This window comes from Salvelinus namaycush, chromosome 41, assembly GCF_016432855.1.
Source record: "Salvelinus namaycush isolate Seneca chromosome 41, SaNama_1.0, whole genome shotgun sequence".
Lineage (NCBI taxonomy): Eukaryota > Metazoa > Chordata > Actinopteri > Salmoniformes > Salmonidae > Salvelinus > Salvelinus namaycush.
In genome coordinates, this window is record NC_052347.1 from 6384928 (window position 1) to 6529106 (window position 144179).

At 44.3% G+C, this 144179-nt stretch overlaps 5 protein-coding genes across 12 annotated transcripts in view; 1 reads left to right on the plus strand and 4 right to left on the minus strand.

The window, feature by feature from the left end:
* Positions 1-21047, minus strand: part of LOC120034058 (signal transducer and activator of transcription 5B-like) — an 88263-nt gene extending 67216 nt beyond the window's left edge. Inside the window, exon 1 of the mRNA XM_038980469.1 lies at positions 20832-21047. Coding sequence (XP_038836397.1) covers positions 20832-20867 — 36 coding nt within the window. The 5' untranslated portion in view covers positions 20868-21047. The remainder of the gene's footprint in view (positions 1-20831) is intronic.
* Positions 21048-25774: 4727 nt separating this feature from the next.
* Positions 25775-50961, minus strand: LOC120034362 (signal transducer and activator of transcription 3-like). Of its 4 annotated transcripts, none has more exons than XM_038980884.1 (23): positions 50728-50961; positions 39624-39773; positions 36396-36732; positions 36214-36295; positions 35882-36015; positions 34853-35004; positions 34207-34365; positions 33897-33989; positions 33701-33760; positions 33558-33587; positions 33341-33434; positions 33214-33261; positions 32960-33043; positions 31784-31882; positions 31464-31599; positions 31226-31278; positions 31027-31121; positions 30579-30718; positions 30193-30411; positions 29969-30011; positions 29101-29163; positions 27749-27846; positions 25775-27619 (listed from the first exon to the last, which is right to left on the minus strand). In XM_038980884.1, the coding sequence occupies exons 2-23, from the start codon at positions 39749-39751 to the stop codon at positions 27567-27569; spliced, it is 2400 nt and encodes a 799-aa protein (XP_038836812.1). In that variant the 5' UTR covers positions 39752-39773; positions 50728-50961; the 3' UTR covers positions 25775-27566. The 4 variants fall into 4 exon arrangements, with proteins under 4 accessions (XP_038836812.1, XP_038836813.1, XP_038836814.1 ...); XM_038980885.1 differs by having other exon boundaries at positions 35882-35982; positions 50728-50960; XM_038980886.1 differs by lacking the exon at positions 29101-29163 and having other exon boundaries at positions 50728-50960.
* Positions 50962-55043: 4082 nt separating this feature from the next.
* LOC120033966 (caveolae-associated protein 1-like) lies at positions 55044-85642 on the minus strand. Its single transcript, XM_038980365.1, has 2 exons — positions 85133-85642; positions 55044-56177 (listed from the first exon to the last, which is right to left on the minus strand). The coding sequence occupies exons 1-2, from the start codon at positions 85640-85642 to the stop codon at positions 55326-55328; spliced, it is 1362 nt and encodes a 453-aa protein (XP_038836293.1). The 3' UTR covers positions 55044-55325.
* A 5580-nt stretch (positions 85643-91222) lies between these two features.
* Positions 91223-113122, plus strand: LOC120034052 (V-type proton ATPase 116 kDa subunit a1-like). Of its 5 annotated transcripts, none has more exons than XM_038980459.1 (22): positions 91223-91330; positions 93096-93274; positions 95227-95305; positions 95423-95520; positions 95619-95759; positions 96464-96546; positions 97659-97785; positions 98023-98105; positions 98236-98329; positions 100796-101008; positions 102079-102229; positions 102576-102715; positions 103266-103435; positions 103557-103647; positions 103797-103915; positions 104153-104369; positions 104495-104602; positions 104723-104833; positions 106609-106626; positions 107193-107310; positions 107434-107605; positions 111148-113122. In XM_038980459.1, the coding sequence occupies exons 2-22, from the start codon at positions 93158-93160 to the stop codon at positions 111239-111241; spliced, it is 2544 nt and encodes an 847-aa protein (XP_038836387.1). In that variant the 5' UTR covers positions 91223-91330; positions 93096-93157; the 3' UTR covers positions 111242-113122. The 5 variants fall into 5 exon arrangements, with proteins under 5 accessions (XP_038836387.1, XP_038836390.1, XP_038836391.1 ...); XM_038980462.1 differs by having other exon boundaries at positions 95619-95747; positions 111148-113120; XM_038980460.1 differs by having other exon boundaries at positions 91234-91330; positions 93100-93274.
* A 6036-nt stretch (positions 113123-119158) lies between these two features.
* On the minus strand, positions 119159-135425 carry LOC120034299 (serine/threonine-protein kinase 17A-like). The gene is made up of 7 exons (XM_038980803.1): positions 135026-135425; positions 129175-129387; positions 123822-123966; positions 122355-122481; positions 122182-122230; positions 121825-122004; positions 119159-121117 (listed from the first exon to the last, which is right to left on the minus strand). The coding sequence occupies exons 1-7, from the start codon at positions 135121-135123 to the stop codon at positions 120832-120834; spliced, it is 1098 nt and encodes a 365-aa protein (XP_038836731.1). The 5' UTR covers positions 135124-135425; the 3' UTR covers positions 119159-120831.
* Between the last annotated feature and the right edge of the window lie 8754 nt (positions 135426-144179).

Genomic DNA, 144179 nt, shown 5'->3' on the forward strand with positions numbered 1-144179 from the left:
TTGCTAAAAGCTAATTTGGGGATTTCTTTCCCTTCTTAATGCGTTTGAGCCAATCAATTGTGTTGTGACAAGGTAGGGGTGGTATACAGAAGATAGCCCTATTTGGTAAAAGACCAAGTCCACATTATGGCAAGAACAGCTCAAAGCAAAGAGAAATGACAGTCTATCATTACTTTAAGACATGAAGGTGTGTCCAAACTTTTGACTGGTACTGTCTCAGCTCTCCTTCACTTTTACTTCTACATACTACGGGCGTACGCAGACAGACGCACACACACATGCACACACACACGCCTGAGTAAACACCTCAGGCAAGAGGTAAAGGTCAGTTTGAAGGTTGAATGAGGGATAAAGTACTGTTCGAACTTACTCAACCTGGTCAGACTGCATTAGTATCAATGTAGCATGTGCAGTAATAACCATACGGATTGTTGTAGCCTACAGTAAACTGCTCTTGTTGGCTTTATTATACACTCTTAGAAAAAAGGGTTCTTGCGCAGTCCCCATAGGAGAACCCTTTATGGTTCCAGGTATAACCCTTTTGGGTTCCAGGTAAAAACCCTTTTGGTTTCCATGTAGACCTCTGTTGAAAGGGTTCTATCTGGAACCCAAAAAGGTTCTATCTAGAAACAAAAGGGTTCTACCTGCAACCAAAAAGGGTTCTTCAAAGGGTTCTGCTATGGGGACAGCCGAAGAACCTTTTAAGGTTCTAGATTTTTTGTTTGTTTATTTATTGTATTTTTACAGGGACAGTGCACATTAATCAACGTTTCAGTAAAAGTGCCGGTTTTAGCCGGCTGGCTAATTTTCAACCGCAGTCCCTGGGTTGATAGTACAGTCTTAGGGGGGAAAAAGGTGCTAAGTGTTTTGTTTTGTGACACACAGTCTGTCTGAATGCTGTTCACACGGATGGATCTTCTTCTGTACTTCTCCTATGCAAGGTTACTCTTTTGTCCAGCTAAAGGGTTTGTCAGATAAAAAACATGGAAAAATAACTGTATGAAGAAACCAGTTTCTGCTTGCAAAAATGCAGGTTTGTCCTCCTCATCATTGATTTCTATTTGAAAGCCCACTTCTTACATGCATCTAATGTCACTCTATCCCTCTACACTCATCTCCCATTCGCTGTACTGTACCTTCCCCCATGTTCTTCTAACTCTCTCGTGTCTTTTCCCTTGGTACATTTCTGCCCCTCTCTCTCTTGCTCCACATCAACACCCCTGTAAACACCAAGGCAGGCAGCTTTTGAGAACCCTGTCCTTTGACCTTTCCAGCTTGTCACGTGTCAGAGTTCAGATAGCTGCAGTTTCTCACACGCGGTGTCTAATGTGGTCACCAGAGCCAAGCCCCCCCCTTCTCAACTCCTCCAGCACCCCACCCCGCTCTTTCTCCCTCATGTGCACTTCGTAAAGGTCACCCTCTACCCCACCTCACCCGCCCTCCCCTCAAATCCCAGTGATCTGCTTAACCTTAACCTATGCTGGGGTTTTATTGCACTGTAAAAACAACAGAGTGACTCACACCCTCCTTCCCAAATGACACCCTACTGCAGTAATCTGGTCAAAAGTAGTGCGCTACAAAGGGAAAAGGGTGTGAATTAAAGTAGATTTAAAGTCCACACCTGTTTTACTTGGCACATGTGACTAATAACATTTGATTTGATTTGAGATGCAGTCCTGGTCTCGGGGCAGAGTGGACCTGGGAGCTGTGCCACCTAGGATAGAGGAGACCATGACTCAGAACCTAGCTACAGTATGGAACAACAGGAGGCTGCAGTAGTACACAGTGGTACACAATTACACAGTGCCAAGTGGTGCTTGCTGCTGCCTGGGACTCTCTAACATCCAGCTGTCCTTCTTGCAATAGCTGATTTGAAGTGGAGACTATGCTACTGCTAAAGTAATTCAGAAGAATAACAAAAAACACCACTTAACTATAGCTGTCTATTTAAGCATAATGGAAATAACAGAAAACACTGTTGCCATGGCGTTTTCGAGCGAAAGCAGTTGATTTGACCTTGCAGACTCACTGGGTTGTGACACATTTCATAAGAGCCCCACAAGTACTACAAGGGCGTGTCTCCTGCGGCTGCATGTGACGCTCTGACATTCATAACAAGATATCCCTGAATCAGTTGCCACTTTGAATTTGTGCTCTGATTGCATTTCAGTTGAATGACATTGCCACTGTGAGTTAGCGCGGGGTTCCCCCCAAGGCTGTGGGCTTTCTGCCTCATATGACCTGCTAATAGTATAATGGACAACACACATTGTCCTTTCACTGGGAAACCTTTTAGCTAAGACCTGAGGGACTCCAAATGTCACACTGTTGCTAGGCTTGTGGCAGAGGAGCAACCCACTGGCAAGCAGAGCAAAGCAGAGTGAACATCCAGCCAAAGCCAAGTGGGACGAGAGAAGCAAAGGTGTGGGATCATGGATGGGGCCGGGACTGAGGCTGGCAGTGGTGCTGGGACTGAGGCTGAGGCGGGCAGTGGTGCTGGGACTGAGGTTAGCAGTGGTGCTGTGACTGAGGCTGAGGCTGGCAGTGGTGCTGAGACTGTGGCTAGGGCGGGCAGTGGTGCTGGGACTGAGGCTGGGGCGGGCAGTGGTGCTGGGCCTGAGGCTGGGGCGGGAAGTGGTGCTGGTACTGAGCCTGGGGTGGGCAGTGGTGCTGGGACTGAGGCTGGGACTGAGGCTGGCAGTGGTGCTGGGACTGTGGCTGAGGCTGGCAGTGGTGTTGGGACTGAGGCTGGGGTGGGCAGTGGTGCTGGGACTGAGGTTAGCAGTGGTGCTGGGACTGAGGCTGAGGCTGGCAGTGGTGCTGCGACTGTGGCTGAGGCTGGCAGTGGTGTTGGGACTGAGGCTGGGGTGGGCAGTGGTGCTGGGACTGAGGTTAGCAGTGGTGCTGGGAGTGAGGCTGAGGCTGGCAGTGGTGTTGGGACTGAGGCTGGGGCGGGAAGTGGTGCTGAGACTGAGGCTGGGGCTGAGGCTGGCAGTGGTGCTGGGCCTGAGGCTGGGGAGGGCAGTGGTGCTGGGATGGGGCGGGCAGTGGTGCTGGGACTGAGGCTGGGGCGGGAAGTGGTGCTGGTACTGAGCCTGGGGTGGGCAGTGGTGCTGGGACTGAGGCTGGCAGTGGTGCTGGGACTGTGGCTGAGGCTGGCAGTGGTGTTGGGACTGAGGCTGGGGCGGGAAGTGGTGCTGAGACTGAGGCTGGGACTGAGGCTGGCAGTGGTGCTGGGACTGTGGCTGAGGCTGGCAGTGGTGCTGGGCCTGAGGCTGGGGAGGGCAGTGGTGCTGGGATGGGGCGGGCAGTGGTGCTGGGACTGAGGCTGGGGCGGGAAGTGGTGCTGGTACTGAGGCTGGGACTGAGGCTGGCAGTGGTGCTGGGACTGAGGCTGGGACTGAGGCTGGCAGTGGTGCTGGGACTGTGGCTGAGGCTGGCAGTGGTGTTGGGACTGTGGCTGGGGCGGGCACTGGTGCTGGGACTGAGGCGGGCGGTGGTGCTGGGACTGAGGCTGGGGCGGGCAGTGTTGCTGGGCCTGAGGCTGGGGCGGGCAGTGGTGCTGGGGATGAGGCTGGGGTGGGCAGTGGTGCTGGGCCTGAGGCGGACAGTGGTGCTGGGGACGAGGCTGGGGCGGGCAGTGGTGCTGGGGCCGAGGCTGGGGCGGGCAGTGGTGCTGGGGCTGTAGCTGGGGCGGGCAGTGGTGCTGGGACTTTGGCTTTGCAGCTGAGCTGTGGTGGTGGAGGTTCTTTTGGATCATCAGACACCTCCATGCTTGACCTGATTTTCTCTGGGACATTTCCTGGCACTGTACATATAATCCAGTTCCTTCTATTACGATGCTGGAATGATTATAGTAGTCCCTCAGTCTCCCTGGGATAATGTAGATAAACTGAAAGGGCAATGAGTCACGGCATTCCCTCCGGAGAGAGGCTTTCCTAAATTACACCTCAGATCACCATTACCGTGTTGGTGTTTCCCTTTGTACTGTCCACCATGTCCACACAGTCCATGCTGATGTTTCAAATCCACAGCATCATATGGCACCCTGAAATAACTGTTCTGAATATAAATCCCTCTACTCTTTCTTCTCTTCCTCCTCTTCTTCCTCCTCCCCCTTCTTCTCTTCCTCCTCCTCCCCAGCCCGCACCGCAATGTCCCATTAGGCTCTGCAAAACTCACCCAGGTAGTAGTTCATGCAGTTTGTGCAGTAGCCCTGTCCTGTCACCAGTCTATATTGACTGGGTAAAAGGCTCCTATTGACTTTGCCACTGAACAGGCATGAGAAGGGAGGAGAGAAGACCTCAGAGACGAGCTCCGTTGAGGCCAGGACACTGTGAACAAAACCAGTACCACATCGGACCCATCCTGCATACACAGGTAAAGTGTAACACATACAGTACACTGATCTTTAACAAACCCCGCTTTCAATTCCTGCATTAGCCAATAATGCATTTGCAAGGCTATTCTCTCTGACATCCATCCATTCATTCATTAATTCGTTATCTTAGTGGATACGTCGCCTCTCTTATCTCGTCATTTGCGTTTATGAGAGAGTGCATTCATGGGTATTTTAGTTTGCATGTCCACATATTTTTCATAATGTACGCCGCACAATAACACAATGGCATCGTTTTATAATTCAACGCAGACAGTCACAATAATATAACGAAAACTACCATGGGAATAAAGGCCATGACGGGCCATGAACATATCCAATTGCTATCCTATTCATGTACAGAGCAAATTCACTCAATCCATGTTGTGCGAGGCACAGGGGTCTGGTGACGCAATGGATGATTGGGGAAGAATGTAAGGCTGGAGAAAGTACCTCATGAGGACCGTGAATCATGGTAATACCGTGTTACACTGAGTATTTACTCTCTCTGTTCTCTCTCGCACTCTCTGTCCCCCCATCTCTCTCTCTCTCTCCCTCTTCCCTTCGCTTTCTGCATATATTTAACGGCACATGAGATCAGTTCATACGGTTGAATGGTTCCCAGAGAAAGCGTGGGACCCAGTGCAACAGAAGGGGACTACACTGTACAGTACAACAGTCCTACAGATTTACTTCACCGGTGTAACTTTGAGAAAGATGGGAACCGGGAAGAAAAAACACTGGTGTTTTAAAAGTGCAAGGTTCCACTTATACAGTAAGTGAGATATGAACAAGGGTTCTGTTTGTTTATCAAATGTTGCACTCTGACCCCACGCGCACACGCACGCACGCACACAGTACAGACAGTCTCCCCCTGCACATGGAGTCCTTGTCTCCACCGGCCTGGGATATCAGATACTTTTCTGTGTTTAATCATTGATATGTCCCAGGCTGTGCTCGGAGGCAGCCACTAGTGTGGGGTAAAACCATACTCTATTCATTTTAATGAGACTACTCCAGTCAATATTTCATTTGCTCCTTCAACTACACTTTGGAGATGTTATATGAGGTTCCTCCAGTGCAAGCTGAGCAGCAGGGTTGAGAGAGAGAGAGAGAGAGAGAGAGAGAGAGAGAGAGAGAGAGAGAGAGAGAGAGAGCGAGAGAGCGAGAGAGCGAGAGAGCGAGAGAGCGAGAGAGCGAGATGTGTGTGATTAAGCCTGTCAGAACCACAGATCCTACTGAGGTGGAAAGAGAGTGACAGGAAGGGCCTGAGCTTTGACACCAGACAGACAGACAGACAGCCTGACCGACCAACAGACATGGCTTTCGTCTTGCTCAATCAGGGTTGGCGGCCTGATCCTGTCAAACAACAGATTATAAAACACAACACAACACCACTAAAGCAGCAACATTCATTTTGACAAAAGGCCCTGTCCTTTCTGGATCATCATCATCATCATCATCACCATCATCCGCTTCATCTGGTCTTAATCTGCTAAAGACATTTGGCCCATTCCCCAGAGGGAGCGCAGACATGACCTACATTTTTTTTTTTTTTTTTTACATTCTGGGATTAAGCTGGTCGGGAATAATGGCAACATGATGTGTGTGTGCGGCATCTGATGAGATGTTCTTATTTCCCTATTTCTGTCTCACTCCTTCCCTTCTTCTCAGTTCTCCGCCATCCACATGCTTCATCATTCAGTCCGGGTTTTATATTTAATGAGGATCTCCTGCTGTAACGTAACCAGTAGTAGGTTTGAACGTGGAAGTGGTGATCGACTTACCGGTTAGGCCTCATCCTGCTTTAAGTTACACTACATTTAACAGGCAGATTCTCAAACTCCATTGAAACAGAGGGCTTGACCACTTTACTCTCTGCCAGGATCTTTAACCAAGAAGAAATGCCTCATAAAGCCAAAAGGATACAGTTGAGTTCTCCAGAACACACTGTATAATTATATTCCACAACCAGCCAAAACCACCTGCTGGAAAATACAGCCAATTCAAACCCTAACCAGCCAATACAATCCTCCACAACACCAAAACCAGGAAAGACAAGGCAAAATATAAACCAAACACCAGACCAAAATGACCCAATAGGTTTAGAAACCGAAATCATCAGTAGAGGACCGTAAGAGTTTAGATGACATCACCACTGGAGCACATAATAATCATCAGAGTAGCAGCTAGCCATTGGTCGAGTCATGGGTGAGTTTATTAGGCTTGACCTTTCAGTGAACAACTCCAAGGCTGATGCCAGGCTGATTTATGGCAATAAGGGCAGAGCAGATGACCCCTGACCTCTAGTGCATTACTGGAGCCACTAGATTAGAGTCTCTCCTCCAGGTTATCTGGGGGGATATCGCTGCCTCGCCTTATGAACAACAGGAACACTGGTCACACAGATGCATACAACATACTGTAGATAGTATAGCTAGCTACAGATGTAGGATTTTAAAATTAGATCACCCTATTGTAGGAGAAAATCTCCAATCATTATAATCCGCATAATAATTCACATTTCCTGTTGCTGCAGGATTATTTTCGTGTTACAGCAAACTGGCTCAAATTAAGATTCTACATCTGTCCACTTACCCAGTCCATTCTGTTAAATCTTTCTCTTCATTTACAAATCTATGATCTGTGCCTGTCTTGGCAGGACAGTGTAGCCAGAAGTTTAAAGAGTGCAGGGGGAGAAAGTCTGCGGCACCTGAAGGCTAGGTGAGAATTTGTCGGATTGGTGGGTATCAAGAAAGATTTTTAGGCTTGTGGCAATTTTTTGTTGATGCAAACAAAAGTTTAGGAACCGCTGATGTGGGATCAAGTGATCGGCTGGGAATTCACCCTTAGTAGGCTCTACTGGTCTCTATCTCCAAAGGACAGGTAAAAAAAAATTCAACGTCAGAGCCCAACGTGGTTAGCATGGTAGCTATGGCTTGCTCTGAGCGGCATGTAAGTGATATTGATATTTGCTAACATATGAACAAATTCTGCCATCCAGCATAACGTGACCTGCAGCAAATTGGACCTCCTGTAGAGTTTATTACATTTACATTTAAGTCATTTAGCAGACGCTCTTATCCAGAGCGACTTACAAATTGGTGCATTCACCTTATGATATCCAGTGGAACAACCACTTTACAATAGTGCATCTAACTCTTTTAAGGGGGGGGGGGGGGGGGTTAGAAGGATTACTTTATCCTATCCTAGGTATTCCTTAAAGAGGTGGGGTTTCAGGTGTCTCCGGAAGGTGGTGATTGACTCCGCTGACCTGGCGTCGTGAGGGAGTTTGTTCCACCATTGGGGTGCCAGAGCAGCGAACAGTTTTGACTGGGCTGAGTGGGAACTGTACTTCCTCAGAGGTAGGGAGGCGAGCAGGCCAGAGGTGGATGAACGCAGTGCCCTTGTTTGGGTGTAGGGCCTGATCAGAGCCTGAAGGTACGGAGGTGCCGTTCCCCTCACAGCTCCGTAGGCAAGCACCATGGTCTTGTAGCGGATGCGAGCTTCAACTGGAAGCCAGTGGAGAGAGCGGAGGAGCGGGGTGACGTGAGAGAACTTGGGAAAGTTGAACACCAGACGGGCTGCGGCGTTCTGGATGAGTTGTAGGGGTTTAATGGCACAGGCAGGGAGCCCAGCCAACAGCGAGTTGCAGTAATCCAGACGGGAGATGACAAGTGCCTGGATTAGGACCTGCGCCGCTTCCTGCGTGAGGCAGGGTCGTACTCTGCGAATGTTGTAGAGCATGAACCTACAGGAACGGGTCACCGCCTTGATGTTAGTTGAGAACGACAGGGTGTCGTCCAGGATCACGCCAAGGTTCTTAGCACTCTGGGAGGAGGACACAATGGAGTTGTCAACCGTGATGGCGAGATCATGGAACGGGCAGTCCTTCCCCGGGAGGAAGAGCAGCTCCGTCTTGCCGAGGTTCAGCTTGAGGTGGTGATCCGTCATCCACACTGATATGTCTGCCAGACATGCAGAGATGCGATTCACCACCTGGTTATCAGAGGGGGAAAAGGAGAAGATTAATTGTGTGTCGTCTGCATAGCAATGATAGGAGAGACCATGTGAGGATATGACAGAGCCAAGTGACTTGGTGTATAGCGAGAATAGGAGAGGGCCTAGAACAGAGCCCTGGGGGACACCAGTGGTGAGAGCACGTGGTGCGGAGACAGATTCTCGCCACGCCACCTGGTAGGAGCGACCTGTCAGGTAGGACGCAATCCAAGCGTGGACCTTGCCGGAGATGCCCAGCTCGGAGAGGGTGGAGAGGAGGATCTGATGGTTCACAGTATCAAAGGCAGCCGATAGGTCTAGAAGGATGAGAGCAGAGGAGAGAGAGTTAGCTTTAGCAGTGCGGAGCGCCTCCGTGACACAGAGAAGAGCAGTCTCAGTTGAATGACTAGTCTTGAAACCTGACTGATTTGGATCAAGAAGGTCATTCTGAGAGAGATAGCAGGAGAGCTGGCCAAGGACGGCACGTTCAAGAGTTTTGGAGAGAAAAGAAAGAAGGGATACTGGTCTGTAGTTGTTGACATCGGAGGGATCGAGTGTAGGTTTTTTCAGAAGGGGTGCAACTCTCGCTCTCTTGAAGACGGAAGGGACGTAGCCAGCGGTCAAGGATGAGTTGATGAGCGAGGTGAGGTAAGGGAGAAGGTCTCCGGAAATGGTCTGGAGAAGAGAGGAGGGGATAGGGTCAAGCGGGCAGGTTGTTGGGCGGCCGGCCGTCACAAGACGCGAGATTTCATCTGGAGAGAGAGGGGAGAAAGAGGTCAAAGCACAGGGTAGGGCAGTGTGAGCAGAACCAGCGGTGTCGTTTGACTTAGCAAACGAGGATCGGATGTCGTCGACCTTCTTTTCAAAATGGTTGACGAAGTCATCCGCAGAGAGGGAGGAGGGGGGAGGAGGGGGAGGAGGATTCAGGAGGGAGGAGAAGGTGGCAAAGAGCTTCCTAGGGTTAGAGGCAGATGCTTGGAATTTAGAGTGGTAGAAATTGGCTTTAGCAGCAGAGACAGAAGAGGAGAATGTAGAGAGGAGGGAGTGAAAGGATGCCAGGTCCGCAGGGAGGCGAGTTTTCCTCCATTTCCGCTCGGCTGCCCGGAGCCCTGTTCTGTGAGCTCGCAATGAGTCGTCGAGCCACGGAGCAGGAGGGGAGGACCGAGCCGGCCTGGAGGATAGGGGACATAGAGAGTCAAAGGATGCAGAAAGGGAGGAGAGGAGGGTTGAGGAGGCAGAATCAGGAGATAGGTTGGAGAAGGTTTGAGCAGAGGGAAGAGATGATAGGATGGAAGAGGAGAGAGTAGCGGGGGAGAGAGAGCGAAGGTTGGGACGGCGCGATACCATCCGAGTAGGGGCAGTGTGGGAAGTGTTGGATGAGAGCGAGAGGGAAAAGGATACAAGGTAGTGATCGGAGACTTGGAGGGGAGTTGCAATGAGATTAGTGGAAGAACAGCATCTAGTAAAGATGAGGTCAAGCGTATTGCCTGCCTTGTGAGTAGGGGGGGAAGGTGAGAGGGTGAGGTCAAAAGAGGAGAGGAGTGGAAAGAAGGAGGCAGAGAGGAATGAGTCAAAGGTAGACGTGGGGAGGTTAAAGTCACCCAGAACTGTGAGAGGTGAGCCATCCTCAGGAAAGGAACTTATCAGGGCGTCAAGCTCATTGATGAACTCTCCAAGGGAACCTGGAGGGCGATAAATGATAAGGATGTTAAGCTTGAAAGGGCTGGTAACTGTGACAGCATGGAATTCAAACATTACAGTTCAAACGCCTTCTTTCATATCCCCCGGTGCCAACCCAGCATGAGGTGAGCATGCCTTATGAAGATTGGGTAGCTTTTAATTAATTACTTTGAAAATTATATGTTGGGCTGGACGAAATGATATCAGAGTCATATGATATCACAATAATTGAAACGATTACAATATACTGTAAATAGGGCCTCCTGAGTTGCGCAGCGGTCTAGGGCTCTGCATCACAGTGCTTGAGGCGTCACTACAGACCCGGGGTCGATCCCAGGCTGTGTCGCAGCCGGCCGCGACCGGGAGACCCATGAGGTGGCGCACAATTGGCCCAGCGTCGTCCGGATTAGGGGAGGGTTTGGCTGGCTGGGTTGTCCTTGTCTCATCGTGCTCTAGTGACTCCTTGTGGTGGGCCGGGCGCATGCACGCTGACTTCAGTCGCCAGCTGTACAGTGTTTCCTCCGACACATTGGTGCGACTGTCTTCCGGGTTAAGCGAGCAGTGTGTCAAGGAGCAGAGCGGCTTGGCAGGGTCGTGTTTCGGAGGAGACATGGCTCTCGACCTTCACCTCTCCCGAGTCCGTACGGGAGTTGCAGCGATGGGACAAGACTGTAAATACAATTGGATATCACGAAAAAGGGGTAGAAAGAACCCCAAAAATAAATAAAGAATATACTGGGAATGCTTTGGGAATGCAAATGAGCATTGGTTCAGCTTCAATGTGAAAATGCCTGCTCCTGTTTAGAGTCTATTGAATGTAACTCTGGTGAAGTGGTTGAGCATTTTACTCATGTGTGTTGTTTACTTTACAGAAAGGAACTGAGAATAGGTTGAAATTCTGGTTTCCAACGATTTGCATATTACAACAAGGATAGATAACACCAGTTATCCCCCAAACCCAATACAATGCCAATGGACATTTAAGAAGGAATTAACCAGAAATAAAAGTTAATTAAGTAAGGTACATCCAAAGACCATTACATTTAACAAATACATAACCCAGTCAGCTTAACTCAGTCAGAAACTCGGAATCACAGCAAAAACAAAAATATCCACAGGCGACATTTGAGGAAAAACGTGATGCTCATAGCCACATGCCCCTCCCTAATTTGCATGCTACCTTCCCATGGCTGGCTGAGAGCGACGGCTGAGAGGGACCTTCTTCGAGAGCGCTGGTAAGTTCTTGTGCGTCATAAAGATAATATCCGGAGGCCTTATCACGCGTCTCAGTGTCTGGTGCACAACATAGAAGAAGGGAGAAATCTTTAAAATACATATATTTTTACAGTCTATCAGAGAAATACTGTGAATGAGAGAGCAAAAGTGAAAGAGGGAGAGAGAAAGATAGAGAGAGATACGTTGCACTGGCACATGAAGACCAGCAGGAGTGATCCAACTCCATGGGTATTGATGACTATGTGGACCATCTTAATCATTTTAAAAGGAAGGATTTTAGTTGGATGATAAATCACTTGTTAACAATGTAGCCCATTTAGTGTTACTAGATACAAACTTCAGAGTAATGTAATGTAGCTGTCAACCGTGACCCAGGCTACATGATGTATTTGACAGACCGATCAGTCTTGCCTAGGCAAGAGGCTGAGAGCTCTGGAGGTCATGTGACTATAGGATTAGTTTGAGCCCAACTGAGAGGGGCGGGGTTAGTGGGGGTAGAGGTTAGCGTGAGCCTTGCTTTCACCACCACATGCTTTCTCATAGACCCAGGCTCCTCCCCTACTACAGTATCTCTTTCCCTTTAACTGTCTTTCTCTCTTCCTCCCTTCCTCCTCTCTCTGCTTGAAAACATTTTCAACCCGTTTCACGCTCACCCTGGTGAGGTTTAATCTCTGCTTGGACTGGACAACACACTGTTACTCAGCTAAAGGCAGAGAGAGAGAAGAGAATGTAAAAAGAAACCAATCAACACCATATGCCACACACTGAGGTACTCATTGGCTGTGTTTGAGATCATTAACACCGTGATGTATCATGGGTAAATCGTGACTGACTGATCTACAACTAAGATTGAGTCGTTTTTTTAGATGCACAGGGATTTGAAAATCAGTCGGTCTCGACTCGCCTTTAAAGTCGGCTTCAATGTTGAACGCGCCCACTTCCTTGTAGCCTACATGACACCGTACTCTGATTGGGCAACACTTCCTCATGCTCAAATAGGAACCCCCTCTTAGTCCTCATCTAAGATTTGATGATCCTACCCCAATAACAGCCTTTATGATTTTCAATGGTCAAACATGGACAATTTGAACCTCCTATCAACACCTCCTCCCCTTTTCCCTTTTCTTCCTCCTTCCCTCCCTCCTCCAGCGGCGTGTATTCATGGACGCCAAGAGATGCCACACCCCCCCTCCATCTTCGGTCTCTCTGTGTTTCAGCATTTTCCCTCAATATGTGTAGGCCATCTATCTGATGCTGTCTGGTTTAAAAGAGTATGACATTGTTGCCTCCCGTAGAATTGAAAGCAAGGGAAGCTTGTGAGCATTTGGCTTCCCTTGATAAGGAATAAAATAATCATAGCCAATCGGCATTGAGATAAACTGAGTGAGATCAACTGTGAATGGTCCTGGCGCGCCAAAAAAAAGTGTCAAGGGAGGGAAGCCAGTTTGGATTTAGCTTCACACCAATCACATCACATCCGAGGCAACATGTAATTTACAGTAAAACAAATCTTGTTGTCATTGTTCTCCGGTGGCTAGCTAGCTAAAATCGGCCCTTTCCTAAATTAGCCAAGGATGGAGATAGGGATTTGGACTTGTGGTTTGACTTAATTCTCCGTACTGGACAATGATTATAACAGCGATTCTGATCTAACCATACATTGTGCCCCTGGACTGAGAGGATGAAAGTTCAATATGTAGCTAGATGTAGTACGCTAATGTTAACTAGCTGGCCTGGTGCATCGTTGGCCATGAAAGGAAGTTAGGCTAGCAAGCAAGCATTTTAGCCAGGTAGCATACGACAACAAAAACTAAAAGTGTGTACTGTATGATAGAGTCATGAAAGAGACAAAATTATTTTTGGTATCTTAGTTATCACTGTCTGTATTAAGACTAAACAGAGGTGATTTGATGATGTTGAAATATTGAACTGGTGCTGGAATATTGGAGGCACCTCCTGTTTTCTTTGTGACTTGAAGTAACTCTCCATGGTTCTAAATCCATAGTTGTTTAGTAGTTCGAAAATGTCGGAAACAATAACTTGCCTGACCTTGATGTAGGTCATGTAACTGTTTGTTACACGCAATATGCTTTGTGGACACCAGACAGATGTTGCTCTCCGGTTTTGTGATGAAACAAAAGGTGTGGTTGAATTTATTCTGCCACTGTCTTTTTATTGTCTCGACTTTAGGCCTATATATCACAGTGGCAAGGCATATGAAGTAACAGGTTATAGAGCAAACAACGCAATTATCACAACACATAGGTTGTAAAATGGCTTTTTAACCTGGCTTGGATGGCTTCCTCTCCTCAACTGTATGAGATCATCTGGGACTGTGTGACTCCTGACTCAAAGCATTCTGACAGGACAAGGGATTAATGACTGATAACCAAGCCAGGAACTTTTCCCAAATACAGTATACACCATTAATATTATGATTAAGATTATTAATAACAATAATCTTCATAATAATAACAGATTGTATTTGTATAGTGCTTTTCATTACAGCAATGACAGGTGCTGTTAGATTACAATATAATTTTTCTGACTGTTTGGAAGTGTAAACACTAAATAAATTAGAAGTAATAGCAGTCTGTTCTAACAAAAAGAAAATGTAAAGCCTTCATTACAGCATAGCAAAGATCAAAAAGCAGAATCTGGGAATTTGCTTCATCTGACATTTTGCCGTTGCATGAGGCTTGGTGGTCACGGAATTAGTAGGCTATTAAACAAACACTCAAACAGGCAACAGAAGCTACATCTGTCATATTTCTGTAGATATACTGTGCCTTCAGAAAGTATTCAGACTCCTTGACTTTTTCCACATTACGTTACAGCCTTATTCAAAAATGTATTTTAAAAAAATGTATCTGAAAAATCTATACACAATACCCCATAGTGAAAAAGAAAAATAAGTGTTTTAGAAATGTTTGCTAATTTATTGGAACCCCTGTATTTGGGGAATTTCTCCCATTCTTCCCTGCCGACCTCTAAAGTTCTGTCAGGTTGGATGGGGAGCGTTGCTGAACAGCTATTTTCAGGTCTCTCCAGAGATGTTCGATCGGGTTCAAGTACGGGCTCTGGCTGGGCCACTCAAGGACATTCGGAGACATGTCCCGAAGCCACTCCTGTGTTGTCTTGGCTGTGTGCTTAGGTTCGTTGTCCTGTTGGAAGGTGAACCTTTGCCCCAGTCTGAGGTCCTGAGAGCTCTGGAGCAGGTTTTCATCAAGGATCTCTCTGTACTTTGCTCCGTTCATTATTGCCTCGATCCTGACTAGTCTCCCAGTCCTTGCCCCTGAAAATGGTGCCAGGTTTCCTCCAGACGTGACGCTTGGCATTCAGGCCAAAGAGTTTAATCTTGGTTTCATCAGACCAGAGAAACTTGTTTCTAATGGTCTGAGAGTCCTTTAGGTGCCTTTTGGCAAACTCCTAGCGGGCTGTCATGTGCCTTTTACGGAGGAGTGGCTTCCGTCTAGCCATTCTACCATAAAGGCCTGATTGGTGGAGTGCTGCAGAGATGGTTGTCCTTCTGGAAGGTTCTCCCATCTCCACAGGGGAACTCTAGAGCTCTGTCAGATTGATCATCGGGTTCTTGGTCACCTCTCTGACCAAGGCCCTTCTCCCCGATTGCTCAGTTTGGCCGGGCAGGAATAGTCTAGGAATAGTCCTGGTGGTTCCAAACTTCTTCCATTTAAGAATGATGGAGGCCACTGTGTTCTTGGGGACCATCAATGCTGCAGAATTTTTTTGGTACCCTTCCCCAGATCTGTGCCTCGACACAATCCTGTCTCGGATCTCTACAGACAATTCCTTCGACCTCATGGCTTGGTTTTTGCTCTGACATGCACTGTCAACTGTGGGACCTTATATAGACAGGTGCGTGCCTTTCCAAATCATGTCCAATCAATTGAATTTACTACTGGTGGACTCCAATGAAGTTGTAGAAACATCTCAAGGATGATCAATGGAAACAGGATGCACCTGAGCTCAATTTCAAGTCTCATAGCAAAGGGTCTGAATACTTATGTAAATAAGGTATTTCTGTTTTTGAATTTTCCTAAAAACCTGTTTTCGCTTTGCCATTATGGGATATTGTGTGTAGATTGCTTATAGGGAAAAATATATTGAATCCGTTTTAGAACAAGGCTGTAACATAACAGAATGCTGAAAAAGTCAAGGGGTCTGAATACTTTCCGAAGGCACTGTATATGGATGCTTTATAAAGCCAGGCACATTTAAGTTAGGCTATTGATTATAGACCAAACGAAGTTGGGATTTCCTCGCTACTCAATTTTCTTTGACAATTAGGCTAAGGCAAGGGCCGTTTCCTCGTCTCTGCTGCTGCCTCCGCCGCATTGTTCTCAATCCCAATATGCTGGTCAACTTTGCTATTATGCACATAGCAACCGTACCCAACATTTGTTATAAAATAATATTAGATATATTAGTGATGCACCATTATTTTTTACATAATACAAGCATATACAATATCAGTATCACATGTCTTAGAGTGATGGACTATGCCAACCCTGTGGCCTCCGCAGTGGATTAGTCCACTGAGACAGGTGCCAATCAGACAGGTGTCTTGTGCACCATGATTTATTTTTTATTTTTATGACTGCCTGACTCAAGAAATCTCAGCCGACCAACAGCCTATTGACCAAACAATCGACCAGTCGACTAAATGGGGCCAACCCTAAAATATGTACAATATGTACAGAGCTCTCTACCTATGCGACCTCATAGCGCCATGGAAACCACAGAATTCTAATGTGTTACATCCATGAATTCATCACAGGCATGCATGGAATACTTCAACCACCCATCCCTTTTCACCAGCATCAGAACAACCCACCCATGCATCAAAACCTCTCATCTTCCTCTTTCCTCCAGCCCTTCCAGTAAAGACCCATCAGGTCAGTATCTCTGCCATGGCTTGCCTGGTAGCAGGGAAAGAGATAATGTGGGGGAACCCTGGCTAAGCACACGGGCATGCTGTGACCACATGGCCTGCCCTGTCTGTTGAGAGACGGGATCCTTAAGCATAGGGTTTCCCCTGTTCCCCTGCTGTTCCTGGAGTTGTCTCTGTGTCTGTTTCTGCTCCCTCCCTGCCTAGGACAGGTTGTGCTGTCCAACTCATGTGTGCCTGGCATGCCAACTGTCCGCGCCAGCCAGACCCAAAACGACCTCTGAAACGTTGTCTTGGCAGTGGAGACGGCCAGTTACATAGTCCAGTTGAATTAACCGTGTGGGCTCCCCAGGCAGCACTTCCCATAATGTCAAGTGGGTCAGGGTTAAGTAGTGCAAACAATCCTTGATGGTTTACCATAACGTTTTTTTTTCATTGATGTCTGACCTAGTGCTTATTTATTTTAGAGAGGGAAAACACATCCTAAATTGTGCAGATGAAGCTGGGCAGACAATCCATTAAGGAAAATCTACAGGACCTAGTACCACAAATACTTTGCAGGCATCAGGACAGAAAGCCCAATACAGTGATACAGCAGAACTTATAAGCAGCCAAAGAGCAAATGGAACAGAGCCAGAAACCTTTCAAAAATCCAATCTAAGTAATAAAACATATATAGAGCCAAAGTCAACAGTATTTTTTCAAAAGTCCTCATCTGCTAAAGGGCATGCAGCCCCAGGGAGAAGTAGTAGATAGCAGTGAACATGGTATGACAGGAGCACTCGGGTCAGGAACATCATTACTGCACGCATCCTTCTTTCAATCTCTACTTCAAACCAAACAGGCAAGTTGACCTGATGTTGAGTACCCAACTAGTCAGAGAGCCCTGGATGGTGAAAGGGTGGTGGAGGAATAAGGACTGGTTGTGGGTGGTGGAGGAATAAGGACTGGTTGTGGGTGGTGGAGGAATAATGAGTGTTTGTGGGTGGTGGAGGAATAAGGACTGGTTGTGGGTGGTGGAGGAATAAGGAGTGTTTGTGGGTGGTGGGGGAATAAGGAGTGGTTGTGGGTGGTGGGGGAATAAGGAGTGTTTGTGGGTGGTGGGGGAATAAGGAGTGTTTGTGGGTGGTGGGGGAATAAGGGGTGTTTGTGGGTGGTGGGGGAATAAGGAGTGTTTGTGGGTGGTGGGGGAATACGGAGTGTTTGTGGGTGGGGGAGGAATAAGGAGTGGTTGTGGGTGGTGGAGGAATAAGGAGTGTTTGTGGGTGGTGGAGGAATAAGGAGTGTTTGTGGGTGGTGGAGGAATAAGGAGTGTTTGTGGGTGGTGGAGGAATAAGGAGTGGTTGTGGGTGGTGGAGGAATAAGGAGTGGTTGTGGGTGGTGGAGGAATAAGGAGTGGTTGTGGGTGGTGGAGGAATAAGGAGTGGTTGTGGGTGGTGGAGGAATAAGGAGTGGTTTTGGGTGGTGGAGGAATAAGGAGTGTTTGTGGGTGGTGGAGGAATAAGGAGTGGTTGTGGGTGGTGGAGGAATAAGGAGTGTTTGTGGGTGGTGGAGCAATAAGGAGTGGTTGTTGGTAATGGAGGAATAAGGAGTGGTTGTGGGTGGTGGGGGAGGAATAAGGAGTGGTTGTGGGTGGTGAATTGTCAGGGGAAGGTACATTATGATGTGGAGGAGATATGGGTCAGAGAATTCAGCTAGATTAGGGGTATTCAACTGGGGATCCTTCTTTTAATGAATATTACAAATGAACATCACTAGCAACAACAGAATAAACAAATGTTTATGTCAACTTGATTTCTGAACTCCTAATATTTAGCTAATCACAGTAATTGGAGCTAATTACACTCACTGGAGTATCTATCATAGACTGAAAAAAGCAGGTAAGGCCGCTGGTAAGCATTCTTGACTTGGACATTAGTTTTTGCCAACACATGGCTAACCTTTGTTTAACCAGCTAAACAGCTTCTACTAGCAAAAATGTGTTTGGAGTTACCTTTCCAGCTAATAGGCTATGTTAGAGTTTACACTTCCTCTTCCAATTATAACTAGCCTGACTACCCATCCACATCACTTCGGCCAAACACCACACCCACTACCATTTCTTCTCCACCACGAATGTATGGAGCGATCGATAGAGCAGCAGAGTTAAATTCAGAATGAGTCGTCAGGCAAAACTATAACTGCAGGGGGTCAGAAAAATAAAAACATCTACCAAATCAATTAATTTTTAAGGGGTGGTGGGCTGGGTCAAGGAAGTCTGGGAGTGCACCTGACTGTTACCCCTGGTTAGCAAAACACTCATCAAAGCATCCTTACCTGTGCTGCTGTCAGTTGGTGTGTGTATAATGTCATTATAACATGAAAGAGGTAGGATACACAGGGACAGGGAAGGGTGCAATCAAACTGCATCGCAGGAAGAAATGACTTTCTTTATCTGAGATTCTTTAAACAAACATCAATGTCCATACTCGGTGTGGTTGTAACGCACACACACGCGGACACACACACACGCGGACACACACACACACACGCGGACACACACACACACACACACACACACACACACACACACACACACACACACACACACACACACACACACACACACACACAAATCTTATCACCACTCAAAGCTCGCAGTGACATTGACATTTTAGTCATCAACACATCAACATTTTAGGGGTATTTCCTTTATACATAGACCTGTCTGTGCTTGTAAGGTTGAGCTATATGACAGTCTTGTCATATAGTATAACGTCAATGTATGTGGTGACATTTCAGTTAAACACCAACAACTACGTTTCCAATTACATACCTTTACATGTGAGTCACACAGTGTACTATTATGGGACATGTCCATCTCTTCAGTGACAACAACCAGAACCACACAGCACTGCTTTCAGTGGCATTTTAATGCAAACACTTCAGTGGCTTCTGTGACATTAATTAGGGAAAGGTAAAGGGGATACCTGGTCAGTTGCACAACTGAATGTATTCAACCGAAATGTGCCTTCCGCATGTAACAGACATCCACGGCATCGATACTGTGATGGTGCTTCTTCTAACCCCAATAGCAACAATTGTGAACGAAAACAAGTGAATAAGCTCCCTTGATAACACAGTGTGAATCAATTAATCTCAGGTTAGTTGAAGCCAATTGCGCACAAAATATGTTGAGCTCATTTCTCACGAGAGGAATAAGAAAGCAAACAGAATGATAGTTTTGGTACTAAAGGGCCAACAATACTAATTAAATGTGATTTGATTCACCCGTTCAGAGTGATTACTCATACAGCAGGTGTTTGTTATTTGTTTTCATGTTTGTTTTCATTGTTATGACGACTGACCACATTTTACACAGCATCCTGTGTGGCCATTTTGTTATAAAACAAGTAAAACACTACCTGACACATATCAATGAGGGATTGGGAGACTATTAGGACAACTAGATGAATCATTGAATCATTGACATAAAGCGTCTTTAATTAAATCCATTGTTTGTGTTCCAAACACCCATGTTTACTCAGTTGTGGTAAGGAGGCTTGGAGAACAACTGACATAAAGCACTCAAATAAACAGGAGCAGAGAGAATGTCACACCTTGACTGCATCACCTGACCAATAGCCAGGCTGCCTTGCTCTCGAAGTGCATGAAGATAAACATTGGGCTACTTTGCCAGCATATCAACACCAAATAAAACGTCTGTAGCCAATATGGCCTACAGTAGCAATTGTGTCATTGTGCACAGTTGTGTATTATCACATGGTTGTTAACAGTTTGTCAAATTATTCCTTAATTGAAAAACGGTACGCGCCCAGTTTCACCAGCAAACTTGGACAAAATAAAAAACCTCTCCGAAAAATATTCTGCCAAATAATCTCCACAAACACTTTAGAGTGGATTATTACTCAGTTTCTTTGTTGCACTGATCATTTATTTATCTAGTTCTTATCTAAATTCGAAAGTTACCTAACTAGCACAGATGTGCAATACAAGTTGAACTTTCACCTGTTAGGCTACAACACAACTTCTTGAGAGGAGTTCCGCACGCACATTCATCATACCATGATATGCGCCTCGCGCTGGCTAACGGTTTGATAGAATAAACTCACATTCCAATTTGCGTTTGACTTAGGCTACACGCTTTTCAATGATTCCGTATAACATTTGTTATAGCCTACATGCAAATGATGTTAATAATATAACCTTTAAGATGTTATGTTAAAAACATTGTGCAATGTTGAAGCAAAATAAATGATCTAGCGTATTCGAGTTCTCGCTTGACTCCCAGGAGGGGGTTGGACCCAGCCTGTTGATTCAATATATATATATATATATATATATATAGGAGAAAGGGTCAAAAAACACCAATAACAAAGTAAATATTATATTAACAATATACTCAATCAATATTGTAAACTGGAAAAATATATATTTGTAGCTTCACATGTGGTATTGTCGGTGACATTATAACCACGCTTGGCTAGCGTAAAAGACGGCAGATCCGCACAACTCTAACCATAGTTTGTTTACAAAGCGCTGTCAGAACATTCTTTCGCAATAGAAACCGTCTGCACGAAATATGCTTGTCCAAAATCTTCTCGAAGCTGACATAGTTAACAAACCTACCTTGACGGGACGATCAAATGAGTTGTCTTTTTGCATAAAAGTAAGGGAAAGCTCCGCAACGTACGTACGACCCAGAAAAGGAACCTCTCCCGTCTCTTTCTAACTGTTCGCTACGCAGTTTTTTTCATTCTCTCTCTCTCGTGTCTTTCGCTTGCTCTCCCCTCTATGATCGGTCAAGTGCAATTCGGGATCCTTGGGACGTCCATATCCTAAACCCTAACCTTAACCTATACTAACTACCCTTACCCAAACATCTAACATAACCCTTACCTAACCCTAACCTTTGCCCTTACCTTAACCATTTTAAATGTCAACTTCAATGGGGGGGGGGGGGGCGACTTCCCAAGGATCCCGGATAGCAGGAACGGTCTATGTTCTCTCCCTCTCTAACCGCCCACTTCCGGGGTTTTCTGTTTGACAGGCGAATATTGTCATATGAAAACATGAACATGTGCAATATATTGTCCCTACTTCAGTAAGTTAATTTACCAGCATAATATAGCCTAACCTAACAAATGTAAGGCAATTAAATGATCAAATTATCCAATTCTGTATTGATGATGAAATAACAACAATAATAATAAATAGATGGAGACATAGTTTATTCTTATTTTCCTACATATAACATGTTATATTCTGTTGTTATTTTCATCATTAGAAGTAGTCTTGTAGTAACTGAAGTAGCCTTTGTAAGAGCAATGTGATCTATTTCTAAATAGCACTACAGTACATATGTGTAGTCAGTACATAGACTATTGACGAACCACATAACAGGTGTTCACAAGAATAGGCCAACATGTGCACATGTTTCCTTCAATGTGTCTCAATGGGAAGAAAGTGGAGAAAACCAATGGGAATTTGAAGAGATGGAGAAGCCCAGCTCTAGGAAGCAGCAAGGCCAAGTGAGAAACTTTTCTCAGATTTGTAGGCCTTTGTACCCTCTTTGTTCTGCTATGCACTCATATAGCCACTGACAGACAGACCATCAACACATAGCTAAGGGTCTGTCAGGTCAGATGGAAAATAGCATCTATTTTAGAAGTACTTTGTTTGTGAACAAAATAGGCAGTGGCTTTTGTCTCATTTGACTAAAAGCAGAGCACTTTCTAGTCAAATGCAAGGTGGAGTGAATGAAAGATTAAATGAAAGTGATTCATCTTTTGCTAGGTCCTTGCAGGCAGTAGATTTAAGCACAGCATCCTTCTCCCTGCACATGAATATAATGTTTTAGCTGCAGACAGCACCAGAGCCCGATAGGTGTTAGCAGAGAGAGGGTGTGTGTGTCACTTCCCAGAGGGAGTCTTTTTATCTGTGCTACACGCAATTCACACAGATTTACAGATCCACACACCAACTGCAAAAAAAATCCTGTATGGTAGATTACAAAAACCTTTCGATTGACTGTAAAACATCCCGTTGTTATTAGTCCTCAACGTGATCATGTATTGATATGACCATCATGGATACTCAAACTTTAAAATGCTGTGCATTGTAATATTGACATACTCTCTAGCTGGAGGCGCATAGTGACATCTGGTGGTAGAGGAATAGACAGGGTTAAAGTGGATATGTTTTGGATCTCATTTAGCATACCAGATTTGTCATAACAGAGTAATAGTTGGCCCTAAAACTTCATCCAGCAATCTCTCATTGAGCATACAATGAGTGCTGGCAGTGACATCATCAGGCAGAACAACTAAAGATGGAAAAAAACAGATTTAAAGAAAATGTTTGAGCGTACACATGCACTTTCTAATAGAGAGAGTGAGAAAGAGGTGAAACTGAGTTATTTGGGAGAGGGCCGGCAGCAGCCGTCTACCAGCTTTACAGGCAGACTGAACAAAACAACCACAGAATGGTCCCCTCCGAGGGAGATGCATAGTAAGACTGACATGGAGTAGAAGAGACAGAGACGTGTGTGTGTCATACCTTAGATCCGTGTATGCCTCAGGCCCTGGTAACCTTTACACACAAAAGCAGGTTTTGGTAGTTATGTGCGTGTATGTTTGTACATAGCTAAGTATATGGCTGGAGACAAAAAAACAAATCAGGAAATATGAATCTCATTGAATAACCTCCATTACAGATAGAAAGGCCTACATGCACCCAATCCCAGCAGTGTTGGTCCCTAGAGACTGAACAGTAAATTACATGTTAACTTGTGTGATTGATACTGCATAAACATATAAGCGATTCATATGCTAATGACTAATTTATGAACCAGAATTTGGTCCACAGTCCATTTTCCTCCTCTGTAAGTGTCATTTGGTACGCTGCTAGGCATTTTAAATATGAGTTTTCAGACTTAATGACCGTCACTTGGCCAAACGCAGCAGCTGGAAGTGGAAGTGTTATGGGAAAGCCAACATTTCTCAAGACAAATAAGGCATGGCAAAAGTATGAACACATTTTAATTATTTCTAACTTCCGTTTCACATACAAAAAACGTTAAGGAAACAACAGAAAACACACTCCACTAGGCCCTCTGTACACACACACACAACCCCAGCCATACATCAGGCCACTTCACAGCACACCGTTAAAATGGAATCGATTCTCCAAACGGATTGGTTGCTGACCAGGCAGGCTGGAGGGGTGACATTTTGCTTTCAGAAACTGCTGAGTCAACAGCTGCTGATGTTAATTAAAAGGCAACGCTCCCAGTCTCCCTCTCTACGCGTAGCAGGATAGGGGGAAGGCTAGTTCCTATCAGAGACAGATAAAAGAGAGACATAGACAGACAGCAATAAAGTATGTGAGGAGACTAGAATGATACGAAAAATACTATATTTCACATCTGCCATTTCAGACCAGTTTACATCAAGGAGTGACTCAACGGGACAACTATAGACAACGTAACGTTAAATAAGTGAAACAACGGTGGAAACCCCAGACCTGTGTGCATACAGTATGCTACTATGCAGTGAACGTGAGATACCGTAGCAGATGGGTTTCCTCAGGGTAGGGAAGCAGCACGCACATGTTCAACGTGCCGTCATATTATGGGATTTCCAGTTTCACCACATACATAAAGGCAATGGAAGACCACTCAGTATCGTTTTGAAAGATTGAGTCAAAACTCAGAGGAATTGACAAATAACATTCCAAAGCATTTACATTTTATGCAGAATTTCTATCCCATAGACAAAGTCAGTCAGTTGTGTTTTTTGTCGGAGACTTTGCTAGTCTCACAGCTATAGATTAAAGCCCAGGGTTAAGGCAGAGCGGCAGACATCCCTGATTAATTGCCTATTGATCCAACATACTATCACTCATACAAGTGTTTTCTGATCAACTCAGGCGTTAGCATGCTTCAGTTCAGTTCGGCTAACACCGAACCGAACGAGCGCACTCGCATGCTCCCTTAAAATACATTCGCGTGAGAAACGAGAAAAAGCGGCAATAGTAGTGTTTGTCCATTTTGACACGCTGTAGCCACTTCCTTAAAATACTCCGAATTAATCTAAGGTAATTCCAGAAATGTGTCATTAATGTTAACGTTTTAAATGTCGAGTTCTTAGTAGCGCAATTTTACATCTTACCAAGATGTTTGGTGCAGTTATCTTAAATTAAAAAATGTGCGAACGAGTCGTCTCTCGTTGAATGACAACAAATACTTTATTGAAGAATAACTACTGTTGACCAATTACCGACGAAGGGGCGCAGATTCCGGCTCCGAACTTCGGTTTGCCTCCCCCCAAAATGTTGTGCCCAAACAGCCGAAAAATCTCTCACCGAAGTCCAAAACTGACAAAAACATCACAAAATGTCATCGTCATAATATGCACGAACTCTACCGACCGTGAATCGTGCGGGCGCGTTAAGCAATATGTGTTTTAATAGTTAGGTAAATACTCAGAGAATATGCAGTCAGGAGACGAATGATGTGTAGATAAATAATTGTCCTTGTGCATATTCATGTTCCGTCAAAATATTGTTTTGAATGTTCGTTTTGGATTGATGTCCAACTGAGCATTCCACTCAATGCCTCGTCAATGAGCACCGATGAAGATTCTGTCAAGTGCATTACAGTTGCTTTGAAATACAACGACATTCAAAATAATTAGTAGGAAAACCTTTTGTCATCATTGTGATGTCCCCAGAATGACTAGATGCAGTATAACGTTAGCTAGCTAAAGTTGAAGGGATACACCGGATTTTAGCTAGCTAACATTACCATTGTTAGCCATTTTTGACTAACTGCTAGCAAATGATAACACTGCCTAAAGTAAAATTGACATGATAATGCTGGCAGTTGTTTCTTACTAAATATGACTACTTCAGCAATGTCATCTTATTTCCAGACACTATAGCGTAGTTCAGACTAAACAGTAGTTAAGGTCAGTCCTTCTGGACGGAGGCTATTGCCACTCTAGGGCATCACCAAAGATTTTTTTACAACTAAACCAAGATAGACCAGCATGTCGTTTCCAATTGGAACAAATGAGCCAGCGGGCAAAACAGGCAAGGTGGGCAGAGCTAAGCACGAGATCCTATTGGCGCGTTCTAGCATTATCTGCATATTTCCGTTAGGGAACGCCTACTTTGAAGTGCGCGTGTGCAGAACTCAATTCGCCTTTGCACTCTTCCTAAATAATGCGACTTTTTAAAACTTTTGCAAATGGTAAAAAGTCTACAAACCTTAGTCCACTCAAAACATATTCTAGTTTTAGTAACATTAAACTGTATTGAGATCAAATATTTAATCGATGAGAAAATTTGCAAAATTTCGCCCAAAATCCATCTCCTCCACTGCCCGCCAGTGGGCTTCACCTCACTACCATATTCGACAGAGTGACGGAGGTGCAACCTATGAATAGGTTGTTTGCAAACGCATATGTACAGATACATTTAAGCTATGCAACTGGCTCACCGGTAAAAAACAAAAAAAAGACCTCAAACATGGAAAATCGCATAACAAGATAGGCAAACATGAGTCCATGAGAGATACATTTTTTTTCTTTTTATGATTTTAAACAAATATAAGATTAGTTGCAGCATAATTTACAGATAGCTTTTTTTTCAAATAACATCTACAGAGTGAACTCAATTACCGATTCAACTGAGCACTTAACTCAGGAAGTGATGGACAAGTGTTGGGTTGTTTATGATGTGGCATCACATGATACCCATATACAGTCAAACAGAATAGTGAAATATTAGAAACTGATACTAACAATATGCAAACTCCAAAAAACCCAGGTCAACACATACAAGTGTTAGCTTAAAATAAATCATTAATACGGTATGAGATAGGCACTACCTTAACCATTTAGGCACAGACTAGTGCAGTACTGTTGCAATGATAATCTGATTTTTGATGGTTTAATGAAAACAACAAGTGGTATTCTCATTATGACAAACTATGAAGGACAAGGGGGTGTGTATGAATTCAAAACACCAAAGAATAATGTACATTTCTATCTACAATAGCAGGTTGGCATTCATTGTCATCAATCTTGCCCTGGAGGCAGCTCTGCAGTGGTCACTAGCTGGCACAGCCAGTCATAAAATTGTATTTTAAACCCAAACCTAACCCACACTGCTAACCATAATGCCTAACCCTAACCTTAAATTAAAGGAAAAAAGTAAATGTTTACATCGCCAATTTTAAATTTGCAGCTGGTCCAGCTAGCGGAAATTGCTCAGGGCAAGATTCATGACAAACATCAACGTGCTCTACAATCCAGGGAAGGAATCAGTATTTTCCCTTCAACTGAGACATGCTGCCTGCCAGCTGAGAGCGGGGTTGAGCCCAGGCTGAGAGGAGAGAAGGTAAGAGAAATATCCTGTCATTATCAATGCCATTTCAGACACCTAAAACAAAAACCAGCACCATTCACATAAATTACCTATATGAATGAATGTTCAATTAACAAATTCACCAGCGACCTTGGTTCTCATCTTGTTTTTTACAAACACATCATATTACTGACTCATTGTGTCAGTGAGATTCTAGATACAGGTTTTTTGTAATAAGGAATAAGATACAACCGGAAAGAATGGACCAGGATATTTCTCAATCAAATAAAAATAAAGATACAGGTGTCCCCTTCAATAGAGAATGACATGGGACACAAACAGACAGACGGAGTACCAAAAAGTTTATCATAGAATAGGTAATTGAGAACTATGACGCTAACAAATAATAACTTATTATCTTTGAAAAGCTAGACTGCAATCTTCCTCTTTAGGCATTCTTATAAAAACAAAAGCGCTGGTTCATAAATGAAGGTTGAGATCAAAACCATTTTAAAAGAAAGTCAAGGAAACAAAAATATACTTTTGTATTAAAAAAAATCTACAATTTAAATAAGGTACTTTGTGAAACACCCACAGGGACTGAGATGTGGCTTTTCAAAAACATTGACACCAACGCCTCGATCACACTGATAGCGTCATTGCATCCTGGTACACCAACAGTACATTCATTTCCAATGGAACGCTGCATTTGCCTTCATCTAAAATATGCATCAAACTATGCGTCGATGGCTTGACAGAAATGGTAGCAGAAGGTGAATGTTGAACATTTGGTGCACAAATATCCAGATGATGCTGCGTACCATTTAGCACAATGACACTGTAGGTGTGTTTGAGGCGTAAAGGTGAAAGGTAAAGAATGTAATGTATCTTGTTCCCTTTCACAATATGGGACAGAGGTAACTGTGGATTATATATTTTTTTAAGAAAACGGGGAGTTAAAATATTTAAAATTGGTCTGGTTCATTCATCTCTTCACATGGGTGACGCCACGTCAGAACTCAACTCCATGTCCAGAGTGAGGGAGTCTGGGAAGACAGAAAGCAAGAGGGCTGCCATTAAAACAAGTTAAACCTTGCTTCACATGCAAGCACAGTACGAGTATGTGCATGTGTGTGTGCGCGTGCGTGTGTGTATTAGTGTCTGTCAAGACTTACCCAGCGGGCCAGGGTTGGCCTCAGCCTCGTTGTGCATCAGAGAGTCCAGGGTGCGAGGGGACATGGGAAACAGATCACTGGTGTTACCAGAGTTGGTGCTGCAACAAGACAATACAGGATAAGAGGGAGAAAACCAAGACTATATGTTAACACACATACAGACATCATAGTGATTAGATCTCTATGTCCTTTTTACCACAAGCGATAAGCTAACTGTCAAGTCTACTGCCAGTGCGCAAGTTATTTTATCATTATCACTGCTGTTATGTCACCATAGACAAGGACAATACTCCACATTATTACATGTACACACAGTATTACAAGTTTAAATACATGATTCAAGCAGTTCAGTGTTGACTGGGTCAGATTAGTGACAGGTTAGGACAGTTCAGCCACTATGTGTCAATGTGCTTCCTTTTGAACAACGAATTACTGAAGTTAGACGACAGTAGCAGAAAGAAAGGGGGAAAGGAGAGCAGTTAGTTAGTGGGAATGTTAATGACAAGTATTCTAGACAATCTAGTTTGTTAGAGCAGGCCAGTGGGCAGAAACACACCAAAACCCTCTACACCCCTGACCGACATTCTATTCTAAAAAGTGCATGACGTCTCACAACAACCTACTACTATAGTCATATGTGGAGAACAGTGTAGGAGGGGAGGACAGCTCATAATAATGGCTGGAACCGAGCGAATGGAGTGGCATCAAACCATGCGTTTGATGTATTTAATACCATTCCACTGATTCCGCTCCAGCCATTACCACGAGCCTGTCCTCCCCAATTAAGGGGACACCAACTTCCCGCGGTGGAGAACTAAAGGAAGGACCAACGTTAGGGCTTTAGGAGTTCATCTCCACTGAAGGCACTTCTAATGAGCCCTTCAGTCTACAGCCTATCAATCCACAGCCTCTTCTCCCCTCCTGCTGTTCTAGCCCGTTCATAATGGACTGAAGTGGGGACCGTTTTGATACCATTATCAAGCTGTAAACTACACATGGCCAGTGTGGACTGATTTTAATGGAGTGGTCATGACACCAGTACATAGACTTACAGGGAGTTTGAAAGGTGAATGATCTATTGAGGATGTGATCGGGAAAGGGAAGCCATCTTCAAGTAGGATGAACCCAACTCAAAATGCCTGAATAGAATATGACTGGAAGCTGCTCTGGTGTTAGAACCAAGGAGAGTGGCAGTGAGTTGGAAACAAAACGGTCGGGGGGGGAGGGGGGTCTAAATGAGGAGGCTGAGAGACTTATTACTCCATTCCTTGTCTGAGTCTCACCCACCCTCTCACACACACATACGTAGAGAAACACACACACACAGCCCTACATGCCCCCCCACTGCCTACCCAGGGAATATCCCGTTCCCAAGCAGCTCGCTGTCCGGAAAGTCCATGAACACGGAAGGGCACCTACGGAGACAGGTCAGGATCTCACTGAGCAATCCTCTCCAACACCCCCCTCCACCCAAACAGACACCTCTACCTATGTAGTACACATACTCATCTAATCCTATAGAGATAGGTCAGGTTCTCACTGAGCAAACCTCTCCAACACTGCTACACCCACCGAAAACAGTACCTCCACCCCTGGGTTAGCCAGTATACACACCCTTCTGATCCCTCTGCTAAACTCATACACACCCTCTCCGTCCCGGAATAGAGAGCACTGCATGGGCTACAGAACACCTCACACACACTCTGTCTGTTCCCCTAGAAATGCAAGGAACACTTTCTCTTTGGTTCTACTAGTGGTGTTAAAGTAATGGTGTTAAAGTAATCTGTATGCTTGTCTGGGGATCGTTACTTGCTTCCTCCACTCTGCTTTGTCTAGAGAGATGTGTACACTTTGCTCCTGCCTGCCTACAGTCCTGTGCTTCCTGTTCTACTGTCCCCAGGCCAGACCAACGACTGTATAAATAAGGGAAAGACACTGACTAATAGTGAATCCGTCAGTCAGTTTGTTGGTGATGACTGTATAGGCACGATCTGAGAACCACTCTTCCAGGGTAAAACTCCCACCCGCCCCCCCCTTACACGAAGCCAACAAGGGGATGTTGTGGAGGACACTCAAACATTTCGTAGAAAAAATAAAATCAAAATTTGGAACATGACTGTCCCAGTTTCCATTACACAACTTAGTGTGAAATCACTTAGGAGCATTAACTCCTGTGAGGGAATTGAGCACCAACAGCTCTTAAGGAAAGTGGATACTTACGGGGTTACACAGATGAACTTTGTCTTTAAGTATGGTTGAATGGCTGTGGGAGAAAACCAGAACATGTTTTAACTTACACACAGATCAAAATATTCCCCATGTCACAAAGCACCAACCTCCAAAACGGTAAAGAAGTATTCATTATGGAGGTACTTCCAGATCCTCTTCCATTAACTCATCCCACAGTTTTCATAACAATATGTTCAACTTCCTGATTGACTTACTACTACACGGGTCTCCGAGTTCAGCCTCTGGAGCAGCTTCCGGTCGGCAGTACTTCCCGAAGGCGTCCTCCTTGGGGATCTCTGGGAAGAGGTAGACCAGCGGAGACACCAGGATGTTGGTGGCGTCCATGATCTTGTATCCCATAATGATCTCCGCAAAGGACATGCTGTTGAGCTGCTGCTTGGTGTAAGGCTCCACCGACTGGATCTGAGTCTTCCCTACAGACACACAGAGAGAATGAGAGAGATATGAAACCATGTCACAAGAGCAATAATGAGATTAAACTAAATAATGTGCAACATAGACAAAGACCAAATGACATGCACAATAGAAAAGCGACAAAGACAGACAGAGCGCCAGCCAGCCCAAAACGCTGTCCTCTTACCACTGATGTCCTTCTCCACCCAGGTGAAGGTGATGCCTCCCTCCTTACTGCTCTCACTGAAGCGCAGCAGGAAGGTGCCAGGAGGCTTAGGGCTCAGGATGGCCCTCTCCCTCTCCTTACTGATGAAACCCAGAATATACCTGCACAGACCGAAAGAGAGCACAGAGAAAAATATGCCGTTTTTTTTAATGGTCACTTACACCGGATAGGATAGAGAAAGACAAAGGGAGACAATTTAACTACATTACACTTGACACTTGTGCATTAAGCCTAAAACCTGTACTCCTCCTCAATCCAGTTTCCCGCTATCTAGTGTTCAACGGCTCAGTATTACAGTTCTCAGCAGTGCTCATATGAACTCAATGGCATGACCTCCACTCCCTCCAACTTGGATTTTGCCCAGCTGTTCCAGTAACAAGTCGGTAAACAAACAGAAGCGACCTCTCACCCTTCATTCCACAAAGCCAGGATGTACTTCTTGACCAGGTCGATGATGTTGTCCAGCCATACCCAGAAAGAGAAGCCTTTACCCGCCATGTTCTCCTGAGGACAAAGGAGGAACTAATCAATTCAAACTGTGAAGCTGTTTACGACAGATAGATAGCTATAACAACGTATCAAGAGAGACCGATTGGGCAACGACATACTTTGCAGAACTTGGCCCAGGTGATCTGGCATCCAGAGTAGTTCACACACGGCCCTAGACGAACAACACAAACACATTTAGTAGGCATTGACGCCATACAGACCATCCATAGAAATATATTTACTGGAGTGGACACTCATTCCGACTCTCATTCAATGTTCTGTGATAGACATCATTCTATTGCTTTGGAGCCATCCAATCCAGATGAAGGTAAAGTTGCAGACAGAAAGGTTCCTCGCCTAGTAGTTTCTCAGCCAGGGTGGTGAGCTGCTCGATGGTCAGGCCTCTCTTAGTGGTGGAGGAGAACTGCCAGCTCAGCACCTCCGCTACCTGATCCCACGTCCCCACCGGAGGCTTGGTGAAGAAGTTCACATTCTATAGGACATGACAACAGGAAGAGGAGGTCAAGGTGGATTTCGCACCCATTTTAACCCTCTCCAAGACAGACGCCAATGCAAAGAAGGTATGACACAGTAAAGATGACATCAGTAAGACTGTATTTTGGGGGCCAGAAGTTACAGGACAGCGGTCTGACGCGAGGTGGCAATAGCCATCTTACCTTGGGGTGGTTGGTCAGCATGTTGTACCACAGGATGGAGGCCCAGGCGTTGGGCATCTGGCAGATGTTAGAGATGACCACCACTGGTAGAGAATGGGTCTAATGGACCATAGAGAAAACGCACGAAGAATGGTTAACCTGGACGTAGGCTCGATTAAGATATACGTATGGAGCAGAAGCACATTTTGCCAGGCTTTCAAAACTAACCTAGGTTGTTTGGTCATTCTATTCAAGTCGGACATGAAATGCCATTTAATACATTCCTTTAATTCTATTATTTTTTCGGATTGCTGTGACAAAGTAGTCGGCCGTACGGGAGGAAAAGCTGTCCGTGTCCTGAGTGAGATAGCAGAGACGTGGAGTGCTTAGTCCCTCACTCAGAATTAAGTCTTCAATCACACAGCAGCACTCCTCGCCTCGCTAAATGGTGTCGTTTATAGAAGACGGAGTGTTGTGATAAATTATTTCACAACGTGGGTGTGCCAAACCCTCTCACTCAAACGCACGCACGCTAATTTCCCTCCATTTCTCAATGCTAATGTGTTAATTATCCTGGCTAATGCATTTTCACACTGCTGTGTTCAGGGTGGGGCATCGCCGCAGTGTTGAGCTCAACACAAAGCACTAAGCCCTGCAGGACATAACCATTAGATGAATGATTCCTGTGTCCCAGCAGGGGGCTTGGACTAGCTACGGTGATATCAGAGGGAGGAACCATGGTGGTGGTAAGGGAGGTGTAGAGCAGGTCAGAGACGGATTACCCCTGGACACGCTCCACCGGCCTGGTGTGGATGGGACGGAGGATGGGGCGAGGAGAAGCAACAGTAGGGAAAGCATGGAGAACAAGTGTGATTACTGAATCAGCTCATTGGTATTCTGTGCATGGGGAGAGCAGAGCCAGGCCCCTGGAAGCCTAGGGCACCATCAAGCTAATGATAATGACTATTTTGTCTATTGGCTCGCGTGTGTGGCAGAGCTAACTCGTGGCCTTAAATATCTAATCTCCATGTAATTACTGTTGACGTAGGATTAAGGTGGAGTTAGGGGACTACATGCTGAGTGTTTGGTGTCGCCATAATGAGACTTGACAAAGACCACCTGGGAGTCAGGAAGCACAACAGCAACTCCCCCAGGCCGCCTGTGTGCACACAGGTAGAGAGCGGAGCTAGGTCTCACCTCCAGGTCGATCTTCAAGCCCTGGTGGTAGACCTCTGTCTCAAAGGTGATGAGGTGGAGCTCCTCCGTAACGATCAGGGAGGCCTGGGGAGGAACAGGACAGTCAGGGTTAAAAGGTCGATTGATGCTACTGCTACTATCAATACTCATGACAATAGTAATATAAACTCCCAAAATGATACGTTTAAGTGAACAGTATAGCTACATCAGTCACCATAAGAAAAGGAGCATTCAAGATAGAGTGTGGGACTCACATCACTGTTGGTCCTGCCACCATTGCCACACCTCTGTTCCCTCAGGGTCTGAAAGAGAAGGGCAGTTATCAGTCAAGCCACATACTGTACAGTACCACACTAGACTGACTAACAGACAGTCACTCACCAGGTGTTTGAACTCTGCTGACAGACTGCCGTTGTTGGACTCCTCCATGTTCATCACCTTGGTGTTGGTACCTAGGATGTTGAACTTTCGGGACCTGGGAGAAGCAGGGTAGAGCAGGTGGGGTAGGTTATTCACAGGCTCCATGGCAAAAGGGACATTCTAAGATTGATAGCTTAGGAGACAGAGGGTTTCAACGTAACATAAAAAAGTAACTTACCCTCTAATGGCAGCCACATCCCCAGATTCCCTGAGAAACAAACAGAGGTCAATTCACCTTCCCTGGGACTGAGTCGATCGTTGTGTTCTATGCAAATCAGACATGATCGTGGGAGTGATGGACGCAAGGCATGCAAAACTCACTTGTCAATAATAACTTTGATCTTCAGCTGGTAATTCAATTCTGGAAACTTCACCAGTAATCTGAAAAGAGAGAACATTTTTGGAAAATAACATTTGGTGAGAGCACATAAAGCAAACGCCAAAGACATCAAATAAGGCAGTTTTGTATTCAACTTCGTCATCAACTGGTGGCATTGAGTCCCGCAGCTCCTCTTACCTGACTTTGTTGGTGAACTGCACACCTGTCTTGATGACCAGTGGTCTGTCTGGATGCATGGGCATACAAGGCTGCCTCTCCACCACGAACGCACTGCAACACAATGACCAGATAAGAGGCGGTGCATTAGGGCACAACGGTGGAAGTCTGTGATAGACAAAACTCTGAAGCCTCATCTAATGCCCATCATAATAAAATGTCAAAATATCTCCATATTTGCCAAAGGCTATGCCATGTATCCAAAACATCTGAATATTATGCAAATTCAATCCTATAATAAATATCCAAACGATCTGGAGAAGCTCCCCACCTCTTCATGAGGGTCCTGAACAAGTCCACTATCTTCTCCTCCAGAGCGGGCCGGTGCTGGATGATGGGGTCTCCCTTATAGGACACCTTCTGCTGGAGCTCCTCCAGCTTCTTGATCTGCTGGCGGATCTGCAGCTGAGACTCAGCCAGGGAAGTAATCCTAGAGGTCACAAAGGTTCATCTAGGTCAGTCATTATGGCAGTGCTACCCTGTTTGTTAAACAAATTTAGAACTACAATTTCATCTTATGGTGTCTTGTATGGACTACAAATAACAACTTCTCCTTCTTGGCCTCTGACGTTTACTCTACATGAGTGTTGGGGGAGATGGTGTACGGTCATGGATTTCAACGTGGAAAGTAAAGGCTGGGTGGCGCAGTGGTCTAGGGCACTGCATCGCAGTGCTAGCTGCGCCACCAGAGTCTCTGGGTTCACGCCCAGGCTCTGTCGCAGCCGGCCGCAACCGGGAGGTCCGTGGGGCGACGCACAATTGGCATAGCGTCGTCCGGGTTAGGGAGGGTTTGGCCGGTAGGGATATCCTTGTCTCAGTATGTAAATGTAATAAAAATGTATGCACTCTACTGTAAGTCGCTCTGGATAAGAGCGTCTGCTAAATGACTAAAATGTCAAATGTAAATGGTAACTGACCATGTCTCCAAGCGGTCCAGGCAAATGTTGGGTGGTCCTCCGATGCAGGCAATCTGCTGCCTCCTCTTCCAGTCAGCCAGTTCGTCATCTGTCAGGTTCTTCTGGACAAAGTCCATGGCTGACAGCAGCCCTGCCATTTCAGTAACAATTTGCTACAACAGAGGGACAACAGCACATCCTTCAGACACTGATATAACCAGTGTTAAAGTGCTATTCAGGGGGCTCTGGAATTACTTTTAAGATATATTTTATTCATCCACACGAGATGGACATCAGCCGCAGTGCAGCACCCAATGAGCAGTTTTTCCTTGCACCTGAAATATTGATTGCCAGCAACCCTGCAGTTGCCAGCTCACTCCACGCCAGCACTAGGATTCAAACCGACAACCTCCTGGTTGCTGGCCCGGTTCTCGAACGTCGAGGGTATGATTATACCTCGCGCATGATTCTTAGGATGATTATCATGTTAGACAACATGATTAGTGAATTTGTTTTACAATTTTGACCTCAGGGAAATTTTTAACTAAATACTCTCCGGCCCCACATTCTCCAAAATTTGACAGCTATTACCACCCTCCTCATCTCGCTCATAAATATCTAGTGCCTGACAGCAGCATGAATATTAATTTAACTCAATTGAAAATGAATGATCGAGCACACATTAATATCAACACACATACAGATCTCTGCATGTGGAGTGAAAGGTACTGCTGCTGAGTCCAAACGTTTATGTCGGGGCTGCAACGGATAGGGAAGCAGGCCTGCTTGGGGCAGAAAGTTTGAGCTTGCTGCTGAGAATTAGAGAATGACTAACCCAATTCTACAGCTTACCATTCAACAAACATGTAAATAGGCAGGTTTATGTAATTTATTGCACACACGTATAAGGTTCGAGCAGAATGTCAACTAGCTTAGCCTACTTATCGCAGATATTCTGACTATCCTGATTCAGGGTATTAGGATCCTCCAAGAAGGGGTGTACGATGTAGGGTCAGATGGACACTAAGGAGGGGTGTATAAGAGGCCTACCCTCCTGAGCTGGTCCAGAGCACTCAGCATCTGTTCCAGCTGAGACATCTTCTGCCTGGTGGCTGCCGCCTGGCTGTTCCCATTCATGTCCTGGGACAACTCTGAGCAAATAGGAGAGGAGTTGGGTGGGTTATCTGTAGATTTAAGAGTCAGTGATATTTGGTAGTATTTGATGGCGGGTCAGAGTTTCAAAACAAGAACAAGCTAAATAAATAGTAGTAGTGGAGTATAAAATTAGAGCCTCTAACAGATTCATATCCTATCCATAAATTCCGATAGAATTCTATAAAAAGAAATCTAGAATTGTATGTAATATTAAAAGTGAAACTTACCACCCTGACTTTTAAGGGTCTTGTAGTTGAAGTCAAAATCATCCTGGAGATTCTCAAGCATCTTCATCTTTTGTTCCATATCCTATAGCAAAGTAAAAAGCAAAGCATGTAAATCAAATGAGGTATTAAATAACATGCCTGTGTAAAACCACATATTCTTTGGACTAAACATGCAGTCTCACCTGCACCCTCTTCCTGATGTCCTGCAGGTTGTGCTCCAGGATCTGTTGTTTCTCCGTCACCACAGTGCCAGACGGGTGAGACGTCGTTCCGTCCTGTGCGGCGGTGGTGGCGGTCTGCAGCAGCCTCTGCTCTTCCCAGAGGCAGCGGGCTACAATGCGGGCGATCTCCATAGGTTTCTCCAGGTACTTGGACTGCAGGTGCTGCTTAATGCGCCGCAGGTTGTGCTGGTAGAGCACGTTGTTCTCCTGCAGGAAGCGGCTGTACTGCTGGTCAATCTCCCCCAGCAGGTTGTGGAACACCAGCGTGGCGTGGGACTCCTTGTTCGCTGCGTACGCCCTGCATAGCGCATATAGAGAGTGGTTTAGCGAAAGCTTATGCCTTTTTTCTTTTATTATCTTTATTTAATTAACCAGGTAGGGTATTGAGAACAACCTATAGTATAACCTAGCCTCTAATACATGTTCATATCTCTAGTTATTACTCAAACACATTGTAAAAAATAAATCCACAGATGCTTTCCGAACGCAGTGTATTCAGACCACTTGACTTTTCCCACATTGTTACGTTACAGCCGTATTCTAAAATGGATTCAATTGTTTTTTCCCCCCTCAATCTACACACAATACCCCATAATGACAAAGCAAAAACAGGTTTTTAAAAATGTTTGCAAAAGTATATATTTTTTTAAACTGAAATATCACATTTACATAAGTATTCAGACCCTTTACTCAGTACTTTGTTGAAGCACCTTTGGCTGTGATTACAGCCTTGGATCTTCTTAGGTATGATGCTACAACCTTAGCACACCTGTATGTGGGGAGCTTCTCAAATTCTTCTCTGCAGATCCTCTCAAGCTCTGTCAGGTTGAATGGGGAGCATCACTGCACAGCTATTTTAGGTCTCTCCAGAGATGTTTGTTAGGGGTCAAGTCCGGGCTCTGGCTGGGCCACTCAAGGACATTCAGAGACATGTCCCGAATCCACTCCTGCGTTGTCTTGGCTGTGTGCTTAGGGTCGTTGTCCTGTTGGAAGGTGAACCTTCGCCCCAGTCTGAGGTCCTGAGTAGGTTATCAAGAATCTCTCTGTACTTTGCTCCGCTCATGTTTCCTTCGATCCGGAGTAGTCTCCCAGTCCCTGAAAAACATCCCCACAGCATGATGCTGCCACCACCATGCTTCACTGTCGGGATGGCGCCTGTTTTTCCCCCCAGACGTGACGCTTGGCATTCAGTCCAAAGAGTTTATTCTTGGTTTCATCAGACCAGAGAATCTTGTTTCTCATGGTCTGACAGTCCTTTAGATTCCTTTTGGCAAACTCCAAGCGGGCTGTCATGTGCCTTTTACGGAGGAGTGGCTTCCATCTGGCCACTGTACCACAAAGAACTGATTGGTGGAGTGCTGCAGAGATGGTTGTCCTTTTGGAAGGATCTCCCATCTCCACAGATAAACTCTAGAGCTCTGTCAGAGTGAACGTCAGGTTCTTGGTCACCTCCCTGACCAAGGCCCTTCTTCGCCGATTGTTCAGTTTGGCCAGGTGGCCAGCTCCTGGAAGAGTTGGTGGTTCCAAACTTTGTTGATTTAAGAATGATGGACACCGTGTTCTTGGGGACCTTCAATGCCGCAGACATTTTTTAGTACCCTTCCCCAGATCTGTGCCTCAACACAATCCTTTCTCGGAGTTCTACGGACAATTCCTTAAACCTCATGACTTGGTTTTTGCTCTGACATGCACTGTCAATTTTGAGTCTCATAGCAAAGGGTCTGAATACTAATGTTAAGGTATTTCAGTTTTTTTTTTAAATTTTATAATAAGCGACCATTTCTAAAAATCTACTTTGTCATTATGGGGTATTGTGTGTAGATTGATGAGGAAATGTTTTAATGTAATCCATTTTAGAATAAGGCTGTAACGTAACAAAATGTGGAAAAAGGGAAAGGGGCCGGACTACTTTCCGAATGCACTGATATCCATGATATATCTATACATCTCTATATCTATGAAAATATGACCCACTGAATCTAATTTGCTTTGGTATGAAACTAAGAACCATTTGGCAGGAAAGATTGAAAGATATTTGAGTCATGTGAAATCAATAAATAAGGGCCAAATGAATTCATTTCAATTGACTGATTTCCTTATATGAACTGTAACTCAGTAAAATCTTTGAAATTGTTGCATGTTGCGTTTATATTTTTGTTCAGTGTAATTACTACCACAAAGATGACTGCCGGTCCACCCACCAACGAATGTCAAAATGGTAATGTCTATTCTATTATGTATATTTCAATAGGTTTCTTATGGATGATTGACAGTATAATTTAAACATATTCCCATTAAGTAAAGATTCTCTGATGGGTGGACCTACAACCATCTTTATGGTACCATTTGAAAGTTTCCCATTTGAGCACATTTATCAGCCAAAACATGACACCCACCCTGTATTCAAGAGCATGTGTCTCAACCAATGGCGGCACAACGTAAAAACCTTAGGTTATGTAAAATATGTTCTTAGCCAAAACATATGCGAATATGAAAAAACACTGGAGTTTACGCGTTTTTTCATAATTGACGTTAAAGGTTAAAAAATGAAATGATAAAATAGTTTGACAACCCTGTTCGTAAGCTTTTAAATTAATCTCCGCCGTTTATCTTTTCCAGTGATGAAGACGTGTCTCATGGTATGGTGGGGTATGCAAAATAGGTCAACTTTGAGAACCTTAAAACCCCTTGAAGGTTTTGGCATTCAGGTCCAAAAAGTCACTTTCTGACCACTTCCGCAACGGGCAAAATGTGTATGGAAGGTTTTGTTCGAATCGAAAGGGGTGCTATCAAAAAGAAATTGAATTCATATGGAAGTACCCTTTTTTCCTGGCAGAACTGACAACTTGCCATCATGAGATGCCAATGAGGTCAACCATTTCCTGTGTGTTGTTCCCTGACGTGTTCCCTGCTAACAGTCTAGCTGGAAAGTTGTTGATGCTACTTCAAAATAAATCAAAACGATTGTAGAATGCCACACTAATGACTAAAGTCAACATTTTTGAAAACAATGAGTGTGAGCGGATGACATATTTCCTTCCCCACTGTTAACAAACAGAACGAGCAAGCACCACAAACGAGCCACGTTATCCTGCCGAGTGTTGCCAGCAGCAGTGGTGTTAGTGAACCGTAGGTACTAGGTACCCATTCTGTAGTGATGTTGTGAACAGGAACTAGGAAAATACACACCAGTCCTGGCTTTCGATCCAGGGGGCGAGGAACTGCCGGAGCTCCATGGGGAAGCTGTCGCTGTACAGGTGGTACAGCTGCTCCAGATACCTGGTCTCCAGCTGCTGCAACTGGTTCCACTGGGCCATGCTGCCGGCTGCCTCCACAACCCTGTATAGGACACACACAAGGAAACAGTTTGAGAGAGAAATGCAACGCAAGGAAGACACAAGGAAGCTAGATACTAATGAGGGGAACAGCTGTGGTCTCGAGACAATGATCGGCTCTTGACAGCTAGCCAACGCAGGACGAAACCTTGAGGCCATCGTACAGTATGTTTATACATTGAAACATTTCCAATACCTTGATCATTTGATTTGTTTTAACTCCGATTGTCTTGAATTTGATGAGAGCGTGTATAGACACGTCATATTCACCCTGACAGGAAAACCTCAGAAACCAAAATACAAGGTATCTGATGGTACCTCAGCCAGCTTCCTATAAACACAGAAACATCCTGTTGAACTCAACACACAGCCTTCACCGAGAAACATAGACCAAAATAAACCCTGGCGTTGGGCGAGGTGAGCCAGATAGAAACCCTTTGGTCTCCCTCCAGCCCAGGTCTGATGCTAGCAGATGTATTCAGCATTACAAGAGAACTATTCAGACTTCAAAGTAAACAGGAACCACATCATTGATATTCATTCCCAGTTGAATATAGTGTCACTGTTGTCATCGTCAACAAACCATTGAATTATGTAGGCCATGTAATGCAGATGACACCGTCTGCATGTTAGCACAAAAAGGTTTCTGCTCCACATTCCTTCCATAACACTGTAATTATATTTTCAAAGTGAAAGTGATTTTCCACTAACAGCGTCATGATTTCAGTGAGTTATTTGAGCAGCCATGCTAACCCAGGCCTGGTATTCTTCCTAAATGACAGTGTACTTCCTGAAAGCCTTGACAAAATCCTAATTACAACCAGGGAAAAGGTAGAGAACTACAGAGCCCTGAGAGATCACACAGTCATCAACAAACATCTGCCACCATTCTCATTTTACTGGACACAGGAAGGAACAACGTTCTCCTAGTAGCTCAAATGCACAATAACTTGCAAGGTGGTGGTTAGGCTACAACTGTCCTGATAACAATTCCCTATACAGTAGCAAGACCATTTTGTACTGTAGGCTAGATGTAAGGAAATTGAGAAGAGAAACAGAGGAGCAAACTGTATAGTTAGGGTAACATTTTAAAATCATGGGATTTGATATTTCTTCCATGCTTTGCGTCCTCATATCTGATATGCTCCATTGACAGATTCAGAGAACAGAACTTATCCAAATCACAAAGACTCAATTCCTTGGATAACAGGTGAACAAACATGCTCCAACCGCATTTTGCTTTGCAGAGAAACCGAGGGTTGCGTCCTAAATGGCAAGATTGTCTTGTGCCTTGGTCAAAAGTAGTACACTATAGAGAATAGGTTTCCATTTGGGATGAATCCTCATTTATAAACATGTCACTTCCTCTTGTCCTACGCAGGTGAAACAATGAGTTGAAATTGCCTGTGACCTTTACTGCTTTTATTGGCAATTGGTAGATTTGATTGCAATCCTGGTTTACTTCCCCTGTACTTTCCTTACCCTGTCCACTTCCTGTCAGACTGGAATAAGGCCAACAAATAACATTTTATAATTCCAGTCGATTCCACAAATATGATGAAGTCAGTCAAATCATTTGTCTAATGCAAGCAGAGGTTTAGAGCCACAAGATCACACAAAAAAAGCTTGTGATGATGTACACTGGAGAGCACCAGTGATAAATTGCAAATGTTTGCCATTGTTTGTTATGTTGCTAGCGTGAACAAGCATATACCTTTTGCTAAAGATTTTTTGTTGCTGTATTTTACCCCCTTCTTCTCCCCAAATTTGATCTTGTCTCATCGTTGCAACTCCCCAACGAGGCGAAGTCATGCGTCCTCCGAAACATGACCCGCCAAATAGCACTTCTTAACACCCGCCCGCTTAACCCGGAAGCCAGCTGCACCAATATGTCGGAGGAAACACCGTCCAATTGACAACCAAAGTCAGCCTGCAGCCAATGCTTGCTAGCAGATATCCATAGACTTCCAGTCCTTGCGCTAACGCTAGTTATCAATTGCGCTACAGCTAGTTAGCAACTTCCTTCAAACTGTACGCAGAGACATAATAATGGTATCCACGAGTTCATCTGACTCTGGAGAAGTAGATACATTGACAAAGTATCCCTTGAAGTCATACAAAAGTATTACTGTGCGTGAAGTTAAATGCATTCTGTCATTACCATTTATTTATTTTTTTACACACAGAAGTGCTTTAACTCAGCAACATTTGAGAGTTTTCAAGCCCTGCCGCAACATTTCAATTGGGATTAGGTCTGAACTTTGACTAGGCCATTCAAAAACTTCAAATTTGTTGCTTTTTAACCATTTTCATGTAGACTTGATTGTGTGTTTTGGATCATTGTCTTGCTGCATGACCCAGCTGCGCTTCAGCTTACAGACGGATGGACATTGTCCCGTAGAATTCTCTGATACAGAGCAGAATTCATGGTTCCTTCTATTAAGTCAAGTCGCCCAAGTGCTGAGGCTGCAAAGCATCGCCAAACCACATGAGGTTGAGGTTCTCACTGTGGAATGCGGTGTTTGGTTGAGACTCATCCAAAAAGTTGACTCAAGTTTTCCAAAAAGCATCTGGTTGATCATCAAGACTCTTGGAAGAATGTTCTATGGACAGATGAGTCAAAAGTATAACCGTCTGTGAGCTGAAGCTGAAGCGCAGCTGGGTCATGCAGCAAGACAATGATACAAATCACACAATCAAGTCTACATGAAGATTAGAGGTTGACCGATTAATTGGAATTAGGGCCGATTTCAACAACAATTTCATAACAATCGGTTATCGGCATTGCTGATTACATTGCACTCCACGAGGAGCCTGCGTGGCAGGCTGACTACCTGTTACGCGAGTGCAGCAAGAAGCCAAGGTAAATTGCTAGCTAGCATTAAACTTATCTTAACATAATCGTTAGTTAACTACACATGGTTGATGATATTACTAGTTTATCTAGCGTTGCATATAATCGATGCAGTGTCTGTTAATTTCTCATCGAATCACCGCCTAATTCACCAAACGGGTGATGATTTAACAAGCGCATTCGTGAAAAAAGCACTGTCGTTGCACCAATGTGTACCTAACCATAAACATCAATGCCTTTCTTTAAAATCAATACACAAGTATATATTTTTAAACCTGCATATTTAGTTAATATTGCCTGCTAACATTCATTTCTTTTAACTAGGGAAATTGTGTCACTTCTCTTGCGTAATTAATTTTCCAGAATTACCGTATACATAATTATGACATAACATTGAAGGTTGTACAATGTAACAGCAATATTTAGACTTAGGGATGCCACCCGTTAGATAAAATACGGAACGTTTCTGTATTTCACTGAAAGAATAAACATTTTGTTTACGAAATGATAGTTTCCGGATTTGACCATATTAATGACCAAAGGCTTGTATTATTATGTGTGTTATGTTATAATTAAGTCTATGATATGATATTTGATAGAGCAGTCTGACTGAGCGGTGGTAGGCAGCAGCAGGCTCGTAAGTATTCATTCAAACAGCACTTTTGTGCGTTTGCCAGCAGCTCTTTGCTGTGCTTCAAGCATTGAGCTGTTTATGACTTCAAGCCTATCAACTCCCGAGATTAGGCTGGTGTAACCGATGTGAAATGGCTAGCTAGTTAGCGGGGTGCGCGCTAATAGCGTTTCAATCGGTGACGTCACTCGCTCTGAGACCTAGAAGTAGTTGTTCCCCTTGCTCTGCAAGGGCCGCGGCTTTTGTGGAGCGATGGATAACGATGCTTCGGGGGTGGCTGTTGTCGATGTGTTCCTGGTTCGAGCCCAGGTAGGGGCGAGGACAGGGACGGAAGCTATACTGTTGCACTTTAGTATTGCCAGTGTAAGAACATCCAATAGTCAAAGGTATATGAAATACAAATGGTAGAGAGAGAAATAGTCCTATAATTCCTATAATAACAACAACCTAACACTTTTTACCTGGGAATATTGAAGACTCATGTTAAAAGGAACCACCAGCTTTCATATGTTCTCATGTTCTGAAGGAACTTAAACGTTAGCTTTTTTACATGGCACATATTGCACTTTTACTTTCTTCTCCAACACTTTGTTTTTGCATTATTTAATCCAAATTGAACGTGTTTCATTATTTATTTGAGGCTAAATTGATTTTATTGAACCATTGTATTAAGTTAAAATAAAAGTGTTCATTCAGTATTGTTGTAATTGTCATTATTACAAATAAATAAATACATTACAATTCTAACCCCCCCCCCCCCCCCATAAAACTTACGATTAAAATCGTCCGATTAAATCGGTATAGGCTTTTTTGGGTCCTCCAGTAATCGGTATCGGCGTTGGGGAAAAAATCATAAATCGGTCGACCTCTAATGAAGATGGCTAAAAAGCAACAAATTTGAAATGGCCTAATCCACACCTTATCCCAATTGAGATGTGGCAGGACTTGAAACGAGCAGTTCATGCATGAAAACCCACAAACGTCACTGAGTTACAGCAGTTCTGCATGGAAGAGCGGGCCAGAATTCCTCCACAGCAACGTGAGAGACTGATCAACAACTACAGGAAGTATTTGGTTGGAGTCATTGCAGTTAAAAAGGTGGCACAACCAGTTACTGAGTGCAAGGTGGTAATTACATTTTCACACAGGACAACTTTTTTTAATGAAATAAATTAAATATGTAATTGTTGTGTTATTTGTTCACTCAGGTTCCCTTTATTTAATATTAGGTTTTGGTTGAAGATCTGATAACATTCAGTATCAAAAATATGGAAAAGTAGAGACAATTAGAAATGGGGGCAAATACTTTTTCACAGCACTGCGCCTGATTAAAACGTGAGCCACTTTCGTGGTACTGGTTATCTCGAGATGAACTTAGTTGACCAAAGTTCTTGCTAACTCCTCAAACCAGGTACGTAGTATAGGGCTCTGCACTCACCACCGCGGGTTCAGACTAGTGCGACAGGGTCGGTCACGTCTGCATATATACCTAGCAGGTTTGCATGCTCAGTAATTAGTATGTTCTATGTTGAGGGGTGTTTCCCTAATATCGCTATCCGTTGACTGTGTGTGATAAATATGTCCTGATATGTTAAGATGTATTATGTATTGGCCATTGATGTTTAAACTATTGAGATGTATTGATTATGGAGTGACATTCATATTGGTTGAATACCTGCTCCAGGGTTTGTTCAGGTGCTCATTTCGAGAGAGCTTAGGCTAGAGTGACATGTCGTCCCAGGGCTCTACTAAACTCTGCTGGGAGGGTCCACTACATTACAAGGTTATTTGAGAAAAGGAAAGCTAGGAAAGTTAGAGGGCACCCCTACTCATTTCACATGTTAGACATGTCACCTTTCCTCATTCCTCTTTCACTACACTGACGGAAACAGGTGCATCACCCTGCCTGGGGTGTATTCATTACGCTGATTCTGTTGCAAACACTTTTGGTTTGGTTTGCTTTGTTTGCTTCCGTTTGGTTCTTTAACGGTAAAAGGTTTCCATTGCAAGGCGTAATGAATACACCCCTGGAGTGAGATTGTGCTACATACAAAAACTAGACTCAAACCACAACACAGAGCAGCTGAGCTGTCAAAACTCAAACGGTCACCTTCCCATTCAATTACTTGTTGTTTTCTTTCAACTTCCTCAAGTCATACAAAGTGCATGGGCTTAAATGGATCCCATGTTAGTTAATCAACAGCTAAGCTTTTAACTACAGAAAGGATTTCAGAACGATACTCAGTCACACTCAGAGAATGAAAAGGAACCTATGACAACACCACTCGATTCAGATCATATTCAAAGTGGGCATTACCAGTACCTATAAAGATTGCTGGCTTCACTATAGTTCTCCATACACAACTGAAAAAGAGCAGAGCTTTTGTCTGAGCAGCACTTGTCCCATCATTCCCATTACAGAGTGGCGTGGAATGCACAGGCAGACGACAGAGCCACAGAAACACCGAGCTCCACCAGGGTTAACAACACAGCTGTGTGAACAGTGGCACAACACCAGACAGGCCTGGGGATCTCTACAGCCTTGGCCTACAGAAGCAAGTCAACATGAACTGACTTTCACTGAGCCTGTGTTGAGAGAACTGTAGGTCTCAAGAACAGGAAACATTCCATACTGCAGCAAGGCAGCACTCATTTAAATCACCAGTATCTCTCTGCAGCCACTATGGGTAGGCTACACCATTAAAACATTTGTTGCATGTCTAAACACTGTCTAAAAGAGTGTGGTGTACTGTACATTGTACAGTACGGGAGGTGGGATCAGCCTTTCACGGAACCTAGTCTGCATTGTTCAGCTAAAGATAACAATTGTACTAGAAAGCGTCAGTCATGAGGGCCATGAAAGCAGCCACATAGGCATGGGCCTAGTACTTTCTATGTAACAGAAATAATGTTACTGTATCTTACTTTCTAAAAACTAGCATTGTCATTGTACCATTGTTGTGCGGTGAACTGTTAAACACCATTTTTCTCTAACTCAGGCAGAGAGAAGGTATGACAGATTTCTACACATCACTACAGTATCAAAGTCTTACTCAATGCAGTAAGCAGTTGCTTTTCTTTTAAGTCACCAGGGCCCAGCTTTTCCAGATCAAAATGATCCTGTGTTTTGCTCCCCCTTCAGATGTGGTCCGTCCTCATTTTTGGATGTAGTTTGAAGACAAAATGAAAGCAAATCTCTAACCACATCATATGCTACAACACAGATCATGTTATATGATACCATAACATTTGGTTGAAATATTGTCTTTGTGTCTTTTTAAACAGCGAACAAATTTGAAAATGGGGAAATTTGACAACACAGGATAATTTTGTTCTGGATTAAATGTTTAGATAAACTGGGCCCAGGTTTTTTTTTTTTATAAACCCAGCAATTTAAAACAATGATATTTAGACATAATATTCAGGAAACACCAAGAGAAAAACACCTTTGAGTTATCATAAAAGCACCCTCATAAAAACACCACAAAAGCTAAACGAGAACATTGAACAATGGAAACATTATTTGAGGAAGAGATTCCAGGAAAATGCATTACTTTATTCCGGTAAGTGTTTCCTGATGCAGTGTCATTAGAGCATGGGACAAGACAAGGAACAATATCAGTGACAACCTTACAGTTTTACATTCACTCGCCAATGCTATGTAAACAACTTAATGATGACAAATAGGACGATTGTATGCATGTAGGGACTTTTTCCCCACTAAGCCGTACTACATCCTATTTGGCACATGGTTTTTCTTACATGTGCTTCTGCCCAGTCCCCCATTCTGTGAGCAATGATGTCATGAGAACAGTGTGTGTGTGTGTGTGTGTGTGTGTGTGTGTAAAAACACTCGGGAAGCTAAGCCAGGAAAAAAGAAAAAAGCCATATCACAACCTGTGTTGTGATAATTGAGTTGTTTGCTCTATAACCTGTTAATTCATATGCCTTGCGACCGTGATATGTAAACTACAAGTCAAAAGTTAACACCTACTCATTCCAGGGTTTTTCATTATTTTGACTATTTTCTACATTGTATAATTATAGTGAAGACATCAAAACTATGAAATAACACATACGGAATCATGTGGTAACCAAATAAAAGTGTGAAACAAATCAACATTTCTTTTATATTTTTCACAGTAGCCACCCTTTGCCTTGATGACAGCTTTGCACAATCTTGGCATTCTCTCAACCAGCTTCATGAGGAATGCTTTTCCAACAGTCTTGAAGAAGTCCCCACATATGCTGAGCACTTGTTGGCTGCTTTTCCTTCACTCTGCGGTCCAACTCATCCCAAACCATCTCAGTACCAGAGGCGTCCCTACAGGCCCTGGTTTGATCCCGGGCTGTATCACAACCGGCCGTGATCGGGAGTCGCATAGGCCGGCGCACAATTGGCTCAGCCATGTCCGGGTTAAGGGAGGGTTTGGCCGGGGTCAGCCGTCATTGCAAATAAGAATTTGATCTTAACTGATTTGCCAAGTTAAATAAAAGGTCAAATACATCTCAATTGGGTTTTAGTCAGGTGATTGTGGAGGTCAGGTAATTGATGCAGCCCGCCATCACTCTCCTTCTTGGTCAAATATCCCTTACACAAGGGCCTCCCGGGTGGCGCAGTGGTCTAGGGCACTGCATCGCAGTGCTAGCTGTGCCACCAGAGTCTGGGTTCGCGCCCAGGCTCTGTCGCAGCCGGCCGCGACCGGGAGGTCCGTGGGGCGACGCACAATTGGGCTAGCGTCGTCCGGGTTAGGGAGGGTTTGGCCGGTAGGGATATCCTTGTCTCATCGCGCTCCAGCGACTCCTGTGGCGGGCCGGGCGCAGTGCGCGCTAACCAAGGGGGCCAGGTGCACGGTGTTTCCTCCGACACATTGGTGCGGCTGGCTTCTGGGTTGGAGGCGCGCTGTGTTAAGAAGCAGTGCGGCTTGGTTGGGTTGTGCTTCGGAGGACGCGTGGCTTTCGACCTTCGTCTCTCCCGAGCCCGTACGGGAGTTGTAGCGATGAGACAAGATAGTAATTACTAGCGATTGGATACCACGAAAATTGGGGAGAAAAGGGGATAAAATTTATATAAATAAAAAAATAAAAAATATCCCTTACACAGCCTGGAGGTGTGTTGGGTCATTGTCCTGTTAAAAAAACAAAATGATAGTGGGACTAAGTGCAAACCAGACGGGATGGCGTATCGCTGCAGAATGCTGTGGTAGCCATGCTGGTTAAGTGTGCCTTGAATTCTAAATAAATCACTGACAGTGTCACCAGCAAAGCACCCCCACACCATCACACCACCTCCTCCATGCTTCACAGTGGGAACCACACATGCAGAGATCCTCCGTTCACCGACTCTGCGTCTCACAAAGTCACAGCGGTTGGAACCAAAAGTCTCAAATTTTGACTCATCAGACCAAAGGACAGATTTCCACCGGTCTAATGTCCATTGCTCGTGTTTCTTGGCCCAAGCAAGTCTCTTCTTATTATTGGTGTCCTTTAGTAGTGGTTTCTTTGCAGCAATTAGACCATGAAGGCCTGATTCACACAGTCTCCTCTGAACAGTTGATGTTGAGATGTGCCTGTTACTTGAACTCTGTGAGGTGCAATCTGAGGTGCAGTTAATTGCCAATTTCTGAGGCTGGCAACTCTAATGAACTTATCCTCTGCAGCAGAGGTAACTCTGTGTCTTCCTTTCCTGTGGCGGTCCTCATGAGAGCCAGTTTCATCATAGCGCTTGATGGTTTTTGCGATTGTACTTGAAGAAACTTTCCGGATTGACTGACCTTCATGTCTTAAAGTTATGATGGACTGTCACTTCTCTTTGCTTATTTGAGATGTTCTTGCCATAATATGGACTTGGTCTTTTACCAAATAGGGTTATCTTGTCACTACACAACTGATTGCCTCAAACGCATTAAGGAAAGAAATTCCACAAATTAACTTTTAACAAGGCACACCTGTTAATTTAAATGCATTTCAGGTGACTACCTCATGAAGCTGGTTGAGAGAATGGCAAGAGTGTGCAACGCTGTCATCAAGGCAAAGGGTGACTACTTTGAAGAATCTCAAATATAAAATATATTTTGATTTGTTTAACACTTTTTTTGGTTACTACATGATTCCATATGTGTTATTTCATAGTTTTGATGTCTTCACTATTATTCTACAACGTAGAAAATGGTAAAAAATAAAGGAAAACCCTGGAATGAGTAGGTGTGTCCAAACTTTTGACTGGTACTGTAGGCCTAAAGGCCCGAGACAATAAGAAGACACAGTGGCAGAATAAATTCAACCACACCTTTGTTTTATCACAAAACCGGTTAGCTACCTCTGTCCAGTGAAATCCACAAAGCATATTGCATGTACAGTAACATGACCTACAGCATGGTCAAGCAAGTTAATGTTTCCGACATTTTCAGACCACTAAACAACTATTGATTTAAAACCAGAGTTACCGCAAATCACAAAGAAAACAGTAGCTGCCTCCACAATTCCAGCAACATTTCAACTTCAACATCATCAGTGACAACTAAAAGATACCAAAAACAATTTAGTCCAATTAAAGTAAGCCGTCTATGGTTCTAATTTCTCTGTGTGTGTGTGTGTGTGTGTGTACACCTTCGTGCAAGTAGAAAAACATGTTGACTCACCCTCCTAACGAAAGGGGGTGCGCCAGGACCATTCACAGTTGAACTCAACGCTGATTGGCTAATTGCTTATACTTTTCTTGTCAAGCGAGGCCAGACGCTGTTTTGATCGCTCTACGCATTCTTCCTGTTAGATTCAATTCGCAAGAGGCTGAACGTAGGAAAATTATGAAACAGAGACGAAATCAGTTGTTATGTTTGTTTTTTTATCGGTCATTTTTGGCCTTCCCTTGGCACCCATTAATACACGTCACTGGCTGTATGTGTTTGTAATCCCTCAAACTGTAGACTGGTTGTTGCAAACCTGGAGGCATGCATGGTTGACGTGACGACTTTCCCAAGCACCGTTTGATGGATCAAATGGCCGTGACATGCCCACATGAGAGTGGTCATCACATCCTGCACCACTGGATGTGGCTTTGACCGAAGTCAGCATCCCATCATGGTTGCACTCGCAACTTCAGAAAATGTGCAATATCATCCTTGAAGAAATGGCCAGCACATCATCACAATAATTAGGCATAAACGGTCGGCGTATGCTATCCTTTGAAAGCAAACGTATAACCAACAACAGCTGCAACGACTGGTAGGCCTAATCTATTTGCGAAACAGTGTGATTAAACTTTTGGCGATTTATGTAATAGCATGGAGGACGTAGCTCCAGTTACTTTGTGTCGAGTGAGATTCTCAATCTGATAATACATTGATGCTGCTCGCCCACTACACACAACTATAATGTGTTGTGTAACACTTTTTTAAACTTTACTCTCAAGGCCCAACCACAATATGATGTATACATGATACAAAGCAAAGGGGTCTGCGACCGCCTACTTACCCTACTGTCCACGGGAAAGTGTCAGAAAAATGATCCCGTCAAATCGTAGCCAGCCACCACCCTTAAACCACCAGAACGAAATGTCTTATTGTACAGGACAATCGAGAACTTTTAACCAAACTGTATTTCTAACAATCACAACTACAGTAACTTTAGCCTACTTCAATGTCGCAGTACTGTACACACAGACCCTTAGTTTTCCAATTCCAACATGAGTGCAGACAAACGACAAGAAAGCGTTGATTGACATAACTAGGATGCAACAGAAGACGAGAACACAATTTCGTCCAATCTTTGTGTAGGATATTGCAAGAAGGCGGGATTAAAGCTAAAGGGAGGTTGTGGGTGTAGTGTCCATTGCGCGCGACATGGAGGCTGTTCCATGTAAATCACACTCCCTCCGTACGTAGGGAAAATTGCATTTACAAGCATGACCTTGCAGCGGGAGAAGAAATTACCAAAAGAAGAGCTGAACTGGAAGTCATCTGAATTACTGGCAGTCTCTACGTCATCAGAAGTGTAATAAGAAGAAATGTGAACGGCGTTGATGTTTATGTTTTACCCAAATCAATATGTATTCGCCATCGACAAATATTCTAACCAAGGCGTGAAAACAATTTTATTCTAGTATTTGAAATATGACATATTCATTATTACATTGATAAAAATTGGGGGATATGGTCTGTGGTCTTCTTCTTCATCATCATCATCTATGTAGGCTATAGCACAAACAGTTCAGCAATAATTAAATATTTGATCAACGTGTTTACTTGGTTTCATGGGACCTAAGAATTACAGGGTTCTATGCTCCTGAACTTTCACATTTTTCTTGTGCGGCATTGCCCATCAATTTGAGCGTGGTCATCTCTCAGGTAGCTAACCTTATAGGCCTGGGTCATTATAGTGCATTGTGAGACCAATAGCATCATTTGAGTGTCCCTTTTCAGCAGGGAAATAACAAGAGTAGAAACATTACTGAGGTTATGAGAATCATAGCAAGTCAGGTCACATGGTGTGAAAACCAAAAACCAATTAAAAGAAAATGAATGGCCTGTTTATCCCGGGTGACTAATCTGAGTGTAGTAATGGTCTATAATACAGCTGTACTGTCTGCACTTCACATAGCATTGGGTTGAACTTTGACACATTCAATCATCACAGTGGTAAAGTCTGGTGTAAATCATATAGCTTTTATTGATATATAAGTGGTCAGACAAAAATAGTCATTTAATTCAACAGAAAAAGCAAGCTTCATTATTAGATCTGTCATAAGAATAGGGAGGAGCTATTATCATCTCAGTTCAGTTGAAAATGGCAGTGCTACGTTCTCTATACTTGTAATCAGGATATGTACAGTATCCTGCAGGGTTGAGGTCAGTTGCATTTCAATTCCAGACAATTCAGGAAGTACACTGAAATTCCAATTATCTCAAATGCTTTTCAGTTAGGAACATTTGGAATTGGAATTTGGTTTACTTTCTGAATTTACTGGAATTTAAATGGAATTGGCTCCAACCCTGGTAACCTGCAGTAGTTTGTCTGATCATTTTACAAAGAGCTGCATATTGACTGACAATGCTGTGAGACTACACTACATGGCAAATAAATTAAACAGTTGAAAGATGAGCAGTCACTGTTTGTATCTCCACTCTCTCCTGAAGAAGGCAGGAAATGCTATTAATCTCCTCGGTTAGTTGGGGGAGATGAGGAGTGTTTAGAGATGGTGGTAAACTTAGCTTGTGTTAGACAAAAACTTGGTCAATCTTTAACGTATCTGTGTGTTCAGTATTGGCCTTGGCATTTATGTCATGAGAATCCATTTCAGCCTTGTAAAAAAATGAAGTAAACACAAAATATGAACTGCACAAAGACCTACAGATTTTGTTTTTGACTGCATCATCTCTCCTTCTCTCTGCACTGACCTCTCGCTCCACATGATCACACTGCCCCCCCTCTCTCTCACTCTCTGTCTCTCTCTCTATCTCTCTCTCACACACACACATCCTCTCTCTGTGTTCCGTCTCACTCTCCTCAGAGAAAGCACTCTCCTTAATCAGGATCCTGCCTCATTGATTATCCTAATGGTGTTCCACAGAGACCTCCCCTCCCTACCCCGGCCCCTTCATCAAGGTCGGTCAGACACAGAGAGCTATGGAGAAACGTAGAAAAGCCTTCTGTAGCACTGTCTTTGAGCTAGGCCCTGTGTGCTTTCAGTCCTTCTGTACTTAGTCTCACTACTTTGTTTTCCAGAGGCATGTCTTGTAGGTAGAGAAAGAACACGAGGCAACAGCTTTTAGCTTGTATTGCATTTACTGGTCTCACTTCACGTCAAACTCAAATAATCTATTCTAATCACCATCGTCTCCCTATATCAGACCCTTGCCAGACCACACAGGCACAAACAAGCTGACAAGTAATTCAAATAGACAGAGACTGAGGTCCAGGAACGGACATGTCCTTTTTTCTTTCACCTTTGTAACACTGCCATGTCATTCACAATCCCTTGTAATTTGCTGCCGGCACAAACAAAATTGGATAGCGCTTACATTTCTATATGCCACTATAGACTTTCATTTAACTGTCACCTGGCACATTGACATGTGCTGGAGGGGTTCCTACAAGATTCTCTCCTTTTTCTCCCCACAATTACAGCACCCAATGCAGTGAAGTGCTGGATATATCCCGTCATTAGCTGTGGCCATGGTGATAGATTCAATAAGCAAGGCTCTGTCAATCTCAGACAGACTCCTCTTCCAGGAGAGAAGCCTCTGGAATAACAGTAATGTGGCAGGTTAACACAGTTATGTGTGTGCTTATTATAGCATATATGTACAGTACATGTATGATTCTTGTAGCACTGTGAGCATACATGCATACATTTGTACAATGTGTGTCAGTACAATTACATTTTTTAATGAACATTATCATGTAAGCACAGTGAGAGAAAAAACAGTGAAAAAAGTGAACTTCTACAGAACGATGGCACTAGGAACCTTTGATTAAAAGACGGCTCAAAATGTAATTCTCCTGTCATCAGTGACCAGCCTTAGTAACAACCAGGTAGTTTGGTCGTTACACTGGTAACTGAAAACTGAGAGAAGTATAACTATTTTCCAGATATCACAATATAGTACAACTTAGAAACTTAATGAAACATTCTTTTTAAAAAAGTAAGGTAAAACTATGCAACTAAATTCAGATCTCTTTCCAGTCGTCACTAATCCTTCATCCTTCTCGTTCTCCATTTCAAAACAAAAAAATAGGATCGGTTGCAATCCTGTTTTTTACGTGAAAAACTTTAGAAATAATTAAAGAGAAGGATTACTTCACACGTCTGGCATCCATCAACCCCATGACATCATTTAAAGGTACACTAGTTTTTCCCTGATTGACTCAAGATTGCGGCTGAAACATTACACACGCACAAAAAAAAATCCATTTATGCCAATCACTGAGTCTCTTCCTCTTCTTTTTTAATATTGCATTTGCCGTGACCCTCCCCCTCAGTCCTCCAAAATGAAAACAATCAACCATTAGGGTCACACTGTTGATCAGAAATAAAAGCTTCATAGTGCTCCTCTAAGAAAAGTGAAAACTATCTTAATCTTTATCATGATCTTATCTATCTCCTCCTTTCAGAACCACGACGTGTTGACAGAGCGTGTATGCCCACACTTACAGTAGAAAGCTGGCTGCTCAAAATGGCTGTGAGCATTTGTTTAACCGATCTGTAAACTCTTCAGTCAAGGAAAAGACGGTCCCCTGTGTCTCTCCCCATGCACGTTGAAACCATCTTTTGGTGTTTCCAGTGTGTGCTCTTGCTCTTCATTTGTCAAACCGTAATTTCTCTGACCTGCACATCACATGACCACTGATCATCAAATCAGAAAATCTCAAGATACCACCACAACTGGGCACACACTGGCTGAAACAACTTTGTTTCCACATCATTTCAATGAAATGACGTTGAACCAACGTGGAACAGATGTTGAATTGACGTCTGTGCCCAGTGGGGGATATTTCCATATACATTGTTATGTACTGTTTATCCTACGTTAGCAATTATTGTACATCAAATCACAATAGCAACTACTATTTATTCCCTTAGCATTGTGGTCATTCTATTTCAAAAACAACAACAACAACAACAACACAATTATATCAACAAGCAATATCCCAGACTAGACCAACCAGAGTCATTCACAAACTAAAAGACAAGAAAATATGTAAGGAAGAAACAAAAATGCGGGGTTAAACTTTTTTTTGTTGTTGTCTAGAACAGCACATACTACATTGAAAGTAATTCCTGATGCATATTTTTTTTTTCTCAAACAAGATGTATGTAGGCACATTTGACTGTAAGTTGCTTTGGATAAAAGCATCTGCTAAATGGCATATTATGTCATTATCATTTTTATTATAAGTTGAGTAGATTGTGAACATTGTCCCGACAGTCCTTATCATGCATGCTGTGTCACTGTCATCCAAATGTAGTATGTTTCTCTCCTCTTCTTTACTCTCCCCCTCTCTCTTCTCCTCTGTCTCCTCATCCCTCTATTGTATCATTCTTCCAATCCTGCTGGGCCCTGTAGACAGAGTTATTTGCTGGTTGTCTTCATGCTTGTCTTCACCACAGGGACCTTACTCTCCAGCCTGATCAGATGCTCTGCCACCTGGTCCTCAGCCACCTCCAGGAAAGCTGCCATCTCTGGGGTGTCTACTCTCACCAGCTCCTCCTCCTCTTCATCCAACTCCAGGACAGCAGCCATCTCTGGGGTGTCTACTACTCTCACCAGCTCCTCCACCTCCACGTCTCCCTCTCCCGCCTGCAGGGCCTCATTCTCGGCCACCTCCACCATCTCTGTGCCCTCTGTGTGCACCACTTCCACGTCTCCATCCCGGAACTTCTTCACGTGGAAGGTGAAGGGCGGCACGCGGTACACGGTCGTCTTGGAGCGGGCGTAGACGGTGTGGTCGGGGGTCAGAGACTTCTTCAACATCTCCTTGGAGCCCTTTAACTTCTCCTTCCGCTCCATGTTAGGGGTCATCTTGTTGCCCAGCTTGCCCATCTTCTTTTCCAGGCTATGCTTGGTCTTCTCCAGCTTGTCGTGAGTCTTCTGCCGGGTCTTCTCCAGGTTATCCCTGGTCTTCTGCTTGGTCTTTTCCAGGTTGTCCTTGGTCTTCTGCGCTCTCTTCTCCCTCTGCTCTTTGGAGAAGGCCTTCTTGATGTGGTCCACGCGCGCCTTGCTGGAGCGTTTTATCTTCTCCGCCCGGGACTCTTCGATGATCTCCTCGATCTCCACCTCTTCGTCTGAGTTGAGGCCAGTGAGCGCCGCCTCGCCCCCCTCCTCAGGGATCTGCTCCAGCCCCCCTTCCACAGAGCAGCCCTCAGCTACATTCTCTGCCACCTTGGATGACTTTAGAGAGGCTTTAGCGGCCTTATTCTCATCCTGTGAAGACACAAAGGAGAGAGTGGATGAGGTTAGACAACAGGAAGAGTAAACATACAAGATAAGTATGAACGTTTATGTTTAAGGCTCCAGTTAGGGTCATAAAAACAGCAGCAGATCTTGTTTTGCAGCCAGCTGAAAGACTAGGACAGTATTACATTTTTTTTTTTTATTCTGTTTTATCATTTATATTTTATTCGTTTTCAAGCATAAGCTTGCAAAGACAGTATTAAATCTACCTCATTACATATCAGTACTCTGAGTGAGATAAGATGTTCCTATTCTAATGTGTTCATTCATAGGGAACAATGTGTTCACAGAATGGGATTTGTCCAATATATACACACATTTTCAAATTGACTGCATGATTATAGAGGTTATATTGTAGTGTCACGTAAAAGCCTGAGGCTGAGAAAATGAATGAATATCAATTCATATGAATGTGGGCTCTGAGATGGAAATGAAATTTAAAATTTATGTGTATGATAAATTATTCATCTTCATGGCTTGCCTCAGATACTTAACTTTACATTTATCAGTCGCATAAAAAAATATATGAAACATGCCTGCTACTGTTGGCCAACCCCATCTAGTGGTCATACAATACAAACTGACCAACACTCCAAAATCAGCACAGACAATGAAATACTGTCCAGCCAATAGCACAGACTTTCCATATGTACCCTAGAATGAATGACTATGATACTTTAAATAAAGTCTGCCTGAAACCTCTGTTTGTATGTGAACCAGCAGACTGTGACTGGTGTAACATTTAAGAGTGAGATACTTTAGTTAGATTGAAAGTCACACTTTGTAAGCAGTGGGTTGTGGGAAAATATGTTTAATGGTAGAGTCAAATGCCTAGTTATGTGTTTCCCTACCGGTTGTGTGATAACCACATCAAAGGGTTAGGTAATGTAATACGCTTACTGAGATGAGCTGTAAAGAGGTAGGACAACCAGTGACATTGACATATGAAAGGTTGTAGGTATCCATCCTTACACTCACTAAGACTGAAAAGCCTATTAGAGAGACACAGAGAGAGAGAGAGAGAGAGAGTATGTATGCATGAGGTACACCAGGAGAACATTTACCACAGTTATCGCAATGATTCAGCGAGGTAGGAGTGTGCAGTAAAGTACTTTACCAATAGCAGGAAATGCTTTTGGCTCTAGTTGGCTCAGTATGCTAGTTTCATTATTAGACACCATACAAACCTGTATGACATCCTCTTTAAGTCTTTCACAAGCTGTTTGTGATTACACTTATTCTGTGTAATGAACATTTACCAAGTAGTTTGGCTGAGAAGACCCTGACACTAGTTTCTAGTATAACCAAAATAACTGCAAATGTTCTCAATATTTCCAATGGACTGGTTCAGACAGTCTTGCACTCCATCTAGGGGACAAGAAAGTTCTAGCAGCCTGTAAGGGGACGCTACATCAGATATGGCATTGTCTGTTCATAAAACCAGTACTTCACACTGAGATTCACAAACTCACTCAACGTCCGTGATGATGTTTTCACAACGTTAGAGAAATGTTGTATTATTGGATATCCACTGTGGGAGACCAGGAATATGCAGAGGATGTTATCCCTCAAATCAAATCCAATTTTGTTGGTCACATACACATGGTTAGCAGATGTTAATGCGAGTGTAGCGAAATGCTTGTGCTTCTAGTTCCGACCACGCAGTAATATCTAACAAGTAATCTAACAATTTCACAACTACCTTTTACACACAAGTGTAAAGGAATGAATAAGAATATGTACATATAAATATATGGATGAGCGATGGCCGAACGGCATAGGCAAGATGCAGTAGATGGTATAGAGTACAGTATACATATGAGATGAGTAATATTGGGTATGTAAACATTATATAAAGTGGCATTGTTTAAAATGACTAGTGATACATTTATGACATCCAATTTTTAATTATTAAAGTGGCTAGAGATTTGAGTCAGTATGTTGGCAGCAGCCACTCAATGTTAGTGATGGCTGTTTAACAGTCTGATGACCTTGAGATAGAAGCTGTTTTTCAGTCTCTCGTCCCAGCTTTGATGCACCTGTACTGACCTCGCCTTCTGGATGATAGCGGGGTGAACAGGCAGTAGCTCGGGTGGTTGTCCTTGATGATCTTTTTGGCCTTCCTGTGACATCGGGTGGTGTAGGTGTCCTGGAGGGCAGGTAGTTTGCCCCCGGGGATGCGTTGTGCAGACCTTACTACCCTCTGGAGAGCCTTACGGTTGTGGGCGGAGCAATTGCCGTACCAGGCGGTGATACAGCCCGACAGGATGCTCTCGATTGTGCATCTGTAAAAGTTTGTTTGTGTTTTTGGTGACAAGCCAAATTTCTTCAGCCTCTTGAGGTTGAAGAGACACTGTTGCGCCTTCTTCACCACGCTGTCTGTGTGGGTGGACCATTTCAGTTTGTCCACCTTCTCCACTACTGTCCCGTCGATGTGGATATGGGGGTGCTCCCTCTGCTGTTTCCTGAAGTCCACGATCATCTCCTTTGTTCTGTTGACGTTGAGTGTGAGGTTATTTTCCTGACACCACACTCTGAGGGCCCTCACCTCCTCCCTGTAGGCCGTCTCGTCGTTGTTGGGAATCAAGCCTACCACTGGAGTGTCGTCTGCAAACATGATGATTGAGTTGGAGGTGTGCATGGCCACGCAGTCCTGGGTGAACAGGGAGTACAGGAGAGGGCTGAGAACGCACCCTTGTGTTGCCTCAGTGTTGAGGATCAGTGGGGTGGAGATGTTGTTTCCTACCCTCACCACCTGGGGGCATCCCGTCAGAAAGTCCAGGACCCAGTTGCACAGGGCAGGGTTCAGACCCAGGGCCTCAAGCTTAATGATGAGCTTGGAGGCTATTATGGTGTTGAATGCTGAGCTGTAGTCAATGAACAGCATTCTTACATAGGTATTCCTCTTGTCCAGGTGAGACAGGTCGGTGTGCAGTGTGATGGCGATTGCATCGTCTGTGGACCTATTGGGACGGTAAGCAAATTGGAGTGGGTCTAGGGTGTCAGGTAGGGTGGAGGTGATATGATCCTTGACTAGTATCTCAAAGCACTTCATGATGACGGAAGTGAGTGCTACGGGGCGATAGTCATTTAGCTAAGTTACCTTAGCTTTCTTGGGAACAGGAACAATGGTGGCCCTCTTGAAGCATGTGGAAACAGCAGACTGGGTTAGGGATTGATTGAATATGTCCGTAAACACACCAGGCAGCTGGTCTGCGCATGCTCTGAGGACGCGGCTAGGGATGCTGTCTGGGCCGGCAGCCTTGCGAGGGTTAACACGTTTAAATGTTTTACTCACTTTGGCTGCGGCGAAGGAGAGCCGGCAGGTTTTGGTAGCGGGCCGTGTCGGTGGCACTGTATTGTCCTCAAACTGACCTCCTAATGCCCTATGCTAATCCTAGCATGCCCCTCTGACCCTGCATGCCATAGAGATAGCTATGTCTTTGTTGTCACTGCCCCACCCTGTCCCATCATAGCACTGCGCACCTCACACATAACACATAACACATAACATTTACTCTATGCACACTCATAAGACTATATATACACTCACACACACACTACACTACACTACAGACCCACACACACACACACACCCTTTAACACTGAACATATGCTGTTGCTACTCTGTTCTTTAATTTAGTCTTATTATTATCTATCCCGATGCTTAGGCACTTTACCCTGCCTGCATGTACATACAGTTGAAGTCGGAAGTTTACATATACTTAGGTTGGAGTCATTAAAACTCGTTTCTTGTTTTAACAAACTATAGTTTTGGCAAGTCGGTTAGGACATCTACTTTGTGCATGACGCAAGTAATTTTTCCAACAATTGTTTACAGACAGATTATTTCACTTGTAATTCACTGTATCACAATTCCAGTGTGTCAGAAGTTTACATACACTAAGTTGACTGTGCCTTTAAACAGGCCTACCTTCAAACTCAGTGCCTCTTTGCTTGAAATCATGGGAAATTCAAAAGAAATCAGCCAAGACCTCAGAAAACAAATTGTAGACCTCCACAAGTCTGGTTCATCATTGGGAGCGATTTCCAAACGTCTGAAGGTACCACGTTCATCTGTACAAACAATAGTACGCAAGTATAAACACCATGGGAGCACGCAGCCGTCATACCGCTCAGGAAGGAGATGCTTTCTGTCTCCTAGAGATGAACGTACTTTGGTGCGAAAAGTGCAAATCAATCCCAGAACAACAGCAAAGGACCTTGTGAAGATGCTGGAGGAAACAGGTACAAAAGTAACTATATCTACAGTAAAACGAGTCCTATATAAACATAACCTGAAAGGCTGCTCAGCAAGGAAGGAAGCCACTTCTCCAAAACAGCCATAAAAAAGCCAGACTACGGTTTGCAACTGCACATGGGGACAAAGATCGTACCTCCACAAGTCTGGTTCATCATTGGGAGCGGTTTCCAAACGTCTGAAGGTACCACGTTCAAAATAAACATGGCGGTGTTCACCTTAGCAATCTCACTAGGATAAAGACCTCCCCATTCCTGCCATTATTGAAAGAGATCGTGATACCTCACATCTCAAAATAGGGCTACTTAATGTTAGATCCCTCACTTCAAAGGCAGTTATAGTCAATGAACTAATCACTGATCATAATCTTGATGTGATTGGCCTGACTGAAACATGGCTTAAGCCTGATGAATTTACTGTGTTAAATGAGGCCTCACCTCTTGGTTACACTAGTGACCATATCCCCCGTGCATCCCGCAAAGGCGGAGGTGTTGCTAACATTTACGATAGCAAATTTCAATTTACAAAAAAATAAATGACGTTTTTGTCTTTTGAGCGTCTAGTCATGAAATCTATGCAGCCTACTCAATCACTTTTTATAGCTACTGTTTACAGGCCTCCTGGGCCATATACAGCGTTCCTCACTGAGTTCCCTGAATTCCTATCGGACCTTGTAGTCATAGCAGATAATATTCTAATTTTTGGTGATTTTAATATTCACATGGAAAAGTCCACAGACCCACTCCAAAAGGCTTTCGGAGCCATCATCGACTCAGTGGGTTTTGTCCAACATGTCTCTGGACCTACTCACTGCCACAGTCATACTCTGGACCTAGTTTTGTCACATGGAATAAATGTTGTAGATCTTAATGTTTTTCCTCATAATCCTGGACTATCGGACCACCATTTTATTACGTTTGCAATCGCAACAAATAATCTGCTCAGACCCCAACCAAGGAGCATCAAAAGTCGTGCTATAAATTCTCAGACAACACAAAGATTCCTTGATACCCTTCCAGACTCCCTCTGCCTACCCAAGGACGTCAGACGACAAAAATCAGTTAACCACCTAACTGAGGAACTCAATTTAACCTTGCGCAATACCCTAGATGCTGTTGCACCCCTAAAAACTAAAAACATTTGTCATAAGAAACTAGCTCCCTGGTATACAGAAAATACCCGAGCTCTGAAGCAAGCTTCCAGAAAATTGGAACGGAAATGGCACCACACCAAAACTGGAAGTCTTCCGACTAGCTTGGAAAGACAGTACCGTGCAGTATCGAAGAGCCCTCACTGCTGCTCGATCATCCTATTTTTCCAACTTAATTGAGGAAAATAAGAACAATCCTAAATTTATTTTTGATACTGTCGCAAAGCTAACTAAAAAGCAGCATTCCCCAAGTGAGGATGGCTTTCACTTCAGCAGTAATAAATTCCTGAACTTCTTTGAGGAAAAGATCATGATCATTAGAAAGAAAATTACGGACTCCTCTTTAAATCTGCGTATTCCTCCAAAGCTCAGCTGTCCTGAGTCTGTACAACTCTGCCAGGACCTAGGATCAAGAGAGACACTCAAGTGTTTAGTACTATATCTCTTGACACAATGATGAAAATAATCATGGCCTCTAAACCTTCAAGCTGCATACTGGACCCTATTCCAACTAAACTACTGAAAGAGCTGCTTCCTGTGCTTGGCCCTCCTATGTTGAACATAATAAACGGCTCTCTATCCACCGGATGTGTACCAAACTCACTAAAAGTGGCAGTAATAAAGCCTCTCTTGAAAAAGCCAAACCTTGAACCAGAAAATATAAAAAACTATCAGCCTATATCGAATCTTCCATTCCTCTCAAAAAATGTAGAAAAAGCTGTTGCACAGCAACTCACTGCCTTCCTGAAGACAAACAATGTATACGAAATGCTTCAGTCTGGTTTTAGACCCCATCATAGCACTGAGACTGCACTTGTGAAGGTGGTAAATGACCTTTTAATGGCGTCAGACCGAGGCTCTGCATCTGTCCTCGTGCTCCTAGACCTTAGTGCTGCCTTTGATACCATCGATCACCACATTCTTTTGGAGAGATTGGAAACCCAAATTGGTCTACACGGACAAGTTCTGGCTTGGTTTAGATCTTATCTGTCGGAAAGATATCAGTTTGTCTCTGTGAATGGTTTGTCCTCTGACAAATCAACTGTACATTTCGGTGTTCCTCAAGGTTCCGTTTTAGGACCACTATTGTTTTCACTATATATTTTACCTCTTGGGGATGTCATTCGAAAACATAATGTTAACTTTCACTGCTATGCGGATGACACACAGCTGTACATTTCAATGAAACATGGTGAAGCCCCAAAATTGTCCTCGCTAGAAGCCTGTGTTTCAGACATAAGGAAGTGGATGGCTGCAAACTATCTACTTTTAAACTCGGACAAAACAGAGATGCTTGTTCTAGGTCCCAAGAAACAAAGAAATCTTCTGTTGAATCTGACAATGAATCTTGATGGTTGTAAAGTCGTCTCAAATAAAACTGTGAAGGACCTCGGCGTTACTCTGGACCCTGATCACTCTTTTGACGAACATATCAAGACTGTTTCAAGGACAGCTTTTTTCCATCTACGTAACATTGCAAAAATCAGAAACTTTCTGTCCAAAAATGATGCAGAAAAATGTATCCATGCTTTTGTTACTTCTAGGTTAGACTACTGCAATGCTCTACTTTCCGGCTACCCGGATAAAGCACTAAATAAACTTCAGTTAGTGCTAAATACGGCTGCTAGAATCCTGACTAGAACCAAAAAATTTGATCATATTACTCCAGTGCTAGCCTCCCTACACTGGCTTCCTGTTAAGGCAAGGGTTGATTTCAAGGTTTTACTGCTAACCTACAAAGCATTACATGGGCTTGCTCCTACCTATCTTTCCGATTTGGTCCTGCCATACATACCTACACGTACGCTACGGTCACAAGACGCAGGCCTCCTAATTGTCCCTAGAATTTCTAAGCAAACAGCTGGAGGCAGGGCTTTCTCCTATAGATCTCAATTGTTATGGAATGGTCTGCCTACCCATGTGAGAGACGCAGACTCGGTCTCAACTTTTAAGTCTTTACTGAAGACTCATCTCTTCAGTGGGTCATATGATTGAGTGTAGTCTGGCCCAGGAGTGTGAAGGTGAACGGAAAGGCTCTGGAGCAACGAACCACCCTTGCTGTCTCTGCCTGGCCGGTTCCCCTCTCTCCAATGGGATTCTCTGCCTCTAACCCTATTACAGGGGCTGAGTCACTGGCTTACTGGGGCTCTTTCATGCCGTCCCTAGGAGGGGTGCGTCACTTGAGTGGGTTGAGTCACTGACGTGATCTTCCTGTCTGGGTTGGCGCCCCCCCTTGTGTTGTGCCATGGCGGAGATCTTTGTGGGCTATACTCGGCCTTGTCTCAGGATGGTAAGTTGGTGGTTGAAGATATCCTTCTAGTGGTGTGGGACCTGTGCTTTGGCAAAGTGGGTGGGGTTATATCCTCCTGTTTGGCCCTGTCCGGGGGTATCATAGGATGGGGCCACAGTGTCTCCTGACCCCTCCTGTCTCAGCCTCCAGTATTTATGCTGCAGTAGTTTATGTGTTGGGGGGCTAGGGTCAGTTTGTTATATCTGGAGTACTTCTCCTGTCTTATCCGGTGTCCTGTGTGAATTTAAGTATGCTCTCTCTAATTCTCTCTTTCTCTCTTTCTTTCTCTCTCTCGGAGGACCTGAGCCCTAGGACCATGCCTCAGGACTACCTGGCATGATGACTCCTTGCTGTCCCCAGTCCACCTGGCCGTGCTGCTGCTCCAGTTTCAACTGTTCTGCCTGCGGCTATGGAACCCTGACCTGTTCACCGGACGTGCTACCTGTCCCAGACCTGCTGTTTTCAACTCTCTAGAGACCGCAGGAGCGGTAGAGATACTCTTAATGATCGGCTATGAAAAGCCAACTGACATTTACTCCTGAGGTGCTGACTTGCTGCACCCTCGACAACTACTGTGATTATTATTATTTGACCATGCTGGTCATTTATGAACATTTGAACATCTTGGCCATATTCTGTTATAATCTCCACCCGGCACAGCCAGAAGAGGACTGGCCACCCCTCATAGCCTGGTTCCTCTCTAGGTTTCTTCCTAGGTTTTGGCCTTTCTAGGGAGTTTTTCCTAGCCACCGTGCTTCTACACCTGCATTGCTTGCTGTTTGGGGTTTTAGGCTGGGTTTCTGTACAGCACTTTGAGATATCAGCTGATGTACGAAGGGCTATATAAATACATTTGATTTGATTTGATACTTTTTGGAGAAATGTCCTCTGATCTGATGAAACAAAAATAGAAGTGTTTGGGGATAATGACCATCGTTATGTTTGGAGGAAAAAGGGGGAGGCTTGCAAGCCAAAGAACACCATCCCAACCATGAAGCACTGGGGTGGCAGCATCATGTTGTGGGGGTGCTTTGCTGCAGAAGGGACTGGTGCACTTCACAAAATCGATGGCATCATGAGGGTGGAAAATTATGTGGATATATTGAAGTAACATTTCAAGACATCAGTCAGGAAGTTAAATCTTGGTCGCAAATGGACAATGACCCCAAGCATGCTTTTCAAAGTTGTGGCAAAATGGCTTAAGGACAACAAAGTCAAGTTATTGGAGTGGCCATCACAAAGCCCTGACCTATAGAAAATGTGTGGGCAGAACTGAAAAAGCGTGTGCGAGCAAGGAGGGCTTACAAACCTGACTCAGTTACACCAGCTCTGTCAGGAGGAATGGGCCAAAATTCTTGTGGAAGGCTACCTGACATGTTTGACCCAAGTTAAATAATTTAATAGCAATGCTACCAAATACTAATTGAGTGTATGTAAACTTCTGACCCACTGGAAATGTGATGAAAGAAATAAAAGCTGAAATAAATCATTCTCTCTACTATTATTCTGACATTTCACATTCTTAAAATAAAGTGGTGATCCTAACTGACCTAAAACAGGGAATTTTTACCAGGATTAAGTCTCAGGAATTGTGAAAAACTGAGTTTAAATGTATTTGTCTAAGTATCACTTATCTCGTCAGGTGTCTCTTGCTTCTCTCTCGCTCTCTCTCCGTCTCTCTCTCTCTCTAAACTCTTTCACCCTGTCTCTCTCAACAATCTCTCTCTCTCTCTCTCTCTCTCTCTAAACTCTTTCACCCTGTCTCTCTCAACAATCTCTCTGTCTCTGTACACACTGTCCAGATTTAATGTTGGGAAACTGGCCCAGTCCTGAGTGTCTGCGCTGAGTCACTTTTACCTCTCCTCTGCCGTGTGTGTGGGTGTGTGGGATCTCACATTGAGAGCATTGTAGGGAATGGGAATAGTTCGGCTTGTAATCAGGGAGTGAAACAATCACAACTGAGTCTGTGTTATGACACTGAGGGTTGGTGAGCTCATCTCTGATGTGGTTTTATGAGGTGTGTGTGAGGTATGTTTGGTTTGTTTTTTATTTAGAAAAATTGTTTTACCCCTTTTTCATGGTATCCAATTGGTAGTTACAGTCTTGTATGGACTCGGGAGAGGCCGAGGTCGAGAGCCGTGCGTCTTCCGAAACACGACCCAGCCAAGCCGCACTGCTTCTTGACACAATGCCCACTTAACCCGGAAGCCAGCCGCACCAATGTGTTGGAGGAAACACCGTACACCTGGCGACCGTGTCAGCATGCACTGCGCCCGGCCAGCCACAGGAGTCGCTAGTGCGACCAAACCCTCCCCTAACCCAGACGACGCTGGGCCAATTGTGCACCGCCCCATGGGTCTCCCAAAGCAACATTCCCCTGACACTTTCTATTTGTTTCATCATAGTTCAAACAAGCGGCTTGGGTTCACAGCTCATGCAAAGCCAAGGCTTTTTATGATGGCTTTCATTACTCTTGTACTGGGGGAGATGTGAGTGTTTTTTGCAATGATGAGATACATTTAAAAAGTAGTTGACTAGAGCAGCGCTGTTTAACAGGATAATGTGATGTTCAAGCCTGCAACATATGTCCTGGGACAAATCATTTGTGATTTTGAATTCCGTACTTTGGTTTATTCTGACATACTGAACATCTTACCTCATCACTGCCAGGCAGATAGTATGTTCATACGTTTCATATACTGTATTTTTGCATCAGCATTAACCAATACCACACCCTCCCCACACCCTCACAATGGTGCAAGTGGAACCTATCATAAAATGACCATTGCTTCCTTATCTGGTGCTGTGTCCTACTCCGCCTGCAGTGTGTGTGTTTATTTCGGGCTCGCCTTTCCCTCTCTCCGGATTCCATCCACCATTCCCTGGCTACTAGCCACTGTAACATTCTGCCCCCTCCCCTCCTTGCCTCTCCTCACAGTCCTCAACAGGGCAACAGATAAACATAGGATCATGTCACCACGGCAACAACCATTGTGGAACATTGCCCCTGGTGGGGTGTGAAGCTAAGCCTGATAAATGACTATGGAGGATGATGAACCCCCCCATGCGACACCATCGGAGGAACTACTGTACTACCACGCTACTGTTCTATGGGACAGATTAGATTCAGAACATAACTGTCGTCATCATACTATTATCAACAGTCTTGCTACAGCTAAACAGTACATTACATGACCCCTAAGCAGCATGTTGGCCCGGCCTACCACTGATTCCATTGGGGTGATGTAATAAGTTGATGGGTGCCTCGCCCACCTCGGTACAAAGCCACATAGAAACGTAGAGAACAAATTGAGAGGGCAGAGTTCTCTGATGCCATGGGGCCTGGTCTATGTCTAGACCAGGCCCCATCAAAAAGCTCTTTCCCCCAACCAGACCCTGGTTCTTCCAGAGTCAGACCCTGTTGACTCTCAGAACCTTCACTCAGAGCCTCACTGCAGAATAACAATCAGGAGCTGTGAAGTCTGGAACAGGAAGAGGCTGCAGCCAATGGAAAAACTGTTCAGCCGGGCATTCTGGGAAAGGCTGAAGTCATACAAATGTAGGATGTTACATCATTGAGGGCATCGCCATCTCCTGTGTCGGGGTGGTGCCCTGACGCAGCCTGATTAAAATCATGTAGGAAAGGAAATGCACGTCTTCGCGGCCATCAGTAGCTCTCCCTGTATGTGATTAATGAGAGAGAGAGGGAATGGACGGAGGGAAAGAGAGGACGGAAATGGAAACTCCATGAGTGTCCCTGTGTTACCCTCCTCTCTCCTCCCACTCTAGCCGTGGAAAAGTCTGGTCTACATGTGAGTGTGTACGCTACTATGCTTGAAGGAGTGCCTGTAGAGAATGTGGTTGGTTGAGTGTGTGTGAGTCTTCACAGAAAGAAAGAGGGAGCTCTGTTTGTTAGTGTCTCTTTCTTTGCATCGAAAGGTAGAGTGGCCTGGGGGGGCTGAATTACAGCTCATGGAAAAGCTGGCAGATGGTGGAGAATTAGCACTGGTTACACTGTGTGTGTGTGTGTGTGTGTGTGTGTGTGTGTGTGTGTGTGTGTGTGTGTGTGTGTGTGTGTGTGTGTGTGTGTGTGTGTGTGTGTGTGTGTGTGTGTGTGCGTGCGGCACACGCATGTTTGTGTGTATGTGGAACAAGAGTGTCTGTAAATCTCTATATGCATTACTGTGTGTGTTTGTGTACAGTGTGTGTTGGCTATGCCAGTGTATCCTATGCAGGGTGCTGAGTACAGGCAAGTCGACATCTGTCTATTGCTCATGAGTCGTCTCTCTGAGGGAAACACTCCCTAGGAGGTATTCTGAAAATACACAAACCAGCCTGAGGCCCAGAGAACACAGTAAACAAGTCATACATTCTACTGACTGAGAATGAAATAACAGAGAGAGTGTGTGTATGTGTGAGAGAGAGAGAGCAAGAGAGGAGAGAGAGAGTGAATGAGAGAGAGAGAGTGTGTGGATGTATGAGAGTGAGCGAGAGAGAGGTATGAGAAGAAAAGTAGAAGGTACAGTGGTAAACAGGCCTCTTAACATTTAAAGTCTTGCAGTCCCATCGATGCTACATGAGGCCTATCCTGTTTTGGCATCTGAATGCAGCGTTTTACTATTAAAACCTTAAAAGGCTTTCTAGTTTGGTTATTTTTCTCTGAAGGTGAGTGTTCTGCCTCTGACTCATAGGCACTGGGGATCATTCTTAACCACACACTAGTTGCCATGGACGACGACAGAGCAAACAGTTGTCCAAACCACAGCTAAAAACTACAGCAGCTATGGCTATAAGGGCACTATGGTGTCTCTTTCTTCTCCTAGCCAGCCCAGGGCCCCTTTTCTGCAACACAAAGCCCCACTCTCAGACTCTCTCTCCTTAGATATCAGTCACAGTCCTATGACATCAGCATTTTATAACGTTAATTAAATAAACCTAATATTAATGTCTGTCTGTCTTTCATGACCTATCAAAAATGTCATGTGGATTTGATAATTGTTGTAGATAAGGAATGCCACAGACCAAATTGTATTGTAAATTACCGTCCATGCCCTTTTGGATGGAACTGAAGGTTTTCACAACAAACGTTTGGGACATGTTCGATTAGGACATGTTTGGATGACATTAGGATTGATGCCAACCCTTTACTCTGGTACCCTCCCACATGCATCAGGTATTTCACAAGAACAGGAGAACAAGAGAGGAAGCCTAGTGAGGTAAGAAGAGCTACTTGGGTTTTACTAGACAATGGACGTCTACCTACAGATGTAGGATCTTATTATGAGCCAGTTCGCTACACCAGGAAAATAATCCTGCCGCAACAGTAAATGTGAATTATTATATGGATTATAATGAATTTACATTTTTTGTAGGGGTTGATACATTTTTCGTTAGGGAAAATCAAGTCTGACATTTTAAAATGAAAATTACAAGCCTTTTTAAACCTTGAATATACTACAAGTTTGCATTTCATGCTGCGCAGGAAAATTCTCAGTAACAAAAGAGCAATCAAATTAAGATCCTACATCTGTATAAATGACCTCTACTCCCATCTTAATCAGATGCCCGTGACCTCCCTCCATCGTTCCTCATGGGGCACAGATGAGAGGCATGCCTTGTGAGTCACCCTGGCAGCTGTCTGATCCTGTCTAGCCCCAGTCTGCAGTATGCAGCTGTGCCTTCAGCTTTCACAATGACCCATCTGGGCCCCTTCTGGGACCGGAGCAGAGGGTGGAGGGGCCTGGCAGTTATAAACATGGTGCTAGCAGCTGACGTACTACAGTACATTTCCAATGCTTAAGCCTCTTTCTATGGGCATAGTTTTTTGGGGCTCAACACATTTAACACACTACTATAATGAGAATATTTATTTACAAGAAGCTATTACAGAAGGGGGTTGGGAGATAGTCTACGCATCCCAGCTCACTCTTTTCGTTCAATTAGACACAGCCAAGGCACAGAGATCGGGTTCTCGTTCCATCTACCTCGAGCATCCTGGGGAATCCTCATGACCACCATCCCGACGCAGCGGAGGAGTATAAAGGGAATTCTGTGTAATGACCCACGGCATCTCTGATCTCACCATCCCACTATGGCAAGCAATGTAACATAGCCCAACTGTGATGGCTTCACATGAAATGAAGCAGTGGAAATACACTCTACACCTTTGCCACCAGGACCTCTCCCTTCCCAAACCGAATTCCAGACAGCAAGGTCGAAAAAGTTCCCTGTATTCTATTTGGACACAATTGTGGTGTAATGGTACATTCTGTTTGACACCGGAAGGGAGTTCCTTGGGGTTTCTTTCAGAGCTATGTGTGACCTCACCACACAGGAGTCTGGCGGGGATATATCCCTTTCCAGGGCTCAGCCAATCCCCTCACCCTCTCTCTATGACTACGACCACTGGAATCCCTACAACTACAACCACTGTCAACATGGCATCACCAGCCATCATGGAACCTTTGCTTTTCCACACGTTTTTCTGTATGACTGGCACGTCTAACTCTCTACCGTAGCGATTCTGTAATGTCTGCACTGAGATCTGCTCCCAACGTCTAACATTAACACCAGGTTGACAGTTTAGATATAAAGGCTGTATCAGATCGCATCGGGCTGATGATGATGATTAATGATTAGTGGAGCCATCATTCCTGCCTAATAACATGAGACACACATCAAGCCAATAATCCCATGTCACGTCAGTCTGCCTTTTGTTCTAACTGTCTCCCCTGTGTAACTGATTCTGCTTTATCTAAAAAGGCACATCCCTGGGGGAGGGAGGGGGATGTTTTTATAGAAAAAGTTTGACATTAGAGAGAGAGCTTTTGTTCTCGCTCTTGGTCTGCTCGTCAGGTGTGCAGCAGCCTCTGTTTGGGTTTACACGATCAGACTATCCCTGGAGTTTATTGGGACCAACATAATCCAACGGGTTCTCCTTCCCCTCATCCACCTCTGGTGGAGGTTTAGGCCACCTGAGACAACTGATTCATGTCCTATTATGAGATATGCCAGAGTTGTCCGAATCTCTACCGCTGAAGTTCATATCTCATCAACATACCTGGGTGGGAGGCACTAGTTCTACTACCCACACTTAAATGTCTTCCCTCTCAGGGAGAGAGGTGTTAAGTAGTTCCAGGCAGTGGTGTGTCTCAATAAGGGTGAAATATAGGAAGAGTAATAACAACTAAAGCCATTGTCAAACCCTCCATCCACCCACGAAAGCTCCTTGATAAGAAACCATTTTCAAAGCTTGATCAGTCTAATGCCCTCTGTGTGCAGTCTGCTAGGTTAATAATCAGAGATATGAGTGGCCATAACCCACCCAGCCTAGATCTCAGTGACAGGATATAACTCACAGGCCAGTGCCAGGAACACACAGTCCGAGCAGCAGGCATCAGTATTGGGGACATGTCACCAGCTAACACAGCTGCACCTGGAACTGCAGGACACACTGTCTGAATACAAATATGTTATGCACTGTGTTTACATGTTGACATCAGAATAGCCACAAGCAATCGCAAAGACACAGGTGTGCACACACAAAGATACAGAAACACAGAGGCACATCCACACACACACACACATCCACATCCACTGACACCATCGTTCTGTGCTGCTGCCGGTGGCTAAATCCAGTCTCACTCTATGAAACAGGACCCGCCGCCATTCCATTCCACATCGTTGCAAGAGTATTTATAATCAAATCACCAGAGCAGATTTTCTTTTACACAGTTTCTGAAAAATTTGGCCGAGTTATTACTATCTTGGCAGTGGCCTGCTGAAGTAACGGCTAGAGCGTAGGCTACAACGTACAGTAAGTAACATGTTGCTCCAGCTCCCACAATTCTGTGGACTGGAATTGGAACAAAATATCTGTTGACCAACCCAGGAACGTTGAGTGGCGGATGGACAGGTGCCCTGACCTTTAGCTTGCCTGGCAAATCATGTCTTCTGTTGTGGGAGCGAGGTCTGTAAGCCAAGAGGGCAGTGGGTGGTTGAGCCCAGTGCAGACGTCTGGGTCATACGAGTAGTTCATGTTTGTATATCTTAGTAAGTGCAGCTCACAGTGACTTCACTTGGTCCCCTTAATTCGGTCCTCAAGTGCAAGAGTAGACTTTGACCCATACACACGCACAAAAGTACACACACATGCACTCATTGACAGGATGTGAGCTGAATTAGCAGGAAACAACAGTCTTGTGGGTCTGCGAGTCAGACGACACAACAACAAGTGATGCTGTTTCCCAACAGGACCCCACCTCTCGCCCCCAACGGCATCAAAATGAGCCCGGCGTGAACCATGCACATTGTTAACAATGCTGCCGGTGCTCCAGCTGTAAAGTCTACTGCTAATATATAAATAGGCATGGACAAAGAGACACACACTACAGTGGTTTCAGGTTAACTTAATATACTGAGTGTCCAGGTTGGCAGTGTCTGAGGGCCACTGGCCTTCAGCCTCAGGAATAGCAGGGGTCCTCTTTCTGCTGCACATATCCCACCGGCAGTGACAGAAAAGCCTGTACGCAAGAGTAACACTGTCTATCAGCCAATGTCTTATCAAGCCTTCACACAGCCATGACACCCTGATGCTAGCTATGAGACAGATTTGTCAACCTTCATGAACCCATTGATCTTTGTAAAGAAATGATTAGAATGAGAATGGCTTTTCATTACCCTTTAGTATTTGTTGGGGGTGACTGGGACTGGGTGTGATAGGGTGGACCAGGGGTCTTCAACAGGCGGCCCATCTGTTTGGGATTCATTCTGTCAATTTGCAGTGTACAAATGATTATAATCCTGTTCCGTCCCACAGACCATCCACTCAGAATCTAGTTGGGGACTCTTACGGTAGAGGGAGGTGTAAAGAAAGACAGAAGAGAGGTGGATAGAACCACCGCCGCTGGGGGGCATATGTAGTCGGGTTTTAGCGGCACGCGGCACGCGGATCTACCACCAGAACCAGACCACGGCAAAGCCCTCCTTGATCTGACACAACTGTGTAAGCAATATGTCTGAAACTCTACCAAGCTATTAGGTGGAGTTATTAGGTGGAGCTAAATGATTAAACCTATCCAGTCACATCTTTGTATATCTGTTTCTATATCCGTGTCTTGTGTTAGGGGCCAGGGGTTGATTTGAAATCGGGCATACTTTGCATTCTTTAGGACATAAACTCGATGAATATTGTGACAAGAGAATATAAAAAACCTGAAAAGAACTATTCTGTGATCTTGAAACATAAAGTTACAGGACAAAGCACGAAGAACTGTAACAAGGGAAGGCGTACACGCCTTTGTCAAGAGTGGAACCATATTGTTAAAATAATACACAATCCTTTTACACACGTTAGATCAAAGGCAGAGAGAATCCTTTCAAGCCAGGGAATGATACTGTGATGTGAAACCTATGCAAGCGCACCTTTCACAGCGCTTTTTGATCTTTGCCAAGTATAAAAAGGAAAGAAAAATTAAATTAATGACAGCTCAGTGCTCATGGCTGAGCTCCTCCTAAAGCCAGAACAGATATGAGAGAAGAGGGAGATAATCAGTAGAGGACCACAGACTGCTGCACTGTGCCAATAGATACAGTCCATGTAGCTAGCTGGCTCCAGGCTGTTCCAGTCTGATCCTGGGCCATGATAAAGATGGTGATGATGGGAGGGAGAGCCAACAGAAAGAACCTGTGGTTTGGAGTGGACTCAGGATGTTCAAGGAAACTCACACATCGGAGGAAAGAAGAGGAACATTTTATTCGACGCTAACCTACAAGAATGTAGGATCTCCTTGTCAAAGCGAGGGCTTCCCCTTTTTCCTGCCATGTTATGGCTGTGGTCTTCCTTCTGATCTGTCCATACAGCTTTTAGGATCCCTGAATACTCAGGCAGACATCTTAGAACAAAAATAACAATAAAGTGAGTGGAATTAAGGTGAAAGGGCATGAAGGGATACACTTCAAATAAACTGTACATGAACGGCTTACCAAAACTCATATAATACAACTTCTAAATTTGCACTCAACATAGAACATAACACCATGCCAGTGTGTCATTCAGAAATGTGAAACAGTGAGGGAGAGGGGCAGTGAACTGACTTTTCACACACACAAACACTCATGCACCCTAGTATTGAATCTCTCGGCCAGTGTTCTACAGAAGAGCTGACACGCAACAGTGAAATGTAGAGCCTGCCAGACATCTCTCCACAAGCTGCAGGTACCGGAGGGTGGGGAGGGGGAGGGGGAGGGGAAGGAGGGAGGGGAGTGTAGGAGTATGGATGACAGGCGAGGTTGACCCAGAGGGGGGCGAGAGACAGAGAGTGAGTGAGGGAAAGTGGGAGAATCCAAGGGGATGAATCAGCGTACTAATTTGGTGCTGCTGTCTATCTCTTCGTTCCTCTCTCTCTCCACACTACTGTACGCCATCATCACACCCCTCCCCGGTTCCCCCCACAGTGATCACAGTGAGTCTAGGAGGACAGGTTAGTCCCTGACTAGACCATAGAGGGGTCACAAGCTTGAGGTAATTGGTTCTGAAGTGCTGCCAGGTTTGCCTGGGGTTGGGGACTGAGACTGGGGGAGACAAGCTGTAACTGAGAAGTCGGATGTCCCCTGTGATAGAGTCAGAGACAGGACTATCACTGTCCCCTGACTCCATGCCAGAGCAGTACAGGGATGCTGAAGAGACTCGTCCATCATAGACACACAGATCCTGAGTCTTCAATAACAGATGAATGAGTGGACTGACAGCTCGTGCCACACCCTCTTTGCAATGATCAGATGGGCGGGAGGCCTTGGTCCACAGACACCTCGGAAGCATCCCTGGAATGGGGAGGAGTGGAGGAGGAGGAGAGAGGATGATAGAAGATGGGTCAAGGGACATTTGTAGTTGAGAGAGGGCCGATGAGATGTAGCTTTGCCCTAGGCCTGCCACAACACTGTTAGCTGCTGCTGGGACTCTGGGACCCTCAGAGACTCTTCCTCCCTCGCACTCTCCTCTTCACACTCTCTTCCTCACACTCTCTCACAAGGACAGAGTGTTTGAGTGGCATGTGTTTCTCTCCAGGGAAAAACCTAAATAGGTTATAGCATAGGTTATGCACTACATGGGAGAGGCCATTTATGTGATTTATCATGATTTCCTCTTCTAGAACAAATGTGAGACATGTCTTTGGGTGCCAGTGTCTAATAGTATGGCCACACCCTGCTGTTGCAAGAGGATCGTGTGTTCTCCCGTCGATCCAGGTTTAATTATAAAGCATCACTGTCAGAGTGTTTCCCTGATGCTAGCAATATGAAAGGATGTGGCTATTCTCAGAGAGCACTCACACGAGAGAAGAACAGCTGTGGTTGACGCCAGCACAAGCTGACACACGCAAACGCGGAACACGCACGAACAGAACATGGAACATCCACAAACGAAACATGGAACACGGAACATGCACAAATGGAAAACACACTCGCAGTAGATCACGAGTGCATCCACCTATGCAAACATACTCAGATAATCCTCTGACTTACAGTAACTAACTCGTACTGTAACCCCCCACTTGACTTGACACTATCGGCAGTTGAAAACGTAAGGTTATTTGCGTAACCCCGGTTCTCTGATGATGTACATGAGATGTATCACATGTGGGGTTCGCTAGGACCGCCTACTCTCTCGAAAGTACCTATCAAATGCGTCTGTTGGGGACAGACAGGTAGAGTGGAAAATGTGGTGAGAGACCATAAAAGGAGCCCTTCTCCCACCATCTGGTTATTCTCAAGCATAATTGTCTTCCTCACACTCTTGCGAGCAGGGGAAACGCAATGATATAGTCACACAACTGCTCCACGACAAAAACACACCAACTGTAAAAACATTGAGCGTGCATAAGTAGCTGGCAGGCCTGTTTTTTCTTCTCTCTCACTGGCTATGCCTCGCTCTCCAAGTGAGGATGGATAACTGCTATGTTATGCTTAGCCAGCTGCATACCACCCTGCATCCAACTACTGGCTCGCTGCTGAAACTAAGCAGGGTTGGTCCTGGTCAGTCCCTTGATGGGAGATCAGATGCTACTGGAAGTGGTGTTGGAGGGCCAGTAGGACGCACCCTTTCCTCTGGTCTAATATTCCTCAGCGCAGTGATTGGTGACATTGCCCTGTGTAGGGTGCTGTATTTTGGATGGGACATTAAACGGGTGTCCTGACTCTCTGTGGTCACTAAAGATCCCATGCCAATTATTATAAGAGTAGGGGTGTTAACCCTGGTGTCCCGGCTAAATTCACATCTGGCCCTCATCCCATCATGGTCATCTAATCATCCCCAGCTTACAATTGGCTCATTCATCTCCCCTGTAACTATTCCCCATGTCATTGCTGTAAATGAGAATGTGTTTCCAGTCAATTTACCAGGTTAAATAAAAACATTTTTATAAAGCCCTTCATGACGATAGCTGCCAGGACTAGTCATAAGCAGGATTGTAACTGCCGACTGGAAAATCACTGGTCATCAGGGGGCTCGAAGATGAGGAGGGAAAGGATTGGTGTCGCTCGGGCATCCAGGGGGTCCACTTTTTCTTTGCCTGTTAAGCTGGATATTCTCAGCCAAAGTGTAATTTCTCCCACCACCACTAGGCTCATGGTATAACCACATCCTTGGATGACACTACAGGAAGCATGGATGCTATGGTCTGTAATAATACAGATCTCCTCCCAAGCATCTGGGTCTAGGGTCTCCAAGTTCAAGTTCAGTTTCTTCCTCACCTCCAACAGTAACTCAGCCGGCTATTACTCAACAGTAAAGAGGTCACGTTGAGAGCTCTAAATGCTTGGGCCAAGACCATGTTCGTTTTCTGAAAAACGGAGGCAGTAAGGCGCTGGTATCGTTAATAACACAGCACATGGGGCTGGTGTGGTGAGCCAGTGACAGCTGCACCGTGGGAGAGTTGCCAAAACTATATTGTGTATGTCCAGGCTTGGGGTACCCTTAGCAAAAATCCTGCTAGTGAGGGTTTTTTCCCACAAGCCCTTAGCTTCCCTGAGGCAAGCTGGTACTGCAGGGAGCAATTCCTTTATTGGGGCTGTATGTGACTGGAGTCTCTTTCTGTCGTATAGTTCCCTTGACGGGCCCTGAGCCCGCTTGCAGATACTGTATGAAGGAGCCCAAACTCCATTGGAGGAGGGGCAGCTCCACTGCTCTCGGGCCGTCAGGTCAGCTGACCTGAGAGGGCGGGAGAACGTGGTCGTAATCTCGAGGATCTCCGTGAGATTAATCCCATCGTCATCCTCATCATCCCCTAACTCAACCTCCCCCAACACTACGTCGTCGGACAGTGAGGGGAGGGAGTCGAGGCTATCCACCATGACCTCGCCCCAACTGGGCTTAGTTGCGGAGAGCTGAGCCTCAAGCTATCGCTGTTGGCTCGAAGGCAGTCTGCAGTGCTCACAGGACTCAGGGTCCTTGAGTCCTGTGAGCACTGGGCATGTTCCTACCCAAGCAATTGATGCATAGAGGATGGGAATCTTTCCTGCTTGACCTCACACACACACACACACACACACACACACACACTAACGAGCTGAGAGCGTTTGCCACAGAGACAGTGGAAAGAGGTGAAACCTGACTCAGAGCCAGTGTTGATTCACCATGCTGTCACTCTCTGGCCGAGCTCCTCCGATATCATTTAACGCGACACCATGCAGTCGCTGGCAATAAATAGAGCTGGGACTGAACCGTGTAGGACTACGGCAACATGAAAATCACAGTTCCTACGACTGACTACTGGTGGAGTCACAGTTCAGACAGTTACAGTGGTGTGGAGTGGAGTCACAGTTGACAGTTCAGACAGTAACAGTCAGCCACCATTCTGAAAGTCAGAAAGTACATTCAGTAACATAGGGGTCAAAGTTCATAGAGTAATATGGGAGTCAAGGTTAACACAGTCACAGTTCAACAGTAAGTATTAGTTAGTTGTTTTGAATGGCAAAGCACAGGTGATGGAGAGGATGAGGAACTAAATGTGACAGGAATTTTCAGCTCCATCTATGGCTTTGTTGGAACTTGCTTAAGCATGAATTTGGGGAAATGACAAGGCATCAGTAAACAGAGAAACCAAAAAGTGTTGTAATACTTTTCACTTCACATTAGGTTGCTCGCACGGACACAGACTGTAAAAGAAGTCAGAATGCCTCAGACAGAATCCAGGACAGGGCGATAGGAGCAGTGTGTCAAACAGCAGGGGGCCCCCCCTTTACTGAGGTAATTTATTAAGACCGGCCGTCTCTGATTGGGTTCCTGCTAAATGCCAATAGTGTAACCTAGTGCCACAGTGGACATTCCAGGACGGGGATCTGAAAATAAGACCGCAAGCCAATGCAGACAGTCTAGAATAAACTGATCAAGATGGCCTCCAACAGCCAGCTACCAGATATTGACGCACCTTTAACTCTCTTCTAGTTAATTATGTTCAGAAAAAGCAGACAGTGTGAAAATATGTCAATGTTTTATAAGGCATTATATTGACCTCTATAGGCATTGCTAAAGATTAAAAGACAAAATATATAATTTAGACATTAGGCAAAAATAGATTTTCCAAATAGGTCCTTCCTCTGCTTTCTTCTCCTCTGGTTGATATACTGTACTGTAATCATGCCAGTTAATAAGAGCAGAACTGGGTTCAAATACAATTAAAAATATCTCAATTACTTTCACATACATTCAAAGTAAGCATTCAGATATATTTTATTTGAAAAGACAAGTAGTTTAATATTTTAATGCATTTGGAAATATACTTGGAAAGTATTTGAAATACTGAAAAACACTTACTCAAAAACACTCCCATGCATTTAACACAGATATTTGAAAATAGTATTTGAAATAACTTTTTGAAAACACTGTGAAATACAATTTGGCAGACTATTTGGTTTTTACAAATAACCATTAAAATACTCAAATAAAAGTACTTGCTTTGGGCTGTGTATCAGAAAATACTCACATACACAGAAAAAGTATTTGAAATACCAGATACTCAAAGGCACATGTATTTGTACCCAGGTCTGAATAGGAGACAAGACATCACAGAACTTGCCCCCTGCCAGGTTGCAAACTACCCAAAGTCTCGCCCTGTCATGAGGCTGCCAGCTGCAAGCCATTAGACAGACATTGCAGCACGCAAGGCTAAAAAAACACCAGCCCATTGAGTAGCAGGCTGCCACAGAGAGAGGGGCTGTTCAGACTCCCTTCCCTTTCCCTCACTCATCATAACGGAATCCCTCTGCTTGACTAGGACTTTATGTATGTACACTGGGGTGGTGTGAATGGGAGGTATACAGCCTGGTACTATGTAATTAGGCTACTCTGTATTGAGACACAGGGGAAAGGTACCCCCACTTGTTGCTATGGAGAAGGCAATACAAAGAGACAGCCATACAGTTGAAGTAGAACGTTTACATACACCTTAGACAAATACATTTAAACTCAGTTTTTCACAATTCCTGACATTTAATCAGAGTAAAAATTCCCGGTCTTAGGTGTGTTAGGATCACCACTTTATTTTAAGAATGTGAAATGTCAGAATAATAGTAGAGAGAATGATTTATTTCAGCATTTATTTCTTTCATCACATTTCCAGTGGGTCAGAAGTTTACATACACTCAATTAGTATTTGGTAGCATTACCTTTAAATTGTTTAACTGGGTCAAACGTTTCGGGTAGCCTTCCACAACCTTCCCACAATAAGTTGGGTGAATTTTGGCCCATTCCTCCTGACAGAGCTGGTGTAACTGAGTCAGGTTTGCAGGCCTCCTTGCTTGCACACACTTTTTCAGTTCTGCCCACAACTTTTCTATAGGATTGAGGTCAGGCCTTTGTGATGGCCACTCCAATACCTTGATTTTGTTGTCCTTAAGCCATTTTGCCACAACTTTAGAAGTATGCTTGGGGTCATTGTCCATTTGCGACCAAGCTTTAACTTCCTGGCTGATGTCTTGATATGTTGCTTCAATATATTCACATAATTTTCAATCCTCATGATGCCATCTATTTTGTGAAGTGCACCAGTCCCTCCTGCAGCAAAGCACCCCCACAACATGATGCTGCCACCCCCGTGCTTCACAGTTGGGATGGTGTTCTTCGGCTTACAAGCCTCCTGCTTTTTCCTCCAAACATAACGATGGTCATTATGGCCAAACAGTTATATTTTTGTTTCATCAGACCAGAGGACATTTCTCCAAAAAGTACGATCTTTGTCCCCATGTGCAGTTGCAAACTGGCTTTTTTATGGCGGTTTTGGAGCACCGCCTTCTTCCTTGCTGGGCGGCCTTTCAGGTTATGTCAATATAGGACTCGTTTTACTGTGGATATAGATACTTTTGTACCTGTTTTCTCCAGCATCTTCACAAGGTCCTTTGCTGTTGTTCTGGGATTGATTTGCACTTTTCACACCGAAGTACGTTCATCTCTAGGAGACAGAATGCGTCTCCTTCCTGAGCGGTATGACGGCTGCGTGGTCCCATGGTGTTTATACTTGCATACTATTGTTTGTACAGATGAACGTGGTACCTTCAGGCGTTTGGAAACTTCTCCAAAGGATGAACCAGACCTGTGGAGGTCTACTATTATTTTCTGAGGTCTTGCCTGATTTCTTTTGATTTTCCCATGATGTCAAGCAAAGGGGCACTGAGTTTGAAGGTAGGCCTTGAAACATATCCACAGGTCCAATTGACTCAAATTATGTCAATTAGCCTATCAGAAGCTTCTAAAGCCATGACATAATTTTCTGGAATTTTCCAAGCTGTTTAAAGGCACAGTCAACTTAGTGTATGTAAACTTCTGACCCACTGGAATTGTGATACAGTGAATTACAAGTGAAATAATCTGTCTGGAAACAATTGTTGGAAAATGTACTTGTGTCATACACAAAGTAGATGTTCTAACCGACTTGCCAAAACTATAGTTTGTTAACAAGAAATTTGTGGTGTGGTTGATAAACGAGTTTTAATGATTCCAACCTAAGTGTATGTAAACTTCCGACTTCAACTGAAAGCAGCTTGGTTAGCCTTGCAAAGAGCATATAGTTGGAGGCTACAACTACTTATAGCAGAGTAGAGTTGACTCTTTCCACGGTTCTCTATTCACACAGCGTTATTGTGGGTTTTCCAGCCAGATAGGCCATGATGAATAGACAGCATGGCACCGCTTCAGGACTAAAATTAAGTCTTCATCTTACACTGCGTTGAGGCTTTCAACTATCTGTCACAATCAGTCGTCATAGGTAGGGCGTTGGCTTAAAATCACATGTGGACCACCGGTACTACTGTGTTTATGGTCTTATGATTTCGTCCCACAGGTCTGGCTTTATATAGCATTAGCCGCATTGGTCAACCATGAGACACTATGGTCTGGGAAAGGTCAATGAACTCACTCCATGTATCATTCTTCATGCAAACTACCGCACCGGGCAGACGTCAATTCAACATGTATTCCACGTTGGTTCAACGTAATTTCATTGAAATGATGTGGAAACAATGTTGAGTCAACCAGTATGTGTCCAGTGGGGCTAAGATGAGTATCACTACTAACTAACACACTTAACATAGATAGCCAATCTGTGCAATATCATTTCCTGTTGATAGACAGTGTTTGGATTTTTTCAGAAAGGGCTGAATCCTAAGTTGGGATACATGCACGTAACTCCAATGTTGAAATCTTTGACATTATGTTTTACAAGAAAGTATACGTTACACACACATCTCAAATGATAAATTATACCATCGCATCAGCATTCGGCTCTCAAGAAAGAGCTTCCTCTCCTGTAGTCTGAATCAGTGTTTCTCCACTCCAGTCCTCGAGTACCCCCTTACACATTTGTATTGTTGCCCCGGACAAGCACACCTGATTCAACTTGTCAACTAATCATCAAGCCCTCTAATGAGTTGAATCAGGTGTTTTTGTCCGGGCCTACAGCAAAAATGTGTACGGTTGGGGGTCCTCGAGGTCCTGAGCTGAGAAACACTGGTCTAAATAACCCACTGGTCTAAATACCTCACTGGTCTAAATAACTCATTGGTCTAAATAACTCACAGGTCTAAATACCCCACTGGTCTAAATAACTCACTGGTCTAAATGACTCACTGGTCTAAATACCTCACTGGTCTAAATACCTCACTGGTCGAAATACCTCACTGGTCTAAATAACTCACTGGTCTAAATACCTCACTGGTCTAAATAACTCACTGGTCTAAATATCTCACTGGTATAAATAACTCACTGGTCTAAATAACTCACTGGTCTAAATACCTCACTGGTCTAAATACCTCACTGGTCTAAATACCTCACTGGTCTAAATACCTCACTGGTCTAAATACCTCACTGGTTTAAATACCTCACTGGTCTAAATAACTCGCTGGTCCAAATACCTCACTGGTCTAAATAACTCACTGGTCTAAATAACTCGCTGGTCCAAATACCTCACTGGTCTAAATAACTCACTGGTCTAAATAACTCACTGGTCTAAATAACTCACTGGTCTAAATACCTCACTGGTCTAAATACCTCACTGGTCTAAATACCTCACTGGTCCAAATACCTCACTGGTCTAAATAACTCACTGGTCCAAATACCTCGCTGGTCCAAATACCTCACTGGTCTAAATAACTCACTGGTCTAAATAACTCACTGGTCTAAATAACTCGCTGGTCCAAATAACTCGCTGGTCCAAATACCTCACTGGTCTAAATAACTCACTGGTCTAAATAACTCACTGGTCTAAATACCTCGCTGGTCTAAATACCTCATTGATCTAAATAACTCACTGGTCTAAATACCTCACTGGTCCAAATAACTCACTGGTCTAAATAACTCGCTGGTCTAAATACCTCATTGGTCTAAATACCTCACTGGTCTAAATAACTCACTGGTCTAAATACCTCATCGATCTAAATAACCCACTGGTCTAAATACTTCACTGGTCTAAATAACTCACTGGTCTAAATACCTCACTGGTCTAAATAACTCACTGGTCTAAATACCTCACTGGTCTAAATAACTCACTGGTCTAAATACCTCACTGGTCTAAATACCTCACTGGTCTAAATAACTCACTGATCTAAATACCTCACTGGTCTAAACACCTAATTGGTCTAAATACCTCACTGGTCTAAATACCTCACTGGTCCAAATACCTCACTGGTCTAAATAACTCACTGGTCCAAATACCTCGCTGGTCCAAATACCTCACTGGTCTAAATAACTCACTGGTCTAAATAACTCACTGGTCTAAATAACTCGCTGGTCCAAATAACTCGCTGGTCCAAATACCTCACTGGTCTAAATAACTCACTGGTCTAAATAACTCACTGGTCTAAATACCTCGCTGGTCTAAATACCTCATTGATCTAAATAACTCACTGGTCTAAATACCTCACTGGTCCAAATAACTCACTGGTCTAAATAACTCGCTGGTCTAAATACCTCATTGGTCTAAATACCTCACTGGTCTAAATAACTCACTGGTCTAAATACCTCATTGATCTAAATAACCCACTGGTCTAAATACTTCACTGGTCTAAATAACTCACTGGTCTAAATACCTCACTGGTCTAAATAACTCACTGGTCTAAATACCTCACTGGTCTAAATAACTCACTGGTCTAAATACCTCACTGGTCTAAATACCTCACTGGTCTAAATAACTCACTGATCTAAATACCTCACTGGTCTAAACACCTAATTGGTCTAAATACCTCACTGGTCTAAATACCTCACTGGTCTAAATACCTCACTGGTCCAAATAACTCACTGGTCTAAATACCTCACTGATCTAAATACCTCACTGGTCTAAACACCTAATTGGTCTAAATACCTCACTGGTCTAAATAACTCACTGGTCCAAATAACTCACTGGTCTAAATACCTCACTGATCTAAATACCTCACTGGTCTAAACACCTAATTGGTCTAAATAACTCATTTGTCTAAATAACTCACTGGTCTAAATACCTCACTGATCTAAATACCTCACTGGTCTAAATAACTCACTGGTCTAAATACTTCACTGGTCTAAATACCTCATTGATCTAAATAACCCACTGGTCTAAATACTTCACTGGTCTAAATAACTCACTGGTCTAAATACCTCACTGATCTAAATACCTCACTGGTCTAAATACCTCACTGGTCTAAATAACTCACTGGTCTAAATACCTCACTCATCTAAATACCTCACTGGTCTAAATAACTCACCGGTCTAAATACCTCACTCGTCTAAATACCTCATTGGTCTAAATAACTCATTGGTCTAAATAACTCACCGGTCATGGAAAGCCTGAGGCCTAATAGCTTTGGCCAAGTATACCAGCTAGAGCAGTACCAGTTTAGTACCAATCATCAAGCCCTCTAATGAGTTGAATCAGGTGTTTTTGTCCGGGCCTACAGCAAAAATGTGTACGGTTGGGGGTCCTCGAGGTCCAATATCATTGAAGATGTAACCCACAAATGTTGGCTTAGGTTTTTTTTGCCAAACTAACAATGTGTTACTATATTTAAATTATTTTATTTGATTTCAACTAACTTGTTTTAATTCAATTAAGTTTGAGGAGCCAACTCACTCTGGTGAGAGAACGTTAAAACAGTTGCTGTAACGTTATAATAAAGTTCAGAGTGTATTTCGCACCAGCTCATGATTTTCCCATGCATCATGGAGAATTCACCCAACCCTGTGGTGGAATCTAGTGGTCTTGTACAAGGTTTCTCCACCTCACATCTGAAGCAGCCTACCGCAACCCACTGCTACAATCTACCATACACAAGTGGCTGTGTATCCATCTTTTGATCCACTCAAACACTGATACACTGCTAACACGTTCTAATAACTTTCATGGATAAGCATTACTAAACTACATATATGCTACCTTCATTTTATCACTCTGTTGCCGCAGAGAGTGTTCCTGCGCAGCAGAAAATGAAAATTGTATTGTATTCAAGGTTTAAAAAGGCTTCTAAAGTTTGTAATTTCCACTTAAAAAATGTCAGACTTGATTTATCCTAACTAAAAATGTATCAACCCCTACAAAAATGTCCATTAATTATAATCCACTTATTATTTCACATTTCCTGTTCCAGCAGGATTATTTTCCTGCTGGAGCAAACTGGTCGAATAAAGATAGCACACTTGTATTCAGCCTGGCCTCAGAGCCTGTTGGTAAACATGTCTGAACACACACCCCTCCGTTTCCCACTCTCACCTGGTAGATGAGAACCTTGAAGTGCCGTCTCTTGAGCAGCTCGTTCTCGTTGCTCTCCAGCTTCTTGATCTGGCCAGCCTGCTTCTCCAGGTTGGTGCGGACCGTCTTCACGTTGACGCTGACCTTGCGCACCTTGCCCAGCATCTTGTTGACGGTGTTGGCCGTGTCAGTGTGGCTCTTGGACAGCTTGGACAGCTCTCCCTGGATGCAATAAACAGACTTCTCCATGTCCTGCTGTCTGGCCTCCAGCCCGTTCTGGGTCAGCTGGATCTGGTCCACCACCCCGATGATCTTGTCTAGCAGGGTCAGCACCATGACCCCGTTTACCTGCGCCTCACTCTTGGTGCCCGAGCCCGTGGCCAGCACCAGGTCCACTTCTTCTGAAATGTCGTCTTCATCGCTGTCGGTGGCGGGCTGGACCGCTGCGGCTACCAGGGACACCTCCTTGTCGTCGTCAGACACCTCGGTCAGAGCCACTCGCTCCTGCTGCAAGCCTGCTGGATCCGCCATGGCTGTCAAGTCCAAACACACACCACTCAGCTCTCACGCTCACTGAGGATAAAAATACACTACCGGGAGAACAAACTTTAAGGGGCCACCCTGACCAAAAGTCAAATCCAAATACTTTTCCTTTCTATGAAGGGACACTTACTCTTCCACTTCTTTGGAGCTTTTCCTCTTCCCACTTTCTAGTCTACTTGTCTTCTTGCTGTCTTTCTTTTCCTCCTTTTTCTCTTATTCTCAGTCCTCTCAGTCTCTCTCTCTCTCTCTGTGTCTTTGCATCTACCCTGGGATGCTGGCCAACCAACGGGAGTGGAGCCTCTCACTGCTGAGGCATGTGTGTCCTGACTCAAATGACGGGACTCCCTGTGATACCAACCAGTCAAACTTTTCCTTTCCTACAGCCGGCCCCCAGTCCACCCCACCCGGCCCCCTGCTCCTGGGGCTCCACCCCATCCCCTGCCTAGCCTGAGGGTATAACAACCTCAAGCCTCTGTCTCCACCCCCAGTGGTTGGGCAGAGCCTGGCAGACCCCGCCCCCATGGTAGGGACTTCCAGAGGGGAGGCAGGGAAGGAGCCAAACATGCACACAATGGCACAAACTGGCACAGATTAAGTGCAACGTTTAAAGCTCCAGTCACTTGCGTAATTAATTTAATAAAATCTGTAATTTCAAATATCAAACCACATGGTTTAGTCAGAATAGAGTTTTGGCTAGACATGTTCTATAACTGGGAATAGAGCCCGACAGTGGAGGTGTCATAATACCCATAAAACCTAGCGGTCAAACAGGGAAATGGTTCCAATTGTGTTTCCACCATACACTTTTAGAATATATTGATAAATTCACCTTGTCCGAGAGAGATATATATGGCTATCAAAACGTCACGCCGTGGTAAGCCTACACAAAACACAGCCCTTATTTTAAAATGTAAAAAAAAAAAAAAAAAAACATTTTAAAATAAGGGCTGTGTTTTGTGTAGGCTTACCCTGGCGTGACGTTTTGATAGCCATATATATCTCTCTCGGACAAGGTGAATTTATCAATATATTCTATTTACTCTCAGATTTGAAAATGGTAATTAGTATCAAAGTGGACATCATGCAAGACTACAAATCCCTGCAAGCTCCTGCACGTCATCTCTAGCTGACATCTTTGCTAACAGGTATTGTGTCAATTTAAAACTTGCACAAGACAGTTCACAGAATTGTCAATATAAATACATTTTGCCAATTTATTCATTTTTAAACTTAGATAGTTAATCCAGAGATTCTTACCTTTGCCTTGATTCGGCAGTCTCGTTCAGATCATCATGGCATTTATAGTTCTTTATGATAGTCACATTAGCAGCTAATTAGCATTTCATTTTTGGGGGGGGGGGGTAAACACAGGCAAATATATTGATAAAAGTAACCTTGTCCTAGAACGATTTACACGGTTATCAAAACGTCACGCCAAGGTAAGCCTACACGAGACACAGACCTTATTTCAAATGCTTCTAAAATCCCCCAAGGGAAAAATGAATGGTGGAAAAACGATTGGGACCATTTTCTTTTTTGACCGCTAGGTTTTTGGGTATTATGACTCATGCTGTGGTATTCTATAGTCAAAGTCCAACCTGTAAATGAGATAGAGAATAGGGAGAAAAACTCAGAGTGAGATAAAAACATGGATTTTTTATTTATTTAATATACCAGTACACACACACACACACACACACACACACACACACACACAGAAGAGACTTTTCAACCTCTCTCTGTCCGAGTCTGTAATACCAACATGTTTTAAGCAGACCACCTCAGTGCCTGTGCCCAAGAACACTAAGGTAACCTGCCTAAATGACTACCGACCCATAGCACTCACGTCTGTAGCCATGAAGTGTTTTGAAAGGCTGGTCATGGCCCACATCAACACCATCCTCCCAGAAACCCTAGACCCACTCCAATTTGCATACCACCCCAACAGATTCACAGATGATGCAATCTCTATTGCACTCCACACTGCCCTTTCCCACCTCGACAAAAGGAACACCTATGTGAGAATGCTATTCATTGACTACAGCTCAGCGTTCAACACCATAGTGCCCTCAAAGCTCATCACTAAGCTAAGGACCCTGGGACTAAACACCTCCCTCTGCAACTGGATCCTGGACATCCTCACGGGCCGCCCCCAGGTGGTAAGGGTAGGTAACAAATGTAAATGTACAAATGTAAATGTAAATGTAACAACACATCCGCCACACTGATCATCAACACGGGGGCCCCTCAGGGGTGCGTGCTCAGTCCCCTCCTATACTCCCTGTTCACTCATGACTGCACGGCCAGGCACGACTCCAACACCATCATTAAGTTTGCCGATGACACAACAGTGGTAGGCCTGATCACCGACAATGACGAGACAGCCTATAGGGAGGTGGTCAGAGACCTGGCCGTGTGGTGCCAGGACAACAACCTCTCCCTCAACGTGATCAAGACAAAGGAGATGATTGTGGACTACAGGAAAATGAGGACCGAGCACGCCCCCATTCTCATCGATGGGGCTGCAGTGGAGCAGGTTGAGAGCTTCAGGTTCCTTGGTGTCCACATCACCAACAAACTAACATGGTCCAAGCACACCAAGACAGTCGTGAAGAGGGCATGACAAAACCTATTCTCCCTCTGGAGACTGAAAAGATTTGGCATGGGTCCTCAGATCCTCAAAAGGTTTTACAGCTGCACCTTCGAGAGTGTCCTGACTGGTTGCATCACTGCCTGGTATGGCAAATGCTCGGCCTCCGACTGCAAGGCACTGCAGAGGGTAGTGCGAACGGCCCAGTACACCACTGGTGCCAAGCTTCCTGGCATCCAGGACCTCTATACCAGGCGGTGTCAGAGGAAGGCCCTAAAAGTTGTCAAAGACTCCAGCCACCCTAGTCAGAGACTGTTCTCTGCAACAGAACGGCAAGCTGTACCAGAGCGCCAAGTCTAGGTCCAAGAGGCTTCTAAACAGCTTCTACCCCCGAGCCATATGACTCCTGAACACCTAATCAAATGGCTACCCAGACTATTTGCATTGCCCCCCCCCTCTTTTACACCGCTGCTATTCTCTGTTGTTATCATCTATGCATATTCACTTTAGTAACTCTACCTACATGTACATATTACCTCAACTAACCGGTGCCCTCGCACATTGACTCTGTACCGATACCCCCCTGTATATAGTCTCGCTATTGTTATTTTATTGCTGCTCTTTAATTATTTGTTACCTTTTATTTCTTATTTTTATCTATATTTTTTAAAACTGCATTGTTGGTTAGGGGCTTGTAAGTAAGCATTTCACTGTAAGGTCTACACCTGTTGTATTCGGCGCATGTGACTAATACAATTTGATTTGATTTGATTTGATTTTATCTGCTATATTTGTCCAAGTGTTATTTATGTTTCTGCTGTAGGCAGTGGTAGACACATCAAACTGACCCCACCTGAATATCGTATCCTTATAGAAATCTATTTGTAAGCAATGTGGACTCTCTTTTTTGGGATTCTACATGTCTTGCATAAAGAGGATGAAAAGTATGGTGATTTACACTGCCATTTAGATCTCCAGCAGAGGGCATATTGTCTTCATGGGCCCTCCACGTTGTGTAGTTGTACAATGTCATTTTTCAGCAATCAATTCCAATGAAAGTAAGCTAACACATTCTTGCCAGGTCAATACTAGTCAGTCACTCAACTTTACATTCATGGCCATTCCTGTTTCCAAATATACATTTTCTTCATTACAGGGTCCGTAGTACATTTTTTGACCAGTCACAATTAGGCTGACCAGCAATCTCACATGTACGGGCACATCGGATACCAACTTACTCACACAGGATAGGCCCATCTACACACTCTAGCAACAAGCTGTTGAAATAGAAAAGGAAATATGTGAGTATCTAGTCTTGTAAGTGCACTTATTCAATTGAGGGCCACATCACAATCACAGACACTACTAGGTGTTGGTATAGTTGCCCCCAGAGCTATATATTTAGAATAAATACATGGCTCTGTTTGCCCCTAACGTCTGCTTTTTTTTGTCACTGGCCTACACACAATACCGCATAACGTAGGATGATGTTTTTAGATATTTTTTTTTACAAATGAATGAAAAATGAAAAATGGAAAAACTGAAATGTCTTGAGTCAATAAGTATTCAACCCCTTGGTTATGGCAAGCCTAAATAAGTAAAAATGTGCTTAACAAGTGACATAAGTTGCATGGACTCAATAATAGGGTTTACATGATTTTTGACTGACTACCTCATCATCTCTGAACCCCACATTTCAAACATAGATTCAACCACAAAGACCAGGGAAATTTTCCAATGCTTTGCAAAGAAGGCACATATTGGTAGATGGGTAAAAAAAGCAGACATTGAATATCCCTTTGAGCATGGTGAAGTTATTAATTACACTTTGGATGGTGTATCAATACACCCAGTCACTACAACAATACAGGCATCTCTCCTAACTCAGGGATTTCACCATGAGGCCGATGGTGACTTTCAAACAGTTACAGTGTTGAATGGCTGTGATAGGAGAAAATTGAGGATGGATCAACAACATTGTACTCCACAATACTAACCTAATATTCCAAAACATGCATCCTGTTTGCAATAAGGCACTAAAGTAAAACTGGAAAACAAATTTCTAAAACAATACACTTTTTGTCCTGAATACAAAGTGTTATGTTTGGGGCAAATCCAATACAACACCTTACTGAGTACCATTCTCCAAATTTTCAAGCATAGCGAAGGACTGGGGAGTTTTTCAGGATAAAAAAGAAATGGAATGGAATTAAGCACAGGCAAAATCGTAGAGGAAAACCTGTTTCAGTCTGCTTTCTACCAGACACTGGGAGATGAATTCACCTTTCAGCAGGACAATAAGCTAAAACACAAATATACACAGGAGTTGCTTACCAAGAGTCAGTGAATGTTAGTGGTCGAGTTACAATTTTGACTTAAATCTACTTGAAAATCTATGGCAAGACCTGAAAATGGTTGTCAAGCAATGATCAACAACAAATTTGACAGAGCTTGACAATTTTTTTTAAAGAAAAATGCTGTAATTGCTGCCAAAGGTGCATTGACTCAGGGGTGTTCATACTTATGTAAATTAGATATTTCTGTATTCCATTTTCAATAAATTAGCAAAAATATCTAAAAACATTTGTCATTATGGGTTGTGTGTGTAGATGGGGGAGAAAAATTGTCAGAAAATAAGTCAAGGGGTATGGATACTTTCTGAAATCATTATGTTTTATGCACCCAGATCTGTGGCTTGGGCAATTGTAATTGGCAGGTAGCATAGCGGTTAACAGAGTTGGGCCAGTAACCGAAGGTCGGTAGTTTGAATCCTCCCAACTAGGTGAAAAATCTGTCATTGTGCCCTTGATCGAGGCATTTAACCCTAATTGCTGCTGTAAGTCGCTTTGGATAAGAGCGTCTGCTAAATATATATTTTTTTATGTGAATGCCAACAACTAGATGTTATCTTCATATGAGTTGAGGTGTGCATCATCATGATCATCAATATCGTGCATAGGTGACGTCAGTAGCCAAGCCTCTGATCGTGAAGGCTGATCAGCTGATATTTCGTTGAGGGCTGTGTGTGGAATAGCGTTGAAAACTGGGAGCCAGGAGTGGAAGACCAGTAGCTAGCTACAACAATAGTAAGAAATTGATGGTTTGGTGACAGTATTCGCTGTTCAATACCAGCATTGTTTCCAAAATATGTTTTTTCCCCTGTAGCTAGTAAAGCAAACGTTACGGATGATTCGGTAACATCCACCTCACTGTGTAACTCGCTAAAGTTATCCGGTTACCGTAGCTAGGTTTAATTTGCTATGATTTAAGATTATCTAGATTTCTGTCAAATAACCTGAGTGTCAGTCGAGGAAAAACGTTAGCTAGTAATTTTGTACTGTAATATAACATTGTTGTTTTTGCTGAGCAACGTTAGCCAGCGTACGTTACCAGAAAGTTTGAGGTCCAACAAGTGCTTCTCCTGCGCCCTGGCTAAGTAGCTAGCTTGCTAGTAATGTTTGTTAGCTAGTTAGCTAAATTAGCCAGTTAGCCAGCGGTGCAATTAATTGTCAGTTCATATCGGCTTTGAATCGATATACGCTGACAATTAATTGTACCGCTGGCTACCGAAATTAAATTTAGAACGAACTGCTTTGTTCTTATAATGTAACTAGTTAACGAGTAACTAACGTTAGTGTTTGTGTGTTTTGACAGCTGATAAGACTCACTGCCTGACTCGAGCTGTCAAGGATGCAGACAAAAAATGGTCACGCAGATATTCTGAACAAGCAGTGACCCTACTAAAGAGATCCTCTTGCATGGACTTTAACGATATAGTCTGCTAAATGTATCCCCACTTGTTCAACCGTTGTAGTTGGCGTTAATATTGAAGATTTAATCCTGCTTGATTGCTAAATCAGATCACATGATGCGGTTTAATCCATAGCTAGCTAGCTAAACCTATTATGGCACTCGAGGCATTTGCACTTCAAGAACATATGAATATGTGTGTTTAACTTACTTCTAATGAATATAGTGTGAACCTGTTGTCTGTCCTGAGTCAGTTTGCACCCTAGACTGAGAAACTCAAAGGCTTGGCTAGAAATTCTGTAATTGATTGTACAAGATGATCCTATTGTGAGATGAAACTTAATGAGGATTTTACTGGCACATATGATGGTACTTTTACTTTTACATGTATTATTGTTCTTGAAGCGTGTATCCCCAGTTTCATGACAAAATAATGACTGAGCCAAACTGAATTCCTTCAACGATTATGGGGGCTAGATGTCAAGATTGGGGCGGCAGGGTAGCCTAGTGGTTAGAGCGTTGGACTAGTAACCGAAAGGTTGCAAGTTCAAATCCCCGAGCTGACAAGGTACAAATCTGTCGTTCTGCCCCTGAACAGGCAGTTAACCCACTGTTCCTAGGCCGTCATTGAAAAAGAAGAATTTGTTCTTAACTGACTTGCCTAGTTAAATATATAAAAAAAAAAAAAAAAAAGGTAAATTTGTAAGTCGCTCTGGATAAGAGCGTCTGCTAAATGACTTAAATGTAAATGTAAGATTCTTTCAGTCTCACGCCTGCTTCTGGTTTAAGTATAAACTATCACACCACTACTACAGAATGTTCGTTACTGCTGTACAATTCAGGTCATCCTTACAACACACACATTAGAAGAGGGTGCAGGTCTATGCCAGTATCTTTTTTTCTGAAATTACACTTCAAATAAAGAAGTTAAGGCTATTGTAGTGTGAAAGAAAACAACACAAGGGATCTCCGTTGGCAATGTAGGCCTATGTATTCTCAGTTGTCTGTCTTTTTGACGACATTGGAGGCTCATCCCTTCTGGTGGAACTCAGCTTCTCCTGTTTACTGTGCAGGTGATGTTTTCAATCTCTTTGTCCCTAGCTAGATATCCAGGAGAATCCCATTGATCGCTGTGCTGAGCAGGTGCACCACACTACGCCATTATGGGGGAACTCTTCAGAAGTGAGGAGATGACCCTGGCCCAGCTCTACCTCCAATCAGAGTCTGCCTACTGCTGCGTCAGCGAATTGGGAGAGATCGGAATGGTGCAATTCCGTGATGTGAGTCGTCCAGGCTTCTCTTCCATTCCTCATTGTGCTGCTCTCTCTAGAGCTAGACTCTGTGCTTGTTGTCTCTCCTTTCCTATTTTGAGTGCTATTCTGTCTGTCAATCCGTCTTCAGGCTATATAGGTCTAGAGCAGTGTAATGTATGGCTGTTAACAAAGGACAAACTCAAAGGTAGATGAATAAGGTAGATGAATATGGTAGTCTGTTGTAGTAACATCGAATCAGTCAGATGGTTGTGAAAGCACATACCTTGGCGTCTGCAACATTTTCATCATGTGCACATAGCTGACCCTTTAGGCTGAGCATGGGAAAGCTCACACGTGACATCCCTCCAGGGATCATATGGCGTCGGGGAAAACTAAGGCAGTGTTTCCCATATTCGTTTCGTTGCCGCCCCACTTAATTATTATACATTTTTGGGATGGCATAATGTTTTCATTTTAAACATAAATGACTGAAACCTGAAGAAGTATGTAGGAAATACAATGGACCAAAACATTTATTTTATAAGATCATATTTGAGAACTAACAATCACCAAAAGAATAATGACAGTTGGTGAATTTCCAAGAAAGAAAAAAAAAGCCATGGGGCCCCCATTTTTATTTTATTTTTTTTTATATATTTTTTTTTGTTTTTGTATCACTCAGATAGCATAAGAACACTGCAAAATGTGTAGAATTGCAGGAACACTTTTTTAGCCAAGAGGGCCTCAAATGTTCTGTTGGAGATCGCGCTATTGACCACGTACACACTCACCACCTAAGCCCCATTTTGTTCCAGAAAAAAACCCTGAAGTTACAATGTACACTGAGTGTACAAAACATTAGGAACACCTTCCTAATATTGAGTTGTGCCCCATTTTGCCCTCTGAACAGCCTCAATTCGTTGGGGCATGAACTCTACAAGGTGTCAAGTGTTCCACAGGGATGCTGGGCAATGTAGAATACAATGCGTCCCACAGTTGTGTGAAGTTGGCTGAGTGTCCTTTGGGTGGTGGACCATTCTTGATACATGGCGCTTACTACCATACCCCGTTCAAAGGCACTTTAAATCTTTTGTCTTGCCAATTCAACCTCTGAATTGCGCACATACACAGTCCATAGTCAATTGTCCCTACTTTAGCCTGTCTCCTCCTCTTCATCTACACTGATTGAAGTGTGGATTTAACAGGTGGCATCAATAAGGGATCATAGCATTCACCTGGTCAGTCTGTAATGGAAAGAGCAGGTGATCCTAATGTTTTGTACACTCGGTGTATATTTGTAGCATTTGACTCATTGAGTCTTTGGTGTTTTTCAATGAGGTAAATACAGATGGGCAATGCCATGTTTCAGCCAATGTATTTGAAGCTGCTATGCTGCATCAGTTAGGCTATATTGCTTTTAAAGGGGAAATTATATTTCAGATGGTGTCAACATAATTTAACATTAATGCATTTTGCCGTAGAATGTCCTTTTTTGAAAAAGTCACCAGAAGTGAATTTCTCAGTCGTTCTCCCCCAAAAAACTGACTGGTGTGCATTCCCCCAGACTGCCCCAGCATAAGGACATTCTCCCCATCCCCCACACCAACTTTGCCACACGTTCTGAAAAATATCCTAGGGGAAACACTGAAAGGGACTAGCTGTTGTACCCAGTATGCTGTTATTATACCCTTTATTTGGTTGTATTACCTCTCCTCATTCATAAGACCATATGATAGCTAACTGGTGTCCGCACTGTTTTCAGAAGATATTAGCAATGCTGTTTTTGCTCTGAGGTTTCCTGGATAAGTTATTGCATTTTTATAGAAGTAGCCTAAGCTACAATTTCTTTGAATGCATCTTAGTGTTACAACACAATGTTTGTCTCTAATTGTATATGACAGATAATGGCAAATAGATTGAAGGCATTTTTATCCCTGCGATGGCAAAGGTTTTGAATAGTTTGCGTGTTTGCATTTCAGTTGAACCCAGACGTGAACGTGTTTCAGCGCAAGTTTGTCAACGAAGTGCGTCGATGTGAGGAGATGGACCGCAAGCTTCGTGAGTGAGCTCAAGTGTTTAACCCATTGCTTCACTCATTATACTCCCCCACATTTACAACAGCATCACTGCTATTAGTTATCCCTACTCAGACCCAGTCATCTCGCTCTCTCACAGGGTTTGTGGAGAAGGAGATCAAGAAAGCCAACATTCCAATGGTGGACACGGGAGAGAACCCAGAGGTCCCCCTCCCTAGGGACATGATTGACCTGGAGGTAACTTCTCTCTAAGAATCCACTCTGGTTACAAAGTGTTCAACTCACCATGTCCCCAGCTCACTAACTCCCCCATCACCCTCTGTCTGTCTCTATAGGCCACTTTTGAGAAGCTGGAGAATGAGCTTAAGGAGATCAACACCAACCAAGAGGCCCTGAAGAAGAACTTCCTAGAGTTGACGGAGCTCAAGCACATCCTGCGCCGCACCCAGCAATTCTTCGACGAGGTCAACTCCACTGTACACAAACCGATTCACTACTTACTCAGTGTTTCTGTGCCTGCCTTATTGACTAGGCCCCTTGAGGACTTCATAATGGATCATAGGATCATGTTAACTTAGTATGGGTCAGATGTCTGCATCCTGTGTACAGTATATGGTAGCATAAGGCTTGTGTATTTATAACGGCTAGGTAATTACATCCCCAACCCCAGACCAGTTATTCAAGTTTAATGATGCAACTAGGTTACATAGCAGAGTAATACGCCATACACAGATAGTCATTCGCATATGACAGAGACGAGACTACCTACTGTCTGTACCTTTGACCTGCATCAAATCCACTCCACTGAGTTTGTAAGCAAAGCTACTTGAACTTAGAATGTTATCACCTATTTTACAAGCGCTTATGAGGTTGCATGGGGGTAAATCATTCAGCTGAATGTGTAGCCTTTTTTGCCAATCATTTACTGTTCATATAAACCCCAGCTCGCTGTTTACTATGTTTTATGAAGAGCCTGGCCTGTGTTCAATACCATGCTCCTGCCCAGAGCTCAAGCCACTGATCTGTCAAACCTTCCCAGGGTGTAAATAGTTCCCCAACAAAGCAAGCCAGTTGTTCCTGAAAACAGGGATGCATTTCTGAATGTGCTGTCATACGTCTAATTGGCTGAAAGTCTCTTGGTCTACATGTAATGGTTGTCATTCTCTCCACCGCGCTGCAGATGGAGGACCCCAACCTGCTGGAGGAGTCGTCTACCCTGATGGATCCCACTGAAGCAGGGACCCGTGCTCCTCTCAGACTGGGGTGAGTCTGAGTCCTTGGTCCACTCTATTAAGGAAGGATTAGCCATATCCTCGAGACTTAAAGGTCAATGAAAAGACTGTCATTGCATTAAACCATCGGTTCTTCCTGGAGGTGGAGTCAGTGTAGCACCTAAATGGTTTGGCCCACACTAGCTCAGGCTGTCAGATTAGTCGGGCCACTAAGGTCACTTGACGGAGTGTGTGTGGCGGTGCTCTGTGTCTCTGCGTACTCAGTCCCTAAGCTGACAGCCCACATGCTCTGTCAGTATCGGTGGACAATTGTTTCCTAATGACTTTTAATGGTTGGTAAGAGGCCAGTATTACTACTACTACAGGTGCTACCACTCTAGCCTGTTGCTTGGCAGTAAGATGTAGCTCTGTTTATCAGGGTTCTGTCTTCAGTAGTGGAGAGAGTGAGCAGATGGGCAAATCACAGACTGATGATAAGCAGTTCACAGAGCATGCAAACACCAGCAACACAAAATTGATACATGGACACACACATTCTAGAAGAGGGGGACTTCAAAGGTTGTAATCTATTTGCAGACAGAGACAAAGAAAAGGGATTTGATTAAATGTCATAAAGAGTAAGCAAATCGGGGACAATTTCAACAGAAAATGGGGAGAAAAAATCACTCTCAGAAAACGGTAACTAAAATAGCTCAATACTGTGGATGTGGCAAAGCTTAGTGTTCATTTGGTAATGGATTGCTTGGTACGGATGCAGTGCCCCAAGGCCCTAGGGCTTCCCATCTGATGTCTGTTTGATGCTCCTCCATGGCTTTTGCAGCTGTTGAGCAACATGTGAGCTGTGATCCATGCCCTCAGCTACCATTCCGATGTCCACCACTATCCAGAGAGGATGCTTTCATCAGCAGTGCTCCCATCACCAGTGTGAACAAACAAAATCAATGACCTCTGTCCTTATGTGCCCAGGTTTCATTCTGTAATACCATTACATTACGGACTGATCTTGGACCAGCTCCAACTTGAGCTGCCATTTAGGGACCTAACTCATTGCAAATATCAAACACCTTGTTTTGAGATGAGGGATATACATTTGGTAGCTATTCTACTGTAAATGCTGATCCATGCCTTATCGTCTTCCTGTAGGTTTGTTGCCGGGGTGATCAGCAGGGAGCGCATTCCCACGTTTGAGAGGATGCTGTGGAGGGTTTGCCGTGGTAACGTGTTCCTGAGGCAGGCAGACATTGAAGACTCGCTGGAGGACCCTGCCACGGTCAGTAACTATTCACTGGTACTAGTATAATAATCGTGAGGACTTAGGGGAACAAACTGTGCAGGATTTTGTGTGACCTATTCAGTGGGATATTGTTGTACCATGACCGCTTGGTGGCATTGATGTCCTTATTCATGCTACCTCATCCATACACTTTATGATAGTGATACTTCTGCACTATCAGGCAAGGTTTTGTCTTCTCTTTACTTAACTCATGTTTATATGTTTCCCCTACAGGGTGACCAGGTCTATAAGTCTGTCTTCATCATATTCTTCCAAGGAGATCAGCTGAAGACTCGGGTTAAGAAGATATGTGAAGGGTACGGGGCTATGATTGGTTGAGAAATTCAAGAAACACTAACTAATCTAGACAGAGGAATGTTGTAGTTGGTTTTCTGTTCCGCTCCAGGCACTCTGGGTTGATCAACCCCTCTCTCCTTCACCTCTCAGGTTCCGAGCATCACTGTACCCCTGTCCAGAGACCCCCCAGGAGAGGAAGGAGATGGCTGCAGGGGTGGCCACCCGTATCGATGACCTGCAGATGGTACGACCTGCCTGGCCTATTGTAACACAGACAGGGAGTCCACCCACAGTCAGCCAGCCAGCCAAAACTAACAGATATTTACATCATGTCTTGTTACATAAATTAAATCTAACAGATCCTTACATTTTTCAAGTGAATTAGTCTTTCAATATTTCATCTGTTTTCATTGTGAACTTGATCTGGGCTCTATCATAGCTTCTGATCAGTGATCTGTTTTCCCTCTAACTGTATACTCTGCTGCCAGAGGCTGTGGTGGAGGGGAGTGGTAGGTGACCACATGAGGTATGTGGCTAATTCAAATGCGGTTTTAGTCAATCGTTTGAGGAATGAAACCTTCTTTCTATTGTTCAACATGACATTAGTCATCTTTTGATGTGCTTTTTGGATGGACTCTTATTTAACTTTCTGCTAACGTTAGACTTTTGCGTCCTCAGGTTTCCTGCTCTGCGTCTTGCTGATGCAATGTCCGCGGAAGTTTCAGTTCCTCTTTCTGCCGTTTCCTCTGTACTGAGCCGTCAAGCCCTCAGTCAAATTATGATGAAGTGGAGGGAAAGACCGATACTAGATTAGTTCCCCCATCAGTGTTGCCGTAATATATATTTTATCTATCACACAAGACCACAGAGGAGATGTTTGTTGATCACATTAGGGAGGCCTTCAAATTGAGTTAACTTCTGTCTGTTTGCAGTGTTCATATCTCAAACGTTCTGGCTTCAGTTTCTGACTCATTCAACCTCTTTGGCGGTAGTGGGCGTCAGCATCAATAGGCTGGGTGGAGCTGGGTGTGAAAAAGCTACAGGGAGAGGTCAGAAACGGTTGTCACTCGTGCCGTGCCAGGCCCATGAGGTGGCTGAACTGGATCTGCCTCTGCCAGTGTACTCTCCTGCCTACACACACACTGGCCTGGCTTTGGAAGAGCACCTCTAAACCTGGCACAGTGACACTGCTCTAAAACGGGGCAAAAACAGGCACGGGACTGGGAGTGAAGGCCAATCCCAACACACACACACACACCACCTCTGTCTCCTTATGCCAACTGTGTCTCGTGACCCAGGAACAATGCCTGTCTCAGTGTTTTTTTTTTTTTCTGGTTGAGCAACATGAGCTGTGGTCTTTAGAAGTCCAGGCCGCACAGACAGAACTTCAGTTTAGCCTTCCATGGAACAGCAGCAGCGTATGGTGCAACACCATCCCTATACTAAGAGAAACCCAATACTCCCTCTGGGAATACCCACTTCTGTTGTGTTCTGCTCCAAAGCCCTACGTAGTCTGGTGGTGCAGATGGTTTGCACTTGGATGGACAGGAGGCTCCCTTTCCTTGTTTGGCTAGCTGATCATCAGGGTGGTTTACACTGAGTTCAGCCAATTAGCCACCCACTCCACCCACACTCTCACCCACACTCACATAGTGACCACATTTACTACTCGCATTCTCAGGAATGGGCTTAGCTTGAAGTTTAAAAAATAGTCACTCACATACCACTTCTCTCTGATAGACAGACACCCAGTGGTGTGTGTGTGTGTTTCAGTGGTGTGTGTTGAGAATCTCTGTGGTTCAGGAACAGTTACAGCCCCCAGTGTGGACGGAGAGCTTAGGAGAGAGCGAGAGACTGTGAATTACGTTTGGCAGGCCCCCTGTCTGCCAGAAATGTTAACAACCTCTCATTGCCAGTAAGCGCCTGGGAATGCTTGCCTCGCTGTTTGAGGGGTCACTGTTATGCCCGTCGCTACGGGGGCGGGATAGTCGTCGTCAAGAGAGAAGGGCGAGGGTGGAGGGGAAATGCCCGGCCCGCTAGTTTGGGAGTGAACCGTTTGTGGGCGTGAGAGGGTCTCGACAACGTGGGCGAGAGTGGGTGTAGGGTAGCGGCATGTTAGCAATCCGCTGATCATAAGACATTAACTTGATATGAGTCAGTGCTGTATACCTGAGAACACCTCTGCTGGCTCTTCTGGGAAACCCAGCTACGCTGGGTCTGATATAACCCCTAATCAAACTTGATCACATCGTGCACACTGCCCAGCAAAGCCTTCTATTAATGTGAACCACCTCCACAAATAAGAAGGGGAACATGATTCATTGTAACAGCACTTGCTGTTCTGGACATGGAGGGAAGGCACACTATGCAGACCAATGCCACTCCCCACACAATTCTAGCGTTGAGTGGAAACTACTAGAGGATTGTCCTGATGCCACACTCTCCGGCAGTGGCCTGCATCTGTTAGTTTTCCATTTGAGGTCGGTTTAGTTATGCGCATACCTTTTTTTTGTTTAGATGCTGAGTGCGAATGTTAATTGAGAACTGCCTGCAAACTTTGTCAGACACATGAACAGCCGGTAGACTGTCTAGGACAGAGCACCTGAGCTAGTTACACAGCTGGATATGTTCTGTACCCAGTCAACTACAGTAGCATCCTAGTCGCATCTTGTCTTCATATCTCAAACCCTGATCTCCCTCCCCGCTGCAGGTGCTGAACCAGACGGAGGACCACAGACAGCGGGTCCTGCAGGCTGCAGCCAAGACCGTCAGGGTGTGGTTCATCAAGGTGAGGAAGATGAAGGCCGTCTACCACACCCTGAACCTGTGCAACATCGATGTCACCCAGAAGTGTCTGATCGCCGAGGTGTGGTGCCCTGTGTCAGACATGGACTCAATCCAGTTCGCCCTGCGGAGAGGCACGGTGAGTCGAGTGGACACCCGTCTTGACTAGAGGCATGGGGGAGGTACAGGAAGTTTTAAGTTGCGTCCCAAATAGCACCCTATTACCTTTTTGGAGTCCATAGGGCTCTGGTTGAAAATAGTGGGAATGGTTTCATTCCATATCTATTTAATGGGACATTTCTATCATACTGTTTAGGTCAAGTTCATTGATGGAAGACACCGTAGCATTAAGACATTAAGAACCAGCGAGCTTCATAGTCACCAGTTAACCCAGCTTTGAGGTCATTATGCCTAGCCTGTGTTAGACTGTTAAGTCATAACAGATCCAGACTGAGAGACAGTGCTAACAGGGCGTGGAGAGGCGCTGAGTATGTGAAGATTTTACACATGAGGTTTGATTCCAGCGGTATCAGGATGTCATTCTGTTCTGTAATCCTGTCCTCTTCTGTAGTCCTGTTCTGTAGTCCTGTTCATGCCAGTAAGGGCTTAACCCTGTCACGCACAGCATTCAGTCTCCATGCTGCATTTATCCCACCAGGCTATTTTTACCCCACATGTCTGGTTGAGAAACACGGGGACATACTGCCCTCAATACACACAACGATTCTGCTTCTATCTCAGCCATCGAACCATCCCTTGGACAAGCTGTTGTCCTTCACACACAGCAGGCGTGGGAGATCAGATGTAGTATGATAGATTAATCTCTAAACCAGCTGTGGAAATGAATCTGTCATATTCATCGGATTTATTGAAGACGTTGTTGCAGATCTTTGTGAGTGATGGAGGTATGGAAGGTCCCAGTGCCCAGTCTACAGACTAATGGGGAAAGCAGGAGGATTCCTCTCATTCCTGAGTGCTGAGGAGATCCCAGGCCAGCTGACAGTCAGACTCTGGCTGGAACAACACAACATCCCTTTGTTAGACACATTCATGGGAGATTGAGCTTGCAGGGCAACTCCTGCTGTTCTCAATGCCTTGTAGGGCTGAATACCTCAACTCCCTGTAGAGGTTAACAGAGTGGTATTGTTGTGTCCTCCTGACCATTCTCTGAGCGTGTTTCTCTGGCCGTCTTTCTGTCTTGGTCTTCAGGAGAAGAGTGGTTCCACCGTTCCCTCCATCCTCAACAGGATGCAGACCAAGCAGACCCCGCCCACCTTCAACAAGACCAACAAGTTCACCTCGGGCTTCCAGAACATCGTAGACGCCTACGGTATCGGGAACTACCGCGAGATGAACCCAGGTAACCACATCTGACACCATCAACCTCGTCGCTCTCTCCATCATTCAACTACCAATTGTTCAAATACTAGGCATTGTTGTTTCATGTACCTCACTAGGCAGCATACTTTTATTTTGTAGGGATCTCATAACTCACATAATGTCTATGTATCCAGCTGGCTAGATCACTGAGCCAAAGCAGGTGATAAATGTTCACCCCCGGTGCCAAGTCTATTTCCCCCATTATCACCCCATCACTGTCGATCATGCTGTATTGTGTATCACTGGTACGTGTGTCAGTGTGAGCTTGGGTTGGTTAACTCTCCCATTCCTCAATGTGTACGCTCATGAGTCCTCCCTGTCCCCAGCCCCATACACCATCATCACTTTCCCCTTCCTATTCGCTGTCATGTTTGGGGACCTGGGCCACGGGGTGCTCATGACCTGCGCTGCCCTCTACCTGGTCCTGAGAGAGAGCCGCCTGGTCGCCCAGAAGAACGACAACGAGGTAGGGACATCACTACCCCTGCCATCAGCCCATCAGCTCCACCCCTCGCCCCTTATCCAGCCTCCAGCTGCATTACGGTGGACTAAACAGGGCTTGGTTGCCTCTCTGCTTTAGACAGATTCTATGGTTCTAACACTAGTGGCATCATGATGGCCAGTTTAACATTCAAGTTGGTGCTTTTTGAGTGTGAATAAATAACCAAATCCTCTATGGCTAAAACAAAATGTAACTGAGACCAGATTCTAACAGTGTAAAGTATCACTTCTGGTCTGTGTGGATGTTTGCCGTGGTGCGCGTTCAGCAGGACGCAATATTTTGGAACGTTCAGATAAGAATATTCTATGTAGAACAAACATGCCTCTGACATGTAGAATAAGGAATCACTTCGGCTCTATTCATGTTTTTTTTCTGTCTACAACGTTCTACAGCGTTTGGCAACGGAACGTGGCCGTAGTTTGATTCTAACAGTGTAATGTGTCACTTCCTGTCTGGGACTGTAGATGTTCAACATGGTGTTAGATTCAAACAGTGTCACTTCCTGTCTGTGTAGATGTTCAGCATGGTGTTTGCTGGGCGCTACATCATCCTACTGATGGGCATCTTCTCGATCTACACCGGCATCATCTACAACGACTGTTTCTCCAAGTCCCTCAACCTGTTTGGGTCTGGCTGGAGCGTCAGGCCCATGTTCGACCCCCGCGCTAACAACCTCACCTGGTCGTAAGTATCCCTCTCTGTCGGTCTCATACTGTCTGTGGATTGGATTAGTTTACCTCCTGTACCTTGTTGGCAGTGCCCTCTGTGTAGTGATGATTCATGCCATGTTTGATGTTCTCCTCAGGTTTCAGACACTTGATGAAAACAAGGTTTTACAGTTGGACCCCGCGGTAAGAGGAGTCTTCAATGGACCTTACCCCATTGGCATTGACCCAGTGAGTACTCAGTCTCTGTGAAAACAAGCTAAAATCCCCTTTGAATAAAGATGGAATGTGAGCTAAAAAGTGTTATTTTGATAAATGTAATGTTACATTTCTATCATCTGGATTTCATTGTCTTATAACTGTGTTTGACTGTTCTTCAGATCTGGAACATCGCCACCAACAAGCTGACCTTCCTCAACTCCTTCAAGATGAAGATGTCAGTGATCCTGGGGGTCATCCACATGCTGTTTGGAGTGTCTCTCAGTCTCTTCAACCATCTGTGAGTCACGCTTAAGCTACAGTCCTTGTATAAGGGGCACTGTCTATGATTTTGAAAGGGTTTATATTTACTCAGCCTTATCCCTCTGCTGTCTACCAAAACAAGTGGTGGGGTGATTTTTTTATTTATTTACGTTTTTTTATTCCAGACTAACTTTAAGCAACCATGACAGTTTGTTTCCTGTCTGTACCAGGACTGGTTTATCTGATGGTGAACATGTCTTGTTCTTTTCTGAAGGTATTTCAAGAAACCCCTGAACATCTACCTGGGCTTCATCCCAGAGATTGTGTTCATGGCCAGTCTGTTTGGGTACCTGGTCATCCTGGTCTTCTATAAGTGGTTGGCCTACGACGCTCACACCTCCAGAAATGCTCCCAGTCTTCTCATCGCCTTCATCAACATGTTCCTGTTCAACTATAGCGACCCCACCAACCAACCCCTCTACAGAGGACAGGTGATCATTCCTTTCATCTGTCAATCGGTCCTCTTTTTAATTTTTTATTGTGCGAGCCATTTTATGGTGGGATAATGTGTGACGCCCCATACGCATCCAACATCTCTCGTCCTTCCCCTCCGCAGATGGTTATTCAGACGCTGCTGGTGTTGATAGCCCTGGCGTGTGTTCCCTGTATGTTGATAGTGAAAACCCTGGTTATGCGGCGACAGTACCTCTGGCAGAAGAACTTGGTACTGTACTAACATCTGCCCTCCCACACACATTTGTTCCGTTGAGTACCATTGGGATCTGGAGTGTAGAGTTCGTCACCCCAGCAATAACCCCTGTCGTCCTCTTGTCTGTTCCTCCAGGGCACCCAGAACTTTGGGGGGATCCGGGTGGGAAACGGCCCCACGGAGGACCAGGCTGAGATCCTCCAGCATGACCAGCTCTCCCAGCACTCGGAGAACGACGAGCATGAGGTGAGAAACCAGGATGCCCCCAGCCTCCACTCTGTTGGCCTAGCATATACGAAGTATGTGACCAGAGTAGTCTATTATAATGTTGGCCCAAGACTTAATAGCGGATCCCATTGGACACGGCTGTAGGCAATATGATCCAGACCTAGCCCAGATGGAATAACCTTGAATAATGAAGTCGTCAGCCAAATAGAAATCCAACCCATTTACTTTACGTTACCAGAGCTCTCATATTCCCTGCTTCACTAACAGCAGCATAGAATACGTATTCATTATAGAAGTGGGATCTGGCAGGAGCAAATGAAACTGACCACAAAGCTAATCCAGCAGCTCTTTTTACTCAATACCTACAAAAATGTAGTTTTACATTTTTAGAGTTGATTCAGTGTGACGGTAAACCGTCTGTGGGATTGTTCTGTGTTCTCTCCCTCACCTTTTCCGGAGTTTCTGATAAACATATGAAACGATACAACAGGCTCCTGTGAACCTCAAACCAGACAAGCTGTCAGTTTGTTTCTGTAGCTCTCAGGAATCGGTTATGGCTGTTTACAGACAGTTTGCTCTTTTATGGTTCCAGGACCGAAGATTTATAGAGCCGCTTTCAAAACGCCTCACATAGATTCCTCTCCTCTCATTGTTGACATTTTGAAGTGGAGAGGAGTTTTATGTGATTGGAGGTTACTTTATTTAGCAATGTTAGTCTCTACAGTCCATGCCATTATAAACTCTATGGCCTTGGACGAGACGAGATCTCGACGTGATTCAGTGGACAGGGCATACTAATCTTTTAATTCTAGTATGTTGTATTCATTTCCAAGACGTTTTAGAGCCGTGTCACATCGCATGTTGATAATGGGAGCTCTGGCTCATTAACAAAAGGCTGGATGGATTGGAGTGGTTGCATGTATCACCATGCAATCCGCTTCAAGCCATTTTTGTTCATTGCATAGTGTGTTTCCAGTGACCAGACTGCGTTTTGTGTTGTGTGTTTAGAGTTGTGCAGCTCCTCCCTCTGGCTAGCAGGTGTTCAGGCAGGCAGGGTGCTAAGTAACTAACACAGTAAATATAGCATTTCTGTTTTAACATGAAGCAACTCATTTTCACAGGCCACCTTTACAGAATTCTTGCCTATAAACTACTCGGGTCAAGTATCCAAATTAGGCTAACCGTGTTAATCCTCAACGACACAATTTTATTCATTAATTTGTGTTAAATTGGGAAATACCATCTTTGGTCTTAGATATGGTAAATAGCTATACTACCGTTAACTAGGCTAAAGCTATAGTTAGCTTTTTCCTAACCAGCCTCTCTGAATAGCTGAGCAGGGTGTAACCCAAACAGCCCAGTCCCACCTGCTGTCACTGTCAGAAGTGGGTCACCAACCCCATTGCTCACTACATTCCCCATCACTGTCTCCCCTAGCAACCACAGACACAAACTCTGCAACAATATGCCAAAGACCAAAGGCCTATAGATGTATCTGGAAATGTCACAGTAGAATGTTGTCACAATACTAAGCATGCTCAAATGCATGCTTTTGGAGGAATGGTTATGCATCCCCTAGATGCCAGTGCCATAATGTTTTTAAGCTGCCCCTTAAGAAACTTTGTCAGTAGTTTTGATCCAGTGCCTGTGACGACTGCAACACCTAATCACCTTCTGTATATTATACATCTCCGTTTCCTATGTTTTAATGTCATTGTTTTCTCTCATCACTGTGTTCTGTTGTCCTGTCACCTGTCACTAACAAACCTAACTTGTTGTCAATTGCTTTCAAGGCCCCCGAGGAGGAAGTGGTAAGCCAGGCACTCATGCCCCTCCCCCACCCCACCCCCTTACCCAAAGCGCATGTCTTGCTAGTCTGTCTCTGAGCCTCTGCGTGCGTGTGATAGTGTGTATCTCTGTCCTGCATGTGTGTGTTCTGTGCCCTGAGGCTGTTGACTGTGTGGGGTCTGAGTTTTTGCTGTCTCTGGGTGTTCAAGGGATTCTTCTAACGTGCAGCAGCACACTGAGACTAGTAGTACTTACTGTCTGCCCCGATCATGAGGTGGTACTACCATTACCAGCATGGCATATCCTGCACAGCTCCTCATTTGTCTGCTTCATGGGTCGTAGGGAAGGAGCTTCTTGGGAGACCTCTGCTACAGAGGTCTGACTAGTGGGTCAGGCTGCTGTTTCTGGAGCTGTTTTTAATCTAGTGAATGTCTTCCTCAATGTGGTACAGTTTAGCCATGAACTTACTTGACTGTCGTTAGAGATTGCCCCGGACCTCATTTGGACCAGTCTCCCGGTCTCTGTACTGCTGTGTCCTTGTCCCCTAGGGGTTCATACTGGATGTGTGTTCTCTCTCTTCCTCCTCCAGTTTAACTTTGGGGACGTGGCTGTGCACCAGGCCATCCACACCATAGAATACTGTCTGGGCTGCATCTCCAACACAGCTTCCTACCTACGCCTATGGGCCCTCAGCCTGGCCCACGCACGTGAGTACATAAACCTTTCTCATGTTCTCCTCTCTCGCTGCCTCTCTCTACCCTTTTTTGGTTTCTCTTTGAAAGGTTACAATAAAACAGTTGATTTCCTGCTCTTCCTCTGTGATCCGACAGAGCTGTCAGAGGTTCTGTGGACCATGGTGATGCACCTTGGCCTGTCCTCCAGGAGCTTTGGGGGTTTCGTTGCCCTGTCCATCATCTTCGGGGCCTTCGCCGTCCTCACTGTCTGCATCCTGCTCATCATGGAGGGCCTGTCTGCCTTCCTGCACGCACTGCGTCTGCACTGGTGAGAAACACACACTGTGGAGTCTCAAACTAAGGTCTCTAGAACCTTCCCTGCACTTAACAGCCACTGTAAGCTGTGGAGGGCCCCATCTTCTGCTTGTCTGGAGTCCTCATTGACTTGGGTCAAATCACGTTTTATTGGTCACATACACATGGTTAGCAGATTGTTATTGCGAGTGTAGCGAAATGCTTTTTGCTTCTAGATCCGACAGTACAGCAGTATCTAACAGGTAATGTCTAACAACTCCACAACAAAACCTAATGCACACAATCTAGTAAAGGAATGGGATAAGAATATATAAATATATGGATGATCAGTGACAGAGCGGCTAAGATGCGGTAGATAGAGTAGTATAGTATACAGTACATGCATATGAGTAGTATAGTATACAGTACATGCATATGAGATGTAATGCGAGATATGTAAACATTCTTAGTGGCATTATTAAAGTGACTAGTGTTCCAGTTATTAAAGTGGCCAATGATTTCAAGTCTATGTAGGCAGCAGCCTCTCTGTGCTAATGATGGCTGTTTAACAATCTGATGGCCTTGAGATAGAAGCTGTTTTTCAGTTTCTCGGTCCCAGCTTTGATGCACCTGTACTGACCTAGCCTTCTGGATGATAGCAGGGTGAACAGGCAATGGCTCGGGTGGTTGTTGTCCTTGATGATCTTTTTGGCCTTCCGGTGACTTTGGGTGGTGTAGGTGTCCTGGAGAGCAGGTAGTTTGCCCCCAGTGATGTGCTGTGCAGACCTCAGTACCCTCTGGAGAGCCCTGCGGTTGTGGGCGGTGCAGTTGCCGTACCAGGCTGTGATGCAGCCCGACAGGATGCTCGATTGTGCACTTGTAATAGTTAGTGAGGGTTTTCGGTGACAAACCACTTTTTTTTTTTCTTCAGCCTCCTGAGGTTGAAGAGACACTGTTGTACCTTCTTCACCACACTGTCTGCATAAGTGGACCATTTCAGTTTGTCTGTGATGAGTCCACCGAGGAACTTAAAACGTTCCACTTTTTCTGCTGTCCCATCGATGTGTTTCCTGAAGTCCACGATCATTTATTTTGTTTTTCTGACATGTGAGAGGTGAGAGGTTATTTTCCTGACACCACACTCTGAGGGACCTCACCTCCTCCCTGTAGGATGTCTCATTGTTGTTGGTAATCAAACCTACCACTGTTGTCATCTGCGAACTTGTTCATCGTCCATCTTGAAACATGTGGGGACAGCAGCCTGGGATAGGGAGAGATTGATTATGTCCGTAAACACCAGCCAGCCAGCTGGTCTGCGCATTCTCTGAGGACGCGGCTAGGGATGCCGCGGGGCCGGCAGCCTTGCGAGGGTTAACACGTTTAAATGTTTTACTCTCGTTGGCCACGGAGAAGGAGAGCCCACAGTCCTTGGTAGCGGGCCACGTTGGTGGCACTGTATTGTCCTCAAAGCGCGCAAAGAAGTTGTTTTGATTTGTTTGGAAGCAAGACGCCCGCGACCGGGCTGGTTTTGGTTTTGTAATCCGTGATTGTCTGTAGACTCTGTAAAGGAAGGAGCGTGTCTTCAATAGTTTCCTCCTCTGTCAGAGGGCATGGAGGTGTAGCTCAGCCCTGTAGCTCCCCCTGCTGGTGAAACTATGGTAACAGACGTTTTAGCTCTAGTTCCTCGGGGCCTCGTCTGAGCCCTCAACCGTGTCTCTCAATGGAAACAGGGCGTGTCTCTCCGTCCCACTGGTATTACGCAGAACGGTGCTACTGGGAGCTGTGGTTTTCCAGCTCTTTCCTGGCCAGGAACCTGGAATCTCTCTGCATCCCATAAAGCAGTGGAGGATTATGTGTGATATGCAGGCCATCATGGAGAAACTTCTGGTGTCTCGGAACAGCCCTGTTGGACTGGAAGTGATCATCCACTGGCACCCTCGCCCAGCACTGACACAGACCCTCATCACTGTATTTACCCAGCACATTGGAATCTAATGCTCCACTCTCACTGAAAGGCCCTTAGGGAAGGGCAAACAGGACATGAGGCCTTCTTTTTTTTTTCTTATTTTGCTTAGTGGCCCCTATCTAACACAGTTGTAAATGTGATTTTGAACTACCAAAGTAATGTCAGGCGTCTGTAAAATGTATAGCAGTAGTACATGTTGATCTAGCTGTGGCCAACATGCATACGTACTCGCTCCTATTCCAAAACCATTTGATCCAGCCAGAGATTCCTCCAGTAGCTGAGAGAGGAGTCATCCCTTAAACACTTCTTGGTCTATTTTAGATTCTGCCATTTTTAGCTTCAATCAAATTCTGCCTCTGTACTCCAGCACTTTGGATTTGAAAGGATACAATGACTGTAGTTAAAGTGCAAACTGTCAACTTTAATTTGATGGTATTTTCATCCGTATCAGGTGAAACGTTTTAGAAATTACAGCACTTTTTGAACATAGTCGCCCCCCCCCCCCCCCCCATTTTAGGGGACCAAAAGTATTGTGACAAATTCACTTGTGTATTAAAGTAGTCAAAAGTTTGGTATTTGGACCCATATTCCTAGTACACAAAGACTACATCAAGCTTGTGACTCTACAAACTTGTTGGATGCATTTGCTGTTTGTTTTGGTTGTGTCGGATTATTTTGTGCCCAATAGAAATGAATGGTAAATATTGTTTTGTCATTTTTGGAATCACTTTTATTGTAAATAAGAATAGAATATGTTTCTAAACACTACATTAATGTGGATGCTACCATAATTATGGATAATCCTGAATGAATCGTGAATAATGATGATCGAGAAAGTTAGACGCACAAATATCATACCCCCAAGACATGCTAGCCTCTCACCATTACAATATCAGGGTGAGGTTAGCATTTTGTGGAGGGTATCACATTTGTGTGTATCATTTCAAATCCAAAATGCTAGAGTGCAGAGCCAAAACATCAAAACATTTGTCACTGTCCCAATACTATTGGAGCTCACTGTAAATTAGTTTTCAGTCTAGGGCGCAATTACGATCTCAGATTCATAGAAACACAAAGCCTATCACTTTTCCTTTGTTGCCTTAAATGTTCTGAAGGAAAGTAGTGCTAGTTGACTACATCAAACATAATGCCACTAAGTTTGACCTTTTCTTTGTAAGCGTATTCTAGAGCCTCAGCCTACCCAGATGAACTTACCTCCAGACGTAGGGAGGAATGGCAAGCATGTCTGCTTCCTCCACTGAAAGGTTATCCAGCCGTTAGTTTGCAGGGAGATTTTATAAATGGGGAGATGGGAAGCGGGTTGTGTTTCGCTTCTGAGGACCAGGCCTAGGCCCTACCGTGGGTGGGTTACACAGGGAGGTTGTGGAGTGGAGAGCAGGGGTCATCTCATCTTGCCATCTCTGTCTGGCTTTGGCTTGATACAATCATTAAGGGCTACCTATATTGCACCTCAAAGACACTCCAGTTTAAAGGGACTCCTCAGGCTTACTTTCAAAAGATTTTTGTATATATGTCTGTGTAGCATTGATCTTTGCGTTGATTCTTATTGTAATATGCCTGATAACTGTTGCCTCTCTTGTTCTCTCTAGGGTGGAATTCCAGAATAAGTTCTACGTAGGCCAGGGCTTCAAGTTCCTCCCGTTCACCTTTGAAAGCATTCTGGAGGGAAGGTTTGAGGACTGAACACTGTCCTGACCACTGCTCCTATAACCTCACTCTGTTCCTCTTGACAGCCAATGTGATGTTGGTGTAAGGTAGACTCCACCCACCCTGGGTGTTGCCATAGGAACCCATGTGATTAACTCTGAGCTCACTGGTCAGGATCTTGGGTAAAATAGCTCTTTCTGAAAATCTGAAGTTAATGATGTCGTTATTTCACATCCTGGTGCCGTGATTGTTTTGTTTGTTGGGTAAATTATTTAATGTGTTTTTGTTGTTGTGAAACCTGTCCAATGATGTGTTTGAACCTCACTGTGAGAATTGCACTTCTGATCATTGTAAACAAGGACTAGCTTTCCGGTAGTCTAAATTGAGTTAATCTACAGATTGTCATTGATACAGTAGATGTCCATGGAAAATGAGAGAAAATGGCACCAGGCTCAGATCCAGTAAAGGAGATTACTGGAGGGATTTAAGTGTTTGTTTGTTTTTTAGTTGTCCCTTGTCCTTACATCTCCCTCTCACATCGCTGCTCATATTAATACACAGAACACATAGAAAAAATGTTCACCCACACATCAAATCAGACCGACCTCTACTGTAAAAAAGTCTAAAGGGAATGAATTCTACCATTATACTCATGATAGCAGTTTCTTCTCTATGTGATGCAGTGAATTGAATCTCTTATGTATCAGAGGTAGATCTTGACACATGTCCTATAATTTTCTGCTATTTTTGACTTGATGTGTATACTGACGGCACCGTTTTCGACTACATGTTACCCAGTGAACTATGGGTAACATGTCTGTCACGTGTCATATTAGTGTGGAGTATTTCAATAGTGTTGAAAGTAGCTGGATTTTCTGTAATAATCCGTGACTGAGATTATTGGTCATTGTGTGTCTTGTTTTTGTTCCACACCTGTTTAATGAATTGTTCACACCGTGACTGTAGGCCCGTGTGAGGGGAGAGGGAAGGGCAGACCACACAACAGGAATATGTAAAGGAGATCAGTGTATTGTCATAAATATGAGACATCAACTAAATCTGTATAGGAGGGTAGTTGCATTGAGAATCTGTATGTGTTTGTCATTAAACCTGAAAGAGCTGGTTAAACAACTTATTACAATTATTCTGGCTGGGATTGGTGGAGGGTCATGTGTTTCAAGTGAGCAGTTAACAGATCAAGTAAATGTTGGGTTTTGAGTGTGGTAAGATGCCATTAAGTGGATAATAATTAATTGAATGCTAGCACCACACTTTATTTTTTACATTTAATTCCAACACTTTTTGGGGGGGTATTATGGCAAACGGTTAATGCATTATGCATGCTTTCAAAATCCATTCACAAACATCAAGGTCTAAGCCTGTGCTAAAACTGAAACTTTGGCTATATGAATACGGGGTTGACAAAAGCCAAACCAAGGGCACTTTCTGGTGGTTACTGAGTGTAGTGCAGGTATGGTTTCAGTATCTAGTTTCTCAGGAGTCCCCATGAGGGAGCTATTGGACTGGAGTTATCACTGGTCAAGCAGCCAAAAGCTTATTCACTTGAATCATTCTAGTAATGTAAATGTTATTCAGTAGACAGTGCTCTGTTCTTCAAAACTAGCTGTCAACGGAAGGAAACTTTATTTGCGCTGTAAGGGAGCTTTTCCTTGGCTGTCCTACCAGAATCCGATATGTGTAAAAAGGTCTTAATAACATCAGCTAAAATGTCTCGGTGACACATCAATTATTTGAATGACCTGCTCTACATGTGTACTTTGTGGCTGGAATGTGATATATTAAAGCTCCGTGCAAACAGAAATGAGTCCAGAAACAGCTGAGCCCTTACTGTAACACTCATCCGCTCTCACATGATGGGTCTTTCTTATAGTAAAACCACTTTTCATTGCATAATGGATTGACCTGATTAAGACTTATTATGGCAGGGGATTGTGTTATGATATTATTACTCCAAACATCTTAAGTGCACACTAGATATTTCTCCTGCTGCACAGCTAGCTCAGTCACATTGACCCTCTTATCCGGTGGAAGACAACTTGAAAATAAAGCCCCCATCCCATAATTAAACCTGACCTGGCCAATATTTTTTTTCTAGGGCCCTCAACACTAGGCCCCCATCTGCAAAGTAATAATAGTTTATTTATCGTATTTTTTTTTAGACAACTTTTATTGCCCGACGTGTCATGGATAAGCAGCAGTATGAGCTGGCTTGCGTAAGAGGCCTACAATCCCCACTGTGTTTACATCACCAGCCCCCCCCCCCCCCCCCCCGTTGGTCATGTTTCAAAGCAGAAAGTAAGGATGAGTTTATTCTCCTTTACCTAATTAAAATATACAGTGTTTAACTGACCACAAATAATCTCCTTTGGAATGTTCTTTTTCTAGTATGGTTACAAGAGATTTCTCCTGGGTCAAAATATGCTTTTACAGCTATTGTACTGGCTCTGATTCTCAAATCTTCACATCCACTGATCCAGGTACAGTAAGATATAGGGACTTACAGGCTCAAGATGTGATATTAATCAATTAGGTACAAATATGTGCACAGTCACCACCCCCCACCCCACCACAGAGCTGTGTGGGGGGGGGGGGGGGGGGGGGTGATACCTATTTCAAAGCCCAATCCTTATCCATTGACAGTATTTCGTTGTATAACAGTATTTGCATAGTCTATTTTTATACACTTGTGTGTACTGTACACTGCCTGTCTGTGTGTGGCCTGTATGTACAGTACACAGGTCTATAGGGATGTCCGTGTACTCTAGCATGGAATTGGAACATTGTGTACCTTGCTAAACTCATTAGCCCGATTCTAACACCCCTTTAACATCCTCTTGACAGGCTTACGGAAGCGTTTTTTTTCCGTTTACCACAATCTGTGACTCTAATTCGATCGATCATATGCTTTTCTTTAGGTTGGCACATTTTTTTCCCTCCCAATGGCCATTGAACCTTGGATGTGACAACGCCAGTGCTCAGCCAACCACAATGTTCTTAGAGGCGACAAATTGGCGGCACACATATCCAATCATTTCTAGCCCCAGTTATTGTTTAGTTATTCCAATGTGCATCTGCTTCTACTGTCTGAGTTGCAGGCACATTGAAATGATGGAGAAATCCTCTTCTAGCTTTAATCCAAGGCACAGCTATAAACCACAGCCATTACTCGGTAACGGGAGTAAAATGATCTGTGAATTACAGGATCATTAATGACCCCGACTGTGGAGCATGGCCTAACCATAGCATGTTACCCATTTTGACCAGGATGACTGACCCATTCTCAGAAGATGTATCTTTCAAGTAAAATATCTGACTTAACAGAAATCAACTTTGATTGAAGAAATCAAGTCTCTCCTGTTTGTTTGCCATTTAATAACAGAGGAGGAAAGACGAGACAATTTGTCCTGGGAGTTGTAGGACTTGTTACCTCTTGACATTCCTCGGAAGGCCCCCCTCTTTCCCCACAGCAGTAGCTACCTCTTAAGCTTAAATAATGTACCATCTGTCAGTTTATCCTGAGACAGGTTAAAGAAAAAAAACTAAATTGGCACAGCTGATGGATAGTGTAAGAAGGTGGAGTCGGAGAGACAGATGAGATTATAAAGGAGAGTGTTAGACACTTGAGTGACAGGTACATTAGGTATGTTAAACGCTCAGGTGAGGCCGGGACGGAGAAACCCCCTATTCTGAGGGCTAGGGCTGTTCCTCACGATAGTGTTATTACTGCTAAGAGCGCTGATAACATTGTTACAGAAACACTTTTCCACGACCTGTCTGGCCTCGCCATTGTTTTCAGCGGGGTTTGTTGTGCCCAGCGATATGACCGATTACATCAGGAAGTTTCTCACAATATGAGAATCTGACTCTAATGACGGCATTACACACGCATACACAAACACACCTCTGTGGGAGTGAGTTACATAACACCAAGGAGGGAAGGAGGAGGAGTGGAGGAAGAAGAAGCTACAGACACACAAATTAAACGATGACAGCCTTTCTTCTCGTTAACGTGTCCTGTGCTCCCCCGAGCAACCTTGAAAGTATTCTTAGAGGGTTCCAACAAGTTCTTCCATTGTATCCTGATAAATCAGCTGGTCCTAAACTGAAAGAACACAAATGTATTGGTTTCCCTGCCTCCTCAACACACCTGCCAGAACAGAACCAGTAATACCAGCTGCCATGGCCATCATATCATCACACAGCACAACGTTGTCACCATTCTCCTTCACACACACACAACATGACAGTTATGTCACCAAACCAGAACCAAAAACAGCCAATGCCAGCCACCAGATGAAACCATCATGGTAAATAGTCTTTGATCCTCAACTCACATGGGCACACCAAGTGGCAGTTATGTCGCGTCACTGAAGAATCGCAAGTCTTAGCTTGCAATTTAATCCAGGAGGCCTGAGTTTTGTTCCCTTCCTCTTTGACAACTACAAGCGTGGCAGAGTAGAAGTCACAGGGTAGAGAGGTATTGAGAAAGATAGTTGGAGCATGAGATAGGCTGACACGGTTGGTCTTTCCCTCCTCTCCCAGCCTATCGCAGCTAGAGAGCGTGTTGTGTACTTGACTGTTCCCCAACCCCAGAACTCCAGAGCTGAAGTGAACAGTGTGCATGTTGTGATTGGGATGGAAATGACTAAGAGCTCTGAATGATCCAGACCACCAGATTCAGCTCTGTTCCCCCTCACTCTGAAACACCGGACTACCTTACGCACTAGTAGAGTCACAATGAGCCCACAGAGTTCACTGTGGATGCCTGTGTGTATTTGCGTTAGTGTTCGTGTGTGTGTGCATGTACAGTACTCCAGTCCAAACAACTGTTTGGCAGTATTTTTATTGCTGTCAGTGAGCTTACCCACCACACAGAAAATGAACCCTATAAGGACTGGCTTAGCTGTGCCTCTTGTTTTGATTGGGCCTTTTCGAAGGTATTGAGTTGAAGTTGAGAAGTTCACCCTGAGTGGAGTATCACCAAGTTCAATAATATCCTTTCTGTCAATGCTGCCTGCCTCTTCCATGTTGTGGCAGGATACAGTTGCCACAGACGGAGAAACAACAGACATCAGCCATCTGACCTGGCAATTTTTTGTTTAGAATGCTTTTGTGTTCTTAGGATTTTTCCAGGGAAAGAATAAATAGCTGTGCTTAACCAATGGCATTCAATGTCTTGTGTGAGAATGCCTCGCCATGAGAAACACATTACCCGTGGTTAGGATAGGCTTTGTGCTCTCTGAACAATTTTTTTTTTTCTCTCTTCAAAGCGTGACTAACTTGTGACGACAATTTTCTCTTAGTTAGTTGATATCTATAGAGGACACGAGCAGAACGTCACTGCACATTAGAGGAACAGTATTTGCACGTGCCGTGGTTGGTCTTGTTATCAATAGGAAACACTACTGGCCATGAAACACAAAGACATGAACCTCTGGGTCTTTTCTCAGTTAGTTTTCTCTCAGTCTCCTGTGAACTGCACTTGAAGACATGAGATACTTGAGGTCAATGCTGGAATGTAACACAACAAGTAAACTAATTGGAGAGGGCCAGACAAACAGGCACATACCAGGTTAATTGGTATGTCAATGAACTGTCAATGTTGTAGGCTACACTTGTGCTACTAAAGGGCAACTAGAGTCAATTGCTGGAACGCTGTTGGATCATTTGTCTGGGCCTGGGGAATGGAATGCCATGTGATGTGTTGAGGGGTTGATAGATTGACAGGCTTGCCTATTGAACAACATGGCACAGAAAGTTCACTGGAATCTAATTGCTGTACCATTAACAATGCCTTAATAATTTTTCACATGCAAAGCTTGTCAAACGGATACAAGTTCTGATATTTAAAAGGTGAGCAGGTCCCGAGAGAGAGGAGAGTAAAGGGGGTGGGGTGGAGAGAGGGAGTATCCTAAGGCAGCCGAGCCTCCAAGGCCCTGAGCAGGGATTGTTTTGTGATCCCCCCCCTCTTGACTACTCTGACATCAACATGATCACACCATAATGAAACTTTAATCAGGAACATAAGCATCAAATAATTTCCCCGTTATGTAAGGTGTGAGGGAGCAGCTTCTAGGAGATTGAAGAGAACGGGGCGAATGAAAGAGCACCAGAGAAACGTGACGGATAAAGACAAACAAAAAAGAGAGAAAAGTGAGAGAAAAAAAATAAGGAAGTAGGCAGGGGTATAAAAAAAAAAGTCTGGGAGATTTTATTCCCATGGTGTCAGCTGCTAAATGTCCTTAAGTATTGAAATAGAGCATGGTAAGGCCGTGTGTTGGCTTGGTCTTTCATACAAACAGCCTTCACACTAATCTCATAAGGAAGATCTCTCATGACATCATATCGATACGATCTTATGGAAACAAAGTCCAACATTCTATTTGCATAGTATTTGCCCTATGCTCAAACAATTCAAATTAACACCGGTCCAGATCCCTAATTCCAACCGGTTGTCAAACATGGTCAATCTTGGTTTTGTAACTGGGGATGTTGAGTTCAGTCAATGGCGTCTATATGGGAAGACAAAAGATTCCTCCTCTTCCCCACGTTCTGCTTTTCTGATTCCCTGTTCCATTTTCAACTCGGGGATCAAGGTTGTGACAACTTCTCTTTTAGGACGCTTGGTTACCAGGGAACAAAAAGCTCGCTGGCTGCTTTAAGCAGGAACGATTTAGCATCCAGATGTCTGACAATTTCAAACAGAACGGCCACATTTTGTTTTGTACATCAGCAACACAGTTCACACAGAGTACTACTAACATCATGGCTGGAGATGTGAGGGCGAAGGTCAATGGGGATGAGTTAGTTGCTGGAACAGATCATTGAATCAATTTGGTATGTCCTGCTTTGGTAGAAAGAGATGGCCAGGACTGATAAACCAAAGGAAAACCTCTACGCCAAAGCCTTTGCATCTGCTTCTCCTCCAGAGAGCAGGTTATCTTAGTGTCTATGGAAGCTTTGCTTTATTCTTTTCATTTGTATTGGTCCAGTGGTTTTGAGCTGTAGTTCTTCTGTGAAGGCTTTGGTCTTGACAGAACTACACCTGAATTAATAAAAAAAAAAAACTCACAATGGCTGTCTTCCAGATATCAGGACAAAATGTTCCCGCAACTGTGTGAAACCCAGCAACATAGGCTATGACTATCATCTCTGTCATGGTTTGCATAATGTGTGCGTGCGAGGGTGTGAATGTGTGTATGGGGTTGGTAGGTGTGAAGATATAGCCATGGTGCAAAACAGAGCCACTCCTGCCGAGAAAACAAAGGCTATATTAACACGGGTGAATAAAGGGAGAGGGAAAGTTACTAACATTTCTTGCATTCCAAAGGTCTAAGCAGCAGGATATTCAAGGGAAACAGTCACTCCAGGCAGGGCCCGTCTGTCCGTCAGTCCAGAGCTCAACACGGCCTGAGTGGAGCTAGCTGGACTGGGCCCAGTGCCGACCCTCAGCGGAAGAGCACATTAAAGCAAGAATCCAGAACATTGGCATGCAGGAACATTGTCTCCCTTGTTTACTTGCAGCAGGTTGAACAGTGTGCACACACACACACCAGTGAAGAAAGCATCACAGCATGTCCCTTTTCAAGTGACACTGGTATTTCCTGTGAAGTGTGGCTAGATATTTCTGGAAACGCAGCAGTTGTTCTTGCTACATTTAACTTGTTTCCCCCAAAATACCAAAAACAGGAAAGACGGACACTTGGGAAATGCTCTTAAGTGTAAACTAATGATACTGTAGTTTGAGGAATGGTTTTCAAGTGGAGAGACCATAATATTCAGCACACAAGAGGAGAATAATGTTAAAATGGGTCACAAGTGTTCCCTGGTCCTTTGTACAAGGAACTACATTCTGACCAGACTAAAGCTTTGTGGTTGAGGGAACAAGACAAGCAGTGGTTGTTCCATGCCTAAACAGACCACACAATGAAGTTAATTCATCAAGATGAATAGTTTAATACAAAATGTACATTTATTGTTCTTCGATACATTTTTGCGAGGCATGCCATCAAACATTTATTAATTTCAATGTAACGTCTACCTGGACACAAGTGCAAACCTGCCTGAAATTCATGAGCAGTAACCAGGAATGAAAGTCATAAGTACAGAGTCAAGATAAAAATAAAAAAAAACAACAAAAAAAAGAGGCATACAATAATTATTAAAATGTTCATACATTATGGATATTAAAAATATTTTGCAGATTATTCTTACACTATCAAACAATATACACTTCAGTACTTTTTGAGAAGTCCTCAAGAGTAATTTATCTTCACTCTCAAACACCACATATCCAAAAGGAGCTTTCTTCAAAGCCTTTCAATTGGTTGCAAATCATTGAATCCTAGTCACTTCCTCTTCAAAAAGACAAAAGTTCACAAAGCCTGAAGGGAAATATATTGTGACATATCCAACATGGCAAACTGATATTTCAAACATGAGTACATGGAAATTGTGCAACAATAGCAACAAAAAAAATCTTACAAGAATAAACAGAAACACAACAGGTGAACTATATGGCACTTGGTGGAAACGAGTGACGCAAATATATTAACAATAGATGGTGGGAAGTGGCCATGTACATTTGTGTCTTAATTAATCATTCAACTAAACTGTGCTTTTTGAGCCATTTCATCAAGACTTTGGTTATTACTTTCTGACCATTTGTGTAGTTCATTCTTAAAATAAAAAGTGCTTTAAATTGACATCAAGATTGTCCTTACACTAAACAAAGGATGTGATTTAATTAGATGTGGTGATTGAGATGGCTTACTATTTTTGGGGGCCTGAAGTGGTCATATGAACACAAACAAAATCAGAGAAGACTATTTAACCCTCTGACTGGTTTCTGTGAGGGCACTCCCCTAACACAGTCAGTCAGTTCGTTTTCCTTTGCTGCGTAGGCAGCATCTCATCTAGGGACATCTGTCTAACCACATAGGCATCCTTCATAATCAACATCATGAAAGGCATTTAAGGCTCAGACCTCAACAAAAGCAAAGTGGTTCCAACTTCCTGTTGGCCAACGTCATTTCCTCTCAGGGTGAGCAGTTATATCCTCACAAAGGAGAGGAGAAGTACTGGTTCAAAGGTCAGTTAGGGAGTGGAACGTGAAGGGCAGCCAAGGTGAGAGCCAGGTTGAGGGCCAACATGGGATCAACCCAGCCTGGGACAAAGCAGGACTTCCTTCACTGAGAGTGCAGACCAGACCAAGTGATAGATGAAGTCAGTCCCACTGTTCTAGTCTTCATAGCCGAGCACAAAGAACTGGCCCACTCCTTCCATTCACAACACTCATACAGTTACAATACCCTCGCTACACATGCATTAAAAGTGTGTCAGTGTGGCTCATTACCAGACATCAGCACACTAATGAGCACAGGGTAACATGCATCAAACACGCATGAATTTACTGCACACGGTCAGCTGAGCTCAGACAGATATCACACATCCATCGCAGCAGTAGCAGCAGCACACATACAGAGTCAAACAGAGCTGGAGGCCCTGCGTCGGACCAGACCAGGTCTCACTGGCTTCCAGACAGTGTCCATTCTGTGACAGCAGTCCAGTCAGTCACTACACACAGTGTCTAGTGGAGCCCTTCCTCAGCAGATGAGCTCCTGTTGGATCTCTGGCAGCGCGGGGAAGGGCTCAGAAGTGAAGGAAAAGGCATTGCGGCCTGTCTTCAGGTCTACCTGACCGGGGCACATCATGTACGAACCCATGCCCTCCAGCTCTGGGGAGGGTGCCGGGCTCTCAGGCTCAGACTCTGATTGGCTGGTCTCAGGCTCGTCCAATGAGGGTAGAGAGCTGGCGTGGAGCTGGGTGTAGAGGTCAGCTGGTCCATTCAGCCAGGGGTGGTTAAGGCACTCCGCTGCAGTGGCTCTCTTCCTGTGGACAGACAGGCGGAGAGGATGCGTGTCAGCTCTCAAATCAATCATCAATGTCTAGGCAGCAAGGACCTTAAAGCTTCTGTTCATCAGTTTTGAACGTAAAACTGAAATAGCTAAGGTGAATATATGTAAAGGAAAGCCAATGGTAAAAAGGTGACAAATATGCAGTTATACAACTTCCTGTCCCTCCCCTTCCCTCAGACACTCCTCTTTCCCTGACAGTCTGTTTGAAAAACCACCAAAGCCCACTTTTTCATCCCAGCCTTTCCCCTCTTTGGGATTACTCAGACACACAGGACATTTTTCCACTTTTTTATACCGCCGATAATCTGCAGCAATTAAATTATACTGAGTGAAGATTGTGGCCCTGGATCACAGCGATAGACTACAGCTGTTTGTCATTGAGACATGGTGACATACAGTATCTAGCCCTTCTGTGCTGGAACACTTGGCCAAATAGTGACACAGAACGTGTTAATAGATGAAACGTAACAAGGACCCGTATCCTTATATTAAATTGTTCATATACATTACCACGCATCGGGAGACTTAACAAGGATGTGCCGCAAACAGCAGTATGAATGACATCACTCACGTGTTAATTAGCATTGAACTCACTATGGGACATGTGGGAGAACATCCATCTGTCGGGCTGTGGCACTGAACTAATTGAGTGTTGATTCTTGGACCTATCCTGTTCCTCACCTGGGGTTTTTGAGCAGCAGGGTCTTGATGAAGTCAATGGCGAGGGAGGAGACGCCCTCGAAGGCATCCTGCGAGTAGTCCACGTTGACCTGGGAGATGTTCAGGAAGGTCTCCTGCTTGTTGTCCCCCAGGAACGGAGACTCGCCCGTCAGCATGACGTAGGTCAGGACCCCTATGGACCTGAGAGGAGGAGGAGGGAAAGGTGTCAGACTCCAAGAAATGAGGAAGTATTTTTCTCAGATTTCCACGGTGGAGCTGGCTGGTGATATCAATATTTTATGGCTTCTGGAAAAAACTAGATGTATTGAGGACACTAGCTGATATCTGCTTGACACGGTCCCTTTAGCGCATACTCACCACATGTCTGTCGCTATGCTGATGGGTTCATAGTTCAGGATCTCTGGAGCTGGAATAGCATAGACAACGCCAATTAGTCCTGATAAACATTTTACAGTACTGAAGTTAAGAATTGCTTATCTATCTTCCTTATTGATATAAACCGACTGCAGAAGCCAGGAGGCAGGACTTACCCACATACTCCGGGGTGCCCAGGATCTCTCGGACTTCTGTCACACTGTCCATGCGTCTGGACAGGCCAAAGTCCACGATGCGGATATCACCCAGTGGGATGGCACTGGTCAGCAGGATGTTCTGGGGCTGAGGGGAGAGACCGAGATAAGACAGATGAGACCAAATCCAAAGAGTGCATGGTAAGTGAATTGACAGAGGTCAAATACCATGCTTGATAGATAGTTAATCAGTTGAGTAGTCATTGAGACTCAAGGCCTCCCACTAAAGAGTCTAATCTACCTCTACATGAATAAGCCAAACCCACAGAGTGTACAGCCCCAGAGGGTTTCAATTTGGTTACATCAATATCACTAAACCAGGTTCATCCCCTTAGCCTATGAGATGATTCCAAGGAAAGGTGGGATGTCTTGGAGGGCCTATCAGATTAGCTGGCTCCTATATCATGTACGATGCTTAACCTCCAGGTCATACTGGCTAGATTCCTGGCCTGGGGCCTTTGGCCAGGACATCTTGGAGGACCAAGTGGCGCAGCGGTCTAAGGCACTGCATCGCAGTGCTAGAGCCGTCACTACAGACCCAGGTTCGATCCTGGGCTGTATCACAACCAGCTGTGATCGGGAGTCCCATAGGGCGGCGCACAATTGGCCCAGCGTCGTCCGGGTAAGGGGAGGGTTTGGTGGGGTAGGCCGTCATTGTAAATAAGAACTTGTTCTTAACTGACTTGCCTAGTTAAATAAAAGGTCAAATACATTTTAAAAATCTAGGATAAATGAAGGAGCAAGAGACAGACCAGAGCCTGTGACATTTCACCAGGAATAGATTTAATACTGTCTATCACTGGGGGAGGGAAAAAGGAAAATGGGGAGCTAATAAAATCTAGTCTGGTGACAGAGTCGGTTCAGTCCCCCTCACCCAAAAACCCTGCTCATAAACCCCCCTGGAACAGAGGAGGGTTTCTTCATATATAACCTGCCTGCCAAATTCTAACACGCTCCAAAAGTGTTTTTTTATTCATCATTATCAACAATACAAATGTTTTTGACATCACTGGCCAGACAAAACAAACTTATAAGACTTACAGCTTTCGTTTTGCGTCTTCTGAGACACAACCCTGCAGTATTTTACAAAATAAGTTCTACAGAGAGAAACCAGACCCTGACAGAGTTCATTTGTAAGAGCGGGAACTCCGGGACGAAAACTATGCAGCATTCACATAAAAACAGTTGTCACTCGTTAAACGCTAACAGAGTAACTTGGATGGGCGTCTTTATTTGCTAGACAAGACCCATGTACAGGGAGAGTTATTGTTCTGCCACATTAAGGGGTTCTCATTGCTTAAGGGGGGAAATCGCCCATTCTAGGGGTGCCCTGTTATAAAAAAAAAAAATTTAAACTAGTCTCTCGCTTTGACAGCCGTAACTAGTAGCGGATTTGGTTCTGGGTGACGTGATCAGCTTTCTACTGACCTTCAGGTCCAAGTGGACCACGTTGTTGCGGTGCAGACAGGCCACGCCGGTGAGGATCTGTCTGGCCAACCTGATCACATCCTTCTCTGTGAAGGCCTCGTCGTTCTCCGCAACACACTGGTTGAAGATCTCTCCACCGGCGGCACTGGAAAACAGAGGCAATGGAGGATCAAAATAGAGCCATGGTGACGAGATGAACAACAAACAGTACATGGTTATTATATCTGTAGTTTTTACTTGGGCTGCTGTGATCGATTGCTGATTATGCATTGTAACGCATTTACACTCATGAAGTCTACACCCTTACACTGTAAATCACTGCATTTGTACCACTATCAACTCAAACACAAACATGATGACAATGCCAAACCCACCTCTATCCCGTTATCACATACACTGTCAAGTGTGTCGAGCCCTAGCCCGTGTTTTTTATTTATTTTTAAAGTTACGCAACTGGTCCTGTGGTTATTGTACTTTGGGCTTGGGAACAGGGTCCGTGTTTCACATCCACACACAAAGCATGTGACTCCTGTCTGTGGCACTCCGACGTTCCCGCACGGAAATCAGAAGAAAAATGGTGCCTCCCTGACCTCAGCTTTGACTCGAGATACGAGGACCCATATCAGTCAGTGCCAGTCCCGGATAAGGCTTTCCAGAGTTTACACACATTCCAGATCAGTTAAGTCAAAAACTTTTAAAAAAGGGGGATTTTTTCTCTCTCAAATCTATCAAACTAGAGATCCCTGTCGTATAATAAAGAGTTACCTAAGACTTGAGACAGTGACAGGACACTGAAACGATCCCATAGTTTTACAGTAGTGGATAGAACACTAAATTGTAGGGATTACCGCCACACTGCTGTGTCGTTCCCCAAAAATTGGAAGTTTATCCAATCTGGGCATCCACTCCTAACTGCTCATGATTAGGGGGGGGGGGGGGGGGGGGTTATCCTATTTGGATCCACTTTGAAAATAGAAAGGCTAATTACCAAATAAAAAAAATGGTGACATCTCATTTCTGTTAAGGCAAATTCCTGGTTTGTCAATCCTTGTCATGCTTGTGTAACAACGGTAAGCAATGCCGTCTGGGACATGGCACATTTATGTTGGATGATTCTCCAAAGCAGATGAAAAGCCTGGAGAGAGGACGCTTGCCAAATAGCACAGCCATGTGTGGGGGATTTAGTCAGCACACATGCTTTTTATCTTGAGAGGAAATCTGCGACCATGGCCCGGGCATAACTGTTACATAACCACACCAGCCAATCCCTGGTTAGCCTCGCACCGTTGCATCCTCACCTTCACTGTCCTCAGCTGTGAAAATAGGAGGTTCTGTTTTCCTGGATATCCATCATTGGGTCATATAAATCCCCTTTCGCTTGGGGCTCCACACATTTATTGCTGGCCGTCTCTTTTGACCCCCCCTCCAAAGTCCCTACAGTACCCATGTATACCAAATGTGCATAGCAGGCCTAGTTTACCAGTTTTGGGGGGGGGGTCAAGAGGAAATGAGAGACATCAGTGTGTCGTTGGAAGCATGGCTTGGATTTATGCTTGCTGACAACTGCATGATAAAAAAAAAAAAGCTAACTGATCGTGCCACTCATTATTCATCTGTTCCATGTGCTGGGTCTCAATTTAATACAATTGACTCAAATAGGTCTAATTATCCCACCCCTTCCTTTCCCCGTTTGAACTAATTACCAATAGGCGGAAACAAAGATACCCTCCAAAGTACTTCAATAAACTCATCTAGGAGGAGACGAGGCTTTTAGTACTAACAAAACCCATCCTGTAGAAATGAAATGGACTGAGGACATACTCTCCAAGCACTATGGAAAGATCTGATACATCTCCTGCCATCATGTTTGTATGGTCTCATTTCTCCCTCTATGCCTCGGTGGATCAGTCTCCCCACTGTCAGTCAGCAGACAAATGACATGGAATGGTTTCCCCATCCACTTAAGACAGAAGAACTGTGCAGAGTCCCATCAGAGACGCACAGTAGCCGTCACCCGCAGAACATCAGGCTTGGGCGGAGGGCGGGCAAAGAGCTACTTGAGAATGAGCTGAAGACAGAAGAGCCATGACTTCTCAATGAGAGGATGTGGGACAGTGTGCATTTACGTGTATCCTTTACAATATTGGCTGCATTCTCACAAGCCAACTTGGTTAGTCTGTGCTTAAGATCACCTGGAATAGGCATTATGCTCTTGCTGGCCAGCTACCAAACACCTACTACTCATCACTTCTCACAAGGCCTGTGTGTTGACTGCATTCTGTACTCAGTACAGTACATAGACTGGTTTCAGAGTTGTCATCATTTAGATGGGATTATGCTGTGACAACTCATCCTCCGTTACAGGAGACTTGACGTGTCAAACCTTACTAGAACGAAGAGAACGCATACAAACAGTTTTTCAACGAGGCTTTTCCATTTTGAAAATTGGAATACAATTAGACAGCCCTCATCCTCAAAAACACTTTTACTAGTTCGTAAATAGATTTTCTGAAGACTTTATTGCGGTTTTAAATGAAGGGCAGCCCATGCCAGACAGTGGAGATGTGTGTCAAAGACTCTTACATAATCCATTTACTTATCTGAAGACTGCATACATTTGAAGTGACAAAGATAAAATGGCTGACATGGACTGGAGGGTTTCAATTTGCGTTGCGTAAGATGTCTCAATACCCACGTAAAAACATCAAATACCATTACACTTGAGGATGAAAGCAGAAGGAAGAGGACAGAGGGGAAGAAGAAAACACCACCCTCTTTCCCAATTACAGAGGGGCTGAAAAACTGCTGCAGAAAAAATTACCTCAGGAATGATTCCATCAGCGCTGAAGGATCAAGCTCGAGTGAGTCAAAGTGATACATTTTCATAAACATACCCTGTAAAGCTTTAAAGCTGCTTTAGGGTTATGATTGGCCAGGTAATCTGTGGACCGGACTGCCATTCCCAAGACTATCCGATTGCCTGTAATTGGTTAGGATTTTGAGTTTCTCTTATCTGAAGTTACCTCAGTTTACAGCAGTGTCATGAGTTCAAGGCCTCTGAGGTGAAACAGTATTCACAACACTTGTATCGTGTATTGTTTGCCAGATGATAAACAAATATGTAGTGTGAGGGTTGGACCAAACCTTAGTTTCTCAAGGTCACAGTGTACACACAGCTAACGTCAGGTGACTTGGTTCATCTAATTTCCCCACATATAACGTAGACCTCTAGAAATGCACCTGCACAATACTGTATTTGTCAAAATGACAAAAACGTAAGATGTTTGGTCTCATCCTAGAGGGTTGTTTGATCTCCGGTAACACCATGGGTTTTCCTTGAGAAGACATGTAGAGAGTTGGGAACACACAGATGACAATCTACGGTTTGTTGGAGAATCATTGAAGAAACGTATTTCTTGCAACTATTCACCACCATCAGAAGCAGGCCATGGACTGTGCCCCGAGTACGGAAAACCATTCTGATTAAACCGTCAGAATACGTTCTAAGCAGAGACGATGCAGGTTCATTTCTCATTAAAAAGTGGCATTTTCGTTTAGACTAGTCGTTATGTGGTGCGTTTGCGGTGCTCGCGCAGACTGGGTTTAAACTTACTGATGAGGAAAATTTAGTTTATCATTTCCATTTCTCATACGTCGCGTGGGGATGTGGTTGTGGCTATGTGCAGACCAATGTGTGCCAATGTGTGAGTATGAGTATGCTACTTTGTGTGTGTGCTACTTTTGAGAGCGTCACTAACGGCTTCTATGTAAACCCACAGGGAACGGAACATTATTCTCTGGTTTGCAGCAAAGCCCACGCTGAGGTCAGAGAGCCCTTTAACAGGAAAAGAGTTCAGTCATACAGGCTGCAACAGCATCTCAATGGCTGCAGATTACCAAGTTAGTAGGGGATTTCACTAGGAGCCATAACCTATACTGGGATCTGGATAAACATAGGCCTATAAGAATCTCTCAAACAGACAAAGGAAGACCGCACAAGGAAGCGCAAAGTTATCTGGCAGCTAGTGCAGGGCTATGGACCAGTGCGTGCCCCTGCAGAGCTGACCCCCTGAAGGCATGAAATAGTGGCTCTGCTTCCTCTTTTCACACTGGGGTCCAAGGCCAAGCACATAACCCCCCCCCCCGTATAGGGAACCTTTTGTTCTGCAGGAGCATTCTATGTCTAGGAGGGGAATGGGTGGAGATGTGGGTGGTTTATGACCAGACCAGGGTCAGGAGGGGACACAGTCTTTTGGTCTTCTAGATGAACTGATTGGTGTGGTGTTGTCTATTTGTCAAATGGGGCTTGGGGATCAGTACGACGCTTATTACCATCTGGCTCCTAATTAGAATGAGACCAGAGTGGTCATGGAGGACAGCCATGACACATACCACCCTTCCACCCTGACCTCCGTGCTTTGTTGATCAGATGGATGCAGCACAGATGCTGACTGGTTCACCCGTGTCTGGATGGAATGGATGCTCTGAAGCATGATGAAATCATTTGACTGATGCTAGCTTTCCTTTAAAAAAGTATCATGTGACAAATACTTATTGTCAAGAATCTTCTAGATCGAGTCATTTGGTCCATCTTCGTCCGTCTGTTTACAGGAACACTGACACCAATCACAGTCAGACAAGGTAACAAGAAATCGGGGATGTGGCTATGAGCACAGCGACCAACCACAGGGGAGTTATCATTTCCTTATAAGGTTACAAGGTTCAAGCAGGCATGCGTGCGTGCGTTTAGCGTGCGTGCACACGCAGCTGTTTTTCAGGTGAGAAGCTCTTGAGTGACACGCAGCTGCATCCTCAGAAGAAAGAGTGCAACACGGGAAGTCGACGTGTTAGGGTTAGACTGGAGAGATGTAATCTACCATTTCTCAAGAAACCCAACTCTGACATTCACGTCACTCAACATCCTGTCTATGCAAGAGCTCATGCGGTTTTGAAACAAAGATCACATTAAAAAAATCCCATGTTTTATATAAGCAGAATACATTTTGACTCAGGCGACCACATCAATCAAAACCCTTCGAAACTACGCAGAAATAGAAAAACCTGCAGAGACGGAAAGTATTTTCTGTAAATGGCGCATAATGGTTTCTCATTTCCCCCCTCATTAGGAACCTTATCATTTCATCCCGTTTTTCCTGGCAGTGCTGCATTGTGGTGGAGCGTCAACATGTACGGAGAGTTTAAAAGGTCTTCTAGATTACCATCACCAGCATTTTCCCCCCATCACTGGTGACATGACCTAAGGGCGGTGCAGAGATCCAAACACACACTCGCATACTGTACACGCCACGTTTTTCCATGGTCTTTGCGTTTCGACGCATACGAGTTCACTCACCACTCGAGGATGAGGATGATCTCAGAGTTGGTCTCGTAGACCTCATGCAGCGCCACCACATAAGGGTTAGCCGTGGCTGACTCCAGAACAGCGATCTCGTTGAGGATGTCCATGCGGCAGTCCTCGCCCTTCCGACGCTTCCTCAAGAACTTGGCAGCGTGCTCCTTCCCCGTCGCCTTTTCAATGCACTTCTTCACCACAGCAAACTTTCCCCTGGGAAGAGAAAAATAAAAAGGGAAAGGGATATGTTGAATAATCAGAAATACAATTAACAGTTTAATTGACAGTAGGCTTACACGTTTGATTTGGTTGTCTTCAATGTCTTATCGGTAAATCTGATTGGCCATGAACCTGCAGGGAGTAATCATGGCAGAGATAAACAGCAATTACAGCACTGAGAGTACCAAACAATTATGACGCAACCAATAACTGAAAGGCCACTGAAAGACCACCAAGGAAAATGAAGATGTGGGCTGAGTGGAATTACAAAACAGAGGGATACACATGGAGTCGTCTACCATTGTTACGCAATATAGGACTGATGAACACCAAGTGATAGGCTCCCGCATCAGTGTAGTAAGATATCCCTCTCTCCTCTTCCTCCTCCACAGTGGAGAGCCTGACAGGCAGGAGATAGGAGTGACGGTTGGGCCTGAGTGGCTGTTTGGACAGGCGAGGGGGTGATAAGATTAATAGCACTCTTTAAAAGTCAACATAAAGAGGAGCGCAACAGCTGGGCTTGTTGTCTGTCCACCAGCCCCACCCCCAGAGAAAAGAAAAAAGAGGAACGCACAACCACAATTCTAGAATACCATCTGAGCATTCCATTTGCTGCTGCGTACATTGATGGATTCAGCAGAGGTGTTGCGGGTCAGACTGCGGGTGTGGGCAGGAAATCCGATGTGTAGAATCATCCCACTGTGTCCAGCCTTCTACAAACACCATCCCAGGACGATAAAGGAGCCTTGTACACTTCCCATTCTTACAGCGGCGGGGGACAAATGGAATTCCCAAACGCCTCCACCCAGACCTTTGGCACGACCCTGCATCTCCTCGGACAGCCACACAAAGGCCTGTGCAGGCTGACCAGCAAACATGGCAGCCCCTGCACTAGGACCAGGACCACCCACTTCCCTGGGGCTGGACTAGGGGAGAAGGGGGTCCAGGAGGCCACAGCGGAGTCCTCCCAACCCCTGAAAAAATAATAATAATATGGAGGCCGCAACGTGACTTAGTAAATCATTTGGCAACCCTGTTAGTGAATTTCGGCCTTCCCTCACTTTCCTGATTCAACTGACAACTGTTTCTGCCATGTTGCTTGACAAACGACAGACACTGCTTTGGAGTCAGATGTCTCAGCCAGACAGAGCCTGGCAGTGAAAGGTAACCATTCATAGAAACTGCACAGTTCTGCTATTAAAAGCAGTGCCTGTATGGCGATGGAATGTCAGCTTGGTGCCGGTCATTTTCTCACATCTTTCCTCCAGGCTGGCGGTGCTGTAAACCAAAGCCTGCTACTCCTCCTGGATATGTTAGCTGGCACAGGCCCATTCCCTGTGGGCTGTTCCTCCTTCCCCTTTCTTCACTCCCACTGGTTCCCAGCCCTAGTGAGGATTGCTAGGGCACATTGACTGGTTTGGGTCTTTTGATTTGGAACAAAGTCAAAGCCTTTCTCCTTTAATTAGCCAATTCCCCAAGTTCAGAGCAGCTACCTCTGTGCTGGGAACTGCAGATGAAATTAAAAGAAACCCCAGGCGATGCTGAGGAGCAACAGGAAGCCTTTGAAGATGGTGACAACAGGTCAAAGGTTGCTAAACTAGGCCATCATTACCCTGCTGTTTTCACACTGTCTGTAGTAACACACCAGAGACAAGAGCACAGGGGTTAGAGGTGGATACAAACATAAAATTCAGCATGCTTCAATTCAAAATGTCTGACCCGTGAGAGAGGACATTATTGTCAGCCTTCTCCTTGAGCAGGAAGCCGCTTCCAAAAGACACTCAGACAAAAACCACGTCTGCCACTTGAAGGTTGTCTTTAACAGTCTGTGTAAATCCCAAATCCCACAGAAAAGGCAATTATGCCGACACACCAACACCTGATTTGCAGATGCATCAGTATGCAGCTTCACGTCAGCATGTATGAGGTGTCACTCTCCAAATCAACAGGGGATCATAAGAGGAAGTTTTCATTCAGTATGCAGAGACACCAACCCAGGAACTTGTGGTGGTGATGGCACTAATCTAACTGAGAAACTGTTTTTCCTGTGGGGTCTGTTTCTCAAAAGGGGAGTGACTCATGTCTGGAGAGCACAGACAGCTGATCGCCTTCAACTGCCTCTCTCACACAAACTCCCCTCAAACACAAAAACCCACACATTGTTGTTAAATGACAACCCCTTTGCCATCCTTCTAAATCATAGTGAAGATAGCCTAGATTTTCACTAACTAAATATCAGAGGACAACCATTTGACCTAGAAACAGGGACCTGTTCCAACCAGTTCAAAGTCAATACCTTTCATGTCAATACCCTTCATGTCAACTCTCGTAACTTGCCGTCAGTCAAAACTCTTCTACATTATCAAAATGGCTGATTTGTGTGAGCATATTTACAGACGGGGGGAGGGGGGGGGTCATTGAAGGGAAGCAATCAGGGGCAGATATCAGAAGCCATCAAAGGTGTTATTGCGGAAATACGCTCCAGCAGGTTTACCAGGAGCCACAATGTCTCACACATAGTGGAGAAGAGAGAGAAAGGGAGGGAGAGATCCATCCTTCCTCTTCTACTGGCCATCTAATCTTGACAAGCTGCTCTCTTGGCATCCAACACAGCTCACATTCCTGCACTTAATGGGATTTATGAGGCCAGATCAGGATGTTGTGGGGGCGAGGAGGTAATGAGAGGAGAGAGAGAGAGAGAGATGGGGTTGGAAGGAGTGCCGAGAGGATGCTGGACTCTCTCAGAGCTCAAACAGCCCCCCCAGGTCCTGGCTGCTGGCCCAGGATGTCCCATGGTGTCTGACAGGGAAATCTGGCTGCTACCAACTGGCAAAGTGAATGAGTCTTTATTTAGCCCCCGACTGCATACTATCAAGAAAAGAGAGAAATGAAATATCTCCCCGTCTCCCACTCCCTATGAAGTTATAAAGGACGGTTGCATGGGGTATTGGTACAATATCACCTGAGACAGAAGCGATGTGATGACCCAAGTCCAGATTATATAATAATCCTAGTCAACAGCTTCTAAATAAAACATTTTCCATGTGTATTGGACCTGGGGAGTTTAAAAATCTCTGAGACCTCCCCATTCAACCCCCTTGGAATGCAGACATGTTAGTGTCGGGGTTCAAATGCATGGTACGTCACACTCGCTGATCTGTGGAGAACAACAGGGGGCCGGAGCAGGGCGGAGGGAGACTGATGGTAATTACACGTTATCCCCCACCCTGACCCCCAGGACAAAACAGGGCTGATTGGCAGGGAAATAGCCCACTGTAACAGACCCAAACAAACAGCCATGGGTGAGGCTGTAGGCATGGTCTGGATCCTGGAAAAAACACAGAATAATAGCAAACATCTCTTCCTGTGTTAACTTGTGTATGCCAGAGATTCCTTGGATGTTGGAGATATATAGATAGGGAGCTACTGAGTCCAGTGATGGCACATGTAGGTCAGAGCATATTTCATGCAAATAATACTGGGGCTGGTAAAATGCATTGCATATTCACCCTTCTACCGCCAGCCCCCACAGCAGTAGCAGTTAAAGGGATATATAGGGATTTAGGGTAAAGTTCTCCTCTGACATCTGAAATCAGTTTACAGGTGACAGAATGTGCCCCAATTGAAGGAGAATCAGATAAGTCTCACATGCCATTGCGCGAGGCTGGGATGAATTCCAAATGAAGGACATTTTTGTTGGTGCTAGTGTTGATACTGTATGTGTATCATGAGCAGAAGAATGGTCCCGTTTTAGAGTTAAGTAACATTCAACATACCATCTGCCCCAAAATAAAACACCACATAGAAAAACAAGGTTAAATTAGCATTGCATTGATCAACTCCTTACTCATGTAAAATTAGCCATGAAAAAAAAGTATCCTACATACCAAAACCAGTTCTCAGACCACAAGAGGCATAATTATGATGCTCTTTATTGTGACTGAAAATATGTGACTGCGCAGTTGTCAGGTGGACTCCCAAGAACACCTACAAGATCATGAACAGGAGAGGGAGTGAGACACCCAACTCGCTGTTTTTTTTAGACCAGACCCAGCAGCTAGTGCATTTGTGTCTATGGGAGACACACCCAGTTAAGTAGACCGAACTGACAATTTTTGTCAATGGTAAATGTGTGAGTGAATTATCTTAATTTATCCACCATCTTTGTCATGAACACCTTTCAGAATGATCTACCCATGCAATTGTGCATTAGAGGCTGTTATCATAATTCAACAGAGCTCGTAATACCAACTTTTTTATACCAATTTCGCATTATTCTGTACGTAAATCCTAACACTCCATTTAGTATGATACCTTTCATATGGTATGTATTCATTTGTGGCTGTCCATCATCCATTTAGTATGGTATGTTACGAACTGCAATTCATACAATATGTTACAAATTTGCAAAAAGTTTGATATGTTATGAATTCCAATTTGTTGTTGCTAACATTAGCTAGCTGCTAATGTTCACTAGGCTAGGAGTTAGGGTTAAGAGTCAATGGTGGAAAAGTACTCACTTGTCATACTTGAGTAAAAGTAAAAATAACTTAATAGAAAATGACTCAAGTGAAAGTCACCCAGTAAAATACTACTTGAGTAAAAGTCTAAAAGTATTTAGTTAATATACTTAAGTAACAAAAAGGTAAAATAAATAATTTCAAATTCCTTCTATTAAGCAACCCAGATGGCATAATTACATTTGTTATTAGCAAATCGACAGGGCACACTCCAGCACTCTACAAATGAAGCATGTGTGTTTAGTGAGTCCACCAGATCAGAGGCAGTAGGGATGACCTCTTGATAAGTGTGAATTGGACCATTTTCCTGTCCTGCTGAGCATTCAAATGTAATGACTACTTGTGTGTCAGGGGAAACGTATGGAGTAAAAAGTACATTATTTTCTATAGGAATGTAGTTAAGTAAAAGTTGTCAAAAATATAAATAGTAGAGTACAGATACACACCCCCACACACACACACACAAACATATAGTACTGAAGTACTTTACCCCACCGTTAGGAGTTAAGGTACAGGGTTAAGGTTAGGGGAAAGGTAGGCTAACATGTTAGGTAGTTGCAAAGTAGCTAAAATGCTAAAGTTGTTTGTGATGAGAATCCAACACCCATGCTAGACGTTCACGTTATACGCCTGGCCAACCAACCTTTTTTTGCCATAAGTAACCATACCAAAAGTAACATATCATAATTTAAGTGTCTTAGAATTACGTTTACTATGTTACGTCTAGTCTATGAGACCAGGCTGAATATACTTAAAGAATAGAGCTCACACAAAGAAGAATACATCCCACAGATTTCCCTTACAAAAAACAAAAAATGCCAACCACACAAAACAATTAAATGGGCGCAGATCGACATTCTCCATGGCAGTGCCAGCGCCACTCAACCGGATTGGGCCGACACCGTGAAATGTTCACTTACACCCGTTTGCACGTGCAGAGAGAAAAAGACAAACATTTCACATTTGTGATTCCTCACTTGAAAGAATTAACAGTGTGTTTACCCCTGCCTCCACCGTGTTTATTTCGCACTGCAGCACGCATTGGCATCTATTCTATCTCATCATTTCATGATCTGGACAGGGTAACCTATTAAACATTTCAACCGACTTACCTGCCCAATTCTCTGCCAAGCAACTCATAATTGCTCGTGAAAGGATCGGTCCTAATTCTCGTGTGAATTTTTGTCACCATCCCGTTCTTGTTCATCATTGTTATTGCAGTCCGATTGGAGAGAGATAAAATATATTTCCTTGACAGAAGTTATATTAGCTGTTCAATACGTTCAGGTTAATTTCATGGCAAAAAATATAGAGGAAGAGAAAAATAAGTTGTAATGAAACTTCAGAACAGCAAACTTCTCAGCACCCAAAAAATCCCCAGGTTAATTCTGTGACCCTCAGGAATAGACGTTGACTGGCAAGAAATAGACAGATGAATCATTAAGGTATGAAGGAACTGCTAATACACCGCAGCTGTAATCAAGCCAAGCGCTGTATGTTAGTTTGCGTGTGGACAGACAGTCCCAACAATGAGCTCTATCGCAGAGCCAGCCTTTCTCAGTGACGCTGTGCCATGAAAGCCAATGGTAATTTGGCTTTGTTAAGGGGAGGGTTAAAGTCAGTGAGCATACTACGACACAGCTGATAGACAGGCACTAGCCTACTTGGGGTGGCATTCAACAGGTTGCCTACTCCTACTGCCTCAGTAGATGTCTTTAAAAAAATGGACACAACTACACCTCTAATGCAGGTAGTAAGTAACCAAACTGTACCGCCTACTGCTTAGATTTTGCAACACACACACACACACACACACACACACACACACACACACACACACACACACACACACACACACACACACACACACACACACACACACACACACACACACACACACACACACACACACACACACACACCTAAAAACAATAAGAGTTTGATGTAACAGAAACATGCTGTATGCAAGTGAGCAATCAAATGTGTCAATCATTACTTTGGGCAAGGTTTTACCAGGTGAGGCATGCATCTCTCCCACATATACTGCAATCATGGCAGTCAGTGAGACTGACCATGGGGCATGATGCTAGGAACTGCTCTTCTCTCATCCTGAATATGTATCCTTCACCCCACCACTGGGAGTGGCACATTTATGTCAGTGCCCCTGCCCTGCTGCCTGTATCTGGCAAGAATGCACAACATGTCCCCATCCATTGGCAGCTTATTCATGGAAGACAGATGCAGACAAAGAACACACAAAGTAGAAACAACCATGGCCTGAAATATCATGGCCTGAAATATCATGGCCCGTAACAACGTTAAAGTCCAAAATAACTTAAAAAGTAGGGCAGTCGTCAAGGATCACAGTTTTCACTTTATCTTATAATTACATAATTTAATCAGGACCCAAAATAAGAAGAAAGCATCCCTCCCTCCCTGGGCAGCCACAGTGGAGACCCGGTATATTGGGTAGCCACAGTGGAGACCCAGTATATTGGGTAGCCACAGTGGAGACCCAGTATATTGGGTAGCCACAGTGGAGACCCAGTAAATTGGTCAGACACGGTGGAGACCCAGTATATTGGGGAGCCACAGTGGAGACCCAGTATATTGGGTAGCCACAGTGGAGACCCAGTAAATTGGTCAGACACAGTGGAGACCCAGTATATTGGGGAGCCACAGTGGAGACCCAGCATATTGGGGAGCCACAGTGGAGACCCAGTAAATTGGGAAGCCACAGAAGATACCCAGTATATTGGGAAGCCACAGTGGAGACCCAGTATATTGGGAAGCCACAGTGGAGACCCAGTATATTGGGGAGCCACAGTGGAGACCCAGCATATTGGGGAGCCACAGTGGAGACCCACTAAATTGGGAAGCCACAGAAGATACCCAGTATATTGGGAAGCCACAGTGGAGACCCAGTATATTGGGAAGCCATAGTGGAGACCCAGTAAATTGGGTAGCCACAGTGGAGACCCAGTAAATTGGGGAGCCACAGTGGAGACCCAGCATATTGGGTAGCCACAGTGGAGACCCAGTAAATTGGGGAGCCACAGTGGAGACCCAGCATATTGGGTAGCCACAGTGGAGACCCAGCATATTGGGCAGCCACAGTGGAGACCCAGTAAATTGGGGAGCCACAGAAGATACCCAGTATATTGGGAAGCCAGAGTGGAGACCCAGTAAATTGGGGAGCCACAGTGGAGACCCAGTAAATTGGGGAGCCACAGTGGAGACCCAGCATATTGGGCAGCCACATTGGAGACCCAGTAAATTGGGCAGCTAGAGTGGAGACCCAGTAAATTGGGAAGCCACAGTGGAGACCCAGTAAATTGGGCAGCCACAGTGGAGACCCAGAAAATTGGGCAACCACAGTGGAGACCCAGTATATTGGGCAGCCACAGTGGAGACCCAGTAAATTGGGCAGCCACAGTGGAGACCCAGTATATTGGGAAGCCACAGTGGAGACCCAGTAAATTGGGCAGCCACAGTGGAGACCCAGTAAATTGGGCAACCACAGTGGAGACCCAGTATATTGGGCAGCCACAGTGGAGACCCAGTAAATTGGTCAGACACAGTGGAGACCCAGAAAATTGGCAACCACAGTGGAGACCCAGTATATTGGGCAGCCACAGTGGAGACTCAGTAAATTGGTCAGACACAGTGGAGACCCAGAAAATTGGGCAGCCACAGAGGAGACCCAGTATATTGGGCAGCCACAATGGAGACCCAGTAAATTGGGCAACATGCATGGCAGAAATTCAGGCATCCTCATTAAGTAATTAATGTTTACAACTGGCAGTAGAGCAGAGCAGAGTAAGTTGGCCCATGATGCACCAGCACCAGACCTGGGCTGAGCTCCGTCCCCTAGGAAATGTGTCACCTAAGCGCCAGAGGCTTGCTGACGTCACGACTGGCCTGGGCTGAGGATGTTCAATGTTATAGGGCTGAAGGCCCCTGTGTTGGGGTGGATTGCCCCCTGGACAAACAGAGCTGGTCATTCTGTTTGGGGGATAGTTTTTCTACAATGCTGAGACACATCCCAGACAATAAGGGAGCGGGGGGGTAGAGGTTGAGGTTATGACCTCACTTTACAAATGGTGTAGAGTGGGAAGACCACATGTGGCAAGGTGCAATGTTGATCTTTATCAAGCCATTCATTCACAGGACCAGTCAGCTTACAGGGTCCTGCTGTAGCAGAATGCAAATGTACTGCTGCTGACGTTGAATATCAATCAAGGGTGTCATAATGGTAGGAAACATAATTATCTTGAAACTGGGTGAGGCTTTGTTTTTGACCATGATAGCCCAATCCTCATTCTCTGTGTTTATACTGAAGGAGAGAGATATGTGAGCAGCTAAGAGGGAAAGAACAGGAATGCATAAATAATGAAACAGCAAAAGAAAAATGGAAAGAACCCAATCTAAAATGCATCTAGTTATGGTTGTCAGGTGGCCATTAAAAACTACTAATGCAACTTAGAAAATCGCCACTCGTCTGGTGCACAGTATTTAAGTAAACAAAATAGTATTTACTTTACTTTTTACTTTTACTCAATTATGACAGTTCAGTACTTTTTCCACCACTGTATTCAAGTACATTTTAAACCATATACTTTTAGACTTTTACTCAAGTAGTATTTTACTGGGTGACTTTCACTTTCACTTGAGTAATTTTCTATTAAGTTTATCTTTACTTTAACTCAAGTATGACAATTTAGTACTTCTTCCACCACAGCACAGCACAGCACAGCACAGGACAGCACAGACAAATGATTTGTTTAAGGTTACAATACCAAACCTAATTAGTGTTGCCACAAACAGAGCGGTGAAAAGAGAGACTTTTTGAGAATTGGACATTCCAAAGGGCCTGTGAAGTCATTAAGGACCGGCGACTATGGGTTACATAACCCTGTAATGTTGCTGCCTGCCTCCTCAAATTGTTACCTTAAGTCTGGGCTGGGTGCATTCCAAAGCCTTGACCCCCATCGCTATTACCCTGCATAAAACTGGGGTCAGAGTCCAGACAGACAACGTTAGAGAGGGGGCTCTACTCGGCCCCTGGGACCTAATGAAAACATACCATTGAATTAGCCTACCAGTCTGCAGTTCAACTCACATAAATACGAGATGTTCAGCCGTGACCTGGGGACCGTGAGCACTTTCAGAGGGACTGGAACCAATCGGTCTGGACTGCTGTCGGTAAAAAAAAAAAACGCTTTTTGTTTAACAAAAACCCAATTTATGTGTAAGATTTGGATCGGAGCTGGTAGATAAAGTGTCAAAGTTATGTGCCTGATGTTCTTCAATGGGCATTTGAATGGTTCTGTATATCAGGGGAAAACACTGAACTCTTAGCTATGTACGTAAGCTAAATGGCTCCATTCAGAAAAAGAGTAGCATAAAATTGTGTGCAAGTCTTACATGACCATACGGCAAGCACAAGTGAAAAAGAAACAAACAAGCACAGAGGTGTGGCTGGGCACGTTGTCTCAGTCACAACATTGCAAATCCAATGACATCCAATAGCACTGAGAGACCAGCTAGAGACACAGACAAACATGTCAAGGCAAAGGGCCCTCTAAGTGAATCTTTCCTCACAAGACTGAGATCATGTGACACACAATCCTTCCTCACGTGAGGTGTCTGCCATCATCCGTGTGGAGGGAGAAAGGGATGAGTGTAATGTACCGGGGGAATTGGGAACTTAAAGATCAGGAGGAATGTACGCTGCCAAGCACCCTTAGTTACAACTGCCCTTAAGTTAGTGAAACAGATATTTTGTCCAAGTAATCAATATGATTATTTCTCTTCTTTTCTCTTTTTTAGTGCCACTAGGGTCTGTTAATGGGGATATTTGTTATATAAGTGTTTTTCTCCCTAGGCCTAGACCCTGTCACATGCTGGTAGATAGGCATCTGCTGGTATTCCTTTATGAGGCTCCTCAGAAACCATCGAGGAGTAGTTAAGTGGAGATCTTCTGCTTTGATAAACTACTGTGACTTTCCTTTTCTGTCTGAGGGAAGGAACACCATGACCTTCTCTCTCTGTTTTGGTTGTTTTTTGACAGAGAGGGAGTTAGGGTGGCTGAGGCAGCATGTCATGGACAGGCACCAGCAGGCAGGCAGGCAGGCGGTCTGAGGAGGGTGTGCCGTCTCCACACACGCCAAGTGTGGTATCAACGGTGAGAGGCATCGCATTTCAAAGCCCTATCTGACACACACTGAACACGTCTCTACACTCTTAGGAGAAAAAAAGGGTTCCAAAAGAGTTCTTCAGCTGTCCCCACAGGATAGAGTTCTTTTTGGTTCCAATTAGAGCCATTTTTGCTTTCAGGTAGAACTCTTTTGGGTTCCAGGTAGAACCATCTGTGGAAAGGGTTCTACATGGATCCTAAAAGAGTTTTTACCTGGAACCAAAAGGGTTCTTCCTGGAATAAAAAAAAGGGTTATTCAGAGGGTTCTCCTATGGGGACAGCTGAAAAACCCATGTAGGTTCCTGACAGCACCTTTTTATCTAAAAGTGTAGAACTGACAGAGTGACGGAGTTTCTGGCACACTTATGTCTTTAGACATATGTCTTTAGTTTGTGAGTATTTTTTTCAGTGGTTACAGACAGAAGACATTGAGCTAGTGATGACTTGAGCCAACCAACCATAGGGCTGTTGTTTGAAATGAACATGGGGGGCTTTCTTGACTAGTTATAGAATTAATATAATGTTCACAAAGACAGAGTCCTTGACTTACCCCTATGAAGAAATTTGCCATGTTAAAAGGGGTGAAAGATTTCAGTTGCAGACTTACACCATGTTCAATCCCCATGGAGGATGATTGCTGGTTGTCTACCTGCTGTGTTTATGGTTCTTAGATATAAACTGTTGCTTACGCACTATGGGATCTTCAGTAATGAACGGGTGATGCCCTGAAAGGTTACTTTAGTTAATCTCTGCCTAAATCCATCTTGGATGAATGAGCTGCATTGCCTGTCATTGCTTGTTTACAGTAGAATACCATACCTGCACATTCAGTGCTTTCAACAATTATTCACACCCCTTGACTTTTTCTACATTTTGTTGTGTAACAAAGTGTGATTAAAATTGATTTAATTGTCATCTACACAAAATACTCTGTAATGTTAAAGTGGAAGAATAATTATATATATTTTTTGTACTTAATAGAAATTTAAAACACTAATATCTTGATTGGTGGCGATTACAGCTGTGAGTCTCTCTGGGTAAGTCTTTAAGAGCTTTCCACACCTGGATTATACAATATTTGCCCTTTTTTATTTTTTATTCTTCAAGCTCTGTCACTTTCAAGTCTTGCCATAGATTTTCAAGATTATTTAAGATTATTTATTTAAAATTGTAACTAGGCCACTAATGTTCTCTTGGTAAGCAACTCCAGTGTATATTTGGCCTTGTGTTTTAGATAATTGTCCTGCTGAAAGGTGAATTTGTCTCCAAGTGTCTTTTGGAAGCAGACTGAACCAAGCTTTCCTCTAGGATTTTGCCTGTGTTTAGCTCTATTCCGTTTCTTTTTATCCTAAAACCTCCCTAATCCTTGTCAGTGACAAGCATACCCATAACATGATGCAGCCACCACAATGGTTTAAAATATGAAGGGTGGTACTCAATGATGTGTTGTGTTAGATTTGTCCCAAGCATAACGGTTTGTGTTCAGGACAATGTTGTTGATCCATCCTCAGTTATCTCCTATCACAGCCATTAAACTCTGTAACGGTTTTAAAATCACAATTGGCATCATGGTAAAATCCCTGAGCGGTTTCCTTCCTTTCCGTCAACTATATTTGTGTAGTGACTAGATGTATTGATACACCATCCAAAGTCTAATTAATAACTGCACCATGCTCAAAGGGATATTCAATGTCATTTTTTTTACCCAACTACCAATACTATAGCTGCCCTTCTTTGCGAACCATTGGAAAACCTCCCTGGTCTTTGTGGTTGAATCTGTGCTTGAAATCCACTGCTTGACTGAGGGACCTTACATATAATTATATGTGGGTTACAGAGCTGAGGTATTTATAAAAAAAAATGAGTGTAGAGTGTAGTGTGTAGATCTGTGACACAAAATCTCAATTTAATCCATTTTGAACTCAGGCTGGAACACAACAAAATGTGGAAAAAGTCAAGGGGTGTGAATACTTTCTGAAGGCACTGTATGTCCTTCTGGCCTCTCAGTATTTGGGAACCAAAGCCATCTGTCATCCAGGAGTGTTTGAAACCCTTGGCAGATGGGACTAGAAACAATATCTAAATGTTGTTAGCCTTGTAAGGTTTGTAGGTTTGGTACCTAACGCCCTGTACAAGTGCAGAATGATTGGGCCAGTTGACAGTAGGTCATCTTGGATGATATCATTGCAGAGTCACTATGGTGACACTTCTGTGACACAGGAGCGATGAGGTAATGAGGGTGGGCCCAGGTCACACACTGTTGCTATCTCCTCTGTGTTTGTTCTGACCTCAGTGTAAAGATGCCTTGAAGTAACAGGAAGGTCTCACACCACATAAAACCACATAGCTTAGGTTGATTTAGATCCTTACCACACACACCTCTCATGTCTTACCCCCCAGCCCCTCGTTGTCCAACTGGTGGTATTTGTGGCACATCTATTGTGGCTAACAAAAGGAACAAATGTTCCCTCCATCGGGCTGGTGGTGAGCCGTTGTACTGTCCTGATCACTCGCCGGCCACACAATGGTGCTGTGCGTCACTCGCCACAACAGAACCTGCTGACGTACCGTGGTGACGTTCAAGTGATAGAAAAGGCACAAAAAGACTGACTCCAAATACCGTTGGCAGCCGAGGGTAGAGAATAAAACAACAAAGGGAAGGAGCAAATTAAGGAGGAGAATGTCAAAGTGATATCATTCACTCATTGGTAATCGGAGGAACAAAGAGCAGTCAGGTCCAAAAGTAATGGGGTTTCATCTATGTGTATTTACCAGAGGAGGCTGGTAGGAGGAGCCATAGGAGGATGGGCTCAGTGTAATGGCTGGGATTGATTAAATGGAACGGAGTCAAACATGTTGTTTCCATATGTTTGATGTGTTTGATACCGTTCCATTATACCATTCCAGCCATTACAATGAGCCTGTCCTCCTATAGCTCCCACCAGCCCCCACTGGTATTTACTCATGTTAGAGTGGCTTTGAAGTCACTTCTTCATAGAGACAAACATACAGTATAAGCTATGGGAACTTAGAATTGGTGATGACATAGGGTAGCGTTGCTAAATTGAGATTTAGATAAAGCTGTCAAAGTGAGATCCCCGATAGGATTATTTACCACTTTCTGAGGAGGTGACAGATACTGAGAAATACTGACTAGCCTGTTTAACAGCAAATGACTCTTGACATGCAGACCATCAACTTTATCCTAAAACGGCTTTCATGCCCAATCATCTTGCTTTGGATGATAACAGTCAAACCATTGTTGTTGTATTTTGATCAGTGAGGCTGAATAAGAAAGGTGTCAATCACATATAGTGCAATCTTCTTCTTCTTCTTCTTTTACTGCTGCAGCTTTTCCAACACTAAGGAAAAGCCAGTGATGAAACGTTTCCTGATGAACTGTGTGACTTTGGTCAATCCTACAGGAAGAGGGGGGTCACCCAGGTGCCTGGTTTAAAGTAATTATCAGACACATGTCGTTTTTAATCCGTGTGAAAAATGCACTTCCCATAACATTTTTCACATGCTTCGTAAACAACAGGTGTAGACTAACAGTGAAAGGCTTACTTACGGGTCTTTTTCCAACAAGGCAGAGTTAAAGATAAGATACAAAATACAAATAGAAATAATGACACAAGGAATAAAAACATTGTGAATAACAAATAACAATAACGAGTAAAAATCACATGGCTATATACAGGGAGTACCAATACTGAGTTGACGTGCAGGGACACGAGGTAATTAAAGTAGCTATGTACATATAGTATGGGTAAAGTGACTAGGCAGCAGGATAGATAATAGACAATAACAGCTTATGTGGTTAGTGTGAAAGTGTATGTGTGTGTGCGTGTGCGTGCGTGCGTGTGTGTGTGTGTGAGAGAGAGAGAGAGTGGCGTCAGTATGCATGTGTGTGTGGGCGCATATAGTGTGTCTGTGTGTATGTGTGTGTTGGGGTGTTAGTGTAAGTTTATGTTAGTGTGTGGGTAGTGTCCGGTGTTTGTGCATAGAGTCACTGCAAGAGAGTTAGTGCAAAAATGGGTTAATGCAGGTACTCAGGGTAGCCATTT

Excerpts from the sequence above, each read along its gene's own strand:
- LOC120033966 (XM_038980365.1), bottom strand. The coding sequence starts at position 85,642 with ATGGCGGATCCAGCAGGCTTGCAGCAGGAGCGAGTGGCTCTGACCGAG. Across the intron at positions 56,178-85,132 it reads TCAAGGTTCTCATCTACCAG|GATGAGAATAAGGCCGCTAA; the intron begins GTGAGAGTGGGA and ends GTGTCTTCACAG.
- LOC120034299 (XM_038980803.1), bottom strand. The coding sequence starts at position 135,123 with ATGATGAACAAGAACGGGATGGTGACAAAAATTCACACGAGAATTAGG. Across the intron at positions 122,482-123,821 it reads TGGTCCACTTGGACCTGAAG|CCCCAGAACATCCTGCTGAC; the intron begins GTCAGTAGAAAG and ends CTCTCCCCTCAG. Across the intron at positions 121,118-121,824 it reads CTGCTGCTCAAAAACCCCAG|GAAGAGAGCCACTGCAGCGG; the intron begins GTGAGGAACAGG and ends GTCTGTCCACAG.
- LOC120034362 (XM_038980884.1), bottom strand. The coding sequence starts at position 39,751 with ATGGCCCAGTGGAACCAGTTGCAGCAGCTGGAGACCAGGTATCTGGAG. Across the intron at positions 34,366-34,852 it reads CTGGACCGCTTGGAGACATG|GATTACTTCCCTGGCTGAGT; the intron begins GTCAGTTACCAT and ends TGTGACCTCTAG. Across the intron at positions 33,435-33,557 it reads GATGTGGCTGCCATTAGAGG|GTCCCGAAAGTTCAACATCC; the intron begins GTAAGTTACTTT and ends TGCTTCTCCCAG.
- LOC120034052 (XM_038980459.1), top strand. The coding sequence starts at position 93,158 with ATGGGGGAACTCTTCAGAAGTGAGGAGATGACCCTGGCCCAGCTCTAC. Across the intron at positions 98,106-98,235 it reads GTTAAGAAGATATGTGAAGG|GTTCCGAGCATCACTGTACC; the intron begins GTACGGGGCTAT and ends TTCACCTCTCAG. Across the intron at positions 102,230-102,575 it reads CTACCGCGAGATGAACCCAG|CCCCATACACCATCATCACT; the intron begins GTAACCACATCT and ends CCCTGTCCCCAG.